The following is a 119674-nucleotide window of genomic DNA, read 5'->3' on the forward strand; positions in this document are numbered from 1 at the left end:
GGTCGGACGTTCGTTCATGTTCCCTTTATTCCTCTTACTAATTAGGGATACGCTCTTACGTTCCTTTGTAAAGGCAACAATTTACGGGTATTCTCTTTGTGCTTTGCACGTCGGTCGTCTTTCTTCGATTGATCAATTCGAAGTCGACTGACCCGCCCTCCTTTATGAGGAGGGAACTCATTATCCAGTGAATTGGTTATATTGTAAACAAAGGGTAGACATTTCAATTTTATAAAAAGGGGGTGTTCCTGGTGATCAAAAGGGGCGGATATATCACTTCCCATTATTTTTCAGTATAATGATATAATTTCTTTCATCAAGGTGTTCAGGTTTGTGATTTGAGAAGTAGTTTCCTTCGTAAATTTATGCAGTTGATGACATAAATTTAAAGATTTTTGGGGTTAAGATTATTATTCTCTACAATCTTTGAAATTAATCACTATAGGGAGGAGTATTTATCTTGGTTGAGAGAGAACCGAAATGATTATGGTGAGAGATAAGTATATCCATTTTTATGCATGTTCTCTTCAAAACATGTCGCATGGATAGCTATTTATGCATGCTATTTTGCTGTGGCTATATCCAATTTTATGCTCTACGTTTGATGACCATAGATTCATTTTCCCAATTAATGAGGATTTGTTTAGGTTGGATGCAAAGTTTTAGTTTTATTGTGAATCAAGGGTAGACATTTCAAATTCATAAAGTAGGAGCTGTCAGGTACAAAAAATTTGGTTTTAGGACAACTATACCCCCTTGCTTTTCCCACCCTTTTTAGAGGCTCTAATCCCTATGTTTCTCACCTACCCATTTCACCTTTTTGTTTTCTTCTTCCCTAAGCCTTCCACAAGCCTTCTAACGTGAAACTCCATTGGCAACGTTTCCAAGCTCCATTGCTATTGTAGTTCTGAAAAAAAAAAAAAAACTCCATTGCCAACATTTCCAAGCTCCATTGCCATTGTAGTGTTGAAAAAAAACTCCATTTGCAACGTGATAAAGCTCCATTGCCATTGTAGTTTTGAAAGAACATTCCATTGCCAGCGTGATAAAGCTCCATTTCTACTGGTTTCCGTCGGATTTTCAACGTTTGTTTCGGACTTCCGACTCGGAAGTCCGAACCAACCTTCGGATTTCCGATGGAAACCAGTAGATTTGCCATTTCTACTGGCTTCCATTTGGAAGTCCGACCATTGGTTCGGAAGTCCGACCCTGGCTTCCATTTAAGGCAGGGTTCCATAGTGGTTCCGGGGTATAAAATGTGGTTCCCTAGTGGTTTCAGGATATAAAATGTGGTTCCATAGTGGTTCCGGGGTATAAAATGTGGTTCCCTAGTGGTTCTGTGGTATAAGATGTGGTTCCCTAGTGGTTCCGGGGTAGAAAATGTGGTTCCCTAGTGGTTCCAGGGTAGAAAATGTGATTCCCTAGTGGTTCCGTGGTATAAGATGTGGTTCCCTAGTGGTTCTGTGGTATAAGATGTGGTTCCCTAGTGGTTCCGGGGTATAAAATGTGCTTCCCTAGTGGTTCTGGGGTATAAGATGTGATCTTTTGGAACAAACTTAGATTAACCACTTGTTTGATCAAGGGTCTAGGATAATCTAATCAAACTTGTGGATCCCATATTTTGTAGGTGGGAAATAGGTGGGGCCCAGCGAACATAAACCATTTATTTGTTTAGGCCCTGGTGTAGATAGATAGAAGTTGCTTCCAAATTTGTCTCCATAGGATGATCTGAACCATTAGGATTATAGAGGGTTAGAATGAATAGATCCCATAAAAACAGCCTTAACAAGTTATGATCATCCTGTAGATAAGGTTTTATGGCACTACATGAAAGGGCCCAGCAAGTAAATGGTTTAGATCACTGAAATAAGTAGGCCCCACTATATTTTTTTCTCTCAGATCTTCCACCGTCTGTCTAACTATAATATGGGATTTGGTAGGGACTTTCGCATGAAGGCATTTCGTGGGTGGAGTTGCATGAGAGCAGCTAGTATGGCAATGGAGTTTTTTCACTATGGCAATGGAGTTTTCACGTTTGAAGGAGGAAGGCTTAGGGAAGAAGAAAGAAAAAGGTCAAATGGGTAGGTGAATAACATAGGGATTAGAACCACAAAAAGTGGTGGGAAAAGGCAAGGGGTATATTTGTTCTAAAAGCCATATTCTCTCACTGACAGCCCATTTTTTATAAAATTGAAATGTCTACCCTTTGTTCACAATATAATCAAAACTTTGCATTTTTTTTAATAATTTTTCCTTTAAAAAATGAACTCAAAAAGATTTTGTCTCATTCATTTAATTAATTTGAGGTGGTTGTTCTCTCCTGCAAAAGTGAGCCGCAAAATGGCTTTCCTCAAAATTGCCAAGCAAATCCCATATAAAACAATCACTTTTTAGTACATTTTGTCTTATTTAATTCATCTGAAGTAGGGGTGCAACTTGGGCGGGCTCAACCCAAACCCGACGGGTTCAACCCGGAAAAAAGTCAGGTTGGGTTGAGTTCGGGTTGAGTTCGGGTCGGGTTCAGGTTGAGGGCTTGGACAACCCAACCCGAGTCAACCCGACATTTTTAATAATTTTTTTTATTTTTTAAGCTTAAAATCTCGGGTTCAGTTGGGTCAAGTTGGGCCGGGTCGGGTTGAACTCAGGTTGGGGTTGGCATAAAGGGTTCCTCGGGGTCGGGTCGGGTTGCACCTCGTCGGGTTGGAACTCAGGTCGGGTCGGGTCGGTTCGGGTTGAGCAAATGGTTGGTCTGGTCTGGTTCGGGTTGGCCTCAACCCAACCCAACCCAACCCGACCTGAGTTGCACCCCTATTCTGAACTAGAACCGAGAAATGTCTTTCGGTCAAAATTGCCTAGCAAATCCCACATAAAAGTGATTATTTGAGACGTTTTCAACATAATGATTTCCACTAAAATCATTTCTGCAACTTACTTGACTTATTATTCAAACTCATGGAAGGATAAGGTTTTGATTCATCCATTCCTTTTCCTTTTTTTCTTCTATTCTTTGGTGGGCCTTATAGGGTAAGGTTTTGTAGCATTGAGTGCCATTTACTTTTTCTTTTATCTTGGAATTGGATCGGAGAGAGTTTCATTCTCGTACTCTGTACTCAAGACACTTTAGATGTGGATATATCAAGGCTGAGCTATGGACTTAGTGATGTTTTAGGTGGGAAAGTTCTCCATCTTTTGCCACTGTAGGTGGCAGTTGAAATTATTTCAACCTGGAGAGAGAGAGTGGGTGAGCATTAATGGCATTAGGTACTGTTGAGGACCCTAGCTAGCAAATCCCCCATATAAATGGGGCATGCCATAATAGAAACAAAAGAGCTCTCTAGAAGTAACTTGATAGCCCTAGTTTCAGTAGGGACGATTTGATATTGGCACTCCAAACTTTACGACCCACTTTTCTGATTGGCTAATGAGATCATTTTAGGAATGTTAATGGACCCAGACAGTCCGATGGACCATCCAAATCCGAACCTAGAGGATAGACACGTTACAAAGATCCACTGATCCCTATCGTAGCATCCAAAACTATTTCGATCCTATCCGTACATCTAAAAAAAGCAAATAAGACAGTCCTAAATCTGATTTTATTATAACATTTTTTTAAAATACCCTCCATTTTTTTATAACGTTAAGCATTAATTCAAGGGAATTTTAGTAAAAATAAGTTACAGGGAAATGACCAAAAAAAGCTGTTTTTTTGGACTATTATTGAAAAAGCAGTGGGAAGTTGAAAACAACCAAAGAGAAGTGCTTTCACTGTTCACATTTTGTTAAGGACCGAATTACCCCTCCTACTCGTTCCCTCTTACACACATCTTTTCACCTATTAAAAAGCATTTTTTTAGGGAGAAAGTATACACGTTTCCCAACTTTTTACCTCTCTCTCTCTCTCTCCCAACAGTAACCTTTGATGTGCCCATCATTTGATCCCTACCCATACTTTTTACAATGAACGCAACACCATAGGATGATCCAAACCGTCCATTTGATGTGCCACAAAGTTTGCATCCCAAAGTATCATTTCCATAGGCTAATCCTAGCCCTTCAATCTAAATAAAAACTACATATTGTGCAACCTCTATAGAATTGAGGGTGCGGCGAGCTGCACCCCAAAATATCATTTCCACTGGTTGGGCCTACAATTGGGCCTTAATGTTAATGTACGAACCTCACCATAGGATGATCCAAACCATCCATTTGATGGGCCACAATGTAAATAGGTTGCGCCCTAAAATATCATTTCCATAGGATAATCGCAACCCTCCAATCTATAGAGGTTGGATCATCCTATGGTGTGGACCGTACACTTTATTTTGAAAAATATAGGTGGGGTCTACGATTGGGCCATAATGTTACTATATGACCAACTCCATAGGATGATCCAAACCATCCATTAGATGAGCCGCAATGTAAATAGGTTGTGCGCCAAAAATCATTTTTATAGGATGATCGCAACCCTCCAATCTATAGAGGTTGCATAATATGTAGTTTCTATTTAGATCGGAGAGCTAGGATCAACCTATGGAAATTATACCCCGTTCGACGGAGAAGAAAACCCCATTTCGCCACGCCGGTGAATCCCCTTCGACGGAGAAGAAAACCCCATTTATGGTTGAAAACTATTCTAGTGGTTGAAATGTGTTGAAATAGTGGTTGAAATCTGTTTTAGTGGTTAAAATTGGTTGAAATAGTGGTTTAAATCTATTTTAGTAGTTAAATTTGGTTGAAATAGTAGTTGAAATCTGTACTCTGTACTTATTGGTTGAAATGGGCTTGAAATTTTGGTTGAATTTTAGTTGAATTTTGTTGAAATCTGTTTTAGTTGTTGTTTGTGTCTTCTTTGTAGTGATCAATTAGTGTTTGAAATTTGTTGTAGCAGTCGAGATGTTTTGACATAGTGGTTGAATTCTGTTTTACTGGTTGAGATTGGTTGAAATACTGATTGAAATTTATTTTAGTGGTTGAAATAGTAGTTGAAAACTGTACTCTGTACTTATTATTGAAAATGGGCTTGAAATTTTGTAACTGATTGTAAACGACTTTGTAAACGAATCACTTTATATAATGTAATCCGGACACAATTTAAAGTGTAATTTATTTTTTTGAAACAGTAGAGTCAAAGTTGACTATGGAGTCGACTTTGATTTATTTTTTTGAAACAGTAGAGCCAAAGTCGACTCCGGAGTTGACTTTAATGTAAACAGTAGTGAGAGTCAACTCTAAGTTAAACAGTAGGTTTAAAGTCTACTTTAGCGATTTTAAAAAAAAAAAAAATTTGGAAACCGAAAGGTCGTATTGAATCTAATATGAATCTACAACATATCGACATTTTAAAGATACCGAAACCTTGGTTGCTTGAGTCCCAATTTTTTTGTATATTAGAGACTGAAATTCTAAGAAATTTATTTCGCGATTCATAATTAAACACATCTTCGTCCCCCCAACTTATTCGAATGACATAGCATCCTTCAAGTAGATAAAGGAAGCCTTTGCCCCTACCATTTGCACATTCCTTGCGGGATGAAAAGCCACTTTAAACCACCACTTTAGAACTACGAAACACTATGAACCACTATTAAGCCGATGAAATCCAATCCAATGAAGAATATTTGGACAACCTTGAACCAGTGTGGGAAGGGTTTGAATAACTCCTGACACACATTAACTACTAATCACAGTGTTGCAACCACTATTGATACCCTTTCAACCACTAATGACACAACTTTAACCACTATTCCAACAATCCTCAACCACTATTGACAGTGTTGCAACCACTATTGACAGTGTTGCAACCACTATTGATACTCTTTCAACCAATAATTACACAATTTGACCCATTATTCCAACAATCCTCAACCACTAGTAAAGTACATGAAATCCAATCCAATGACTCAATATGAACCAGATGGAATCCAATCCATTGAACAACATTTGGACAACTCTGGACCGGTGTGGGGAGAGTTTGAGCAACTCCGTATAAACACTAACCACTATTGATACCCTTTCAACCACTAATTACACTGTTTTAACCGTTATTCCAACAATCCTCAACCACTAGTAAAGTAAATGAAATCCAATCTAATAACTCAATATGAACTAGATGAATCCAATCTAATGAATAATATTTGGATAACTCCTTATACACGCTAACCACTATTCACAGTGTTACAACCACTATTGATACCCTTTCAACCACTAATTACACAGTTTTAACCGCTATTCCAATAATCCTCAACCACTAGTAAAGTAGATGAAATCCAATCTAATGACTCGATATGAACTAGATGGAATCCAATCCAATGAACAACATTTGGACAACCCTGAACCAATGTGAGAAGAGTTTGAACAACTCCTGACAAACATTAACCACTATTCACACTGTTACAACCCCTATTCATACTCTTTCAACCACTAATTACAGAGTTTTAACCACTATTCCAATAGTCCTCAACCACTCTTAAAGTAGCTGAAATCCTATCCAATGACACAATATGAACTAGATGGAATCTAGTCTAATGAATAACAATTGAACAACCCTTAACCAGTGTTACTCTAAGTTTGAACAACTACTTACACATATTAACGACTATTTACAGTGCTGCAACCACTATTCATACCATAAACACACAGTTTTAACCACTATTCCAGAAATCCTCAACCATTATTAAAGTAGCTGAAAACCTATCCAATGACACAATATGAACTAGATGGAATCTAGTCCAATGAATAACAATTGGACAACCATTAACCAGTGTTACTCTAAGTTTGAACAACTACTTACACATATTAACGACTATTGACAGTGTTGCAACCACTATTCATACCATAAACACACAGTTTTAACCACTATTCCAGCAATCATCAACCATTATTAAAGTAGCTGAAATCCAATCCAATGACACAATATGAACTAGATGAAATCCAATCTAATCAACAACATTCGAACAACCCCGAACCAGTGTAGGAAGAGTTTGAACAACTACTTACACACATTACCCACTATTGACAGTGTTGCAACCACTATTTATACCCAATCAACCACTAATTACACAATTTTTAACCATTATTCCAATAATCCTCAAACACTATTAAAATAGATGAAATCCAATCCAATGACACAATATCTACTAGATGGAATCCAATCCAATGAATAATATTTGAATAACTTTAATAGTGTTTGAGGATTGACTGTAACACACGTTTGATGATTGACTATAACACAAATCAATAGGTTTTCATAAAATACTCTACAAATCTACATACATTGTTTCACAACCACTGAATAAGGTTTACCTCAACCCAACGGATTTACCTCAACCACTACAAAGCATAAAATGAAAAATGGAGAAAGAAAGAGAGAGACTACCTACACAGCAATCTCAAAACGCCTCTAATGGGAGGAGGTAAAAGGCAAAAGAGTAGAGGTTGAAGAGGATAGCTTTTTGCTAGGTGAAAATGACGTGGGAAGAAGGCAAAGGGGATAAAAAAGAGCGCTGATATTTCCCCTCCCATCTTGGAGGCTACCCCCCCCCCCCTTGACGGTTAAACGTTAGACTTAACGTATATGGCGCATTTCCCAACCTTTTTACCTCTCTCTCTCCCCCCCCAATAGGAACAGTTGGTGGGCCCATTATTTGAATCCTACCCATACTTTTCAAAATGAACGCCACACCATAGGATGATCCAAACCATCCATTTGATGGGCTACATCATAAATAGGTTGCATCCCAAGATATAGTTTCCATAGGCTGATCATAGCCCTCCGATCTAAATAGAAACTACATATTATGCAACCTGTGGAAATGATTTTTGGCACACAACCTATTTACATTGCGGCCTATCAAATGGATGGTTTTGATCATCCTATGGAGTTGATCGTACAGTAACATTATGGCCCAATCGTAGGCCCCACCCATATTTTTCAAAATAAAGTGTACAGTCCACACCATAGGTTGATCCAACCTCTATAGATTGGAGGGTTGCGATCATCCTATGGAAATGATATTTTAGGGCGCAACCTATTTACATTGTGGCCCATCAAATGGATGGTTTGGATCATCCTATGGTGAGGGTCGTACATTAACATTAAGGCCCAATTGTAGGCCCCACCAGTGGAAATGATATTTTGGGTTGCAACCCGCTGCAACCCTCCATTCTATAGAGGTTGCATAATATGTAGTTTCTATTTAGATTGAAGGGCTAGGATCAACCTATGGAAATGATACTTTACGATGCAAACTTTGTGGCCCATCAAATGGACGGTTTGGATCATCTTATGGTAGGGTTCAAATAATGGGCCCACCAAAGGTTGCTGTTGAGAGAGAGAGGAAAAAAGTTGGGAAACGTGTATACTTTCACCCTAAAAAAATGCTTTTTAACAGGTGAAAAAGGTGAAAAGATGTGTGTAAGAGGTAATGGCCAAAGGGGTAATTCGGTCCTTAACAAAATGTAAACAGTGAAAGCACTTCTTTTTTGTCGTTTTCAACTTCCCACTGCTTTTTCAATAATAGTCCAAAAAACAGTTTTTTTTGTCATTTTCCCCAAGTTATTTGCATTTGTTCCGAACGATTCCTATCTTCATTTTGACCTTTAGTTCCTAACCCATTGCATAGCTGCCATTGCGGCTCACCCTCGCCCTCTTCCTCTTTTGAGAATTTTAACTGTGTACAATATAAGTAGGACCTACTAGAACACTATGACCTACTAGAACACTATGATGGATGGTCTGATTTGAAATAGATAGTGACCGAGGTATGGGAAGTGGATCCGAAGAACACACCAAATCCGAACTGACCGATAAATGATTTGAATTGTGACTTTGGTGATCCGATAGTCTGATTTGAAATAGATAGTGACCGAGATATGAGAAGTGGATATGAAGAACACACCAAATCCGAACTGACCGATAAATGATTTGAATTGTGACTTTGGTGGATCCGATCCGAGGTGCATCCCTTTACACCCCTTGGTAGATATGACGATAATAGGAAGATTTTTGTCGACAACCAGATAAAGCATATTTTAATCACTTCCAAAGTGTAAAGTATAGAGAAAGGCTATTATTGAAACAAAAGGAGTGAAGATATAAATGAAGAGTTGCTAAAAGGAAATTTACAAAAGTAAGAAGAATATATAAATGAAGATTTACTTAAAAGAAATTTACAAAACTAAGAAGAAAAAAAATAAAGGGCAGTGATAAAAGAAAAAAGAAAAATCTCTCTCTCTCTCTCTCTCTCTCTCTCTCGTGATAAAAGAAAAAAGAAAAATCTCTCTCTCTCTCTCTCTCTCTCTCTCTCTCTCTCTCTCTCTCTCTCTCTCTCTCTCTCTCTCTCTCTCTATGGGGGTCGATTTATCACTGCCCAAAATAAACTATTATTATTCATGTGACACACTAAAGTCCCTACAAAGTAGTTGACAACATAATATCAAACAAAGAGGTGAAAAAGACCACTTTCAAAGAAAAAAAAAAGAGAGAGGTGAAAAAGACCAATCTACCCACACATCTTAGATTCAAGGTTTTAAATTTAGATTTCAGAGGTCATTCGGGGGTAACCGAAACCGAAATTTTAGCCGAAATCCCAAAATTTCGGCCAAAATTCGGTAAAGAGGTTCGAAATGGTAAACGCGCTCGAAATGTCGTCTTTTTGCGCCAAAATTTCGGTAAGTTCGGCTGAAATTCTGTAAAGGAATAAAAAATTAATATTATTTGAAAATTTTCGACCGAAATTTCTGAAATTTTGGTTTCGGAACGTTTCAGTTTTGGTCCTCAGCAAAATCCGGCCAAAATTTAAAACCTTGCTTAGATTAGATAAACTCATTTTCATATAATAATGGAGATGAAGTTCAGGAACAGGATAATTGAACCCACTAACAAAAAAAAAATACTGAATCAGACTTATGAAATGAACATTTTAGACCAGAACTTCCTATCAAAGCACAACCATAATATTTTGAAAAAAACACAAGATAGAAAACCATGAACACCAGGTCAAATGTCAATTAAGTTATTACCTAAAACCAAAAGGAATCTACTTTACCAAAATTAAGATCAAATTAACTCATGCGGCGAAGTTCACCTCTCTCCGTCTAATTTTATTCATAGTCGCATACATAGATTTGGAGTAGTATACGATGAACGTAAAGACCGCTTTTCTTAATGGAGACCTAGAAAAAGTGTTTTTTTTTTTTTTTGAATGGCCAGAAGAAGTGATTTATATAAAGCAACCCGAGGGATATTAATTAAAAAGTGAAGAGAATAAGGTTCACATACATATAAATCTATGTACAGTACCGTGCAGTCATCAAGACAGTGGTACATGAAATTTCATTTCATGATGCATCCGATCACATCTTTTGTATTTAAAATGAGCGAAGATGGTCATATAGAGTTCATAGAGACGACCAAGGAGCAGCTTTCATTCAATTTTAAGGTAAAGGATATGGGTGAAGTGAGCTATATCTTCGGTGTTAAAATTGTCTGTAAGAAATTTTTTGGTTTGTCTCTAGAGACCTGCATTGATAAAATTTTAGACCATTTTAATATGTCTAATTGTAAATCCATAGATAACCCTGTGGTGAAATGACTTAAATTGAGTGTAGACAGTGTCCAAATTTTGGACAGGAAGAGGCTAAGATGAGCTAGGTTTCTTGTGCGCTTGCGGTTGGTAGTCTAATGTATGAATATTGTGCACTCGATCCGACATCTATGATATGGTAGTCTCATTATTCTTTATTAGAGTGGTATGCTCCACTGGCAAGTCGTCAAGAGGATCTTTTGCTACTTGAAAGGGACTAAAGGGGTACATGTTGTGCAATTAACGTTCCGACTTGAATGTACGGGATTTCACATATGCAAACTTTGGTGCTGACATAGACTGTATCAAGTCTACTTCATGATACATTTTTATGCTTAGAGGAAGTCATATTTCTTCGGCAAACAAGAAACCGGATTGCATTGCGATGTCCACCATAGAGGCAGAGTATGTTGCATGCTTCATAAGTTATTAGATAACTTGTAGATAATCCAATGCTAGAGATTCCATTTCATTGTCATGTGAACACTACTGTCATTGCTCGTAAAAAATCCCAAATTTCACAAGAAGTAAAAATATAACAGAGGAAGTGCCACTATGTTTGACCAGCTATAACTGACAAAAAGGCGGAAGTTGATTACATTACCACTAGAAACATTGAATCCTATGACTAAACCATTTGTTCAGGAGAGTTTCATGCATCATGCTAGAGGGAGAGCTATGGCCTTCAACTCACATAGCAAAGACCGACCATGGCATCAGTGTGTATTTAGGATGAGGCCAATCACAATAATATTATAGGCTGCACCCTTTCAACAAGCGATTAGAATGATTAATCTGTTAAGAGCCCCCAATAAGAAATCTGAGATAATCGGATAAACCTTGAAGTCGTTGAGGATTGATCCTACACGGTATAATCGATTGACGACAAATCTACTTCCTAATCGATATAAGCTTTCATAGGTAACCCTTTTGCCCTCTGCAATCCTTCACCATTTTAGGAAGCTGTCTGTTGATCGCTACTTTGGCATATTAACCTATAGTTGCAATAGATATGAGCTATTTGGGCATTAATAAGAAAGCAATTAGACTGAGACATAACTAGATATGAGCTTGGCCAATATCTAAGATTTTTGTATATCGTTTGTAAATTAAGTTATCGGATTGTAAACAGATTAGTCGTGGTGTGCATTTGATTTGCTTATCAGACAGCATTTTTATCAAGCCTTTTAGTAGTTGCTTTGAAGATGTTGTCCACACCACATGGGATTCCCACAAAGTGTGACGGCCCTTTGAGTGGTCAAGTAACCACTTATTTGCAGTTAGAAAACTAGAAAACGGCTTGAGAGAAACATAATAAAAAAATGAAGAATGAGAGAAGAACAGTGGTGTGTTTTTTAGGCTTTATTTTTAGGAATCAAAGCCTGCTTTAGAGCATTCTTCTTAGAAAATTTTCACCAGCATTTGAATCCTCTTGAAGCATGGAGATTTTATAAGGATTGGGTTTTCTCCAACTTGAAGATAGGAATGCATTTTTGGGTAAAAAATTAGTGTTGATGGTTCATAAGAAAGTAATGCGTGTATTTGTCAAATTAAGTATTTACTTAATTTTTCGGCAAAAGCTTGAAATATATATTATATTGCCCATTTTAATCAGTGGAGAGTAGACACCTTGTCGTTGGGCAGGGGGGCACTTCCGATTTCCAAAATTTCCTAGGTCTTCCTCCTCAGGGCTTTTTTATATAGGGTTGAGGACTCTTTGCCGAAGCTCGTACTTACCAAAAATAGTAAGTCTGTATTTTGTAATGGATGATGTGTGGGCGCTTAAGTGATGGTTGGCCTTGGGAAAAAGGTAGGGAATGTGAGCCACAAGGAAACGGATATGGTAGGCCATAGATGATATGGACATCCCCACATCTAAGGTTAAAATATAACTAGATAAAAGAAATAGAAATATATCCTAACTAACGAAGTCTCATAAAAAAGTGAACTGCGGCGATGGTCCAATGAGGTAACATCAGGAGAGAATTAGTGGAATTACTGGACAGTGGATGTGAGTACATAACAAGAAAGGAAAATTAATCACTATAGCCTTGCAAGAGGAGCTTGAGATATACTAAAAGAATGGGAGAAATCCTATGTGGACAGAGAGGGGAGTTTGTACTACATGAAAGAGATATGGTTCTTTGAGAATTACAATGTGAATTGCCATTACGGGAAGAGTTAGCTCTCTACCCAATTATGGCCAAGAGGCCAAAGGAACGAGTGTTCCAGTATGGGTCTCCCTTAAATAGTAAATAATATAGGGGTGTCCCTGATAGAGAAAAGGAAAGAGGCAATACGGGGGTGTCCCTGATAGAGAAAAGGAAAGAAGGATAGCAAGCCGAGATCTATTTTATCCTTTGATGGGCTTGCCATCCTCCATTCACATCGAGAACAGCCCCAATGGGTAGATACACTATCAAGCAGGGTAGCAAATCCCAAGTGTTGATTGAAGATAAAAACTATCCAGGCACAATCGCCAATACCAGGAACAGCTTGTCCAAGGATTTATATCCCCGTGATGAAAAACCCTATTGGAATGAAGAATTGAGCTAAAGATAGGTTTTGCACCAGTAGAGGAAAAGATTCATGGAATAAAAACTGCCCCGAAAATGATGCGGAGGAGAATCAACTTGCTGTAAATTGTTCAAGAATTTGGGTACAACTCCGTCTTTGCAATACAAATTTGAGAGAGCCCATGCATTTGAACTGATAACTCTAATCAATTTTATCGTCTTACATCCATGTCTACGTAAACGCCTTTGTACATGACAGCTTCAGATCAGACCCATCTGAGATCCAACGCTTTGTTGATCGAATTTTACAAGTAGTGGTACATGGCCAGAGAAATCAACCCTGGTTTGCATGTAATCAAATTATCAAACAGACGGCGCTAATTATTGGAATGGGGTTACAGATGAGTTTCTTGATATTCAATGAAGGATCTAGACAAGGTTTGTAGAATGCATGCCAACTGCTGTGTTGGTATCGAAAGAAAACTTCATGACCAGAGAGACTTGGTCTTGAAAATTGAAGTCATTTACAGCACTCGCAAGAGATTCGAGATTCTGAAAGATGATGATATGGCCGTATCACCGTCCAAGAGACCTCTAAATAAAAATTATAACAGAAATTAAGGGCACGGATTACTATTCATCTTATAAAGAAAGGGGACCCTCCGGTCCGGCATTGTCGGAGAACAGAATAACATGGGACCATTTGGATGTACGTAATATAGAAGTAGAAGTAAAGGAAAACAGTAAAACAGTGAAAAAATAGCTTGAAATTAACAGGAAGCAGCAAATCCTGTAATCTTGATCCTAAGAAAAGAAGCATTTAAAGGAGTGAATGAGGGCTAAATGCAATTAACAAAAAGGAAGATTCAGTCACATTTGGAGAGAAAATGCATACCCATTCCCTCCCTTCCAATGCAACTCTCTTTCTTCTTTCTTGTGATCAGCAATTGGAAAACACATTGGCAGGGAAATCAAGAATAGGTAAGAAAAGTCTCAACCTCGATACAACATGTGTGTGTGTGTGTGTGTGTGTGTGTGTGTGTGTGTGTGTGTGTGTGTGTGTTGTAAGCCCTTGCACTGCCATTTCCAAAACAGATTCAAGTAGTCTTATTTTCGGCAGTAACCCAATCTCCTCTGCCAAGAAGATTAACCTAATCTCCTCTGCCACAATCTTCATGGCTACACACAAACAAGTCGTGGTCACTAGCTACCATGCCTCAAGAAACAAGGATGTTGAGGGATGAGCTAGTCCTTGAAAATCAATGACTAGCAGTAAGCACAGTGGGCAGAGAAAGAAATGAAAGCAACTAGTTGTTTCTGACTGCAAAAAGCAGCGGTGCAAACAATGGATAAACCGATAGAACCAAGTGCTGGCTCATGCATGTCACTAGATTCAGTTGCACGGACCATTAAACTATGTCACATGTTCTCACAAGTTACAACCTATGTTATAAATATCATTCTCGGGAATTTCTCGGCAAGAGAAAAATCTCAGATTCTCGTGCGCGTGTAGGTGGGTTGGTATCAGGAAAATTTGTTAAAAAATTATTTTAAAATTATAAAATATTAAATAAATAAGTATATATCAACAAGGCAGAGCAAATCTTTTCATCTTTAGAAGATTTGCTGAAGTTCTCGGAAAGCTTGAGGATTTCTCGGAAGCTGGAGGTCGGCTCCTTCTCTAGGTCGACGGATTACAGAATACCTGGGGAGGGAGGTGGATCTCTCTCTCTCTCTCTCTCTCTCTCTCTGGTGGCGATGCCTTGGTAGAGGCTGATGGGGCCCTTGTGGAAAGGGCGGAACGGAGGGCTTGGTGGAGGCCTAGGGTGGGGGACGAATAGGAGCGGGCTTGCATTTGGGTTTTGAGGGTGTCAACGGGGAACATGACAGTGTGTTCTACGATTCTGGCGATGGAGCCAGCGAGCATGAATTACCAGAAGTGGAGCCCATCGTGGGGGATTTTGTTGGGGTCGGGAGGAGGACGGTATTCCGGGTGGAAATCAGGGTCCCTGACTTGGGGGAGGCGTTAGTAGCCATGTAGGGTCAGGGTTTGAAGGGGAAGGAGGATGGGGAGTATTATAGTTGTTAGGGTTAGGGTTTGAAGGGGGAAGGAGGAGGGGGAGTATTATGGTTGTTAGGTTTATGGTTCGAGTTTGGAGATCACTTTCGGATGGGTATTGAATGATTTGATTTAAGTGGGGAGGACATTTTGGGTGGTGAGAAGAGGGGCAGAGGGTCACGGATGGGAATTAGATGGTCTGATTCTGGTAGGGAGGAGGTTTTTTGGGTGTAAGAAGAGGGGCAGAGGGTCACGTCTGAAAAAAAGCTATGGAGATTGGAAGGCAATGTAGATTGGAAGGTAATAAGAAATAGCAATGGAGATTGGAAGGAGAAGATAGATAGGCAGAGTTGAAGTAGGAAATGGAGAGGATGGTGGAAGGAACAAAGATGTTTTTAATGGGGATCCACCGGAGTTTAGTGGTGGTGTGAGGTGGAGGCCGCCGGAGATCGGATAATGTTGATGGGTTGTTGGCTATCGTGCACAGTTAGGGGTGCACAATAGCTCTGGGTCTTTGAGCGGGATTTTTGAAAATCGAATTCTCCAGCTAGAATGTGGTGAAGTCTGCGACGTGGCAGGTCACATTCTTGACTTTGTGGGGACCACAAATATGGCAATTTTTGTTGGATTCGATTCAATTGAGGCTATTGGGTAATGCAAGGGGGAATGGGTTTTTCCTTTGGGCCAAGGAGAATGCTCCTGAGCAATTCATACTATGTAAATCTGGTCGGACTACTGGTCCCCATTGTAAATTTGCTGGTATGAATATATTTGTCAATTTTCAAAAAAAAAAAAAGTATGTATAAAACTTATGCAAATTAAAACAATAAATATGTGGAATGATAATAAAAGTGAAATGCGGCACAATATCGTTGGTAGTGGAATTAAATATAATCCTTCAAATAAATGGCACTATCATCAAATTAAATATCGTACTCCTTGGTTGTTAGTGTTTAAACTTTAAAATTTGTTAACTTAATTGAGCATGTGAGCTTGGTAGAATCTAGTTAAGTTTTCTAATTTTAGTTATCTATGCCTTGCATCTTATCTCACAGTGTGTTTAACAAGATATGTATTTGTGTTCTAGATCTATAGTCACATATCTGCTCCCATGTATGCATCGATGTCTGGGTATTGTAACTTCTAAACCTTCTAAACTTATTCCCCTGCCACGATTCAATTTTCTAACGGAAGAATGTCAAGAAATAAGACTCCAGACCACTAACTGCCACCAAATTTAAAACTGATCCATATAAACCCTAGAGAAGTCAGTGAAATTCTCAAAACCTTCTTTGATTGCTCTTACTTCTCTCTTTCTAGTCTTAGACCAAATCTTCCACAAGTCTTTTTGAAGTTGGGTTATATATCGAAGCTGGTCATATATTTTGGCTCCATGTTCTTCAACCACCAAACTTGAGAAAGTCCTCGAAGTTGAGTGTGATCCATCCATGGTTTTAAATTTCGGATTTCGGTGGGGACCGAAACCGGTATTTGGCGAAATTAAATATTTCGCCAGTTACCAAATTTCGGCCAAAATTTCGGAATTTCGGTAATTTCGGTCCGAAATTTCCAGAAAATGCAATTTTTTTTTTAAAAAAAAAAACATTACAAAATTTCGGAATTTCGAACGGGAGTACCAAATTTTGACCGAAATTTTAGTTTTCCGAATGTCTGAAACGGTTACCGAAACCGAAATTTTAAACCATGGATCCATCCCATGTGGGAGTGGAATGGGAACTAGACATAGGAGTGGAATTTTTTTCTTGGCTGCATCAGTAACAAAGTGGTTTGCTTCAAGGCTCCTATGCAGTTTTTTTTTTTTTTGAATAATAAAGGCTCCCATGCAGTTATACCAAGATTATCCTTCTTTTTTTTTGAGAACATATACCAATATTATCCTTATTTTGCAGATTTGTTACACATTACCGTTTTCTTTAATTTATTCAACATCATGCTTAGAGGACAGTTGTACATTCTAGATTATTATTTGTAGGAGGAGATCCATGGAGGGGGTCTTGGAGGCCACTTTGATCAGGACAAGACCATTGAGGTTGAAGACGAAAAATATTGGATACCAATAGCTAAAGCTGTGAGACATGACATCGAAAATATCATGAAGAGATAATCCGCATGTGATTAAGCAATGGATAGGACAGACACGCCTCTTCCAACTACTGTATTACCATGGCAGCAACTTGGCACAGATTTCATCTTGGGATTTCCATGTACAGAGTTGGGATACAATTTTTTGCTAGTGGTTGATAGACAAGATGATGCAATTCACATCCCACTGATCTGTATCTCAAAGCGGTTCATCAATTACTTGGATACTGACGACCCAGTATCTCATCATCATTTTCAATAAAGTCCATGTAAGAAACTAGGTACTACTTGGTTCATAGCGCCCCCAGACAGATAGGCAAATGAATTTTACTAATAGGAGTTTGGGATTTTCTAAGATATGCCATAGCTGGTCACATTTTTGCATGTAAGACTAGAAGCTGAGTTCACTTACAAGTGAGGGATCAATCATACTAAAGGAATATCTCCAATCGAGATTGATTATAGACATTTACCAAAATCAAGTCCTAGATTTGGTGACATAACCTACCAAAGCATCAACTGGTGAAGAGGCAGAGTTTTATGCTGATTATATGAAAACTTTGCATGAAGACATACCAAAAGCGACAAAAGAGAACACTACAAGATGCAAGCGGACGGATCAGAATTTTGTCAAAGATAATTTAGTCATCACATTCTAGCTCCTCGAGGAACTTAAAAAACAAAAAATAAAGTAAATGGGCCTTGCTGGATCGTTCAGGAAGGTTGGACAGAATGCACATTTTCTAGAGTTCCCAAAAGATGTGAAGAAGAATTCAATATTTAATGTGGTTGATTTTTTATAAATATGTGGAGCATGATGAGGTGGAGGCAACAAGAAGAATGAAGAAGAAGGGGTAAATCAACTTGTCATGATGTGGATCAAAGAGGTTGATAATATCCTTGGGTATTGAATTGTCCATGGATCGACTGGTTCGTAAGATGCACCCTTTAAGTTTGACTTTGAACACCACTTTCTGGTTGATTATATGGTCATCTACACCCTGTTTTGGGAAGTGGACTATTCCTGTTAGTTTCAGCGTCCATTGGAATTTTCTTATCTGTCATCATAACATGAGATGTACCTCTTGCATCACTCTATAAATTGCTTTCCAAATTTAGTAATGCTTCTGCAAATTGGTTTAAATTCATCCTTGTACCACCACCGCCATGTCGTCCTCTGCACGCAACCACAGAAATAAAATCAAGTTCTAGGTTCCAAACTTGCAAGGTTAGTATATGAGCTCCGGGACAAGATGTGAAACTTGAGTGAGCAAGGGTCTTTTGCCTAAATCTTCAGGCTGGATCATCTTTGTGAACACCAACTCAAGCGAAGCTTTCAACTTGTCACTCGAGTTTAGTTTCGGTCTTTCTCGAATAAATCTCTTCTGATCGTTCATTTAATGAAATGAAAGCTTCAAGATAAGAGCCCACCTTCCCCTCTTTGACCTCTATAGCTATAGCTCTTCAGGCTGGATCCTCTTTATGAACACCAACTCAAGCGAAGCTCAACTTGTCACTCGAGTTTAGTTCGGTCTTTCTCGAATAAATCTCCTTCTGATGGTTCATTTAATCCGATGAAAGCTTCAAGATAAGAGCCCACCTTCCCCTCTTTGACCTTTATAGCTATAGCTGGTGAGATGGGCTTGCATTGGAATTTGAAACACTACAACTGAACACATTTTGAACTACGATTCTATTCTATCAAATATATAGCAGCATCAAATTGTCATATGGGAAGGGGAAGATTTCTGCGAAAAGAATTACTTTTATCAGAATTATGCTAAAAGAATAGGCTCCTAGTGGATTGATTTTTCATATAAGAAATGCAAAGGGGAAGATTTCTAATAGCCTCTCTCTTCTTTGACCTAAACAAGTTCGTTATATAAGATAATCTCAACAAAAAAGAGGTGATAGTCTGATCTATCAATGGCCAATCAGGAATAAATATAGGTCCTCTAACGAATCCCCTAGAGAAGGATAGGGGAATACCTTCACTCTCTTCGAACCGAGGAAAAGAAAGGGAGGACAGGTTTGTTTGAGGACCCATTGGTCCAGATTCCGGGACGTACCCATATGACACGAGGGTGTCATGTACGGCTCCTTTGAGAAGGGTGTGATACCACCACCTATCAGGCCGACGAGGAGTCCACGGGGCTGCATCCCTACTCACCTGGTCCATGCACATCGCTCTCTCCAGGAGGTTGGCCACCTATCCTAGATCTTTCCATTTCCAAGAAGATCTCGGGCTCGATCCAGTTTAGTATCAAGGTGATTCTGTTTCCGTTCCTATATATCCAGTTTAGTATCAAGAAGATCCCGGCCTCAGTCGTTTCATACTCGAGTTGGTAAATGCGTTGAGCCAAGTCAAGGGAGCCATGCCGGACCGTATACGGAAAGGGTTGAAGAAGGACCCCTTGGCCCTCGGCCCCAGCCGCAACACAGGTCTGCCTTTGACATACTGCCTTAGGAGAGAAAGAAAAGCCTAACTTATTAGCCGGGAGACCGGTGTTAATTAGCGTGATCCCATTTTTGAAGAGTTTTGTTCATTATAGCGCAGTGAAAAAGAATCCCCAAGAGTACATTATCCGGTTGGGCTATGGGAATCAATGGCTACGTGCTATGGAAGCGGAGAGGAACTGATTGTGCAATAGTTGTTTAGTAGATTAGTAGTATAGATTAGATAGATTAGTTGGCGTGCTAAAGATACACCAAATCGAAAAACAGATGGTGTGATAGTTGCACACCCACTTAGTGACTGATCCAGTGCCGGGGAGGAGAACCCTATTTGATACTAAGGCTCAAGCACGAAAAAAGTGCACCCTTTTTAGCTATTCTTTTGTGACGTGATGATAGAGATCACACATAAGCGTAGGCAACGAAAGTACGAAACAAACAGGAGCATGAAACTCCACTACTAGAGATTGTTTCCTATAACCAACCTAATTCATGTAACCAAACCTACTACTTGTACTAGTACCATAACTAGTACCAGCACGGGGAGAACCTGTACTTCAAACTAGTTCCTATCACCGGCGTCTAACCTAATCTCCCGTTCCTGTACGGGAGCGGAAGCGAGAACCAGAACTCGAAACAGCCTACTAACGAGCTTGAGCTAGTTCCTACTCACAAGATCGACTCTCGAAATGGGTCTTCCTGAAAATTCCACTTGACTCAAGCTCGTTAGTAGGATTAATGGACCGCCTTTAAAGTAGAAGGGGAGCCTTCCTCTTTTGGATATGATATCAGCCTTGTTTCATTTCATAGGGGCCCTTTCCCTACTACTTTATATTCGGGGACGGATAGTCCTTGTAGACTAGAAAGAACCTTGCTCCACTATGGATTATAACTAACCTTATCCACTAACAGAAGGAACTATTCCTACTACTACTTGACTCGCTTTCGCCTACTAGAACTACTATAACGAGTACCTATAACTAGCACTAATAGAACTAGTACCGTAGCTAGAACTGGTACCTTTTTTGTACTATAGCTAGGACTAGCACTGAAACTAGCACCTAAAACTAGTACCAGAATTACTACTAGAACCTATACCTACTATTAGAACCACTCAAACACTATCCTGTTCCTGTACGGGAGCGGAAGCGAGAAAAGCAAGTTATAGATACTAGACTAAAGACTCGGGACAGCTTGATTATTATTGAATGAATGCCCTGGTAATTTCCTTCCTTCTCGAGATGTTTTAATAATGCTGTCGCTTACATAGGGGTGCAACTCGGGTCGGGTTCAACCCGGAAAAAAAAAAATTTTGGGTCGGGTTCGGGTTGAGTTTTGCCAACCCAGGTTGAATTCGAGTCGGGTCGGGTTGAGCCGTTGAGGGTTTGGGAAACCCGACCCGAGTGAAACCGACATTTTTTTTATGAAATTTGTCTTTTGTAAGCTTTAAAACTCGGGTTGGGTCGGTTTGAACTCAGGTCGGGTCTGGGCAGGTCGAACCTTGTCGGGTTGGAAAAAAGGGTTCCTCGAGTCGGGTCAGATCGGGTTGGAAAAAGGGGTTCCTCGGGTTGGGTTGGGTTGGCCTCAACCATAGTTTCAAATTTCGGTTTCGGAATGCTTTTCGGTCCTCACCGAAATTTCATCCGAACTTTCGGCCGAAATCTGCCGAAACAAATTTATGGTTATTTTTTCTCGTATAAAATTTCGACCGAAATTACCGAAATTACCGAAATTATAATTTCGGCTGAAATTTCAGGAAATCCCTTAAATTTAGGAAGGAATTTGGGATAAATGAAATTTCGGAAGGAATTTCGGGATAAATGAAATTTCGGAAGGAATTTCGGGATAAACGAAATTTCGACCGAAATTCCGAAATTTTGGCCGAAATAAATGACAGTTTCGGGTAGAAGCGATTTCAGTTTCGGTATCGACCGAAACCTGAAATTTCGGATTTCGGTCGAAATTTAAAACCATGGCTTCAACCCGAACCGAGTTGCACCCCTAGCCTACACCTTACATTAGGAACCGAAGATTTTATTTTAATAATGTTTTAATAATGAAGACCCATCCTTTAGCGCCTGGTGCAACAACAAGCACCGCTTGACTTGGGGAGTGGTGATTTAATAGCAATAGGAGGCAAAGTCGCCTTGTTACCTATTCCATTAGGATCCGAAGATTTTATTTTACAATACATTCATGCATTCATGCATCTACGATCCATGTGGTACAAAATATGGAGCAAATCAATCAAAATCGGCTCCACTTGCAATTCTCACGAGACAATAAATCAAGTAAGAATGGACATAACAATTTGATATAAGATATCATTTTCAAAGAGAACCACACCCAAAAAAAATAGAAGCCTAAAGGTGAAAAATCATTCATCAAAATCTGAAGTCATGCCTTCTACTCTTGACTTTGTATATTGTAATCACTCACATGGAGGGGCAAGAGCCGGGCACCGTCGCCCGACCGAGCAGAGAGCGACACCCCCTCTTCTTTTGGTGTGCCCCAAGACCCGAGCGACCCCCTACTAAAATGGGATTCTTAAAAAAAAAAAAAAAAATGAACCCTTTTTTACTTCAAAAGCACTTGCCTTCCTGTTGACAATCACCCTAGACTTTTCCTAAACACTTTACAACTTAGAAAAGTTATAAAACAGCCCTAAAACAAGATAGCCCTCCATGAACAAAATAGAAACTATCTAAAAAAGTATACATGAATCTCCACGGAAAGTAAACTTATATCATAAATTTGCTTATAACTATAAACCGGTTCCAATTCAAGCCTCCTTCATCTTAAGCCTCATCAATTCAAAATGTAAACTCTAGAAGCTTCAAGCAATCCCACATATTTCCAAAATAAGGACTGTCTAAACCTCCAACAAAAATATTTCAAAAACCTCAAAAGATGACTTGGGGGAGGCTTGGGTCCTTTTCAAATGGTGTGATTTGTTTGAAACTTTGAATTATGGAGACAGCATAAACTACCAACTTTGGTAGTCCAATATTTACAGAACTAAGCATCAACTTGAAATCATATATATGAGAATCAGGGGGAAATCATCATTAGAACTATCTTCAGGACATGATTTACAAGAAGTCATCGCGTGAGGCATTGTAATGGAAGTCATGGTGAGATCGATCTTTGGAAATCTCATGATTACTAAACTAGACACAAGTTAATAACAATATTTATCAGAAGCAGGAGCTACAAAAATTAAAGCTAAAAAGACTAATGAACATCCATTACAAAACAGTATAACAAACCAAGTAAAGATCGATCGTTTCAAACTAAAAATAAAAGATGAAACATAACAAAATGTCTGAAATTTGTTACTTTTGATGATGCTTGGAGGAGGACTTCTTCTTAGAGGTTGGGGGCAGAGGCTCGGGATGCTTTTCAGCTTCAATTGGGTCCAACCACTTCAGGGGGTGGCGATTGAAGAAGGACCAATTGGGAACTGTAACTAACGTCGTCAAAATGACACCGCCAGCATAAATCAGTAGCATTAACTGGAAGGAACCAGCCAAATAGCCAGTGGCAAATGACACTATGGCAAAGACAACAAGCATAATCTGCATCAAAAGCTCTGACAACTTTTGCCCTTGCCAATCCATCTACAAATGAAGAAAAACAAAGAATAATATATATATATATATATATATATATATATCAATCTCCTGAAACGTTAAAGACATCGATTTTATAATCCAGGATTGTAAAATCCAAACTAAAATCTGGATTTTATAAGGTAAAACATGGATTTCATAAGCTGCAACCTAGATTTTATAGTTCATGATTCTAAGATGGATTATAAAATCCAAACTAAAATCTGGATTTTATAAGGTAAAACCTGGATTTCATAAGCTGCAACCTAGATTTTATAGTTCATGATTCTAAGATGGATTATAAAATCCAAACTAAAATCTGGATTGTATAAGGTAAAACCTGGATTTCATAAGCTGCAACCTAGATTTTATAGTTCATGATTCTAAGATCCATAAAATCAAGGTTTTAGTATGTAAAATTCAGGATTTCCAAAACTGATCATTGGACTCACAAATAAACGTAAATTTGAGTCTAATAATCAGTTTTGAACTAACAATCTGTTCACAAAATCCAAAACAAAGGGACCCTAACTGTAACATGATTCTGGAAATAACAAAAAGGGAAAGTATCATACCATCAAGACAAAAAATAAGATAAAATTATACGACGAAACCCTAGAAATTCGTCTGAGTGATGCATGAGTGAAGGATCATACCATGAAAGAGAGATTGAACCCTAGTCCAACAATACCTGAAAGTGCAAACTGTGACCTAGATGGACAAGATAAATGGGTGTCCTAACGAATGAATAAATTGCTGATATTTGCACTACCGTGTTTTTATTATTGCACTAAATCACCTTTTCTTTTATTGTTTAACCAGCAGTCTAAGTATATTACAATTCTTTTCAATTGGCTTCTCACAGTCCTTTTTTTTTTTCCCTTTTTTTGAAGGGCGATGATATTGTCACCCCCCTAAATTACGCATTCGCTCCCCTTTTGGCTTGATTTGACGTCAAAAAGCATTAATAAGGGGGGCGAATGCGTACGCAGGGGGGGTGACAATATCATCGCCCATTGAAAAAGGAAAGATAAGGTGAGTTAATGAAAGGGATTTGCTAGGTCAGTCGCAAAATTCATTTCGCGGCTGATCTGTTGCATGTAAGACTAGCAATTTATCAAAAAAAATGGTAGTGCCGATATTAGTTCCCATAAAATGTGTAGGGATTTTGTAAAACAAGTCTTCTTCTTCACTTTATTTGTAAAGAGAGTCTCCTAGTTTGATAATTTGCAAAAAATGAGAAATTATTCGGTGCAGGAGCAAACATGCTCATGTAAGAGGCACCTAAGAGCATGGTTTGAGATTTCGGTTTCGGCATAAATTTCGAACCTAGCCGAACCGAAATTTCGGACGAAATTCGGTAAAGAGGGGAGAAATGTCGGTTTTCTGAGCTGAAATTTTGTAAAGGAATAAAAAATTAATGTTTTGTTTGAAATTTCTATTATATGTAGAAATGATATTCCCACACCCATGATTTAAAACTTGATCTTTTTGAGTAAAAAAAAAAATCTATCAAGGGTATTTTGGTCAGAAATCAATGGCATCAGCTGGTTTGCAAAATTCACTCAAACGTGATTACTTTATCCGCATAGAAATTATACGGTGCTTGAGTGGGCATGCTTGTGTAAGTGGTATGACAAATTTACCACCCTTGATACTTGATCCATTAGTAGCGCCTTAAAAACTGTGCTGCGGTTCGATCAAATATCGAGGGTGGTGCTCTTAGGCATGGTTTGAAATTTCGACCGACACTGAAATGACCGAAATCCGAAATTGCCGAAACGTACAAAAAAAATGGCCCGCCCCATCAAAGCACAAACACATGAGGGGTAAAATTATGTGCCCTACCCCTATACATGAACTCGGGTGGAGATCGTGGGACCTACTCCATCAAAAAATTAGTCAAGATGGTGGGCCCACCTTGTTACACATCATCGAGCATCACGGGTATTTTAGTCTTTTTGCAATGTACTTTACGTCTTTTCATATTTAAGGTCATTTTGGTCTTTTTATGAGTTAAAAAAAAAATCTATCGCGGGCATTTTGGTCACAAGTTGATGGCATAACCTAATTTGCAAAATTCACTTAAACATGATGGCTCTAATTACAAGCAATCAAACTGGAAGACTTTGTTTTTTTGCAAATAAATCAAAGTAAAGGACTTCTTTTGCAAAATGTACTTGAATATATGGAGCATTGTAAATATGGGAAGTGACATATTCGTGGGCAGTCCCTATAGTGTATTTATGACTACTCTTTTACACTAAAGGAGGCTGGCACAAGTAAGACAATGGGTGAATATATCATTTCCCTACAAACATGTGCAGAACTCATCTCCTATTTTTCAGCACTTTCCTATTTGGGAAAAAGACAAGCAAATTTTGAACAGTTGAAGAAAACACATGAAAATGACACTTGTTTACAAAACATGTCAAAATGTCGAAAAATTTGGCCATAAGAAAATGCTTGCATCTTCTTCTTTTGCAAATGGGTAAATATATTAATGAATGTGTGTGATGTGCTTATTTTATGGCACATGTTCGTCATTGGTAGCATAGTAGAAATGATATGCTCAAAGGATTCACAGATCCAAGGGAGCAAGGAGATATGACATCTCGGTTCTATGCAAGTCTTGATAGTTCATGGTTGGGAAAGAGACTAGACACCTCTTTTTGTATACAACCAACACCAGTCTTGCCTACATGCACGTGTCGTGGGGTGACTTATCTCAGTCATCTGGTAGTAGACCCTACGCAAGAAGAGTGGGTGCAACGATTGGATCGTGCAACTGAATCGAATCAAACAAAGAATAACTTGTGGACAAGAGAATGTAAAGTTGTTATTCCAGAGAGGACCCTTCACATGTCCTTAGACGTGAGGGATCTTCTTGGTCTGTCGGCCTGTTCTAGGGTCTTAGTCTATCTCATAGTGATTCTAGTTTATAGTCACATTCGGATAGAGCTATATCCTAGAGCAAAGCCTCGAGACCAATAATGATACTCAATATGGGATTCTTTACCCTAAAATTTAGGGATTTACATCTACAATTTTGTCAGAGCGGTAGGCCTACTAAATAGCCTGGCCAGGCGAACTTGATAAAAGGTTTATTAGAATGTTTTATGAAGCATTGAAATGTTTCTAAAGAATTTTACAAATGCATGTGGAGGCTGAACGCCACTTGACCAGAATGGTATACTAGAAGTGGGCCAACGAGGGTAAGAGTTGTCCACCCCCCGTAGGACTCAACTCGGTAGATATAGTAAAAAAGAAAGGACTTGAACATACAAGATGTGATTAGGGGTAAGATAATCTAACGGTCATCGTCAGGGTTACGTCTCGATGGAGGCCACTAACCTAATGCGAGTGCAGTTTAACTACATACCGAGATCGCAGTGGGGCTCACCATAGGGTTTTGCAGGATCGATCATCGGATCCCTGCGACGATCACACTCATAACTCGAATGACCCAGTAACATCCAAACGGATCAGGGTTCCGCATTTTATGCAATTGCACGGGCGGATACGATCCATTGGATTAATGTGGATATTAATTGTATATATATATATATATATATATATATATATACACACACATGTCTTTGTTAGGTAAGTAATAAGAGATTGTAAGAGAATTTTTCGAGAACGAAATTGGAGCTGTATAACTCCCATTGGATGCGGGTTATTAATTAATTAAGTGGATAATTAATTATATATTATTAATGTGATTAATAATAAGTATAATAATGTGAAATCCAAATGAGGATAGTTATTCCCAAACCGGTTTTGCAAGAGGAGCGAAATTAGAACGGAATATAGAATTGGAATAGTCATGCAATTTGGATAAGGTTGGTAGGGCCCACCACACGCCCAAAACAAATGGGAGAGCTGGGAAAACGTTTCCCAATTGCTCCAGGAGTTCGAGTTGCTCTAGAACTCGTCTTTGGATAGGAATTATTAAAATGAAACTTCTAGACGAGCAATTCGTTTCCAACTCGAGCACTTATTGGATAAGACCACAAAGGGCTGGACAATGATTCAAAATACACTTTCCCAATCAGTGAGGGGTGCCCCACTCAGCCTTGGAAGTTTGGGAAGATTCCCAATGCTTCAAGGAGTCTCAATGCAACTAGTCTTCTTATTGGATAGGAATTGGGAGAGAGAAACAAGGACAAATCAAATCCAAACTCTATGTTCTATAAAGTACAAAGGGCTGGGCGAATTCCAGAGATATTCATCTCCAAAATTCATCCCCATCTTCTCCCCCCCTTGGAAAACATTTTCCATTCTCACTCACTCACTCTCTCACTCTCTCTCTCTCTCTCTCTCTCTCTCTCTCTCTCTCTCTCTCTCTCTCTCTCTCTCCTCCAATTGTTCAAAGTAACTCCAAATTTAAAAAAGAAAGGCTTCCAATTTAATTCTCTGATCTCTACAACGAAGGTGCTGATTAGATCAGACCATGTTGAAGAATTAGACTTATTGACATCTACAATCAACGATGCAAAGAAAAGAATCCATATGTTCAATTTGCGGGTTTCGCGGCGTTTAGAACGATCGTAACCGTTCGAGGAATAAATCAAGCAACGTATTATCTTGATTTCTTCTTCAAAGTGGTATTTATTAATGTTAAATCAATCATAATAATTAATATAGACTCTAGGATCTTAGGCAAAAGCAAGATCGAAAAGAAAGTTTAAAGTTCGATGTGATTTTGGTTTTCGCTACGCATAGCGATCTTGCCGGAACGGGATAACCTTCCTTCACTTTCCTTTATTTTTTCCTTCTTCCTCCTTTTTCCGTCCTTTTTTCATTGTACAGGCACATATTCCGACATTTTGATGCATTTTGTAAGCAAGCGCTATTTTCATGTGATTTCTTTAACTTTTCAAAATTTGTTTGTCCTTTTCCCTTCCTATTTTAAATAACTTCATTTTTTATTTTTCTTTATAATGTTCTTTCTTCTTCATCTTTAAATTTTATAATTATTTAAATATTTCTATGAAAAAAATTCTACTAATATTGGCACTACCATGTTTTAATAATTGCACAAACTCAACTTGTCTTTTCTTTTTAATTGGTTTCTGGCAGCTTTTTGGAAACTCTAATAACTTTAATAGCTGTTTGATTAATAGAAGACAAGATGGGTTAGTGCAATTATCAAAACATGCAGTGCCAATTGGCCTTACAAAATAATGACAAAATTACTTTAATAATGTAAGGGAAATTATACCAGCATAACCGCATTTTAATAATTGCACAAACCTATCATGTCTCTTCTTTTTTAATTGGCTTGTTAAAGCTTTTTTGGGAACTGTAATAACCTCTGACAACTCTTCAAGTAATAATAGACAAGATGGGTTAGAGCAAATATCAAAACATTCTTAGTATAGTTACACAGCTGTTTTGCTGTTCTAGTAATTGACAAATCCTTACTATACTAAAAGGGTGAATCCCAATTTTTTCGGAACGCTCTTTTGATGATATTCTCGTCGTGTCCCCCCTGTTGATGGCTACTCTTTTGTAAATGTTCTCCGTTCCTATCTTTTTTTGGTCATTTCAACGCCCCTCTTGCCCCTACAAATACGACAAAAAAAAAAGAGCCAACTATCTCCTTTCCCTTACCGCCACTTGTGTTCAATAAGCGTACAAAAATCACCGATTTCTTTCCCAAAAAATACTACTGATGTCAGACAAGATTTTCCCTTCCCAAAAAATCTCTGCAAAGCTACTTATCTTTATAAAAAATATTAATATTAAGACTACAAGCTCCTTTGCTAGGCAATTTCGCAGAAAGCTGGGTTTTGCACGTGATACAGCAAGACAAGCAAATTTTTTTATAAAATTTGTCTTATTCATTTAATTCATCTGATATGGCTGTTCTCATTTGCAGAAGCAAGAAAATAGTGTGCGTCTTACGTTGTAGGAATGAATTATTTTTTTCTTTGAATTTTTCTGCAAAGCTACTCATGCCACTTAATCTTCCCTATTTGTTCGGACGGAGATAAAGTAACCATCCTCTTTTAACTCTATCAGAGATTTGGAAAAAAATTTAATTGGAACATATCAACGTTTGGGCTCATCATATGAACGGTTTGGATCATCCTATAGTGTGATCCGTGCGGAACTTTGGGTACCACCCCGGGTTCCGAGATAACTTCTGGGTTAAAAAAATAATTTAATTAATAATGAGAGCTAAGGAGTGTCATTAAAAAAATAATTTAATTAATAATGAGAGCTAAGGAGTGTCATTATCAAAATGTATGAATGCAACATATCATTTCCCCTCCATTAATCAGGAATTTCATGAATATTGGGATCTATGGTACCGATATATGGTAGAGAGCAATTCTTTTTTTTTTTGGCACAATAGTAGTGACTCCAAAAAATTATAGATAGCTTCTATTAAAATCACCTTATTGGATATTGGCACCCCTCTATCTCTATCACCTTATTTTAATTACTTGACAACTTATTTTAATTAAGTGAAAAATGGAAAATTTCTATAAAATTCGAAATAAGTTTACTATGCTTATACTAAATTTCATTACAAAATACCTTAGTTGCACGCACGTGCATTGTACGTGTATGCCATATTGACTGGACAAATTAAATAGAAGCAACTGGCAAATCCCAAAACGCAGCTCTATTTGTGATCAATACAACAGTTGAAATGAGATTGGATGCTTTAATTATCTGAAAGCTTTCTTACACACCAAACCATTCGAATAATGGAATTTCTTAAACCATGATGCAAATTTTATACTTATGTTAATCAATAAAATTTGAACTATTCATGGTTTTCTTCCAAACCTTGAATTGCCACTACAATTTATACCCTGTCACTAAAATCTCGAGAGCAAGACGGAACGTCATCTCGTCCTACACCTTTAAAACCTCAATCTATGTTGCTAATATAATTTTTAGAAACATCCAAAGAGGCTCTAAGTGTGATTATTTGCGACTAGATCATTCACTAATATGATCTCATCTTGATAAACAAAAATGAACCACCATGACATGTGAAAATTGTCTGCTTTAGCATCATTGCGGCTTTACTTTTGAAATGGTCCCTCTTTATATCAATAATTTTGTATCACTGCTTTAATTTTGATAGGCTGTCGACTTTTACATCAACGCATTGATTTTTCTACTAATCTTCACCTCGAAATTATCTCTCTTATTATATTTATGTATTTCGTTTACCTTTCTATTTCTGAGTTATCCACAACAGTCTTCTTCATATAAATGCTTTATAATGCATTTGTTCGCTGAAAATTTTCAGCAGGTTGGTTTTAAGCGTGATGTTTTGATATTAAACATATCAGTCTGATATAAATGCATAAACAAAAACGTGGGCATTTGAGGACCATTGCCCAATTCTATGAAAAACATCTTCATTTTCATATGATGTGTAACCAAGAAATCATAAATTAGATGGTTTACTTTATTCAATTTTCACAAATAACATATTTGGAAATGGAAGAAAATCAAGGGTTGAATTTTGCTTTGCAAATTTTTTCCTAAATGATTTGATCTTAATCTTGATTTTTGTTTGCTATATTTTTTTTTACTTGAAATTTGCGAGTTTGAATCATGTAAGTAGTAGGTTCTAAGGGCTTTCTCCTGATTGATGCATGTACCTCTTCCATATTCTTCTTCTTCTTCTTTTGTAACTTCGAATTTTATCATCCCCCCTTTTTGCTATTTTATCATAGAAAACACAACTTTATATTCTTCCAAAATTTTAGGCATAAATAGAGAATACGTCACATTTGGATGGACAAAAATTGTCACACAACAACGAACATTTTTTAAATTTCCTAACAAAGAGATGAAGCATCTTACATGTAAAAAAATATTCAGGCAACATACTGTCCTAATGCTGAAATAAGGAACCTGACTACCATCCAATCTATGTTTAATAATTTTATGTTTGTCCACTGGCCATCCAATCTCTATTTAATATTTTGATAATGAAGTTTTACTTCCTAAACTTTGTTGTTCTTCACAAGGTAATGCATTTTGCCTTAATTCAATACAATAACAATAGTAGGGGTCCATGCCAAACCCCAACTTACCAATTAAAAAAAGAGATATTGTAATTATGTGTTTGACCTTTTAGGTACCCTTAAATCCTATTGGAAAATCTTAGTTTTTACTTTTCCTATGTAAATATGCCGCACGTGCATTGCACCTGCATTTTTACTAGTATTCTAAAATAGTATATTCCATGGTATTAATTTTATTTTAAGAAATTAGAAATAACACTATGGATTTTCCAATTGATTGAGGGTAAGGAAAAGGTCGGAAAGGAAAGGGAAAGTACCTCTTCTTTACTAAAAGACAGATATTCGGGTATTTTGTTGAGCCACTTTAGTATAGTGAGAAAATGACGTGACAACAATATCTGTGCACATTGATTCTTAGTCGGGTGCATTTTCTCGCTTTCAAAATCTGACAGGAGAAAATGAACAACTTTATGGCTTGGATTCTTTTCTTTTCTTGACAATGAAATGATCATTTTTTTTTCATTTTTTCATTTTCAACAACTTTTGGACTTTGATTATTCTCTTTTTTTTAACAACAAAACGACCATTCATTTTCATTTTCCATTTTTATTTGAATTTAGAAATGGATGGTGGTAGTTTCAACCCTGTTGACATTGGAGGGGTGCTTTACGGTAAAAAGGACTAGTTTGTTGAAGATCATCACCAACTTCTCACTAAAGAAATAAGGAATGTTGACTGAGCCTTCAGATTCTGTTGCATGAGAAATCTTTTGCTATCTTTAGTCAGAATAAACGGAGGAAGACCAAGACTTTAGTGAAGTAGTATATGTTTGTTATGATTGTTAAAGTTGTTGCTATCATATGAAATCTTTTGCTATCTTCAATAAAAGGAGGAAGACCAAGACTTTAGTGAAGTAGTTTTAGATATTTTATATTTGTTAAAGTTGTTGCTAGTCTATTTATTTGTAATCCATTTCACTCGATTGATTAAGCAAGAAAAGCTAGTTTCAAGTCTCTGTTTTCTGCTCTGTTTTATTTACAATTGGTATCAGAGCTGAGGCAATTTTCTGGGAGAGTTGCTGAGGTTTTGGAGATTTAAAGACCTGCTGTTTGCTGCGATCGTATCTAGCTGTGATCGAAGACCTGCTGTTTGGCTGCAATCATGGATCTCACCAATTCAGTAGGTGGAATCGAGAAGCTAAATAACACGAATTATGACTACTGGAAGTCATGCCTGGAGTCGTATCTTCAGGGTCAAGATCTTTGGGAGGTTGTGAATGGAGCTGATGCCGTCCCTCCCAACTGCACACCCGATTCCCAGGATGCTTCACGTAAGTGGAAGATCAAAGCAGGGAAAGCTTTGTTTGTTCTGAAGGCCACCATTCAGAAGGATATGTTAGGCCATATTCGTGAAGTCAAGACGCCTAAGGAAGCCTGGGAGTCATTTGCTGTTTTGTTTTCTAAAACAAATGATGCAAGACTCCAGATGCTAGAGAATGAGATTGGATCAGTCTCTCAAGGGAACATGACAATATCCCAATACTTCATGAAAGTAAAAGGTATTTGTCATGATATCACCCAACTTGATGCAGAATCCAAAATCACCGATGCACGTACACGGAGGATAATTATTCGAGGTTTAAAATCCGAATACAATGGGTTCATTACAGCTATTCAAGGGTGGCCAGTTCAGCCATCTCTACTTGAATTGGAAAGTCTTCTAGCCAATCAAGAGAGTTTGGCAAAACAAATTGCAGGTATATCCTTGAAAGAAAATGAAGAGGTACTCTTCACAGGTCGGGGAAGCAAGCCCAAATCAAAATCAAAGCCTTGGCAAGGGAGCACTCAAGGAGGGGAAGCTTACAAAAATCGTGAATCAAGCTCAAGTTCAAAGAAAACATGGACATGCTACAACTGTGGCAAGCCTGGTCATTTTGCCAGGGATTGCTATGCACCAAAGAAGAAATCTGAAGAAGGAAATTCTGCTACATCGAATGATGTTCAACAGAATGATAATAGCGAGGACGAATGGAGCGCCTTTGTCTCCATTGTTGAAGACCAATCCTTGGTGGCTGAAAAGAAAAATTTTCAGGACAATGAAGAAGAATGGGCAGATTTTGTCTCCATTGTTGAAGACCAATCCTTGGTGGCTGAAAAGAAAAATTTTCAGGACAATGAAGAAGAATGGGCAGATTTTCTTGTCATTGATGAAGATCAGTTAGAAGGATGGGGAGATCTCCTTATCTCTGATGAAAAACCGTTAGAGTTAATTGAGATGGCTTTAACAGCCTCTAATCACGTGGTATCTACAAGCTCTATGGAGGAAAATGTCTCAGATCAACCAGACTATTCTAGAGACTGGATCATTGATTCAGGCTGTTCAAACCATATGACAGGAGATGGGCAAAAATTCCTCACAAAGACAGAGTACACTGGAAAGAAGATGGTAGTGACAGCAAATAATGCAAAATTGCCAATTGCTCATGTAGGAGATGCCGCTTGCATTCCAAGATCCAGCAATAAGCATATCCTGCTCAAAGATGTTTATCACGTTCCCAACATGAAGAAGAACCTGATGTCAGTATCTCAAATTACTAACTCAGGTAATTTTGTCATCTTTGGTCCAAATGATGTAAAAATCTACAAAGAATTGCAGATTTTTGGGACGCCTTGCATGGAAGGAAAGAGGGTAGAATCAATTTATGTTATGACAGCCCAAGATGCATATGTTGATAGAACTCGAAAAAATGAGACTGTTGATTTATGGCACTCTCGTCTTGCACACGTTGGATATATGAAGCTGAAAGTCATGATGAAAAAGCAATTGGTAAGAGGGCTTCCCGACCTTGAAGTTAGACCTGACATTGTCTGTTCTGGATGTCAATATGGGAAGGCACATCAGCTACCATACACCGAATCTGGGTTCCAAGCAAAACAGCCGCTTGAGCTAGTGCATTCTGACGTCCTCGGCAAAGTGAAAATTCCATCCATTGGAGGTAAAAGTTATCTATTAACATTTATAGATGATTTTTCAAGATATGTTTGGATATATTTTTTGAAAGAAAAACTTGAAGTATTCAAAATGTTTGTGGAGTTTCACAAACAAGTAGAAAATGATCTTGGCTATAAAATCAAATGTTTAAGATCTGATAATGGAGGTGAATTCTCATCAAATGAGTTTTCATCCTATCTGAAAGAGCATGGGATACGCAGACAACTTACTTGCCCCAATACACCCCAGCAAAATGGGGTAGCAGAAAGGAAAAACAGACATTTGGCTGAAGCATGTAGAAGCATGATGCATGCAAAAAATGTCCCAACCAGGTTTTGGGCTGAATGTATGAAGACCGCTGCATATGTTATTAATCGTCTTCCTCAACCAAAGCTCAATTTCATTTCACCTGTTGAAAAATTGTCTGGTGTTAAGCCCAATGTAAGTCATTTACGTGTTTTTGGTTCAGTTTGTTATGTATTTGTACCTGATCATTTACGCAGCAAATTTGAAAAGAAGGCTGTTAGATGCATTTTTACCGGTTACGATTCAGAAAGGAAAGGTTGGAGGTGTGTAGATCCATCCACTGGACGTGCTCATGTCTCGAGAAATGTTGTTTTTGATGAGGCATCTTCGTGGTGGTCACTAGAGCATGCAACCCTTCCAGACAGCAGAGAGTTCGAGGTAGAGCTACTTGAAAAGATGGGATCGGATGCTATGCTCGAACAAATAGACAAAGAACCAATTGAATCTTGTCAAAAGGAGATACACAATCGAGCAACCACATCATCTAGCCCATGGCAAACAGCTGTGCATCAAACCAGAACAGCAGAAGAGTTGAGACCATCTCAATGGAACGAACCAGAAATTGAAGAGGACAATACAGAACCTAGAAGATCATCTCGAACTCCAAAGCCGAATCCAAGGTATGCAAATTCAGCCTTAACTGCAGCATGGACAGTCACAATAGATGATGAAGTTCACATCAATGAACCAATTTCATTCGAAGAAGCTCAAGGAAAATTAGAATGGGAGAAAGCCATGGCTGAAGAAATCCAGGCTCTCAAAGAAAATGAAACCTGGGATCTTGTGCCTCGACCAACAGGAGCAACACCCATTTCATGCAAATGGGTATACAAAATCAAGACTAGAACAGATGGATCAATAGAAAGATTTAAAGCTCGGCTAGTGGCTCGAGGTTTCTCTCAACAGTTTGGTCATGACTATGATGAAACTTTCAGTCCTGTGGCAAAAATTACTACTGTTCGAGTCCTTATCGCTCTAGCTGCAAGTCAGTCATGGAAATTGTGGCAGTTGGATGTTAAGAACGCATTTTTACATGGCGAGTTGGATAGAGAAATTCTTATGGAACAGCCAAAGGGGTTTGAAGAAGACCCACGCTATGTCTGCAAACTCAGAAAAGCTTTATATGGCTTAAAACAGGCTCCACGAGCCTGGTATGGTAAGATTGCTGAATTTCTGCAAGCAAATGAGTATTCACTAGCCTCATCTGATTCTAGTTTATTTGTAAGAATCACTGATGGAAATACTTCAATCATTTCAGTTTATGTCGATGACTTGATAGTTACAGGGAATGATGTTGCAGAAATTACTAGAATCAGAAAAAATCTTGGAATTCGGTTTCAAATGAAAGAATTAGGAGAGCTCAAACACTTTCTAGGACTTGAAGTGGATCAGAGCAAGCATGGGATATTTCTCGGTCAGCAAAGTTATGCAAGAAGGTTACTTGATCGATTTGGAATGACAAGCTGCAACACCATTACAACCCCAGTTGAAATTAATGCAAAGCTTCAGGTAGATGATGGAGAGGAACTAGATGATCCAATCATGTACAGGCAACTAGTAGGGAGTTTAATCTATTTAACTCTAACTAGGCCTGACATAGCCCAAGGAGTTGGGGTTGTAAGTCGTTTCATGCAAAAACCAAGGAAGCCACATCTCGATGCAATTCGTAGAATTCTAAGGTATATTCAAGGAACATTGAATTTTGGTATACTTTATGAAGCAGGGAAGAAATGTGAAATTGTTGGGTTCTGCGATGCGGATTACGCTGGAGATCTTTCAACTCGAAGGTCTACAACAGGTTATATTTTCAGCCTAGGTTCCGGTGCTATTTCATGGTGCAGTAAGAGGCAGCCCACTGTATCGCTATCTACAACTGAAGCAGAATATCGAGCAGCAGCAATGGCAGCGCAGGAAAGCGTATGGCTAGTTCAATTGATGAAAGATTTGAATCAAATCACTTGTTGTGTGGTTAGTATTTATTGTGATAATGAAAGTGCAATTAAACTAGCTGAGAATCCCGTGTTTCATGCTAGAACAAAGCATGTAGAAATACATTATCACTTCATAAGAGAAAAGGTTCTTCGTGGAGAAATTTCCCTCATATCAGTTCATACAGATGAGCAAATAGCTGACATATTAACAAAAGGTTTGTGTTTGAAGAAATTTGTGAAATTCAGGAAGAAGTTTGGTGTCATAGAAAGAGAGTTGGTGCTGAGGGGAAGTGTTGAAGATCATCACCAACTTCTCACTAAAGAAATAAGGAATGTTGACTGAGCCTTCAGATTCTGTTGCATGAGAAATCTTTTGCTATCTTTAGTCAGAATAAACGGAGGAAGACCAAGACTTTAGTGAAGTAGTATATGTTTGTTATGATTGTTAAAGTTGTTGCTATCATATGAAATCTTTTGCTATCTTCAATAAAAGGAGGAAGACCAAGACTTTAGTGAAGTAGTTTTAGATATTTTATATTTGTTAAAGTTGTTGCTAGTCTATTTATTTGTAATCCATTTCACTCGATTGATTAAGCAAGAAAAGCTAGTTTCAAGTCTCTGTTTTCTGCTCTGTTTTATTTACATAGTTTTCGCTCTTCATCTTCTCTAATATTTCTTCTGCTTTTCATCTTTACCTTATTCATTGAACCAGTGACTACCGCTTCAACTTAGAATAATAAAAGGAAAAGAGTAATGCTAGGAAAACCGAGAGTACCACCGAAAAGGGGACCCAACAAATGGGTTCTCGCCACAATATCACAAGTGACGTGTGCCGGCCCTTAAATTTAGGAAAATAACAAAAGCAAACTTTTTGTGTACACATTTCACATTCTCATTGCAGGTCCCTTGATCAGTGGTACTGTCGGTCTCCATATCATTTTCCAAAGGAAAAAGGCTGTTGTCTTCATTCATGAGGTGGTTGGTCTGACGTGCGACAGACCAGCCGCGAAGTGCCTTCTGCGATGAATGCTAGTAATTCCCTTATAAATTTGGTACTTCAATTTACAAGGGCCACCATGTAAAATCCCAAGTCCTATCTCTTCCTTGTATGGCTGTTGACTGTCCACATCATATACGTGGACGCCCCCATCTGAAGCTTCTCATCCCCTCTTTATATGGTGTGCCTGCGAAATAGATTGTATTTTCCAAAATGTACAGTGGGGCCCTCTCCATAGGATGATCCAAACCATTCATTTGTTGGGCCACAACGTAAATAAGCTGTAATCATCTCCATAGGATGATCCTAACACTCCAATCTATAGGAGTCTGAACATTACATAAATCATCATGATCTACAGGATAGGCCCAAAATGTGAACGGTTTGGATCATCCTATGAAGTGGGCCCTACTGTACTGTTTTAAAAATACGGGACTTCACGCTCACGTAACTTCTAGAAACTCATTTTGACGCGGAAACGATATATTCATTCTCATATTTGCTTGGGACAGCTCCCTATAGTGTAAAAAAAGCTGCCATAAATACACTAGAGGGGGCTGTCCTAAGTAGAAAAAGGGCGCATATATCTCTCTCCCCTTTAAGGCTTTAACCCCACGTAATAAACGTGTTTTTTTTACTACGTTAGAGTTTAAACTTTCGCGTGCCCATCGGATAACCGTAGAATATTCGCGCGGTCGACAACGCATAATAAAATAAAGACAACGATGTTTTCGCCCCCCCTGTAGGATTATGCGCCCTACTGTTAACGTGATTTGACGAGTCTGCCCCAATTCACGTCAAACGAGGGGCGCATAATCTTACAAAGGGGGTGGGGGCGAAAAATTATCTCCAATAAAATATTGCTTCTTATATTCTAGGGCTTGGTATTCTCTTACTTTCCAAAACCTAAGAACCCTAATCGGTTTGAGCCTCTCTCGAATTCTCTCTCTCTCTCTCTCAATCTCGATATATTTTTCTAATTCATATGGCTTTCAATTCCTCTGATCAATATACCCTCGATTCGAATCTCAGCTCAAACCTAGCGAACCTCTCTTCAAAAATCTCTGTTTTTTCTCTCTGCAACTTTGAATTCCTTGTCTTTTTTCAGATTCATCGTGCTTGGCGTAAGTAACGGATCGTAGATCGCCATGGGAAAGCGTAAGAAAACCCTTTTCTTCTTAAATTTATCTTCGAATTCTGTTAAAAAATGATGTTGCAGCTCTTTTTGGTTTATTAATATGTGAATTTTCTTATATCTTGTGAGTTTTTTTTTTTTATGATGTTGTTTTGGAAGCTTTATTTGTTAAAATTTAGGTTATTTTCTGATTTTTTAAATTTTTTTGAAAGAAATTATTTTTTGATTTTTAAGCAAATTATTTGGAGAAATATTGAAATTGAATACCATGCTGTAGTTTTGATGAATAGTTTTTATTTCAAATTAGCTCAGTGGTAATGGGGTTTTAGATTTTATTTTATCTTTAGTTTGTAGAATTGTTGTCTTTTGAGTTTTTTATGTTGTTGTTTTGAGAGCTCGATTTGTTAAATTTAGATTATTTTCTGATTTTTAAGCAAATCATTTGGAGAAAGATTGAAGTTGAGTACTATACTGTAGCTTTGATGAATAATTTTTCTTTCAAATTAGGTCATGGTAATTGGGTTTTAGTCGAAAATTGTGATAGGTAATTTGACATACTTGTGCGCGGAACATACTGCTATTGGGTATCCGGGTTTCTCTGGAGTGATTCAATGTGCTTTTTTTTCCCTCTCTGTCTCTCTCTTTCTCTCTATCCATGAGTTTGAAACACCCACAAGAGCTACATCTGGTTTAGCTATTTGGATGGATTGTTATTTTGTTAGTTCTGTCTTTATAAGGCTGAGGCAGTGGTTTCTGCCTTAGTAGTTGTGTGGTATTTCGATATTTTATCTGTATTATTGTGGTCATGTTATTATTCAATTTAGATTGTTTAGCTTATGGGAGTGAAATTGAGGGTATTTGCTTTTGTTTTATGTAGGTAATAGTCAACGTAAAAATGCAGCTACGTTTGACAGCGACGATGATACACTGAGTTCTTGCTCGACGTCCATGTCAGATGTGACACAGGTTCAGGAGACTGAAGAAGTGAATGATGAAGGGTCTTCATTGGATAAATATCTGGATGCATTATATGAAAAGAGGTGTGACTATGCTTCATTTATTTTGTCATATATTTATCTAAACCGACATGCTATAGCTGTTCTTTTGATATTTTTTTAGCTAAGAGATCATGTAGATTCATCATATTATTTATGCTCATGTGTTCTGAATAAAAATGGATGAACACTGAGCCATGCAAATTTATAAAGGGCGGCCCAGTGCACGAGGCTCCCGCCATTGCGGAGTCTGGGGAGGGCTAGATGTACGCAGCCTTACCCCTGCTTTGCAAAGAGGCTGTTTCCGTGACTCGAACCTGTGGTCACAATGTAGCAACCGTACCGTTGCTCCAAGGCTCGCCCTCTAGCCATGCAAATTTATGCGGACAATATTTAAACTGGACACAGATGCACAAAACTTCTACTACTGTTGCTTGTAAAAAAGGATAATTTAAGAGATACAATGACAGATGAAACTTTTGCATATTGGAAGCAGTTTTTTGTTGTATATTTAGTAGGCTCTAGGTACCTTGTTGGTGGTGTCAAAATTTGGTAAATGTCGTGTCTAGGATGTACTTCTATCTTTTTCACATGGGTCGAGATTAGTGCTTTTTCCCTTTAAAACTCAAGTGTGGCAACTTAATGCAACTTGTAACTTTCTTCCTCTATGAACTAAGTGCAATAGCTATATGGTTAATTTAAAATGATAAACGTCACAGTTTCTTTGTTATATGAATGCAAGTTCTTCCCAACATTACCCATGACATCTCTAAATTGTTGATATCAACCATAATTTTTGAAACCATTCCCAAAAAAAAAAAAAAAAACAAAAAAAACCATAATTTTGAAACATTGTTTATCAAATTGTGAATAAGATAACAATGAAGGCTGATGAGATGATGATGTAGAACGGATACCAAGGGATCACTAAGTAGCAACTCTGATACCAATTGACATAGAACATCCACTGAGAAAGTGAGAAGGGTTCTTCGGAGGTTTAAAGTTAATTTCAGATGGTAGTAGATTATGGAAGGGATTGATTAAAGTCTTTACATAAGATTTAGGAGCTGGTATTGGTTCAAAAAAATTATAAAAGTCCGTAAATTTTCTGCAGTAAGATATTCAAGGGCTGGAGATGTCTTACGGCCAACAGTAACTGGCTGTAGGGTATTGGGTGTTAGAAAATTTATAGTGCATCGTAAGGGAACAGGGCTGGAGATGTGTTACAGTCAGCAGTAACTGGCTGTAGTTTATTAGACAATTCATAGGGAGTGTTCTAAGAAGTTTAGAGGCTGTAGGATGATTGATAGTAGATCTAAGTGCAGGTTCAGTTCATGTAAAAGGACTGCAGGGGTTGGTTTTGTTAGCCAGGCTAGTAAGCAGGTTGGTCTAGTTATCAGAGTTGTTTTGCTATAGAATAACTCTGGCCAGAAATCACTAAAATTATAACAGAAGTAATATTCTGTTTGGTATAAAATAAGGGAGGACTGTTGAGTTTTAGATTAGAGGGGGTTGGTTGGTTGGAGGGGGTAAATAGCAGTGGCTGTGATATAGGGTATAATGGCACCACATCCTTGAACCAACCAAATAAAAAAAGAACAAAAAAAGAGAGAAATTGTTTAATGATAAGATTTAAACATCAAATTTTCTTTGATAGTAGCCAGGCTATTAAGTGGCTTGGTTGAGTCTTTTCTTATGCCATAATACGAATCGTTGCTATGTCCAGTATATGAGTTTCGGCTATTGCCCTTGAAAATCCACCAAGATTCCCATGCTTTATTCAATTATGGGCACGAACATGGATTTGACAGTAAGCTTACATTCCTACATAATATAACTTATCCAAAAACGGAACTGAGGTCCAATTTTTATCCCATTTATTATAATCGTTAAGTGTTTCTTCAATGTCCCATAGTTAGATCTTATTTCAAAGTAACGGTAGATACCTTTCAGAAAGAAAAAAAATGGTAGATGAAAAGGGCAAAGCTAACCTTAATCAAACTGCATGGCAGACTGATACTTGCAACAATTGCTTATCTAAGATTTTTTAGAAACTCGAGGGCCAACCATTATCAGGTTCTCGTATAACTTGAGACCTGCAGAACCTAAAAAAGCGCATTTTGTTTGGGTTAACTATATCTTAATGGTTGGGGTATTTGGCTATTATGTGTTCTTTACAACCTAATGAGTTCTGCACACTCAACATATTGTTGCTCAAGTGAGCTCCACTTGGTGATCATCAAGTGTCACTTTTTGGTACATGATTGCCACATCTGAAACTGTATCCTTCATTTTTTTTATTTCTCATACAGTTAATGAATTATGAACCATGTGAATATTTAAAGCATTATTTAATACTTAACCACACTGATTTCTTTGTGCTACCACAAAAATGCAACTTGTTTGGCATGCCTATCAAGTAGATCTGTTCAATTTCTGGTAAAATTTTAGTATTCAATGCACAAATTTATGTGTATAAACCAAACTTTAAATTGATAATGGCTGTCTTCTAATTTGTTTTTGCTTTAACTGAAGTTGAGTACTCTTGTTTTGTTTCTTGTTTTTCTGATAAAGGGGATCAACACGAGAGAATGCTTTGTCCGGACTTGTTGATGCTTTCTTAGACCACTTGCAGATTCAATTCGCCGAGAATAAGTGAGTACTCGTTATTCACATCTATTATTTATAGTTTTATGAGAGTAATTGTTGTTGATTTTAGCTCTTTAAGAACTATCTATTTTACCATTCTTCTCCTTCTCAAGAAACAACGATGATAGACATGGTTTGGGTGGCGAGAGGTGTGTCATAACATGGAGATACAATTAAAGGTGGTATAGGTGTGGGATCCTCCGGATCCAGGATTTTTTAAATTGAATTTTGATGGATCTAGTTTGGGGAATCCTGGTCCTGCAGTAGGGGGGGGGGGGTTGCTAAGAGATGATAGGGGGAGGTGATTTGGGCTTTCGTGGGTCCAATTGGCGTAGCGGATGCCGGTGAAGCGGAGGTAAGGGCACTGCATCAAGCTTTAAAGTTTCTTGGTAAAAGTGACCTAGATAATGTGGTGGTAGAAGGAGATTCCTTGAATGTGATTTGATGGCTCAAAGGCCTTCATCCTTATCCTTGGAGATTTGCTAGATTCTTTGATGAAATTCAAGATTGGGTGGGATCATCATCTATTATCTTCAAGCATGTGCGTCGATCTGCTAATGAGGTGGCAGATGGGCTTACTAGACAAGGGGTGAAGTAGGAGGATTTAGAGATTTTTTATCATTCAAAGAAAAAGGATTTGGAGCTTTTTGAATTTATGCCACCTTGATTTACTCGGTTTGGTTATTATTGCTGTTGTTTCTGTATCTTCTTTTCTGTATTTGACCATCTCGCTCCTTTTTCTGAATATAGCTGCCAGTCCAAAAAAAAAAAACGATGATAGACATGGTGTAGGATATAAGGATGTTGAGTTTGTCAAAAGAGGATCAGGTGAAGACCCAAGGATGCCTCTTCCAGTCTGTTTTAACTTTTAACATTCCTGTACTCATAAGAGGCATGTGCAACACATGCTTGAGAGATGGGGTGATTCTAGCAAAGTTCATTAACAACTCCGTAATTCAACGGAGATAATTCAGGAGAAGAAGATATTGCTTGAGATTCAAAAGTAGGGATTGCTTTTTTTTTTTTGAATGGTAAGGCCGGAGGGGAATGTAAACATCATGCTAGCATCACTAGTGGGCCCTATAGAGCTCCATTCATTACTAGAAGTCTGAAATAGGCAAGATGGATCATTCTGGTATAGGGCGATTTATTTAACTGTTGTGTAAAGTTTTAGTAGATCTTGGTGGTCCTTATGTAAAAAGATTGTGAATAGTTTTTTTATCCATTAGAGAGTAATTTTAGGCATTCTATTGTTTTAGAAGTTGATCTTTTTGGTTTTCTTAGATTTCTGGGAGTCAATATATGGCCTTTCTTGGGAATCAAAATTTCTCCCCTTTGTTTCTTCTTTTTAACCTTGGTGCAAATAATCTGCATAGAATTGAGGTTCTGCGTGTTGACATTATTTTATCAATTGAAAGTATGTCAGGATACAGTGGTTTGGGACCTGGCTTTATCAGAGGGTGTACTCTTTATTTTATAGTACATATATGAGATGTAAATTCACTTATAATTTTTTATATTCAGATATTATGATTTAAAAATAAATAAATCTGCATATGCAGGTATTTATACATTTTTGTTACTTGAATGTTTTTATAGACCTGTAATCAAGTCTATTAAATTTTAATATTATATTTTGGGATGGACATGCGCCTTATTGGCCATGTCATCTCCGTGGCCATGTTACATAGCTTCTTATAGTTTTGTTCTTCTCTAATGGTTTTCTGCAGTTGTATTACATTACAACATCAGCTAATCAACTCGGTCAAACGGGGATCTATCGTGGAGGCTTCTCTTGCTTCTCATGCCCTTGGTAACTAACTCTTTAGCCCTTCTGCTTAGTACTGATATTTCCCTCTCATGGCCAGATTGAAAGCATTAATGTTTGTCGTATTTCTAATTGTAGGATTGGTGGCTATTACTATTGGTTGTGGAGATAATGCACATGAAATAGTGGAGGAGTCAACTCCACACCTAGCTCTTGCCCTTAAATCTGGGTCTGAACCACGGAAGAGATCATCTGTATGTTTGATATTGCCAATTTAGAAATTTCACAACTGTCTAATTTCTATGAAATCATCTTTATGTGCAATCTTTATTGGCTGCAATCTTTTGAAAAATATGTTACAATGTAGGTGCTCGATTGTTTAGCTATCATCACGTTTGTTGGTGGAAATGATTGCGAGGAGACACAGAAAGTGATGCAGATTATGTGGCAACTGATTCATCCAAAATCAGGTTCTAATGTATGTAAGCCTATATACTGTAGTTTCCTTTTTGGCTCCTCAAGAGACTTATTTTGTTGGATACAACACCTTTTCGCTACTATTTAGGACACTTATTCTATTGGATTCATTTTTCAGGTTGCGGTTGCAAGTAAACCTACATCTGCTGTGTTAGCAGTGGCGGTATCTGCCTGGTCATTTCTTCTGACAACAATTGATGGATCGAAAATTAATTCGAATAATTGGCAGGAGTGAGTGGAGTTTCTGTTCACTCTCAAAATTCCACGTCTTGTATTTAGCATTTCATAGAAAAATGTTATATGTCTTTGCAAATGGATGTAGGTACATTTCTTACCTTTCGATTCTATTGGACAAGGAAGATCGTTCTATTCGTATTGCAGCTGGTGAAGCAATAGCTCTTATTTTTGAGATTGGAAGTCTAGAGAAATTCGATGGAGAGGTCAAGAACTGTATTGATGGCTCAACAACCGAGGGGAATAATTCCCGGGGTGGATTTGCACATGTGGAAGCACTGAAGGGGAAAATCCTAAGTCAAGTGAGGAACCTATGCTCGGAGGCAGGGGGCAAGGGTTTAGCCAAGAAAGATCTTAACACCCAGCGGAATTTGTTTCGGGAAGTTTTGACATTTATTGAGGTATTTCTTTATTCTGTAAAATACGTGGTTCCTTCAAAAAAATAGATGGTATGTGGTTATACACCTGGGTTGGTATAATGATGTTATGCTGTTGTGAATATCCAGACTGGTTACTTTCCTGAAACATCAATTAAAATACAAAATGTCGGCGAATTGAAAATATCAACGTGGACTCAATCTATACAGGTATTACCTTGCTTTGGAGAGCTGTAACTATATACATGTATTTCTTTTAATTAACTATTTTTTTCCAATGTTGTGGTTTTTTCTATCATTTGCTAACTTCTGCTTTAAACAGTTAAACTTTCTGAAGCGTGTTCTAGGACGTGGTTTTCAAAAGCACATGCAGGTGATATTTCTGGCCTATCATTTGATCTCATCATTTCTTCATGATAAGCTGATAGAACCTATCCTTTTTTTTTTGAACGTTATGGACACATTATTTGTTTGTTGTTTAAACAGGAAAATGAATTGCTTCATGATGTTTTTGGATTCACACCAAAGAAAAAAAATCCATTTGGGACTGAAGTGCGCTTAAACAGCAATGAAAAGGTAGGTTTCTGGTGAAACTGTAGTTTTATTTCTTTTAGCATCAATATTTGTTTAGGTGCAATTAGTTTTTCCTGGTTTGGTAGTCCCTAGGCATGATGGCTTTGTTCTTCCTCATTGCTGTGAACTGTGCTACATTCTCCTGTTTCTTTTTCTTTTGTCAGACTCAAAACTTCAAAACCTATACTTTCCCGCAATATGATTTTTTTTTTTTTTTTTGGATTATTCATGTTTTGATGTGCAGTTACTATCTTTTGGATTTTGGAACTTGGGTTACTTTTGCTTACAATACCAATTTTGTATTAGTTTTTTTTTCTCACTTCCCTTATGTATTTTTTTTGCTGTTTGCTACTTTGCTCTCTTAGCTTCTATTGTCTCTATTTGTTTTGCTTCTTAAGTATCTGTTTTGCTGTTTTAGGATCACCTTGCACCCCCTTTTTTGTATTTTGAGTTGTTTTAATAAAGTCTGTTAATTCTCATACAAATAAAAATTATATAATGCATAGTCCGTGGCACTTCATATCATATGCGTGGGATAAGGAAAAGATGTTTACGTGCAAAACTTGTTCCTTTTTTAGGGCTTTGAGGTCTGCATATTTATGTTGTGCTTCCTTGCACTTGGCATGCCTTCTCTATATCTTAATCAAAGAGAAAGCATGTTTACTTTTTAAGGACAGGACTAGAACAAGAAAATGCGTCGATTCGTTTCGTGTTGCAAAGCTTTTTTCTGGATGAACTACGGTTGTCTCTCTTGCAGCAGCCAGCAGTCTGTGTAGTTGGTTGTCCCAACCTTCTCAAGCCTGAAATTATTTTATGAGTCGGGATCCGGGAGTCCATTTTTAGCGGGTTGCCAAGTGAGTGTCTAGGTGATGTGTTATTGCAGTATCACTGTCGAAGATTGACCTGTCTTTCATTAGCTTTATTATCTTAATGGGTACCTATAAAAAGCCATGAGGAGGAGAATAAACTATCTACCTTGCAATGAGATTTAGTTTTCCTCTGGATAATCAGATTCAGTTATGTATTCAACATATTTAAAACTCAGCTACAACTTTTTTGATGAATATCAACTATGGTTGTGCTAGGTCATTGCTCTTTGTTCTAATGTACATAATAAGAGCTTTGTATGAACTCACTGGCAGAAGACAAATTTTGATATCATGGTGTATGGGCTGTATTCTCTTATGAATCTTTAGAGGGTTTGAAGTTGTAGTATCTCTTTATACTTTTAATGTCGCATACTGATATTTATTCTTTTTCTATTGTAGAGGATATTTAGGTCACCCAACTCTGCTGTCAGCAAGGCGAGGACTCAGTCACTGAACAAGCAGCGTATGCTGGCACAGGTTCTTTCGATCAAACCATTAGTTACAAGTCTCATGATTTACTGATTATTTTCATTCCCATTAATTGCATAGTACTAATTAATATGCCAGGAGTTTCACAGCTTTTTTCATTAATCTCATTTCTTCATTTTACCCCACTTCTCTCAGTTGTCATTTAGCTGAAGATCCATTTCTCCCCGCCTCCACCATACATGTCTTGCACTGTGATTCTTTATGAACACTTGTTTTTGCTACAATCCAGTGGTTCCCTTAAACAGGCCACTGACTATGAGTTTCCTGCTCATTCTTCAACTGGCGCAGAGTCAGAGTTCAAATTCTCTGAAGTGTCTATCTGGCAGGGTTGATTTGGAACCCACATTTCAAAATGGGACCAATAAAACGGTCTTAACTGTCTGATTAATAGATTACCTGTTGAATGTGGACCATTGTTCATTTTTATTTTAATAGTCATCCACTTTTACTGCCTGTTCGTTTGAGATTGTGACAACCGATTGTGAGCCCAGAACCTATTATTGGAGTCAAAATTACAGTTAAATTTGAGTCCAATAATAGGTTTGGGGCTCACAATCGGTTGTCACAATCTCAAACGAACAGGGCCTAGGGTTTTTAAGCCATGGACCGTTCATGGTGGGCTTCAATCAGTCTGGAAATGGTGAAGAGTGAATTCTGTTTCCCACTGGATAGAAAATGATCAACGGCCAGCAAATGGTGGTTGGCAAAAGAATATAAGTAAAAGCTACAGTCCAAATCTGATACAATTTGATCAAAGGGTTGGATCATCCAATATTTATGATTTTGGCTATGGCTAATCCTATTGTACAAGAGACTTATTTCCCAATCAATAATAGTTTCCCATTTTTTTAAACTTTCCTGCAAATGATTTGCAAATCCCGGATGATATGCTTCCTTAATCTTGTTAATCATCTATTTTACAGGGTAGGAACAATGGGCACTATGCTTCTGTTGTCACAAATGAGGAGGATTAAAAGAATCCTTTCTTGCATGAAGTTGGTCTCATCCCAAATTTTTCGGCCATAATCATCAGCGAAGAGCTATTACTATTAAGATCTTTCCTTTGTTTCTCTTTATTTTATTGGTCTAAAATGATCTCGCGCATTATTTTCATCCATTGGATTATGCTGTTGTACACTTTAAGCTATTTGATGTCATGTTAAACTTAAATTATTATCATCATCATTGAAAATTTTTAGAGCCAGATTGGGCATGTAACCTCACTCCATTTTGGGTTCAATTTGTTTGCCAGCTTCAAGGTGAGATTTAGCTTCTCAAGTGGTGAGAAGATGAGAAAAGGGGAGAGAGGGCACGAAGGAGGAGGAGGGAGTAGAAAGGTGAGAAGTGGCTAAAAAACAAGGAAAACAGAAATCAAATTTTTGGTGGGGTTTTCTTGTTTCCTTGTTTTTCAGGCTAATCTTAAAGTTCCCATTTTCTCCTCCACAATGCTACTAAATAGGTTTCATCAGCACACTTCCTGTATAATCAAAACACTAGACTATTTATGTTCATTATGGCAATTCTAAGCATATTGAGATTGAATACCACTTCATAATAGAGCATCACAATAGTCCTTTTAGCTTTCATCTTTACCTTTGATCTCAATAGGAGTGGAGATTATCAATGTTTCATCATATCAAAGGAGAAACAAAACATATTAGGAGCAAAGATTTTTTAAGACAAACCCACAGCAATAGATACACTTACGGAGAGAAGAGCCTATCTTGGCAGATGCATCTCCAAACTTGAGGATAGTACTCATTCTCTGTGGGTTGAACCCACACTTCAACTGGCATGCAAGGCCTACATAGCTCACACTTGGAATGACATTTCACCATCGACGACCCGCTCACCGCCTTTTCTTTGTTTCTCCTCTCGGAAGGGGTCAGAAACACTTCATCAATCGATTCCTGATGAAAAACAATGACAAAAGTCCCAAGAAATACATATTAATATCATGATTTAAAGGTTTATTATTCACATTTTTGGTACATTAAAAGAAAAGATTTCGGTCACCTGATGGGGTGTTGGGCTGCTTGGCAATTTGCGTGCATGAATGTAAGAAGGAAGAAAGAGGATGATGGCAACGAATGTGGTGGCTTTCACCTTCATTTTGACAAGATAATGTGAGTTGATGTATAGATAATAAGGGAATGTGTTTGAAATGGTCTCTTATAAAAAGAAGTGGTACATGTGTAGGAGAGTTAGGTAGGTGGTTGAAATCTTATGATCATGGTGTCTGATATTAGAATCTTGATGGAAACGGTCAATATGCACGTACCAGGGTGCAACTTGGGCTGGACTAAACCCGAACCCCATGGGTTCAACCCAATTTTGGCTCAGGTTGGGTTGGCCTTTCTTCGGGTTGGGTTGGATTAAGGTTTGGAAAAAGCCAACTAGAATTTAATTTCGGGTTGGATTAGGGTTGAGGCCTAGGGCAATCCGACCCGACTTTAATGTTTTGATTTTATTGCAACCGAATCCTGATCCTGACTTGCCCCTTAACCCAATATCCATTTTTCACATGTTTTTTCTATTTTTGCCTCGAGCCGACCCGAACCCAACCCGAAAATCGGGTTAGAAGGTGGGTTGGGTTGGGATCTGGTCGGTTTATGTGCGCCAAGAAAATTATCTCCATGATATGATCCTAACCTTCCGATCAGTAGATGGGCTTCACATTATAGAAACATCCACCGTTCATAGGGTTAGTATTATCTTATGTAGATGATTTTTGGGGCACAACCTATTTTCGTTGGGCCCAACAAATGAATCGCTTGGATCATCAAATGGAGTGAGCTCCATTCTTTTTTTTTCTTTTTTTTCTTTTTAACTTGGGACAATCGCTCTATTGTATTTATGACTATTCTCTTACACTGAGATTTTATATGGTGCAAGTGCTTACAACAATATGGTAGGGGTACCCCCCTTGATATTTGATCCAACAGCAGCTCACTCTTTGAGGAGCTGCTGTTGGATCAGATATCAAAGATAAAAAGTGAGCTGCTGTTGGATCAGATATCAAGGATGATACTTCCACCGTACAAAGGCCTTATTGTTGTAAGCGCTTACACCATAGAATTTCTCACACTGACACGCTATAGTGGGTATGTCATTAAACAAAAAAGAAAAAAAAAACCTTTGTCAAAATGCCTTTTCTTAGATTAAGTAACCTCTAGCATGTTTATTATCAATAGAAGCTACTTAGCCATGCTTGATTTTGAAAAAAAAATTGATGAACGCAATCTAGATTCAAACCATAAAATTTTATGAGCTTTTTCTCAAGTAATTACATTAAACATATTAAATGAGTTCAGACAGGCAATTTCAAAAATAATAACTGATTGAGGGTGTTGTACAATCCCAAAGACAAAAATATCCTTGTTGCCATCAACAGTAGTGCACTCTCCCACTCTAGGAAGAACATGGAAGAAGAAGAAAAAGAAGATGAAAGCCCAAGAAAATGATGAAGAATCGACAATAAAATTGGTAAAAAAATGGGCAAACAATTTGCTTAAAATCGAAAAAATTGATAAAAATCGGGTTGAATCAGCAAAAAAAAATAAAATAGTTGACTTGGCTTAAATTGAAATGTCAGGAATCAGTAAAAAACCAGGTTAAATCGGTCAAAACCGGTTTTTCACTGATTCAACCTGATTTTTTTTTCCAATCAAAGCCCCTTTTTGGAGACTCAACCCAATTTTTTGTCTATTTAACCTAATTTTTTTTTCCGATTTTCTGATTTTAAGCTATTTATATAATGCACTTGTAGGGGTCAGCTTACCCAAAAAAAATAGAAAAAGAAGACAAAATTATCTTTTGGATTTTTTTTTGGATTGGTCATGCTTGAGTGAATATTTTTAAAACTATCTTTCCGCAGTAATTTCAGCTACTTATTGTAAGGGGCTGTTTGGATACAAGGAATTTTAAATCCTGGATTTTCCTCAAAATCCTGGATAGGAGACGAGAGAAGGAGACCGTCCATCATTTTCTGATTTCTCACCCTTCTTTTTTGTCAAGCAAGAGATTGTACTGTGTTTCAGGTTTTAGAAATCTCACGATAGGGCGGGGGAGATTTCTAAAACCTGGATTTCTTACTTAAAATCCAAGAAAACAATTGATATCCAAGATTTTAAACGAGACCGTCTATCGGTTTATCTTTTACACTGCTTTCAAACTAAAACCTGGATTCTAAAATCCACGTATCTAAATCTTTTCTTTTGAGTGTGATTAGAAAGGTCATAACAAATATGGTTAGAATATGACTACTGTTATCCTCCAACCGAGCTAAAATACATCATAATAGAAGTATGCATTGAATCACTTCATCATAATAGAAAAGTATCCTTTGAAAAATTATAGAAAAAGTCCTTTGTTGGAAAGTGTATGGACTGTTTTATTATGCCTCTACAATGCTGTTGTAAATATACTCCTTTGGTTTCTTCCTTCTCCTTGGAATGAGAGCATAGTAACCCAGAAAATATACCCATGGTTCAATCCAAACCAAAAGTGGAAACCATTATGGGTATTTCAAGAAGAAATTAAGGTGTGTTTTCTTCATGTAAATTTCTATGTAGATGATGAACTATCCTCATCTGAACTCTCATCTTTTCTCCTATTGAATCTATGTAAAACTGGCAATGAAGCAGTTGAAGATATCCTAAAGGATCTAGCAGACCCCACCATAATTCCATCTTGCATTTTACCCACTTCCTTGCATACTTGATCCAACACTGAAAGAAAGTCCCTCACAACCATGAATATTCTAAAAGGATGAGCTTCTTCCTTGGCAGTGTCCCCATGAAAATACTCTGTAATTTCTTTTACATGGGACAAAGCTTTCTCCTCCTCAACCTTCACTTGAATGATCTCCACTTGGGCTTTGTGAAGAAACACCTTCATTGCCTCAAAGAACTTCCCTTGAGTGTTGGATTTCTCATAGTGCAAAACTAGATTGATTTTCTCAAGACCCATTTCGAGTTTCGAAACGTAGCTGTGCAAGACATCTGAGTCCATCCCAGCTGATTTCTTAACATTGCTGAGTTCTCTACTCAGTCCAGACACAAGTTGTAAGCCTTGCCTTTTGAATTCTTCCTCAACTTTCCCTTTGTTTTTAAGATCTTCAATGGGTTTATTGTCTGAACTTGAACCTTGTGATCTGATAATTTCTTGGACTACAAAGTGGAGTAGTGTTGTCTTCCCATCTGTTCCTTTTACATCTGCCAGCTTTAGCAGTGTATCGAGCTTGAAAGCTTTGGCTTCTCCCCTGTTAGTGCCCACGTTCATTCGGTTCCCTGTTCTTAGAACAGCTTCTAAGAGCTTAAGGAATAGTCGACTATTTCTCAACTCTTCACATGCCACCTGCAAAATCCCACAATCATAATAAGCTTTTTGCTACTTTGGAATTTTGATCTTCAGAGTTTATATAGTTTAGGGAGATCATTCACTTCTCCTTATTTGGATATTGGAACTCCCATCTGTATTCTCATTGGCTGTTACAATTTCAAGAACACTATCAGCAGCCAATCATGGGAAGTTTAAAATATCAAAACAAGTGAGTCTATTCAAGGGTCCAATGATTTCAGACTGGTTATGGTATACTAAGCTATTGCCTGCATATTTCCTACATATGGAATATGTGTAATTACTGTAGAAATTGATTTTTTTTGTAAGAGATGACCAGGGTTTAGGCCCACAGTCCAGGTATCCATAAGAGCTTAGACAAACATAGTTGTGTGAAATCCTGAACAAGAGTTGGTTTTTTTTTATAGGTAAGTTGGGATTGAACCTCCGACCTCCTGGAGGAAGAACAAAGCCTTGACCATTGAGCTAGAGGCTCAATCCCAAACAAGAGTTCGGCGAAAAATTGAAGCAAAGAGAAAGGAATTATAGTAATCAGAGGGTTTGCCAATTCTACCTCTAGCGTTTCAAAAGACTTCCTGAGATATTTTACTTCTGCATCAAAATTGGCTCTGTATAGCATTGCGTCGACTCTTTTAAAAGCAAATGGTATGTCCAGCACTGCCTTGAGAAAGCGCTCCGCAGAACCCAGTTTTGATATGTCACCATTATAGTCTCTTAGTTTGAATTCCTCCTCTTTGGTCGGGGCCATCTTTATCAAGGTTTCCAAAAGCTCAGCACCCAAACCTTCAGGATTACCTGTTGAAATGGAGAAATTTTACATGACATTGAGAAGAAAATTTTGTAGGAAACTGATTAATGGTAATTGCAGAACTGAGAACTGCAGCAGGCATGACATCGAGTTATTTTTTTTTATATATTTTTTTGTAACTTTCTGATACTCGTTTGTATTGCCTTTTGAAATTTTAATATTTTACCATTTTTTTCACATCATGATAAAAAAACTTAATATGTTAAAGTTTGAAATCCATGCAATTCAATGTTCTTTATCATACAGTGGTAAATAACATCTAACAGTCATAATATTTACTTTGGCGATCTTTTCTCCCCATATTCAGCCACAAAAGATCTATTGAGATAGGAAACAATCACTAATATTATGTGAGGTTCTACACAAAATTTGTGGTTGTAATTTGCAGATGGTTAATTCAAAAACCGTACAGCTGACATTAGTTGTATCTTAAATCTTGTAAATTCTGTTCTGAAATGGAGTGAGTTATAATACAGCAGCATAGAACAGATAGCCATGAACGACTAAGACAATATTTAATAAGACAGATTTTATTTACGATCTGGTGTCCGTAAACTCTTGAAATGTATGGTAATGAAAATGAAACATGGAAATGATACAACTAAGACCTAATAAATGATAAATTGCATCTATGCTACTAGTCACTGAATGCAGGCCATGAGTGAAAGATGTAAGAGTAGCAAAACTAATATGGAGACACATGTAATCATGCACCAAAGTTGGTCATTTCTGGTTTTTCTGGATCAATTGAATTCCATTGCAGTCACATCATATGGCCATTTGGGACTTTTCCCGACATCTTTCCTTAAATTCATTATCTACCATATATCTCTTAAGGAAAAGAAAGAGAACTAATCTGTTGAGGAACCAAACTCAAAACATTTTACAAGTCCTTATGGTTCTCTTTAGTTTCATTTTGTTTACTATTATTATGTTGCAAGTGGAATATGTTTAGTCCGGATCAGTTAGTGATGAAAATGTAACCCATACTTCTCCCATATAGAGGAGGTTTGGGATTCTTAACATTCTTAGTTTCCATCAAGATGTACTATCCAGTGGCCTTGGGAGTTATAACATAGTTGAGTACCCTGGTTTTTGAATAAAAGATATTTGTGTCGATGGTTTACACTTTTTCTTGTTCTGGACGAGTTTTCCTCATAAGTGATTTTTTCCGTCTCGTAATAATTGTAACTAGATAAGTGCTTGAGATAAAGAAATTCTATAGGAACTTAACATGAGTCCATAAAAATACTACAATTTTCAAATCACTTCCTTGGTTCTATCTGGCATTCCTCTTATCATTTGGTCATTTCTCATTTCTCATTTTCTTCCTTTGAAAGATGACATGGGTTCTATCTATGTCCTTTCCTTACTTGATGTTTATGCATATGATTGTGTGCATCATACTTTCCTTATCATAATCTTTTCATTCTTGTGGGAGCCTCGTGCACTGGGCCGCTTGCCCTTTTTATTGTTGAGCTTCTTCATAGTGGAACTATAAAAACTATAAAATCTCACAAGTACTTGTAGCAAAGAACTAAAGTACAAGAAGAGTTTCACTCTGAAGAACATGAAGAAGAATACAGATCAAATACCAATGATGGAGACGCGACAACAATAAATACTTGACCAGAAAACCCATTGACGACATGTGACAACCTTACCTCTTCTTCAAAGTAGGATATCCATTATCTTAACCAAAATAGATGCACTCTTCTCGATATCTTACATTCTATCGATGTTCAACATATTCAAATTCAAACTCACTAACTCCAACCTGCGAAGACTACTTGGCATTGAGACTCAACTCCATCATCATTGCTATTCATAATCGATACAGCATTTTATCTTTTTCTTTTCTTTTCTTTTTTTAAAATTGACGATTTTATTGATACTATGAAAATTACACCGGGGACCAGGGATCCCTACCTGCATTACATAGAATCAATTAAGGGTGGCCAGGAACATACTCCTAGGCCAGCTAACACCAAAAGAAATGATCTTTTGGGTCATCCGCTACAGTGAGGTCCACACTTCCATGCGCTGCCATCATGCTAAGTAACTATTTCACTTCCCTGCCACAGCTGAGAGTGCCTTCACCACTCCCCCTTCATTTCCTTTACACTGCCCCATGGTCTCAATTGAATCGAATCCAACAAAAAGAGCCATATTTGGGGGCCCCATCAGACAAGGCTTTCATCAAAACAGACTTGTCATCACCATTTAGATAGTCATTTAGTTTGAGCTTCTAGGCAAGTCATCAAAATTGAAAGACACTCTTCCATGCTATACTGGATCTGGTAGGCCTGTAAATGGACATTCGAAAATCCGATTACCGTCCGCAACCGAATCCGTTTAAAGCGAATATTATCCGAATCCATTTGAAGCGGATATTATCCGAATCCGTTTATGAGATATCCGGCTCTTAGCGGATACGAATCTGGTAAATGGTACATCCGATCCGTTTAACATCCGAATCCGAGAAGTACATCCGTGTATCCCGAATATCCGGATCCGGATCCGTGTATCCGAATATCCGAATCCGAATCCGAATATCCGGATCCGGATCCGTATCCGAATATCCAAATCCATATCCGAATATCCTGAATATCCGTATCCGTGTATCCGAATCCGTATCCGTGTATCCGAATCCGTATCCGAATCCGTGAAAATAATTTTCTTAGAAATAAATCCAAAATAACTACAATAGAAATAATTTTCATGAAAATTATTTTCTCTTCACATTCTAGAGGGAAATTAAATGAATATGGTTACTTGCTTGGAGCCTTGGAGGGCTAATTATTTAATTAATTTCTATCTAAAGTTAACTAGCTTGGGGTTTGGATTGTTGACTTGTTGTAGACTTGTAACTTTGTGGAAAAGTGTATAAAGAAAATATAAAATGAGATTTTATATGGTGTAAGCCACTAAGCCCATATTTTTCAAAAAGTATTGTACTGACATCATAGGATGATCCAAACCTTACGTTACATGTGATGGAACACAACATAAATAGGTTGTTCCCCCAAAACTTCTTCCATAGGATGATGCTAGCCCTTCGATCTATGGAGGTTTCCATAATAGAGTGAGCCATTATAGTCCCATAAAATAGTGGAAGATCGTGTTTCTCCGGCTAGTGTTATATGGTGTAAGCCTTTATAGTCCCATATTTTTCTATAAGTATTGTACGGACCACAACATAGGATGATCCAAACCGTCCGTGTGATGGGACACAACGTAAATAGGTTGTTCCCCAAAAATCATTTCCATAGGATGATCTCATGATCCTATAGATCAGAGTGCTAGGATCATCCAATGGAAATATTTTTGTATACATAATACATTAATACATGTAACAGTAACAGTGTAACACAATGTAGACTATGTAGTTATGTTTACATCCTCAGCTCCTCCCCTGGGGACTGGGGTTGACCATCCTTAGCCCGAGGCTCGAGTTGGGTTGGGTTGGGTTAGGGTTGAGAGAATGCAATCTCGGGTTGGGTTAGGGTTGGACCCAGCCTGACCCGAGTTGCACCCCTACATATCATACGGTTAAGATCATCTTATGGAAATGATTTTCGAGGTATGGTCTTTTTCACCTACCATTAGTGGGCCCATCATTATACAACAAATGTTTTAATAAGGTGAGGCCCATCATTTTTCACCTAGCATTCATTGGTGGGACCCACCAAGTGAGAGATCTGTTTGTACGAGTGGTGTGTCTATTGTGGCTTCACAACCCGTAGGGACTAGGGGATATCACTCCCCTAGTCCCCTAAATAAATCTTGGAAAAGTAATATATTAGTCCAATAGTCCCTTTGTCTTCCCTGGCCCAGCCTCCTCTGCTAGCCGGTTTTCTTTATGGCCCATCACATGGACGGTTTGGATCATCTTATAGTGTGTCCATACAATACTTTTTAATAGAGGGAGGCTGCCTGGGGAAGAAAAGGGGTGTGCATTATTCAGGTAAAAGTGTAAAACCGAATAACCGAACTGACCGAACCGAAATTGTTTTTTTCGGTTCGGTTTTTTTAATATTTGGTTCGATTTCAGTTATTGGTCCAAAGAAATTTCGGTTTTCGGATACGGTTTCGGTTAGTTCCAACAAAAATTTTGGTTAACCCGAAAACCGAATTATGTGTTCGTTTATCACCATGTTTTTCATTTTACCTCTTTTTTTTAATTGAGAGTTGGGACAACTGACAAGTGGACAACCCACAGCCATATTTACATCTTTTTTTTTTTTTACTTGGGACAACCCACAACACAATCGATCAAATAGTCGTGACAAACTAGTGTAGTGTGGTCGGAGTAAAAGAAGGGGGTGAATAAAGAAAATTGTTGGGCCTTTCCCAATACAAGTAATGGGAAAAGACCTGACTTGATAGTTGATATAAAGGAAGGATATTTTAGCTTTTGCTATTTTCAAGAAGGAAAAAAAATTGCTAGACTAGGTAAGTAGGTATGGGACGTATGGCACAACCGCACAAAGAGTCAAAGAAAGCCATTTAAATATTAAGGGGGGTGAATTGAATAGACAAACGGGGGGTGAATTGAATAGACAAACTAAAGGTAAGTAGGTAGAAAAAGTTAGGGTTTTTTCATTTTAGCCAAAAAGAGAAAAAGAGAGAGAGGCGAGAGCTCACAGAGTCACAGCTAGGGTTTTTTAACTTCTTCTCTCATTTTCTGCCGTCTCTCACTCTTTCTCTCTCCGCGGCTCCGCCTCCTGCCACCTCTCCACTCCGGCCAGTCGGCCACCTCTCCAGCGATCAGGTACTCTCTCTCTCTCTCTCTCTCTCTCTCTTTGAATCTCTTATTCTCTGATCCTCTCCCTTCTTTTCTTCTTTTTTTTTTCTTTCTTTCTATTTTTCATTTGAGATTTTGAGGGTTTTGATTTCTCTTCCCTCTTTCAGCAGATCCACACAAAGCTTCTGATTTCTCTCCTCTGTTTCAGAAGATCCCCATCTTCAACTCCCTTCTAAAGCAAACAGAAGAGGAATTTGGGTTTTTCAAAGGTCTTTTGAAGATTCTCAAAAGAGGTGAGCATAGATTTTGTAGGTTGGAGTTGGATGAGATTTTGAAGGTTTTTATCGAAATGGGTTTGAGTTCTTGTAAGGAGGATTCGAGCCCTTGCCATGGATTCTCGCCCCTCTTGAAGAAAGCTGGGTTTGAGGGATTAGGGTTTGTTGTATTTTTGCCATTTCAAAAAAAAAAAAGAGTTTGTTGTATTTTTTTGGGGTTTCATTTGAGCATGATCTTTAGAAGTCTTTTTCTCTTTAACTTTTTTAATCGGTGATTTTTTTCCTCAGGGTTGATGGGAATGGACATTTCTTTTGGATGTAACCCCCCCACTCTGAGGCTCTGAGCCTCTGATGGATATTTTCCCCTCTTTAACAGATATCGTTAGGATATACAGGAGGTGGAGGAGCCACCGTTAATCCAAAAGGCTTAAAAGTTAATGATTTCTGTTAGGGAGGGGATATCCATTATATTAGAGATTTAGAGGGGGGAATATCACTGCCCTTTGTGTTTTGTAATGATTTTTTGGTTCTAATTTTTTCCTTTTTCTTACACATCTCATCTGATGTGCTAATTCATGGCATATTAGGGTTCCTATACTCCTTTTATATAATTGTTCGATGGTGATTTCAATTAGGGTTCCTATATTTTGCAGTTAAAGTAGATTTTTTTCTTATTTCTTTTGCAGGTTCTGTTGTTATGATTCTTGTAATTGGTTGATTGTTTATTCCTCTCAACTCTCAAGCTTTGAAAGAGGACGAAGGAGGTTCTGTTCATTCTCCACAGCCACCTCTCCACACCTCTCCACAGTCACACCCAAGGTTCTAATTCCTATAGTTGGTTCTTCCTTCTAGGTTTAATTTAAATGATATGTTTCTTTAGATTAAATATTATAGAATGATAATTACTACTTACATGGATTGAATGGTTTGGACTTTGGAGTACTTGTTTGTATTGAGATATGAGGGGTTTGATGGAATGATTGTATTGAGATTTAGATGGTTTGTATTGAGATTTTAGGGGTCTGATGGTTTGGACTTTGGACTTTGGAGTAGTTTGAGGGGTCTGATGGTTTGTACTTTGGAGTAGTTTGAGGGGTCTGATGGTTTGGACTTTGGACTTTATGTAAATATCTTGTGCTGCAGTCTTTGATCTTTGATCTTCTCTTATTTAGGCTACTACTTTATTTAGGCTACTACTTTATGTTAATATCCAACATCAGCTCCAACAGCAGCTCCTTAATAAGTTGTTGGTTCTTAATTTGATCCAACATCAGCTCCTTAATAAGTTGGTTCTTAATTTGATCCAACATCAGCTCCAACAGCAGCTCCTTAATAAGTTGTTGGTTCTTAATTTGATCCAACATCAGCTTCTTGTATGTGCAGGTACACGATGCTACTTATCATTTTGTGAAGCTTAAAATTTTGCAATTAGATGCTAATGATAAAATATGTGAAATGATATCTAATGGATGGTGTTTTAATGTGTATATGTTACTTGTTTAGATACCTTCATTGAGGTATAGAAGTGCAGATATCAATCATTTGTCTTTTATAATTCATGGTCACAAGCTTCTTTGCTCTTGTTTTTACATTCATATGATTCATTGTTGTTTTCTTTTCTAAAATTTCATAAATTTCAATAACTTTAGTTTTGATTCTTTATTTGGACTTGATGTGTTAGGTTGCAAGTTACAACAATGTCTGATCTTCAGAATTTAGCTAATCCCACGTCTAGTAGTGTTGATGCTACGACACCTAGTTCAATAGGCACCAATACCATACCTTCTCATTGTGGTACAGCTACTGATGCCCCTAGTGGGAGTGTTCCTCCACCTTCCACTGATGATTCCAATCCCATTCCTGAAAATGAACCAAAGCGTCGAAAGACTACATCAGCTGTATGGAATGAATATATTAGGGATGTAAAGGGTGGCGGTGCTGTTGTTGCCACTTGCAAATATTGCAAGAAAAAATTTGATGGGTCAAGTTCAAAAGGAACAACTCATTTGAAGAATCATCTCAATACGTGTCCTAGGAAGCCAACGAAAGATCTTACGCAGTATTATCTTGGAAAGACTAGCAATATTGAGGACCCATCTCCCAAGTTAGCAATACATAAATTTGACCCAGAAGTTGAGAGGGCCTTGTATGCTAAGATGGTTGCAAAACATGACTTTCCTTTTGTTATGGCGGAGTACGAGTATTTTCGGCGTTGGATTTCATATTGCATGCCTACTTATAAATTCCGGTCAAGAAACACTGTTAAAGCTGATTTAGTAGGTGTTTATAATAATGAGAAGGCAAGGATTTACAAAGAAATTGAAAACATATCTTCCAAAGTTAGTCTCACTACTGATGGGTGGACACCTGAACATCAGAATCGAGGGTATTTCTGTGTTACTTGTCATTATATTGATGAAGAATGGAAGTTGCACCAAAAATTGATTTCTTTTCATGTTGTTGAATATCCACATCGTGGTGAGCGATTGTGTGAGTGGTTGAAGAATCGAATTTTAGAATGGAACATAGATAAGAAATTATTTAGTGTTGTAGTGGATAATGCTAGCTCGAATGGAGGGATGTTGGATGGTATTAGATCATGGTTGCTTGGTAAGGGGTTACTTGTCCACAATGGCGACATGTTCCATATTCGGTGTTCGGCACATATCGTTAATTTAATTGTGAAGAATGGGATGGAGGTCATTCAAGGGTTAATTGAGGGAATTCGAAAAAGTGTGAAGTATATAAATCACTCTCCATACAGAGATGAAAATTTTTCCCTTGCATTGAGTCAAACTCGGTTAAGTACAAAAAAACGGGTGGGTTTGGATGTTGACACAAGATGGAACTCTACATATGAGATGCTACGAGATGCTTTGGAGCTGAAAGAAGCATTTGAGCGTCTAGGTGAATTAGATCATGAGTATAAGTTCCTACCTACCTGCGATGAATGGGAAAAGGGAAAGAAAATATGTGAATGTTTAAAACTCTTTTATGAAGTGACCAAAAGACTTTCTGGCACCAAGTATCCAACCGCTAACTTTTACTTCATCGAAGTGTGCAAAATTCGTTTGTCATTGAAGGAGTGGCAATCGAGTGGTGTTGACTACATTCACTCCATGGCATTTTTGATGCAGGATAAATTTGATAAATATTGGGATGAATGTAGTTTGGTGTTAACAATTGCAATCATTCTTGATCCTCGTTATAAGATGCATATTGTTGAGTATTTCTATGAGAAAATTTATGGCGGTTGTTTTGAAATCTACACAAATAGAGTCCGTAATGTCCTATTAGAACTTTATTCAGAATATACGGACTCTTCACTTGAGGATTCTTTTGGTTGTGGGGTTGGGGATCAAGCTGAATGTTCATCTGGATTAGGTTCTTCAGTTGAAGCTTCTACTCATTCAAGCTTGGATTTGGGAGATTTCAATAGGTTTGTTAGAGAGCGTTCTGCTTTATCATCATTTGCTAAAAAGACAGAGTTAGAGCAATACCTAGAAGAGTCTTTGTTCCCATTCAATAAGGACGAAGCTCTTTCATTTGATATATTGCAGTGGTGGAGGCACTATGGAAAAAAATTCCCAACACTTTCAAACTTGGCTCGAGATATTTTGGCAATCCCAACTTCCACAGTTGCGTCGGAGTCAACTTTCAGTAAAGCACGTAGAGTTATTGAGGATACACGTGCCTCATTAAATTCTGAAACGGTGGAATGCTTACTTTGTACGAAAGATTGGTTGCCACCACTAGACGAGCAAGTAAGTGAAGTGCTAATTTAATTTTTTGTTCTTATTTTATAAGATAATTTTAACAATGACTGATTTTTTTCTATTTTATAATCCGGTTTCAGGCTTTCAATCTTGATTGATGTTTTGGTCCATGCTTTTGCAAGTGGAATTTGGACAGGTATATTCTACCTTTAATTGTGTGTGTGTGTGTGATTGTGGATATTTTTGGGGTTCTCCTAGAAAAGGTATTGTGTCAAAGGGCCTTATTATGAATGCGTATTCTTTAGGAAAAGTCTGTAAACATCATAATCCTTTGTCTTACGATATGATAATTTGATTCATGATATTGGTCAGACCATGTGCAGGATGAAAGGTTGGGTAAAATTATGTTTCCAATTTATACTATTGCTTATGTATTTCAGAAAGTTCAATGTTTGTTGGAAGATGTGTTTTTTATTACTAATTGGATTTGTTAAGGACCTCATATTGTGCATACTTTTGATTGCTTAGCCGATCAACAATTGTAAACTTTTACTATTGATTGGTCGAAACTTAAAATGAATATATCAATGATTTCACATGTTAAGAGAAAAATTAAGGAAAAGGGGAATTGGTACTGATTATATGATTGATTGAAAAATATGTTCTTTTGATGCTTAATTCTTAATACATATGCAGAGTTTTATAGGCCATGGGAATTCAACTCAAGCTTTGACCCTGATTTCTTATCCATATTTTGAACACCCTCATGTATGATTATTGTCTACATTAAGTATTGTTTTCAGTGATTTTGGAATTTCTTTCTTCATTATAGAATTGCTGACTCTTCTTGATGCATTAGATATTGATCATCTCCATATTATTCTTATGCAAATCCTTTTGAGAGATTGTCATGCTCTACCAAGACTACCATGATATCACTTCAACTAGCTAACGAAGTGAAATTCTTGACTGCATCAATTTCTTTAAAGTTTTTTCGGGAAGCTGGTTTTCAAACTCTCTGAATCTGGTCAAATAAGATAGCTTTCATTTCATGCGGGACTTCTCAATTTTCTTTCTCCTTCGATCATCATTACTACCACCATCATGTTTTCTTTCCACATAAGCAAGTTTCATTATGAAATATCATGTCTTAGGTACCAAAAGATTATTCAAGGGGTTTGAAATGAAAAAAGGTTGATGAGGGTTGAGGGAACCTATGTTTCTTATTTCCTGATTGGAAAATTTACATTTCCTTAAGGTGGGTGCATGCCAGACCGTGAAGTAGCGTCAAGCTGGTACTTCAAAAGTACTATGCTTGATATTTGATTCAATAGCAGTCTCTCAAAAAGTGGGCTGCTGTTGGATCAAATATCAAGGGCGGTACCCTTTTTACGCTACTTGACGGTCGGGCATCATATAAAAACACTCTGAAATTTGAATGTATTTGTGTGGTTGATCTGGGATGGTCATTTCATTATTCACAGGTTGAAGTTGGGCCAGCAGCTTTTCACAGCAACCTTGATCTCATTCATCTGTGAGGTGGTTCGGAGGAATTAAAAGGCTCTTGCTAGTCGATTTTGAGAAGGAATTCGAGCACCAGAATTCCAAGTAGTTTGTCACTTGTCAGGAACATGTTCTGCAACTTTATGTTTTAGAACTACTAGTTGTGCAATCGTTTGTAAGTGTTTTGAGAGTGAACTTTTTGACGTAAACTAGTTTTGATTATATTGGTGGTTGAAATGCTCAGGTTTAGAGGTAAACCTCAAAAAGTCCTTTAAACTAGTTTACAGGTTGCAATCGTTTGTAACTACTAGTTATTATATTGATTTCCATAGAATGCAAGACATATTCTATTTGTAGTAAAGAAAGTGATTGCCTGATGGGTATTTGGTCTTTGTAATTGCAGTTAGAACAGAAACAGAAACATTTCTTTTATTAAGAGTGGTCTATTTGTAGTAAAGAAAGTGATGGCCTGATGATCTCTTCTTTGTAATTGACAGTTAGAATAGAAACAAAAAAAATTTCTTCCATTAACAGTGGTTGAATTGGATATGATAATATGAATTGTGTAATATAAATTCTGTTACCGAATTCGAATTCGGATATGAATTATTCGGATTCGGATATGAAATTTTCGAATTCGGATTCGGATACGAATTTTTCGAATTCGGACGAATTTTTCGAATTCGGATACGAATTTTTCGAATTCGAATATGAATTCGGTTACTAAATTCGGATTCGGATTTGAATTCGGACATTCGGTTATGAATTCGAATGTTCGACTTTATTGGATAAACGGATACGGATAATATTCGAATTCGAATAATATCCGCCGGATTCGAATTCGGTAGAAGAAATTAAGTATCCGCCGAATTCGAATCCGAATTCGGATAGTACAAATTCTAATCGAATTCGAATTCGGATATGGCTATATCCGGTCCGAATTCGATCCGTTTACACCCCTAGGATCTGGGATTCTAACAAATAGAAGACCCCCGGAATCAGGTTCAGGACTCCCAGAGAGTCGCTGGTCGCAAGCCATTCTTCCACCAAACAGCTACCCACCGCCTTAATCACGATCCATTTTTGCCTCCATCCAACTCTTAATCCAAACCAAGGTTACCTGGAACGCGGTTCGTTCCGGTACACGGTACGGGTACGGGGTACGATGGTAGTCCGGTACGCGGTACGATGAGGGTATATATATATATATAATTTCATATATTTTTACAAGAATGTCATTCCATAGTACACACTACACACATTTAATACAAAAAATATAAAAACCTCGTGTATGTCATACATATTTTTTCAAAAAGAAAGTTCTTGTTGGAATATATGAATATCCTTCCATAGTCCATACTACATCCATTTAATAAAAAAATAAAAAAACCTCATGTATGCCCTACATTTTTTTTTCAAAATAAAGCTCTAGTTCCAATTCAACCCAAAATATATAAAATTTGTAGCTCTCTCCATCTCTCTTCTAGTCTGTATGCATCTCTCTCTTTCTCTCCCGCGGGTCGCTGCGGTTTGTCATTTTTGGCGATCCGGGTCGTTAGTGAACAATGTTTCGGATCGTGCAACCCCGGATCACAGATCAGAGGCCGAATGGTGAATCCGGTAACTATGATCCGAACCCCAAAGTCCTGGAATCTTCCAGAACACAAGAATTAGGTGAGATGGTTCTCCTGGATCATCAGGGGAAACCATTCCTCCTATGACATGGAAGCTATCTTCAAAAGATGAGGGTGGGGGACCTTTTAATAACAAACCCAAGAGCTTTATAGCCTTGGAGCCTCCGCTCCTAGAGAAGAGCGCTAGGAACCTGACAAGACAACTCCCCAACTACCGACAAAAGTACGTTAATCAATACATCACTTTAGTCGCTATAGTCTTTTTCAACCCCAGGATCCCCAGCTAATAGATTTAGCTATAGGTAGGGCCAATCCTAGCAGACTTGGAATAAAACTTTAGGAACTTCAACACTCTGCTAATCTTCTTCCTTGATCCTGGTTTGAAGCCTATATTCACCAATTTATTCATAAGTAAATATTATTGAGATCTTGACCCCCTGACTGGGAAAGTTAAACCATTGTAAGAACCACCAGGGGCACGATTTTCGAAACTCTTCCTGGCACTAGGGTTGGTATTAGAAAAAAGGTGCAGCCAGCGAAGCAGGTTTCCGACAAACTAAAGTGATATGAATTCCTCTCTTCAGGTCCCAACACACCTTTTTTGAGACCGACTAACGGCACACTCTTAGGCACCCCAACAAGAAGATTTGAACTTGAATTCCCAACGGCTCATCAGGCAAAGGTCTTAAACTTGCCGGAAGTTGATCCGCCGGCGAAGAAGGACCCGAACCCGGGGCAGCGGAATCAGAGTTTCCTTCGAGAGCTCAACCCCAATGGTATAGGATTGGTCAAAATTTTTGAGCTTAACACAAGAATTAGGGAAGAGCCAGCAGGGGGCTAGAATCTTAGCCGAAACGTAACTCATACAATTCTGGTGGTTGCCCTCCATCTTGGTTTCTACAACCTTACCAAAAATGCTTCCTAACGCCTCCACCGTTAAAACAACCCAGGCATGTAGAGGAATGCCATAAAAGCGGACCCAAAGAGACTCCTCTCCTTGAATAAATTCCTTTTTTCCATGGTGAGAGGGAAAGCAAATGGCTATCCAAGGCCGCAGGTCCCTTAGCAAGGATCTGTGATACTTGTGATTCTGTTACAAACATAAACAGAACTTCATTATGTGCCAACAAAGAAGGACAATGTAACGATGGAATTTCCCAGGACACTTGTGCCCATTTCCAAAGCTCCTGTAGAGTCTCATTATGATTTTTCTTTTTCCCAATCAAGCAGGCTCTTAGGGAACCTATTTGCACATCTACTTCCTTGCCCGAGATTGATAAAAGTGGAACCTCTCAATTTTTGTGGCGATAAATTTTACCAGAGTCAGGCCAAAGATCATCCTCACCACCCTTGGATTCTAGTCTAGATGAACTAGCACAGGGAACCCATTTTAAGGGTGATCTGGTCCTATGACACCAGCGACAATCGTCCCGCCATCTTTAGTTAAGATATTGACAAGGGAAGCAAAACCATGCTCCTAGTCTTTTGTCTCGGGCATGCTTAGGTCTCCCTATGGATTTCCTTTCTCCCCCCCCCCCCCCCACCACCACAAGAAGTGCAGGGGGGGGGATTCGATCTAGCTTGCGGACACCTTCTGCATCTAATCCGCCATCCAAAGTTATGATAGCGACAAACAAGGCACTGCCAATCCTCCTTCCCTCCCGCATCCTTTCCTTGTGCTCTATAACTACTTGATGCTTCTACATTTTATCTATTTATAATTTTAACCCCAACTCTAACGAAGTTCTTCAACATGGAAAAAACTTATTTCATAACTAATATAGCTTTTTATCTATGTATAATTTTAACCTTAAGGGCACGTTTGGCTGCCATAATTTTTTTCATGATAAACTAGTGTCCCCAAGTGGTGAGAGAGGGGGAGGCCGGGTGAAGTGGCTAAAAGTCAGGAAACTAGTGTCTGTGAGTGGTGAGAAGTGGCTAAAAATTTAGGAAATTTTTAGCCACTTCTCACCCTCATCACAATTGTGCCCTCTCAAATCTCTCTCCTTCTCCCACCTGCCTTACCCCTCTCTCACCACTTGGAGGTACTAGTTTATCATGAAAAAAAAATTCCTGGATGCCAGACATGGTCTAAGTCTAGCCAGGTTGTAAAACATGTAAAATATTTGCCATCCTCATTACTACTTTAGACAAAAATATGTCAAGAATTGACAATGATCCACAACACTACCTATGATCTTGCGCTTCCTTAAAAAACTCTTCCCTTGAGTCGAAAGGTGGTGGAGCCAACAAAACTTTCGAATGTTCTACAGAAGTAACAGAAGTTCCAGTGACATTATCAGATTCAAATTTCTCTTTCCATTGCTGCTTCATTTTATCATGAGTTGGTCCATTGGAGCTACCAAATGGCAAACAAGTGTTACATCCTTGAGCTGGAGAGGGAGGATTTGGACTCTTGACCATTGAAAATTTGGTAGGGAAATTTGGACGAGACAGGGTACTAGATAGGGGAATTCAGGTTCTCCATATCATCTCTAGGCAAGGAAGATAGAAAGGACAAAAGTCCTACCATCGTATCATGATGTACAATTGCACAGTCCGGTATGCACAAGGGAGTTGGGGGACAGTCAAAACAGCAATAGCAAGTAATTCATTTCTTTGATCCTACGCAAAGGCAACCCGAGAACAACCATTCATAAAAATATTAAAGCAGTGAGTGCCCTTGATGCAAAGGTCAAATATTAACATGCGTCTCTAGGCGCATACTTGCATAACCAGTAGATATTGGGATAGAGGTGGGGTTCCTTTGGCCGATCTTATTCCTATATACCTCTCCAGCGGCTCTTTTTCAAAGGAGTAATATTGCTTTATACAAACGGTATCAAAATATAGACCATTTGACATACAGTGTGGAGTACCAGGCCAAAGGTTGGTAGTTTCCCCTGTGTAGTAAACAATGTCCGGACTGGGCCACGAGGTACCCTTAGCAGGTTAAGTTGGGATTGCTTCTATGCAATTCGAAGATGGAAAGATGATAATGGTTTGTGCATTTTAAATAAGTGGGCCTGGGGCATTTTCTTTTGCAGTTAAATTAAATCAAGCAATCACAAAAGAAGCAAAAATCAAGCAACGGAATAAAAGCTACAACAAGAGATGCTTAAATCTCTTTCTAGTATTATCAATTTGATTTCCTTAGTAGATTGGCGCCCGTGCTGGAGCTCCCCCTAATCTACAGAGAGAAAGCAGGCTTCAATACTGTCGGAGAAGAATAGACATCAAATCTATAAGAATTTGACATAGTGGCCACCTAGGTTAAGGCCTAGGACTCGAAATTTAACTCTGTAGTAGGTTGATCTGTGCCTCCAAATGGGCTAGCGATCAGGTTATGGGAGTCGAAGGTATTGGGCACCAATCCCACCCGGTAGACACCAGTCTCAACTAAAGATTTAAGCATTTATTGTTATAATTTTTACTTTATCAAATGTTCTCATTGCTACATGGAAACCGAAAAGAATCTCAACTCAACTCAACTCAACTCAACAAAGCCTTTGTCCCAAACTAGTTGGGGTCGGCTAAATGAATCCTTTAGAAAAAATCATGAAGAAGGTAAAAGGAATCTACTCGGCTCTAATCCTGGTTCTAGTTGGGTTCTTCTACATGGATCATTTTCTTCCATTCTATCCTATACAAGGTCAAGTTCTCTGTTATGTTCCTAGCTATCAAGTCTTTCCTCAATGTTTCTACCCAAGTTGTTTTCAGTTTGCCCCTACCTCCTTTTACTCCATCAATTTGGCACGAGTCGCCTCTTCTCACCGGAGCATCCAAAGGCCTACGTTGGATATGTCCAAACCATCTTAAGCGGTGCTCTCTCATCTCCTCCTCAATTGGAGCCACCCCCAACTTTTTACGAATGTCTTCAGTTTTAATTCTATCTAGCCTTGTGTGGCCACACATCCATCTAAGCATTCGCATTTCCGCTACACTCATCTTATGCACATGCTGCTTCTTGGTGGCCCAACATTCTGAGCCGTACAGCATGGCTGGCCTCACAGCTGTCTTATAAAACTTTCCCTTCAACCTGGTAGGGAATTTACGTTCGCATAGAACTCCCGAGCCAAGCTTCCACTTCAACCAACCTGCTCTTATTCTATGGTTAACATCCTCTTCAATCTCTCCTTCCTTATGTAGAATTGAACCAAGATAGCAAAAGATATCCCTTTTAGGTACCTCTGTCCAATCATATTTACTACATCCTCGTCCCGCCTCCTTAATTACTAAAGTTGCATTCCATATATTCTGCCTTAGTCCTACTCACTCTAAAACCTTTAGATTCCAAAGTCGTTCACCATAACTCTAATTTAGCATTTAGTCCTGCTTTGGTTTCGTCGATTAATACTATGTCATTTGCAAATAACATACACCACGGCACCTCATCCTGGATACCCTCCGTAAGCTCATCCATAACAAGAGTAAAAAGATAAGGCTTAGAGCTGATCCATGGTGCAGTCCTATTGTATTTGGAAACTCACTAGAAGTGCCATCCGTGGTTCAAACACTAGTTATTGCTCCATCGTATATAACCTTAATCACATCAACATATTTAGTAGGCACTTTTTTCCTTTCAAGGACCCACCACATAACACTCTTGGGAACCCTATCATACGCTTTCTCCAAATCAATGAAAACCATATGAAGGTCCTTTTTATTTTCTCTAAATCTCTCAATTAACCGCCTAATCAAGAAGATAGCTTCCATAGTCGATCGTCCGGGCATGAAGCCAAACTGATTCTCTGACACCTTAGTCTATGCTCAATTACCCTCTCCCAAAGCTTCATGGTGTGACTCATTAGCTTAATTCCCCGGTAATTGGTGCAACTCTGAATATCCCCTATATTCTTATAAATAGGTACTAATGTACTCTTCCTCCACTCATCAGGCATCTTCTTAGTCTTCAAAACATTGTTAATAATCTAGTTAACCAAACCAAACCCACATCACCCAAGCATCTCCAAGTCTCAATAGGAATATCGTCGGGCCCCCTAGCCTTACCTAATAGGAAACCGAAAAGAATATGATAAAAAAATAAGAAAAAATCACGAATGAAGCAAAAGAGGAAAACATGGCTATCAATGACAAGAAATTGTACTGAAAATAATATTCAAGTTAATATGATCGTAGATCCCAGAAAGATGTGATTGTAACTGTGACTTTGAATCGAAATCCGTTACTCCCTTCTTTTGGTTACAGATGCAATGACTTTGGCATAAGAAAGAACATGTGCACAAAACAAAAGGGGCCCACAAATACAATCGTAGGAGAGGGATGTGCTCATATCTATAGGATATGATGCATCAGGCCTATCAATTGTGCCCAAAATCAGGTCAATGGCATAAAATGTAGGTGCATGATCAGACTAACTTCTCCTTAGGATCAGACACTTGGGGAATTCTCTGGTTGTCTAACTCAGCAATACTGCCCTAGAATTTCGTGTGCAAATCTGGGCTTAATATTGTTACCATTCTTGAACTGCAGCATTTTACACCCGCCACTTCATATGCAATCCTAAGTCGACGGAGTATAAGATCTTATAGATATTAAATATGCTATCACACTTTCCTAAGCCACATCATTTCTTGCTTCAAGGAGCAAAAGCCTTGGGCTTTTGACCTTCATCCTTCAGAAAATGACAGGAAGAAGGTCTCGTCTGGGCTTAGAGAGGTTGCATGACCTAGAAGAAGCTAACCAAGAAATGAAATTGGAAAAGCAAAAGATATAGCGAGAATGAAAACTCCTATTTTTCTTGCACTTATCTTTCTAGCCTCTTAAATATCTTTTATGGGACTTTAAACCAGAAATAAAGGCATACCCAAGATTGGAAATAACTCTAAAAAGTAACCTATGAACTAGCTATCCGTTAAAATGAATATGACAAGAGAATGAAAAGGAAAGGTAGGAAATATAACCATGCACGGCAGGTGGAAGTGGACATTGTGTTGATGCTCTTAAGTTCCTTCTGCAAGCTACTTGTTTTTGTGAAATGGTTCCTTCTTCAAGCTGCTCCAATAGAGTTTTTCAAGTTTTCAAATATGGAGATGGAGATCTCTAATACTCTTCTTCTTCAATGGAAAGAACAAAGGGTTTTTCTTGTTGCATCTTGATACTAAGAAGCAAAGCCAATTTCCCTTGTGTGAAACCACCATCCCAAGAAGGCTCCAACCATCAAGGTAAACTAGATAATCACCTTCAAAGCTATATAGCTAGAGCAAGGGAAAAAAATCATATATGGTTTGGAAAAAAAAACTAATGAGAAGAAAGAATTATGCAGGAAGGGGGTCTTGTGGGGGATCAAAAAGCATCTGGGAAAATCTTAGTTAAAAAAGAAAAACTCAATAAGATGTCAATTGGCACACAAATTAGATGGCATTGTGCTCAACCGACTTTCTTGGTAAAGATGAAATGGCTAGAATAGTTACGGCAACCTTTTACTTGAGTAGGAGTAAAGCCCCAGACTTTTATTTGGTATTCCATTTTGATAATTGGGAGTTGCTGAAATAGGAAACTATCAAGATGTTTAACAAATTGAATGAAATGCTTACCTCAATAAGGGTGTCGATGCTACTTTTATCTTCAAAGGAGGTGTTAAAGGTAGATAACTTTAAACTGATAAGCCTTGTTAGTAGACACTTCAAGATAATCACTAAGGTGCAATCAATGAGGTTGAAGAAAGCATCAGATTCTAGTATTTCCTCCTATCAAGGTGTCTTTACAGTTTCGCTTGCTAATGAATGCTTAGTTGAGTATGAAGAAAGCCCAAGGTGTTGTATATATATATATATATATATATCTGAGCTATAGCTCAGCCTGAGCTAGCCACTATAAATACTCCATCTCCATGTTGTTTGACTCATCCAACCCATTCATTCTATAGGACCTCACATAGATAGGGTGTTCCTAACAAACCATCTCCATACCATAATCCTAACCATTCGATCTATAGAAGCCCATTTTCTAGCCATCCATTTTAAACCTCCACAAATCATAACCCTAACCCTAACCTATAATCCTAACCATAACCAGAAATCATAATCCTAATCATAACCTATAGAATGAATGGGTTGGATGAGTCAGACAACATGGAGATGGTGTATTTATAGTGGCTAGCTCAGGCTGAGCTCGAGCTCAGAAACCATTTCCTAATATATATATATATATATATATATATATATATATATATATATATATATATATATATATATATATATAGAGAGAGAGAGAGAGAGAGAGAGAGAGAGGAAAAGGATTGTACGCTCGAGTGTACCAAGCTTATGGTACGCTCGAGTGCCCAATCACATGTGGGCCCACTTTGTTAGGATGATCCAAAGCATTCATTTGAAAGGCCCTTACATAGATGGGGTGTGTACCAAAAATCAGCTCCATAGGATCATCCTAACCCATCCATTTGTGGAGGACAAAATGGACAGACACTGTTTGTCCACAAATCTGCCCATTTTTGCCCTCCACTTTTGGAGGGGTTAGGATGATTCAATGGATCTGATTTTTGGTACACACCCTATTTATGATAGGGCCTTGCAAATGAATGCTTTGGATCACCACAAAAATGTGGGACCCATGTGATTGGGCACTCGAGCGTACCATAAGCTTGGTACGCTCGAGCGTACAATCCTTTTCCTCATATATATATATATATATATATATATATATATATATATATATATATATATATATATATATATAGAGAGAGAGAGAGAGAGAGAGAGAGAGAACATAAGTTACCTACACACTACCTTAAAATACAGTGGGGGCCCACATTGTTTGGGTGATCCAAACAATTCATTTGAATGGTCCTCACATAGATAGGGTGTCCACAAAAAATCAGATCCATAGGATCATCCTAACCATTCAAACTATGGAGGCAAAAAATGGACTAATTTGTGAAGGTTTATACACGTCCATTTTACCTCCACAAATCGTAGGGTTGGGATGATCCTATGGATCTGATTTTTTGTGGACACCCTATCTATGTGAGGACCATTCAAATGAATTGTTTGGATCACCCAAACAATGTGGGCCCCCACTGTATTTTAAGGTAGTGTGTAGGTAACTTACCTACACAAGTATGTAGGAAATGTTCTCTCTCATATATATATATATATATATATATATATATATATATATATATATATATATATATAGAGGAAATGGTTTGTGTGCAGCTGCACATATAAGCTATATGTGCATGGCTGCACAAACCATAGTGGGGGCCACATTTTTTGGGGGATCCAAAGCATTCATTTGGAGGCCCTTCCATGGATAGGGTGTATACCAAAAAACAGCCCTATAGGATCATCCTAACCCAATCAGAGTTGGAGGGGAAAATGGACAAACACTGTTTTTGCCCATTGTTTCCCTCCACAAATGCCAGGGTTAGGATGATCCTAAAGGGCTGATTTTTGGTACACACCCTATCCATGGAAGGGCCTTCCAAATGAATGCTTTGGATCCCCCAAAAATGTGGCCCCCCATGGTTTGTGCAGCCATGCACAGATAGCTTATCTGTGATGCTGCACACAAACCATTTCCTCCATATATATATATATATATATATATATATATATATATATATATATATATATATAGAGAGAGAGAGAGAGAGAGAGAGGAAAATGATTGTGAGCTTGAAGCTCATATAGCTTATATGAGCTTGAGGGCCCAAACACATGTGGGCCCACATTGTTAGGATGATCCAAAGCATTCATTTGAAAGGCCCTTACATAGATAGGGTGTGTACAAAAAATCGGCTCCATAGGATCATCCTAACCCATCCAAAAGTGGAGGGCAAAATGGACAGACACCGTTTGCCCATTTAAAGATAGAGAGAGAGAGAGAGAGAGAAAGAGAGAGAGAGAGAGAGAGAGAGAGAGAGAGAGAGAGAGAGAGAGAGAATGAATAAGGTCATATCGATTGGGACTTTTGGGAGCTTGTTTTTAAGATGGGTTTCAAGAAAATTTAAAGATAGTGAAATAATTCAATCCCCGGGGCTAACATCTCCAATTTGGGGAAGACCTATCAAGAAGAAAGAAACAAAATAAGTGTTTTGGGATGTTGTTTAAGAGATGTTGGTTGAAACGTTTAGTCCTTGGAGTTGGAATGTAAGAGAGTAGATTGAAGGGCTTTGCTGTGGAGTTTAAAAAGATTCACTCCAATGTCATATCTTGCTCCAAATTGCGGTTGAGTTCTCACCTAGATCCTTTTGCTTCTAGGTATCAAGTCCGTTGAAAGAAGTTGGTTTTGTGGACACAACAAAATCTTTCAATCGTTGGCTGAATAAGACTAGTCAAGCTTTATCCTCTGGCTTTTCAAGGTATGAGGGTGGTGATTCATAGAAGTTACAAATATATAGAGGGATTCATAAGGAATGGGAAGGGCTTGGATAAATATACAAACTCATAAAGATTCACCCTGTTTATTTAGGAATTTACAATGTCAAACATCAAGTTCTTTAGATAATATTGTGATGATTTTCCTTATGGTCGGAGGAAGAAGTGCGTTGTCTTACTTCTGAGATAGGTGATGCGAATGCAATGGGTCCTTTATATTACTATTTTTTGGTGTGCCCCTTTTCATTACTTGGGACACCCAGGTGTACTTTATATATGACTGCAAAGAGGAAGCTGTACATCACATGGGAAGGATTGAAGGGACATGATTACCATCGTACACTGCCCCTGGGTGTCCCAAATAATGAAAATGAGCACATTTATCATTTCCCTATTTTTTTTGTCATTGATGATTGTTCAAGCTGCATTTTATGTTAGCTACAATCAAAAGATGAAGTTGTCCGTAAGTTATGTTTCATGCCATGGTCACACCTCAGTTTGATTTCTTTGTCAGAACTCTAATGTATGAAAACAAGCGAAAATCTCTAATTACCTACATTTTTACTCGCAGGAAAATCTGATTGTCCCATGTCTCTGCACTCAACAAAATGGAGTAGCATAATAAAAGAATATGCACTTGGGTAGTTAAGTATACACTTAATGAAACACAAGCACCTGACCAATTTTGTTGAAGTATTTTAATTGCCTGTTATCGTATTGATCCTATGCCTACCATTTGACCAACCTTTACATTTCTTGAATCATGATTCTTTCCTCTTTTCTCCCATTTACATTCCTGAATTATTTTAATTTCTTGAACATGAAAGATTTCACATAAAATTCATTTAAATATTTATAGATAAGGCATACATCATATTTCACATGTAATTCATATAAATATAATTATGTAACACATACTGGTATAGAATATCATTAATACATTTATGGTTATGGTTTCAGTATGAGTTTTGGTTTTGGTATGTGTTTTGATGTGGATGAAAACAGAAACACTTCAATCGTTTCTGTTAAAGTATATTAGGTTAAATAACGCCATCTCCAACAGCTTAAGCTTTTGGAGTAAACTGGCAGTTTCGCAGTTTTGAATTGGTTTCAGTGGAGATTTAAAACCATTGATCTATAAATCTTCCAGGCAAATATTATTAATCAAGGTACTGCCCCCGAGATGGATAAGATCCTCTCCAAGCTTCTACAATTAGCCCTTCATACTCAAGCTATACTACATCTTACATCATCATCTCAAGAGGCTGTCTTTCTTGCTAATAGAGAAAATGGAAAGCCTAAGTAGGAAAAAATAGGCAAAGTTCAATGTTTTGAGTGTAAAGGCTTCTATAACTATTGTGCAATTTTTTTTTTTGAAGAAGGTAACACAAAAACTTTTATTAACAGCAATAACTATTACAAGGCTGTGGACAAGGAGCCCTCCACTATGTAAAAACCGTTCCAAACCATGTGTAAAAAAATGCCCCAGATTAAGGGAGGTCATTTGGGCCTTCGCGGGGCCGATCGGTGTGGCCGATGCTCGAGAGGTCAAGGTGAGAGCTATTTACCAAGGCTTAAAGTTGATGGACAGAGGCGAAATGGACAAAGTGATAATTTAAAATGACTCCCTTAATGTTATCCGGTGGCTCAAAGGCTCTCACCCCCATCCTTGGAGATTTGATCGATTCTTTGACGAGATGCAATATAGGATGGGAGCTTCCTCTATTGTTTATCAACACATTCGTCGATCCGCTAATGGGATTGCCGATGGCCTTGCTAGAGATGGTGTATCAAGAGAAGAATTGGCTCTTTTTTATTCTCGACCTCCTTGATCTTGGCTTTGTATTTTCTTCTCTTTTCTTGTTGTTCGTGTTGCTCTCTGTAATGACCATCTTGGTCCTCTTTTTCTGGAATAATATTGGCTACCATTCAAAAGAAGAAAAAAACTCCCCAGATTAGCCAACTAGAGACAGAGAACCACAAATCTGCCCTTTCTAACCCTTCATTCGCCAATCTATCTGTCATAGAATTTGCTGCCCGCTTCATATGATTGAACTTAGGCTGCACTATCTAACAAATGCACTTATCTCCGTGATTGTGATGGCCAAATTCCATGGTCCAGGAGCCTTACAAGCTGCTAAAGCAAGGGCATTTAAAGAGTCGCCAATCATCTTGTGCCGTAATGCTTCCTTCTCCTCCCCAAATGTCCAAAGTTATTTCCCATGAGAGCTATGTTCCTTAATTTTATTTTTCCAAGTCCAACCCCACCATATCTCTTAGATCTGCACACTTTACGCCAGCACAGTAGATTTTTCACCTTATTTGATTTTCTCCTTTCCTTCCCACAAGAAATCCCTTTGTAACTTTTCAATTCGTTTTTCCACTTTTACTGGGATTTTGTAGAGGGACGTATAGTAGACTCTTTAATGAGAACTACTCTACTCCTAAAGGATAGATAGTTCTTCTTCCAGTAGCCAATTTTCTTTCAATCCTATCCCAACGGAAGACCGAGATAGGTAATAAGTAACTCCTCTTTCCTGCATCCAAGATGTATAGCATGTGGGGCGACCTCTTCCTCCAGCATATTGATCCCTGAAAGGAGGCTTTTGGCCAAATTAATCTTCAGGCCTGAGACTAGTTCAAACCATTTGAATATTCTCTTCAAATTTCTAGTGTTGAGCATGTTTTCCTTCAAAAAAAAAAAAAAAAATATATATATATATATATATATATATATATAGTGTATCATCCGTGAACTGCAGGTGAGATATCGATTGGGTGTTTACGCTAGGCTCCAAACCTCTAATAATGCCCTTCTCTTCTGCCTTGAAGATGAGTAGACTAAGAGCTTCAACTACCATAATAAACAAATAGGGGGAGATTGGGTCACCCTGCCTGATTCCCTTGGAGCTACTAAAGAAGCCAACAGGAAACCCGTTGACCAAGATAGAAATGGAGTCCGAGGATAAGCATATTGATATCCATGATCTCCATTTCACACCAAAACCCATCCTTTCTTGGATCAAGTCCAAGAAGTCCCAATCAACATGATCATATACCTTTTCCATCTTTATTTTATACAAAACCCCCTTCCCTCCTCTTTTGCAATTGTCTATCACTTCGTTCATGATGAGGAGACCCCACTATGGTCCTTTTATGTTTACTAGACATTATTTCCTATCTTACCCTCTTAACAGCATACTTGAAATTGCTAAACATTAGCCATAAACTGAAAGAAGAAATATCACTTAGGGATGATTAGCAAAAACTAGTCACCTTTTCCCCAACGTCTCGTGTTCTTTAGAAATCAAAATGGTAATATGGGTTAGGGTCAAGTTCTGGGAGGATCACTGATGGGGAAGGAAGCCTTTTGTCTTGCCTATCCAAGCCTGGATAGCTCAGCTAATAGGAGAGTATAAAGAGTTTGACTCTGGGTATTTCTGTGACATAGCTGGAAACAAGACAGTTTTGAATCGTGTTTAGGACAAATATGAAGGTTGCAAAATGGATTAATGTCTAGCAGATTCACTGGAAAGTATGAATGAGGTTTATATCTCTGGGTATGGTGTAGAGAGAAGAGTTTGGTTGTGGGATCTGAAGGTTTATTCTTGTTTATTCCATGCTTTTTCTTTGAGTGGAGGTCACGAATCTCCTCATGCGATGGTGTGGGCCGATTTGATCTCATATAGAGTGAACTCTTTCGTCGGATGGCATTGGTGGACAGTATGATTACTTATGAACGCTTTCAATGTTGGAAAAAGTAGTTATGATCCCAACCAAGTGACATAATTTATAGACTTGAAACTATTTATAAAAAACATATAACACTTGGTCCTCTTACAACATTCAATAATAGAACATAACATGAAACTATTTAAGGACTTGGAGAATGTTGACTTTGCTTTCTCAACTACCAATCCTCTCAAGATCTTCCATCTCCCAAACGAAGCCTTGGACTTTGATACTTAGATACTTCAAAAATGGGTGTTGTATCCATGCTCAACGCTTTCGGTATTATTTGGAAATGTTGTCTGTATTATGATCATGCCCAATCTTGCAGACATTGGTATAGGATGATGTATAACTGCATAATCATGTTAAGCAAAACCACAATGGATTTTTTTTTTGAATGGTGGCGGAACCACAATGGTGTTTGGGCAGTATGGTACTATCCTCATGTAAGTTCCATGGCTTCAGTATATTGATGAGTTTTATTCCCAATCTTAGACAAAACACATTGAAACAAAAAAAATTCCCTTTTCCGTGGCTTAGGGAAATTATGCTCAGGATGTTTCATTTATTTATATTCTAAAAAGTGGCAAGCGGTATTATGACACTAGTTTACACTCAAGAGAACTATGTAAGAATGATTCAACGATGAAAAAACTTAATTAGAAAATGCTGGGTATTTTATTTTATTTTTTTGAATGGCAGAAAATGGTGGGTGGTTGATGAAATCTTTTACAAGGATATTTAAACTCAAAAAATATGAATGTAAGAGCATAATGTGTCGGTGTAAAAGAGGAGATGTTACTAGTTTAATGGAAACATGACATGACCAGCATTTCGCTCCTCCCTGCAACCACGAAAAATTTCTACCAATGCCTGAAGTCCAAGAGTGCCAGACCATGCAGCATCCAGTTCTTAAACATTATTCTTATGATTGAGCTTACTAAACTTTCTGAAACAGTAAGTGTGAATTTTTTTTGATTTACTTCATAGACTGAAAACAAAAATGAGAGAATCCTCACTGGAGGAGGCTACGGTGTGAGACAGTTTCCACATTTGATATAACATTGTTCCGTAAATAAATAGCCGATCATTCAGAAAAGAAAACAGGAAGAAAAAGGAGTTATTAATCTAAAACTAGCATTAATATATATATATATATATATATATATATATATATATATATATATATATAGAGAGAGAGAGAGAGAGAGAGAGAGAGATTGTGGCTCAATCTGCAGATTAGATAGGTGAGAATCAAAGTACTAACCATCTAGAAGTGCTTCAGTCACCTCGTCTCGTGTTACATTCAATGCCCTCAAAAGTATAGCTATGTTCTGTGACTTTTTGGGGTCCAAGACCCTGTTCTCATGTTCAACACTAGGGTGAACTGGTATTCTAGTTGCTTCTTTCTGAACAGGGTTTGTGGAATTGCAGAATAGAGTCTCAATCATGTCCTCATTCAATCTGCAACAAAACCAAAATTTCAGGCTAAGGAATTTGGTATTGTGCTTAAGTTATAAACACAAAAGCAGAAGCAAATTTGACATGATTTAGGCATTTTCATAAATGCTCTTATATGAGTATGCCTGTTACGTGCCTAATTGGCCGTAACGCAAATAAGCAAAAACAAAATAGAAAAGAGGGGGAGAGAGGTTGATTCAAGGCAACCGGACCTCCTAATGGCTCTATTCGAGAGGAACCATGACTCTCCTAGAACAAATTCTCCTTTTTGCTGTAAAATTCTTCTCTTTTATTTTCATTAAAATAAACTTCTTAAATACAAGAATGAAGGTAGTGCCACATAACTACCCCATTAACACACTTACATAACACATAACAAGTAACCAACACCCACTAACAAGACACATCTTCAACAACTAACTCCCACTACCCTAAACCCATACACCATAGCTAACACTCATAACTCTAAAACACATCCCCACAACTAGACAATAATTAGATTATAACTACCCATATGCACCATAGTTATATGCACATAACAATGCCTGTTATAAATACAAAGGCAGAAGCAAATATGACATGATTTGGGCATTTTCATACGCGATTCATGGTTTCTACATATTGGAAGGGAATAGAATGCAGAAGAAAAGTATTGAAATGTTTCCACAGACCATAAAAAATGCTTATATTAGACCTTATGTTTTCCAGGAACATCGAATTGAGTATGCACTTGATAGTAAGTGGGGCCAAAGCTAAAAAAACTGAAATATATGAGAAATTGAAAGGTGAAAATTATTTGCTTACTGAAAAGAGCTAGACTTCAATTGGTCCCATACAGTCGCTCGATCTGAACTCGCTCGAACTTTGTCCCAATGCAAAGGTTTCAACCTGGGCTTTTCATCATCCATGTTGTCTACCACATTGAGTGGCTCCAAAGAACTACTACCACTACTAACTTCGACAATATTTTCCGGTAATTTGTCCTGTCTAACTTCCATGAGAGAAGGAATCAAGGACTGAGGCTTAGGCAGTGACCGAAATGGCGTGGGTGACACATGTGTTTTGAAAGGTCTAATACTCCCCCCCATTGTTGGGGGAGGTGGGGGTGGGGGTGGTGGACCTGACCCTTTTCCTAAATGAGGTGGCGGTGGTGGGCCTGAACTTTTTCCTGCCTTTGGGTATGGAATGCTTATAGAAGGGGAGAGTAATAAGTTTGTTGGTGGAGAAGGTGGTGATGGCAATTTTGCTTTCCTTTTTGGAGGAGAAGGTGTTTTAGGCTGTGTGTATTGTGGCATTGGTGATTCTTCTATATGTTGTGATGGCAGCGGAGGGGGTGAGGTTGTACTAGCTTGTTTCTCAACAGGAGAATTCGAAAGGCGAGATTTAGGAGAAGTTCTACGCGAACATGGAGTAGAATTAGAACTATGAACTATACTTTTAATAACAGTAGGAGTAGTAGCAGCCACAGAATTTCTAGAACTCTCACTAGTCCCCGCAATTGAACCTTGCGGGGAGTAGTAAGGCGTGTCGCCAGAGGAAGACTCTGATGACACGACAGGAGGGGAACTCCGGCGAGGCACTGGCCTCGCTGGAGCCCCATTCAGAGGGGGCAAAGGCTGAAGCTCTGGGCTCGGCCGATGAAGGTCGGCCCCACGAACTGAGCTTAGCCTATGATAAGGAGATGAAATTGGAATTGAATCTCCCCCTCTCCGGTGAGGATTCGAAGGCTCCGGGTCCATCGTTCCGAGATAGAGCAAGTCATTCGCCGGAGCAGAGTTGGATTCAAACTGTTGTGAATTGTTGTTGTTGGGGTTAACAAGTTTTTGGGATTCGGCCGGTGAATTTTTCCGGCGAAGGCGACATAAGAAGAATGCCAATGCTGAGAGGAGGACCAGGGTTGCAATGGTGACAGTGATGGTAATTGTGAGCTTTTTGGTGGGTGAATTGGTTTGAGACCCAGGTGGGTTGATGGATGAAGAGGAGGTGACATTAGAAGTAGGTGGGCTAGTTTGTGATTGTGTTTGTTGATCTGGGTTTGAATTAGGGGGTGCCTGGGGGAAAAAAGGCCAATCTGAAATTGGGTTTTGTGGGGGTGGTGGAGGGAATGTTGGTGGGGGGTTTGAACTGATCGGAAATAATGGTTGGTGTAGGATTCTCCGGTTACCTCCGGTGGAATTTGATTTTGAGTGTTTAATGATGAAATGGAAGGATAATAGGACAGAGATAAGAACAATGAATGGAAAAAAATGGGTTTTCAATTTCAAATTCATGGCTTTTTTGGTCTGATCATTTTCTTTAACATGATCATGAATTTTTATCAATTTTCTTCCTCCATTGGAACTAAGTTTTGTCACTGGTTAGAAGAAGCTTCTCTTTGGCCGCAAGATCTGGATGCCTTGATGACGGCAGCAGGGGAGGGTCCTCTATGGTATAGGGAGTCTAATATTGGAATTTTGGGGAGGGGGGGGAGAGGGGTGCTTTTTAGAATGATGGGTGACAGTAAAGAATCTACTTTTCTATTTTTGGTTTTTTTCTTCTATATTTCCTTCTCTTCTTTTCTTATGTTTGGACAGATTTCTATTTGGGACTGACCGACATAGAAGATATAAATGGCTACTATATTCTATATAGTATGTGTACTTTATTTTTTTATAATTGCAGTAACTCAGCTTGTCTTTTACTGTGTGAACAACTGTCAGTTCTTTTATTACTGTCCCCAACTTGCTTACCAAAAAGAAAAAAAAAGTTATTTTACAGTTCCCAAAAAGATCTGAGAAGCCAATTAAATAGGGAAAGACAAAGTTGGGTTTGTGCAATTATTAAAACATGATGGGGCCAATATCAGTACCCAAAAAATTTTGATTAGTTTTTAGGCATTTCTTTGTTTTTTATTCAACAAAAATGTGTGGGTGCATCTACCCTCTTAAAAATGAATTTTTAGGGTATGGTTGTATTGTTCATATAAATGTTTTTAGGTGGATGGCTGCTTTTACTGGACTACTATAATCACTTGTTATGAACTGTTCGTTTAAGATTATGACAACCGATTGTAAGTTCCAAACCTATCATTGGACTCAAAATTATGTTTAAATTTGACTCGAATAATCGGTTTAGCACCCACAATCGGTTGTCATAATCGTAGACGAACGGGGCCGAAGTTTTGGTAACTGTAAATGTAATAGCCTTTGACAGCTGGTTAAATAACAAAAAACCAGATCAGTTAGTGCAATTATCAAAACATGGTACCGCCAAGTACCCTACATACACATTATATTACTTATAAATGGAGGTCATTCTTAAATTTTTAGGGTGCATATTAACTTAGACTTCATATGACTCATTTAGTCTCAAAACGTTTTCTCTGTCCCCCTGTCTCTATGACTCATGGTCCCCTTGGGGCCAATTTTAGTCGCATCCAAGGAGGCCAGGTAATTTTATTTTCTGATATGACTAAATGTCTTTCGGCGATAATTCCTACCAAATTCCCTATAATATTTAGCAAATGTGTTTCTTTCCTTCATCATCCGTTTTCTTTCTGTGGAAAATTTTTATTGGAAGATCTTTCTATTGGAAATTTTTTTGAATTAAACCAAATATTTCTGAATTTCACATGAATTTGACGAATAATTCATATATTATTGGTTACTCTACAAAAAATATTCAAAACTAAAGCTGAGAGCACATCCTAATGTAGTGAACACATCACATGCACTCGACACTCCTTCCATGTTTTTTGTTCTGATTGATTTAGAAAAAAATAGGAGCTGCAACATTGCTTCAGCGTAAATCTCTAGACAACCAAGTAGAAACGCTAACGAGTGAAAGAGAGATTTTAGGATTATGAGAAACGTTCGGACGTTTGGGACTTTTTAAAATTGGTAGAAACGTTGGATAATGAAGAGTCACAACGTCCGGGGGTTTTGGACATTTCGACATTTAGGGCTTTTTAAAATTGCCTGATGAAGGAGGGGCTGATACGTGGCACCACCACGGCTTAGAGGATTCCGCTTTACTTATATTTATAGATGAGTAAATATTCTATGTTGTATCTACCATGGGCAAAACCATGAAGATTCGCATGGTTGGTAGTGACCACGTAAGACCCACATGACATTCTTTGTGTGTGTTAATTAAAAAAAGGGGGTGCCAATGTCATTTTTCCTTCTCTTTTTGGGTGGGAAGGGGAGTTTGGCAGATTTTTGCTGGGTTTTATAATGGAAAAGCAATCTTTTTTTATTCTTTAATGTCATATTTTATTGCAAAAGTGGTGGGGAAAAAAAAAAGAAAAAGAACAAAAGTGAATCCAAGGTTGCTTGGTGGTTCGGTCTTTCTTATACCATTCACTCTAGAATGTGTGCATGGGCCTCGATTGTCTAAATAATGTATCTTTTCTCATTGAATGTGCATGGACCATGAGCGTAGAAGGATACTAATCAAGTGGTTAGGCTACTAATCAAGGCTACTAATCATGTCCCAACACATTATGGTGTTAGGATTTGGCAATCTAAATTCTTCCAACATGGCGGCATTTCCACACCAATTAAAAAGGAAAAGACTCTTTGTATTTTCCTCGGCTTCGACTCTTTTAACAAATCTTCATCAGTTCAAAAAAAAAAAAAAATGAAAAGACAAGTGGCATTTGTGCAATTATTATAGAATGGTTGTGCTGATATCATTTCCCTAGCACTAAATATAATTTTGTGTATGAGTATCTTATGAGCTACAAGTTTATTGCAATTAATATTAAAGAAACTTGGGTAGGTAGTTGACAGCAACCCCATTATTCATTTTTCAGGTTACATATAGTATAGATTAGTTATAAACTTATAATAGTCTTAGGAATAGTATAATTAATGCTTCCAAAAAGACCTTAGTGTCCCATCTGAAAATAACATCAACTTATAATAATCTTATTTGCAAACACAAACTAATATCTTATAATTAAACAATAACTTAAAAGTTAAAACGGTTTAGCTTGACAAAGAGTGGATGAATCTATCATTTCCCATTTAACAAAAGGGAAATGATATCTCTAGTAGAATATTTTGACAATGGCAATCGTAACTTATTGAAAATTTCAAGTAGGTTTTATAATTGCAATAGCCTTCTTACAACTTATTAGATAGAAAGGCAGGTAAAATAGTAGGGTTGTCAGCGGATCCACCTATGTCACTGTCACGATCCATTCAAATTCCTTATCGGTCGAGTCAGAGTCGGATCGTACTTTCCACGTCATGATCATGATCCATTTTAATTCGGACCGTCCATCGGAGTGTCCTATTATGTCCCACTAAGCTAAGTAAACAATTAATTTTTAAAAAAGAGATAGAATGGTAGTCCATTATTAGTGTGTCTCCATGCATTTTCATCAACTAAATTAAAAATTTATCTATGTTTAATCTATGTGTATGATAATGCTTGTAAACAATAAAACTAATCAAAATTACATACACAAATATAATGTATAACTATTATCAAATAATATGATGCATAAAGAACTAAACCCCTCTCTTTTCCTTCATGAAAGTATGAAATGAAACGACTGAAATGAGTGAAATCGCATTCCCATCCGATTCATTAAGTGATAAGTGAGGTTTTGACCAAAATACCCTTCATAGAACGGTTAGCATTAACAAAATTTGGAGGGTATTTTTGTAAACCATTTCGGATCGTGACTATCCAATGGGCATATGTCGCGTGCCCATACACAATCCAAAATTTTTTGGATCCCCGATTTGATAATCCGAAATATGCCCATGGATCCTATTCATGTGTTTAGAACCCGTTCATTAACGTTCGGATTCGGACGATCCATCGGACCGTCTGGATCCATTGACACCCCTATAAAATAGTGAGAGAAGCTCCATTATTAAACCATGGAAATGCCGATGTCATTTCTCCATTTCTTTCTTTGAAAAATGGACGTAAAATAAATCTTACACTCATTTTTCCACTTAAAAATGAGTGTAAACCTTGTTTTACTTTTATTTTACATCTAGACTCCGTTTCTTTTGACGTAAAATAAATGGGCCCAAAACAAATTTTAAACCCACCAAGAAGTATGTGATATCTTCCCCACTGAGAAGGGTGCTCCTATCAATTCAGCCATTTCAGGTTTACCCTTTTTAAGTCTTACTTTTATAGAGAAAAGGAGAAGCAACAGACCAAAATAAGAGGCTAAAATTGTAATTTCGAATTGTAAACGGCATTGTTCTTTCGTTGTTTTTTCTTTCCTTTCGGCATATGATGATGGTGATTACACGTTGGAGGAGCATTTCCCTTTTTCTTTCTTTATTACTGTTCTTCTTCTTCTTTTTCTTCTATTGATATTGGCACTAACATGTTTTGATAAATGGACTAAAGCATCTTGTATTTTATTACTTAAACATCTTTCAAAGGTTATTACAGTTCCCAAAAAGCTCTCATAACTCAATTGAAAAGAAAAGACAACATAATTTAGTGCAATTATCAAAACATGTACTTGTGCAGGTGAAGCATCATTCTTTGCAATTTCTACACTCTAGGTCCCTCTCTATCAGATCAACGGTCAAGATCGCTAAATATGTGTGCATCAGATCAACAGACAAATGAGACATCTACAGCCAAGGCATGTTTGGGATGTCTAAATATTTCCTTTGAGAAAAGAATTTCCCATATTCAATAACATATTTTCCAAGTAAAATATTTTCATAAAAAAGCTCAAAAATGCCCATGCTCATAGTTATTTTTGTCTTATTTATTTTTCCTTGGAAAGATTCTTGGCTTATTCATGATGTTATGAGTTTGGCCCAATTGGACCCAACTACAATCATAAGTGGTTTAAGGGCCTACCCTAACATGTTCCATTAATCCTTTGGCTTTTGGTCTATTCAAAGGGAAGACCTCTATGAAAGGGCTATTTGAGTGGGGACCCGTGGATGTTGACTGCGGAGTGTGGTGGAATGTTATGATCCTAAGTATTTAATGGCCCCAGCCTAACGTTTTCCATTACTCGTACTGCTTTTGGCGTATTGGTCGGTATCTAACATTTGATATTAGAAGAGATTATATGGGGCATGCCCCTGAGCCCCGTGTCGGTTGTAAGACAAAAGTACCACCCTTGATGTTTGATCTAACAACTTTCTCTTAGCAAGTGGGCTGCTGTTGGATCAAATATCAAGGCGGTACCACCCGCACAGGACTCCCTACTCGGGCACCATATTACAACTCTGATATTAGAGCCAACAACATATCTTGTGTCCGAGTCACGGAAGGGGCGACCTATGAAAAGGGCTATCTAAAATAATCAGAGCCTTGCGGCCTGTTTGGTTGCCAAGAAAACCTTCCTTGCAGAAAAGGCCTTCCATGGACATGGGACATGTGTAATCCAGACCGCTGATCGTATAGACCATCATCTGATGGTCACGTGGTTTTGGTTTCATGCTGAATGGACATTCCATCTGTAAGATAAATGACTGCAAAAATCAACAATTTAGCTTTATCAGAACCCTTAAAACAAAGATTATAATCAAGGGACTAGGATCATCCGATCAAGGTCAGATTATAGTCAATCAGATCGATGGTTCAGATCACACCCACATGGTGGATATGGGGCCCAAACAGTGGTTGTTAGCAAAGAGGCTAACAGCTATCAGTCTTTTTATCAACTTTTTGTCCCCACTATCTTAACAAAATTACAGTTCACTCAAGTATTTTTATCCAAGGCATAGAAATTTGGGATATGCTAAAAGTTTCTATAGAGTGTTGTTTCTGCTTTCTAATAAATCCAAGAAACCAAGCAAACACAAACAAAAACATTGAAACAATAACCAATCTGAAACAAAAATGGAGGTCTAAAGCCATTAGATGAGAAGAATGCAATATGTAATCAAGGATCTTTCATACATTGAGAGATAGCACTTATCTTTAAAGCAGTCTTAACAATAAGGAGGTTTTGAACAAACATTGTTGGTGTTGAAAACACATCCTCTATTGTTTACAAGATATATCTAATTAACCCATCACAAAAAAAAAGATACATCTAATTCCACTGGTATTCATATGACCTAACCAAATTCTATACAATTCCCTTCACAAATGAACATTTTGAAACTCAAAAGAAATAACCCAACAAAATTCATCATTTTGACACTCAAAAGAAATAACCCAACAAAATTTCTTATCACTAAAACCCACTCAATCCAGTAAAATGCTTCCTCATCGCTCGATCCTTCCTGTAATGATTGCCAGCCCCTCTTCCACGGCCCCTGCCCCTCGAGTTTGAATTTCCTCTCCCTCCTGTTTCTGGTACGTGGGATGCCTGATTATCCTGCTCAATAGATGAATTTCCTATCCCTCTTATTTCTGGAACATCAGATGTCTGATTATCTTGTTCGTGAAAATCCACTGGCATTTGACGAGACCCATGAGGTATGTTACCGCCACGGCCCAAACCGTGGATAAGGCCCTTCTGTGTCTGATTGATCACCGCTGCTTCTCGAGCATTGGATGCAGCGATGGAACCTGAAACTTTGTAACTGTAATTCTTCCCATCCTTGACATAGAACTGAGGATTCTGCGAGTTCCATCTCGAACTAGAATTTTTAGCAGAGCTCTCCATCTCCCTTCGTGAAGATTTATCCGGTAATGAGCCGAAGTTCTCCGCTTCCTCAAATCCTGATTCCTCAACACTCAGACCCAGATCATCAAATGAGTCATCATATTCATCTTCATAATCGTATTGTGATGCAAGAAAAACAGTTCTCAACGAATCCTTAACATCTCTAGTGTCTAGAATTTCTGGCTCGGGCAAATTGCCTTTGGACTTCCTTACGTACCGCCCATATGTAGACGAGGATGATGCTGAAGGGCCATTCCCATCCCTATCTCCCACTACAGGGCCCACATTCAAGGACGGTGTTGTCAATGGCTCCACTAATTGTCCTTTCCCTTTATCATTCCCGCTCGGATATGCTGGCTCGATTAATGTTCCTTTCCCTTTATCATTCCTGCTCAAAGATGCCGACTTGAGCTGTGAAACTGGAGCCTTCTCTAGAGAGGTGTCAAGAGATAATAAATCTTTATGGAGTGTTCCTTCTAGAATCCTCTGAATTACCTCCTCTGGGTTCTGGTTATAGACTTCAAGACAAGCAGAGAGAAACCCTTTCCCATAGTCAGGGAAAAGGTCCTTTATTTGGCTGATCTTGGACTCAGAAATTGCGGTATCTTCATCCATCTGCACCCTATCGCTCCGTGATGAAATTGGGACATTGGGCTCTTTCTCCCTGTCCATCGAAGAAATTGGGGTAGTAATAAGAGCTAAGTACTGAAACTGTTCGTCATCCATGAAAATCCATCCTGTACATAAATTTGATTTTTCAGATAAGTTGCTTCGATCTAATATTTACATTTGAATATAGTGTCAGAATATATGAATGGGAATACGGTGAGAAAAAATCACAACTTCACAATACATTGCATGTACGTGGGAAGAGTGTGAAATACATTAAATATAGAAAGGCATGCAGGATATATGGCGTATGAAAATTCACATGTATCTTGGCAACTGTAGTAGTTTATTCCCAGCCCCAGAAAATTAATAGGAACTTTCCAGAAAAACACCACTAAAGATGTATCCCGCAATGCTACTGCAGGAACAAATCAAAGATCTTCCATAATAGCAAAAAAAGAAAGACAGAAAGAAAAGAATCTCAGTAGGCTTCAAGATTTATGTATTCCTAAAGCTCCTTTCAATGACAAATGATGCACAGAAGACAAGATAGGTTAGATAACCCTAGTCTGTAAGGTCAACTGAGGATTCCTAGCCAAAAATGTCTTGTCCTTGTGAAAGGAAAAACAAAATAAAAATATTGTAAGCTATCTAACTTGCGACAGATACACAAATATTGGTATCAGTACCATTCAGACATGTGTGTGTGATATCACACACGCACGCACATATTGGATATATCCAATGTACATAACTTTAACATACACATAGTACCATAAAACAAGAAAAATAAATAAAAGATTAAGCTCTTCTAAGTCCATTTCAGCATGCGTGTCTGAACAGCAATTTTTAAGTGAAAAGTCGCAGTTTTAAAAAGAAAGTGAATGATGTCATTCTTAGGCAGCACCTACTTCTGTAAGGACAACCAGCTTTTCTAGTACATTGGGCTTACACAAGTTCAAGAACAAATCAGAACTTTCTCAAAAGAAAAATAAAAATTTTCATTATAAACTGCCACCCAATCAACATGATCCAAGTTGCTGACCAACCAAGCCAGCCTCCGCAACCCCTCCTTCTATGAGTGTCTATGAGCGAAAGAAATAATAAAACCAGTTCCGGAGAATGAATAGGTACATTACCAAAGTACGAGTCACACAAATTGATTTAAATTTGCAGGTGGAAGAATACTAGTGGGTAGCAAGAATCGGGCCCTATGAACTCAATCTTCTGGAGGTGCCTGTCAAATAACTAAACCTCTGCAAGTCTGGATGAGAATAAAATGTCATAATTGTGGTTATGGCAATCCTAAAGTGCAACAAGAATATGATACTAAGAATGTAGATAAGCCAATTCCCTCCTCATACAGGCCTTTAGTCGTGTGTCAAAGGTATAAATTCATATTCAGTTCATCATTGTCAAATTACAAGCGGGAATCAATTCCTCCTGCAGGGCTTTCCCATCATGTTATTTCTTGGACTGATGCAAATACTCTCATATTTTAATATTTACACTGAGCGAGACTCTATCCAGGACATTTCAGCTATCTTGTACTTTGTAATCTTCACCTAAAAGCCAAAGTATAAACTACATTCACAACCCTTATACCATGTGAGCAAATTGTTAGACACTATCCAGTTAGAAGTTTCAGTTAATATGTATGTTTTAATCTTCACCTACAGTGGAAGCTATTGAATCACATTCGTAAATTGATGTAGTCACAGAACGCGACAAACCATGTAAATCTTGTGTGTTTTGGTTTAATTCTCTGTTTGTTCATGTTTCCATCGAATCCTAGATTGACCATTTTCACACAAGATCCCAAAAGAAGTGTAAATAAAAATATCATAGTTTCAAACATGACTGCCAAAATGACCACACAAAATCATCATGATTCATAGCAGTAAGCTTCTGTGTAAGAAATTTAAGAACTGTAAACTGCCCAAAGTAAATTCTAAATAGTTACCATTTGTCCGGAGATTGTCAAGTCTGCTCAGCATCTTGTAATTCTTTTCAATATTCTGAAGAAATGTTCCACTGCTTTGGTTCTTCAGAGGATGAGATGAAACTCCTCCATTAATTTCCCTAAAAGTCTGAACCAAAATATCTCCCCTTATTACTGGATCCTCAACTTTGGACGGAAGCATCTTCGTAGCAGTTAGAAGGGGGTTGATACCTTCAGACAAATCATCACTTAAATAGCACAAGTCCAACAATTTCCAACCAAACTTAACTATCCTCAGTGATAACATCTTCAAACTGAGAGCAACATTTGAAAGTGTGCCACCAAATGGGTTTTGTGTCCCATCTACTCTAGGAGCACAAATGAGTGCAAACCCTCGCTGTAAAGATGGTAGCAAGGAATCATGCAATCTTGCCAGCGTATTAAGTAGATCCTCACTCCCAGATCTGTGCACCAAACAGATTCAAGAATATAGTATAGGATAGAAAAAATGAAACTAAACAAAGTTGAGTTGTGGAAAGATAAATTAGGTCAATTCTGATACACCACTACAAACAACCTACCTCATTTCAACAGGGGACGTGAAGTAGATAGCTGCCAGTTTATATGCATCAACAAAGGCATCCAGTGATGCAATTGCATCATTTATGAAGTCCATTACCTGATTGGAAAGCAAAAAAAAAATACCTAATTTAAAAAACACGCATATGCAGCTATGTCACAAATAGCGTTCTCGGGAATTTCTCGGCAAGGTAAAATCACGGGATTTTTTTTTTTGGGGGTGCTTATATCAGGAAAAAAATGATAAAAATAAAATTATTTAAATATATATATATATATATATATATATATATATAATTTAAGAAAAAAATATAAAATAAAAAGGGCGATGAAAAATTCACATCCCCTGTAGGATAATTCGCACCCGTTTAAAGGAGGGTATGCGCCAGACTTTAACACTCTTTAACGTTAATTCACGTTAAAGGGTTGCAAATTATCCTACAGGGTGCGAATTTATCATTGCCCAATAAAAAAATGGGGATAATATCGTGATATTATAACGATATTTTCTGATAAAAATGAAAATATTGCTATATTTTTAAAATCTCAGGATTATGTCGGGATTTTGTCGCTTTATCAAAATGTCGCAATAAAAACGCGATACTTTGAAAATATCGGAGATATTTGTGACAAAGAAATGCAGAAGCCTAAATTCCTTGTAAATTGAGTACGACTTGCCTCTAGGAAATCTGCAAGAAGTCGACCGTGTCCGTGATCTTCATGACCTCCAGAGGAAATTAGAACCTGTATATTGTAGGCAATAGAATGAATGAAATTCCTGTTGATTGAAACAAATACTGAGGGTAAATCATGACTACAAGTTTTTTTTGGACACTAGCTCAGCAGTAATTTTTTACATCTGAAAAAGAAGCATATGAAACTGGAACGAGAAAATTGCGATCAATTAGGCCCAGTTTGGATTTCAGGAATTTTCTAGAAAAGTTAGGAAAGGAAAAACAATTCTAAAACCTTCTACATTTTTTACACATTGAAAAGAAAACTCTGAACCAACTCTATTCAATCTTTACTCAGAGGAAGCATCAGTTTATGATAATATCCATCTAAATTAACCATAATCGTATCATTTCCCTCTAAATCTCAAAAAGAAAAATTTTTCCTATGAAAAATATTTCCATCAGAAATGTTTTTCTTGCAATCCAAACAGGGCCTTAGAAAATTTCAGGATAGCTTCAGTTTGACATGTTGTTCCATGCTTCCAGAAATAACGAATAAGTATATGCCAAGAGAATAAGGATTGCATTTCAAAACAGTTAAAAGGATGAAAAAATGCTGAATTAATAAGAACAAAAGAATCCTAAGACATTCGGTGAAGAAAACATGGTGACCTAATATGAATGATTCTGATATCAAGAATTGTGGCCTCTGCTTGAGGAATTTAAACCTGAAATCCCAAAATTCAGAAAATGTAGAGGGCAAAGGATTTAGCTCAGTAATACCTGAGAAGCTCTAATAACTGATCAATGGTATCTGCCACTCATATAACTTTACTAAAAGAATAGAAATTCGTAAAACCCAACCTTGGTCTATTTGGTAGAAATGTTATTGTTTAACCAAATGGTTTAAGGATCAAACCTTGGGTGATGCACACAAGATCAAAGAAAGAATAATAATTCGTCCATGAACATTGCTACTACCGCAACTGTCAGTCATCTATTGTTTTTCCAATAAGTTCTAAAACCATAGAGAAACCAATTCAGTAATTGCCCACCTGCATAAGTTTTTTAATATCATTCAACCCTAAAAAATCAAAACCACCACAAAATTAACTGTCTGTTAAACAGGTGAGTTCTTGTTTACAACTACCTGAAAACTCGAAGTCCTTTGAAAATAGCTATTGATATTTTTTTTCTTTTCTGGAAACTAGAAGGAAATTCAGTGGAACGTAAAAGGAGCACTTAGGACAAACTGCTGAACTGTAAAACCTTGAAAACCTCTAGAAGAGCTTTTTATATATTTATGATTCTCAGAGAATGTATTTGTCATGTTACTGGTAAATTAAACATGTAGAAACTTTGAAGGAACAACCAACCAAAAAAACTTGGAAGGAACTTCAGAGGACAAGGATCACTCTAAAGACTATTGTACAATAGCTATGCTAGAAATTTGAAAATCTAAAGAAACTATCTTTTATATAAACCTTATTGAGTGAATGAGTTCATCAGATTACTATCCTACGAACAGCATGGATAAACAATTCAAAAAATAAAAAAGAAGGATTTGTTAGAGTTAATGTAAACAGGTGTTGCTCTGACGCCACAATACATTACCAATTATACGGTTCTTGAATAAATTCAGAAAAGATAATTCAATGTTCAGGGAAGAAGCCAGCTAGTTTTCTGTACATATAAAGAGGTCCAAGTAATGGAATTATGCATGCCAGTGGCAGATGTGTACTTAAGTGCTCCAATGTGACAGCGTCAGTTCCAGCTCCAGCCCATAATGGTGAGTAGCCCGTAATCACTTACAGCATCCAAATGTACAATACTCCCAAACAACTTGGACTCTAGTGCTTTGAATTATCGCAGTCAAGGAACTTCTTCCACTCTCCTTTCTTATTCACTCTTGTATCCCATCCTTTGTCTCCAGACTAGGTGATAAGAATCAACAGACGCTAAAAACTTACAAGAGGAGGTCCAAGGACGCTAGAAGATCGAGTTCCAAGAATGTCATACTCGTTTTATTGAGAAGGGGGTGCCAATACCAAATTGAGCATTAAAGTTATCTATGGTGCCATATCAAAACTTCAAAAGTTACTCATGTGTTTTTGACACTTGAGCCACTTAAGTGCACATGGGCCCACCTATTTATTTTAGTTCGAAATTTAGGGAGGAGTCCAATTCTCATGAGAAGTCCCAGTAGTCATTGCTATTTGCGTTTTAGTAAGTTGTTAAGTCCAGTTAAGACTTCATATTAGCTTCTACTTTATATTTTTTGTTTAAATAACTAGATAAGGACTTAATTGTCTTTCAGGATTAGATTTCCTTTTCCTACCCGGAGAGGGTTTCATGGGACTTGATGTGATCTTTAAAGAAGCCTTTGGCCCTCGTTTTTTTTATACATACTTGAATGGCATAACGATGTAGCTTCTCAAGAGTGTGATGCCTCTTTTCCCTCCTCCAACCCATCGACCACCATAACCACCCCTCGCCCCGGCAAACCTTCAACCATCCTCGAGCCCCCATTTACCTACCGAGAAATCCCATAATCTTCACCCCTACGACTGCCAAGAAGCTTCCAACCTGCAGTCTTTGCAAAACCTGAAGCAAAACCCTTCCTTTCCTTAAACCCCACGACTATAATCATGCTCTGAAGCCTTTCCCTTTACATTTCCCTCAACCTATAAACCTTTTTCTCCATATCTTAACCCTTGCGGTAACCTTAAAGCCCTGAAATCCCACCATTTAACCTTTTGACCCCTATCCTACCAAAATCTGGATTGCAATCACGAAGATCCATTCCAGACCCCTACCTAGTCTCTTTTAGATTCCAACCTATCCTAATTCACCCTAAACCTGATTAAAACCTACTATACAAGAACTATATTATATATGTAACAGGATTTCTATTGCAGATTTAAATCCCAGTTCTGTTCAATGTTTTCACAGACCTTATGCAGATTTTTTTTTTTTAAATTTCTGTTCAGCATCAACTGTCAAGATTTCACTTCATCGCTTGATAAGAGTTCAATCACAAGTTTTTACACCCATCTGTCATAGTTCTTTACAGATTTGTTTAGAGATCACTGTAAGAATCTGTTACAGATCTTTCACCCTCCACCTATAAATTCACAACTGATTTGTTTCAGACCTAAACTTGATTCTGAAAATCTTGTGTGAAAACATACCTGTCAGCTGTCTCTTGACAACTGTCACAGGCTGTGTTGCATGGATTCTTTGCCCCCTATGCCGAATCTGTGTCGGCACGTCTCCACACGTGAATCGGACATGGATTCACGTGGGACACACCCGGGTTCTTGTCATAGTCGTGTCCCGCACGAAGTCTGTTTTTTCAGGTGAATCCGACTCAGCATTGTCTCTTTTAAAATGTGATTCCTGTATATTCTCCCTTTAAACATGTTTCCTTAACTTTTTTTATACGAAAGCACAACCCGTACTCTTTCAATTAAAACCCTAGCGCCTCGACCCTAGAACGTCGACACCGTTCCTTCTTCTTTGACTCTCCTAATAAAAACTCAAAGTCCTCAACACTTCATCCTCAAATTTTTCTCACTCACACTCGGATGCGTGCACACATATTGTTGCTGAAATTATATATGTTTAAAATTTTAATTTTTAACTTTTAAAAATTTATTTTATTTAAAATTACTGAATCCACAAATCCTACTTTATGGGGTTTGCAGAATCCAACACCTCGAATCCGTGTCGGATCCCGACACGCGAATCTGAATCCATGCAACACAGGTCACATGCCTTGACACCTGTCATCAGGCCTTGACAACTGCCACCATACAGTTGGCTGTGAAAAAGCAGTCCTCACAGCCGCTAAATTCCCATACCACAGTTTACTCAAACCTGTTTCCTTTATCCCTGCCTATTCTACTAACTTACTCGGCCATATCTGAGCTTAAACCTAGAGACAAATTGTAAGCAGTTGGCTGTCCTACACCAGTAGGAATTCTCCAGAACAATAATCAGATAATATGATGGCACAGCCTACCAAAGTACAAAACTTGCACCATAACCATCTCTTTTATAGTGTAAGGATATTTTGGCACCAGTTTCAATCTAGGATGCTAAGCCCGTTTTAGACACCGCAACTCCGTATGAAATTGGTACCAAAAATCAAGAGAAAACTTTTTTGGAAGAAAGGCAATCAGAAAATTCGGATGCCAATGATAGAAACATAATTTACACATTGAATAAAAGAAAGGAAATCAAACGATAACATTAAATGACGTAACATGATTTCTAGCTATCTATGAATAATAGTAGATATCAACAAAGATATGATAGTGAAAAAAATGGCAAGTGAAGACTTCAAATAAAACACTGAATTCTAGTAGTGCTAGATAATTAGGTGTTCTAATAATGCATTTGTGAACCTACTAAAGAAGACCATATGCTGTCTACTAAATCATTTTTAAGTCTAGTTCCATTAAGATCTGGCACCTCTAATGATGAATTGCAACGTTGATACATTGTGTGGACGATGATTAGAAAATGAGACACCACCGCGGTCAAATTCTCAAGGAGCATTGGCTGGGCTGTCATCACATTAGTAACCTGAAAAACAAGAAGAATTAAGAAGATACCAAGTGTAACAGGGCATTTAAGCTGAATGCACAAGAATTCTCAAGTTGCTGATAATAGTCACATAGTTGCATCAATAATAATTCTCAAGTTGCTAATAATAGTCACATAGTGCAAAATGCACAAGAATAATGAGTGTTAATACCAATCAGATAGATAACAACAATATAAGTGGGCATTACATCAAGACGGGAAATACCACGAAAGTACAGAGGTAACAGACGGTACAACAAATAAAACAGGTGCCACTATCAGTATGCCAAAGGAAACTCACCGACTTGGAATATCACTTTAATAGGTATAGGTTCTATGGCAAATGGAATGTGCAGGAAATGTGCATTGGTGATAGAAGTTCGTTAAACACAAAAAAATATGCAATGTACAAAAATTCACCTCCATTTGTTGTTTGTTGAGGTTATAGAAAAAAGCACATCAGAAAAGCCTACCAGGCCTGCTTACAAACATCTTTGGCGTGATTTTACAGAGTAAGACACGGCAAAAATGTTGACATATGGAAGCAGTTTCTCTTTTTCAATCTCCCCCAGAAAATTCATATACCTTGAACAATATATGAATATTATTGTGAGCAGTATCATGAACAGTACTGTAAACAGTATACAAGCAGGGCATTTTGGATCACCTTGAAAGTCTAAATACCCCTCCAAATGAATATTTCAGGAAAGGAGGAAGTGATAGCATTGTTACGGAAGTCAACACTCCCCACTATGAGAAGAATCCATACCAAGGATTCAAATATTGAGTTCGATCTGGACTTTGATCCCCCACGGAAGTGAAAGTATTTCATGGAAGTCCATGGAAATCTTGTAAAAATCATGGAAGTTCATGGAAGTCCATGGTAACGATGAAAATTTGAGATTGAACTTAGGGAAATGCTATAATAAGCATAAAACATTTAGAAACTATCATATAAGCAGGACAATCATCCATAATGGTATAACAAGATCAAACACTTAGTGACATGAATTGCAGTGCATATCTGAAACAGTAAGGTGCATTCTAAACTACGATATTCAATGTTTTAAAAGATGAAGATAATATCATTTCTTTTACCTTTCAACTCACTCATCTTATTGAAATAGTAAGGTTCATTCTAAACTTTGATATTTCAATGTTTTAAAAGATGAAGATAATATCATTTCTTTTACCTTTCAACTCACTCATCTTATTAATGGAATGTGCATTAATGTTGCTTGTATATATGGGGTTTTTTGTTATGTAGATGCATGCAAGGAATCAAACTTCAAACTTCGGTTCCCGTGGAAGTCGATACATATCAGTCAAAAATCGACACATGTCAGAGGAAGTATAAAACCATAACCGAAACTACGAAACATGGCATACTAAGGACCAGCTTATCATCACTCAGATAAATTTTATGCCCTCTCCAGAAGTCCTTACAAAAGTCTTGGACATAACTTCTGCTCAAGATCTATGGAAAACTCTTGAAGACTCCTTCTATCAATGGAGTGAGTCTCAAGCTCGTATAATAACCACATCAAGTGAAAATCAAGAATAGTAATATTGGTTCTCTCTTTACTCAGAATAACTATTAAAGATGAAGAATATTTCTGACCAGGACATTTCCATCAAGCAGCACTACAGCAGCCAAAATCAAGAATAATAAGAATGAAGCTCTCTTTACTCGTGAAAACTTATTAAATATAAAAAAATTCTAACCAGTTCATTTCCATCGAACAACTTTTAGATAATTGTGACAAAGTTAGTTACACTCTCAATGGTCTAGGCATAGTTACCGAAAACGCCTTGGGTGGGTGAGAAATGTGTTTCCCCATAAACGCGTTTCAGAAAATTTTCCAAAACTAGAAGAAAAAATTGGGGAAACGTTTCTGAAACTCATGGGAAACATGTGGGAAATGCTTGGGAAACATATAAGAAACTTGTGTGAAACAAATGAAAAGTATGGGAAATGCATGGAGAAGTATGCAAAATAACCCATCAAAAAAATGTGTGCAAAATACACATGAAACGTGTGTGAAATGTATGGGAAGTGTTATGCAAAAATCACACCAAAAAAATTGTAGAATACAAATTAAAAAGGAAAACACTAGCATATACATTAATAAAAAATAGAAATACACAAAAAATTCTACTAAAAATAAAATTACTAAAGAATATACATAAATCATCTATGTATACCTCTAATTTAAATAAAATTATGAAAAAATTATAAATGCATGTATTTATGCGTAAATAAAATATTAGGCTGATATACAAAAGCTTATGAAAATACAAATTTAAAAAAAAATGTTGGGGTGATGAGATAAAAATAATTGGAATCAAAATATATATTAGGTTCATTTGTCTCACCGTTTTTTATTTGAAATGATAATTTTTCTCACATATTTCTCATGTTTTCCTTGTATTTCATATGTCTTTCCCTCGATGTATCTCCATGGTTTCTAGAACGTTTCTAACATCTTTCCTAAGAGGCTTCTCAATGCGTTTTTCATACGATTTTCTATCACTTCCCTGCTTCATGTTTCCTCTCAATTTATTTTCTGCATTTCCGATTTCCATTTCACATTTCACATCCTAAATTCATTTCAAAACCTAGTAACTATGGGTCTGGGTGATATTTTCAAATCTCCACTGCCTCTCTAATGATATGCTAAAAGTTCCTTTACTGAATTGAGAGTTCTACTGCAATATGATGAGCTTCAAGCCTCAACTAACCCTTCTGCTCCACAGACATTTGTACACAACAACTTTGAGGTATTATATACTGCTAGCCCTTCTATTCGTGGATGTGGATGAAACCAAGCACGCGGTCTACGCTCTCACAATCATCTCTGTGCTCATTATAATGAGAGCGAGTCATTTTCATTTACGACTATGACAGTTTAAAATATTTGGATTTATCCTGAACACCTCCCATTATGCTCTAACTAAGTTCACATTGACACAACTCTACAGCTTTTTCTAGATTCCAAAGCTTCAAGCTTCTTTACCTATTAGGCTTCGTATGTTTACTTAACTCCAAAAGGTCTTCTCCTCACCGTAAAGAACATCCAGGGACACTTGTAGAAACAATGGTCACACGAAATTGGATCTAGGCATCAGAATGATAACTTCAAAGAGATAATTCTACAAGTGGTGTATTTGTATTTGGATTTGAGTTTTGGATACAAAATACATCAAACATCCTCATGCTCATGTTGTACGAGAGAAGAAGGCGGGGGGGGGGGGGGGAGGGAGGGACGTCTAGCTGCTGCTGCTGCAAGGTCGAGGAGCAGCGAGGGTGAAGGTAATTGCCACAAATATTGATTTCCAAATAATGTCTTGCAGAACAGATTTGAAAATCCGATTTTTTTTCATTGTTGTAGCTGATTTAGAAATCTAAGGGTCTGATACAGTTCCAAATCTAACCTGCAATGTGAGAAATCCAAATCTAAATCTTGTGGGTATCCAAACGTGGCCTAAAGGTTTTTCTAGATTCCAAAAGCTTCAAGCTGACTTCGTCTACTCGGCTTGGTATGTTTAGTTAACTCCAAAAGGTCTTCTCCTCACTGTAAAGGACAACCAGGGACGCTTGTAGAAACAATGGTCACAAGAAATTGGAGCTAGGCATCAGCATGATAGCTTCAATGATATAATTCTGCAAGTGGCATCTATTAAAAAAAAGATGTTGCAACTTCCTGAACAAGCGTAATCTGCTTGCTACCAATAAAACATAAATTTAGTCTTCGTAAGTTGACCATTTGAGCCTTTTCCTGAATACTGTTATGAATACATGAATTAAAAAAAACATATCAAAGCCAGCAAATAAATAAGTTATTAATATTATATTCGGGAAAAAACAAGGTTCCAAGAAAAGTTTTTTTTTTTTTGTTGGAATGGTAAGCTTCCGTGAAAAGTTAAACTATTAGTTGGTATGAATACATGAATTAAAAAAATACGCAGCTCAAAGCCAGCAAATAAAGAAGTTAATAATATCATAGTCAGGGAAAAACAAGCTTCAGTGAAAAGTTAAACCATTAGTTGTCAAAAAGTGGCATATCATAAGTTATACCTCGATGGAACTTTTTTTAAATTTTTGAATAGCTATACCTCAATGGAACTAAGAATTGTTTACATAGCTATATGGGAAGAACCATTCAAAAAAAAAAACTATAGGGGAAGAATTAGAGCCCAAACATTTTCACTAAGAATGCTTCTCACTGATTTAACAACACTTTGCGCAATACAAAAACATCCTTAGAAAATATTAATAATAATAAACTGAAGAGTTCACTATAAAACAAGTCCAGCTACAAGTATAAGGATGCAGAACTCAAAAGCCAGCAACAAGTACAGTGATACAAAAATAAAGAGCTGGACGTAAACAACTCCATCACTGAAGCTTGTATTAAATTTATAGCGAAAATCAGTGCATGGAAAGGAATGAAGCAATAAATAATTATATTAAAATGGCTTACCAGTAATCTGGTTAGCTCTTCATTGTCACGGCCATAGATAGCACATATATCCAACAATTTTGGTAAGTCAAGCAACTTTGTTTCCTGCAAGAAGGCTATATGTGGAATAAATGAATAAGGTTGTATCTATAAGTTATGACATCATAAATGCTACCTTCAAATACCCATATCCAATAAAAGGTCCTATAAAGTTATTCAGTAAAGAAATAAAGACACCTTCATGATCTTTTGCAGTGAGACTATCAGAAGAACGGGCACCGGGATCTTTGTTGGAAGATCTGCACGTTAAAGCAATTACCCATGAGTCATGGATTAAAACAATAAGCACCTTCAAAGAAAATATAAAAGAATCATGGAACAACAACAAAAACTTACATGCGATATAAGATCATGAAGACCCGGCGGCTTAGCTCAAACTCTTCAACAATAACCCCCGCAACTATTCCTTTTACTCCATGATGAGGGAAGTCATACCATCTACTTCGAAACTGTAGGTAGCTATCCAAAAATTCATGCAAAGTACCATCACCGGCCACTGAAAATAAAAACAATGGCAATGGTTAGAATCACCATTACGTCTAAATTTTTTCAAGATATGAAACTTTTATAATGATTAAACAAAAGAAATAATACTGACTATTGTAGGTCATTCCATAAAAATAAGCAGGACTTCACGTGTAAATGGAATGAAATCCTAGTCAGTCACATTCTTAGAAAAAGAGTTGTTTCCCTCAGAGAAGTCTGATGGAAAAAATGTTATAATTGAATTTTGATGGATGCTCCATGGGCAATCCGGGCCTGGCAGGGATCGAAGGGGTCGTTAGAGATGAAAACATGAACGTTGTTCGCTCTTTCTCCAGTATGACGGTAGAACATACTACAACGAAGTGGAGATACGGGCATCACTTGCTGGTATGAAGACCTTCAAGAGGGAGCTCAAAGGGAGCCACATTATATTAGGGGATTTTTCTGAGGGTGGAAGCATAGGACCGTGGAGAATAGCTCTTCATTGATGAAATTGTTGAACCTTGTAGAGGTGCACCTTATTCTTTATCATGTCCCTAGAAGAGCTAACGATTTAGCAGATAATAGGCAAGCACAGGGAGATCCTTTATGGAGTGAGACCTCTGCCCCTAATGTAGCTTTTTTTCCTTTCGTAAACCATTTAAAACAAAGGAAATAGGTCGCATGTCACATGCAATTACTTTCATAGAGTTGTTCACGGGGTCTTAGTCGATTGAAACACACTGGCACATAAAACGAGTTCAAATTGCAAAATGCAAGGATATCCGTCACGAAGCAAATGAGTTGATGAGAACGGGGAAGTAAAGGGGGCAAAAGTGGAAAATGAAAGGAATTGAGAAGAACTTGCAAAAACCTTGATACATAAGGGCACGGGTGAACATGACTCTAAAATCGAGTCAGATGAGGCTCAATTAGTTGTAAATTCAGTTTCGGTCGCCATTTCGTTTTGGCCACCGAAACGAAATTTCGGTGGGATTTCGGTCATTTCGGTCGAAACTTTTCGTTCACACAAAAAATATATTAAAAAATATGAGAAAAATCCAAAAAAATAAAAAATCAATAGAAAAAGATGAAAAACTAATAAATAGTCCAAAATATGTGTCAGGGTGCGGGTACGACACGACACGGGTACGTGGGTACGTGATTAAGTTCCATATTTCATAACATGAGGTATCAATACATCATTCATTAGAAAAAAAAGTCTGTCACCAATGTGTTGACCAGTGCCTGACAAGATGAATAATTTTTAGAGACTAAATTATGAGATTTTTTTTACCGGACTTTTGGGATTTAATAATGTTTGGACAAAATAGATTTTATGAATTTTTAAAATTTGAAAAATACCCCACCGTTTGGAAGTTAAGTTAAAATTTTGACCCGACCATTTTTCTTTGAATTTTGTACTAGAACTGGAGAGTTGACTTTTTTTCCTTTTAGATTTGGGTGTTGAAACTATTTTTAATAAATCCAAAAGGGGGGTATTCCGTTATTTACATGTAAATCTTAAGTAAATGTACAACATTTACTTAAATTGTTTACATGTAAATACCGAGTACAGGAAAGTAGAAAAGTACAGGAGAGGAAAGAGAAGCAGCAGGAATCCAGTCAAACTAGCCGTTATGCACGATTCCGGCCGGAATGGAGAATTTCGTCCATTCCGGATTTCGGAAAATTTCGTCCGGAATGGAACGAAATTTCCACCGGAACGAAATTTTTGGAATTTCGTTCCGGAATTGTAACGAAACCGGTTCGTTTCGTCCATTCCGGACGAAACGAAACGGAATTTACAACTATGTCAAATCATAAGATAGCATCTGCCAGATGAGACAGCAAGACCGTTACATGAAGATGAAAAAAAAAATACAGGTTTCTATGTCTAGAGCTAGGCCTTCACGTAGAAACTCAGAGGTCGATGGTTCATTCAGACCTCGGGGGAGTTGACACCTGTATGTCATCCCGGCAATGTTCAAGAGTCAGGGGAGCAGAATTATTGAGAGAGAGAGAGAGAGAGAGAGAGAGAGAGAGAGAGAGAGAGAACTAATGGGTAATTATGGAAGACACCATACTAAACAATCATCCATGCATCAGATATCACACCAACTACTTTTTTCGAATGGGGAGTAATATTATTAATGATAAAGAAGGAGAAAGGCCCCCGCGACCGAGATGGTCTATACAAAAAGTAAGAGACGGTCAATAAAAGAAGAAAACATAGAGAATGAATACATAAGATCATGAGATCTCGATGGGGAGGAATTCAAACATCTATAACCCCTCCCTATCAACATTGGCCTTGGCAAACCTACCTGCATCGCCATTTGCCAATCTTTTTACATGCATTTACCAGAAGCAAAAAGAGGAATTTGTAGTGGGTTATCATACCAAATAGTCAGCTGGTTCAGTGTGTGTTGCTTCATACCTAAATCTACTAGTTTCTTCATTATTTGTAACCGCTCTTTACTTGAGCGGATGACAATCCCCACTACGTAATAGTGCCTATACGTCCTCATCGACGTTATTTTTCAATCGGAAGATCCAGAGGTAACTATCGAGACTTTTACGTGCCTGTAAGCGATAATCAAACCTACTACTAGAAACAGCAAAAATGCATGTCAAAATTTAACTTGTTTATAATGAGGGTGTTGCATGCCTAATTGGCCGTAACACAAATCAACAAAGAAAAGTTTAGAAGAATAGGGGAGAGAGGTTGATTCGAGGTTCGAGAGGAACCATAACTCTCCTGAAATATAAATTTATGTTTTGGTTGCAGATTCTCTACACTTTCATTAAGATACAACTCCTTATATACAGAGTTACAGACACAAAGGTGTGCCACATCACCAACCCATTTACCCACTTACACGACACATAATAGGTTGACTAACACCCATAAATCTAAAAATGCATAATCCTACTATAACTACTTGAGGAATGCTAAACTCAGGATCGCCCTCGCAAAAATTGGGTGAAAGGGCGCCCCCATTCGCCAAACTTCACCATCATGCATTTAGTACTCTCTGACTTGAAGCCGTTATAAATGCACAATGATGAAGTTTGACCAATGGGGGCACCCTTTCACCCCATCTTTCCATGATCACCCTTGAGTCTAGCATACCTCTAACTACTTTGTAACTACATCATATACATTATAACTTGTAATTATCAGAAGGAACCACCAAAATTACTTCCTAAAGTCAATTCACTACTATATTCAATAACTCTAAAACATGAAAATTCATCAAAATTGCATTAAATAATTGGAAAATAAAATAAAATAAAAACCACCCAGTATTAAGAAAATAAGAAAACTGGAACCACCAAAATTACTTCCTAAAGTCAATTCACCACTATATTCAATAACTCTAAAACATGAAAATTCATCAAAATCGCGTTAAATAATTGAAAAATAAAATAAAATAAAAACCACCCAGTATTAAGAACATAAGAGAATTGTAACCTTCTTTCCAAAAATCTCTAGGTCCCATCTTTAGCAACCTAGACAACTCCCTATTGAGAAGATCCACCACTCTCTGTGACTCAACAGCATCCAACCCACCATCTTCAACCCCCAAACCGACCGCCACCGCCTCGTCTTGCGGCAAGTAATTTACGAAATTGCCCCCCTGTTTCCTAGATGCCCAATTCGAATTATCTCCCAATCGAACCCTAGCCGAATCAGAACTCGAAGAAGAAGAAGCACTTAACCCATCGATCTTTGAAGAGGATTCTCTTAAAGAACGAGTAAATGAGTGATTGGAGAGGGTTTCATTAGATGAATTTTCGGTTTTGGGGACGAATTTTTTCTGGGTTTTGGAAAAACCCTTGTTTCCATCTCGTCTGTTAGAAGACCGAGAGGACATTGTTTCTCTGTAATTGAACTATGGGGAGGAGAGAAAGTCTATTAGAGAAAATTGGGATTAGGGTTTCTTATGATTCTCTCTGTTCTGGGCGTTGGAATTCGAACAAGCTTGGGAAAGCCCGATTTGTGCGTTCAAACCATTTTATACCACCTTGCTTCGTAAGAACTTGAGGAGGCAGTAAATGGTAGGATTGCAAGTTGGGCCGGGTTGGGTCCGGTTCAAGGACTGGGCTGGGTCGGGTTTGAGTTTGATAAACCTGGTTAATAGTCGGGTCAATTCGGGCTTGAAGAGAAAAAATTCGACATATTTTTTTGGTTTTCCTCGTATCTTAATTTTTATAACAGGTGTTTCGGGTGCTAGATTACTGGCACGTTGCTGCCCAAGAGTACGTCCGGTCCCCATCACCTGCCAATCCACTAACGTACGATCCCCCTTTGCGTTGTATGGAGCCTCTCGTTGGCCGCTAACTCATTGGCGTAAACCGCTTCCTAGGGAACATGTCACATCACCCACCTATCTGACAGTCGTACCACGCTCCAAAAGCCTTCAATCACCTTCAACCCATAACAATCTTACAATACCAGGTGTCGGCACCTCCCCACTAACGATTGATACGGCACCACTTCTCTGTCACATCGCATCCTAGAATACTACCTATTAAAGGAACCCCTACACTCCAAACAAAGGGTAACGCACGAACTCGTGCTGAGATCTCATTCTGTTTGCCTCATATCTAACGTGAGTGTCGAATGGTTCCCCTGGGTTCCAAACTCTGGGTGTACCTAACCGTTTGTCTGTGAGCGCAGGCTACAAGTCAAGGTCAGTTCCTCACTGTCAAAACCAGATAGAAGGAGGGACCGATCATTTCTAAATCATTCATACACTCGGTCGAATTTGACCAGCAACAATAGAGATTTGCTAGGGACCATCACAGAAGGCAATTCACGGGTGGGTTGTTTCATGTGAGAGCTGACAAAATTTGAACCAGTGCGGCTGCTCTGACATGCAACAACCTGTAGACACCCCATTTTGTCAAGGTCACGCTAATGATAGGTTGTCGCGAGGACGTTTCCTACGATGAGTCCCGAAGCTTCTATGGTCTTTCTCTCGATCTCTCTCTAGTTTTCAAAGTGAAAATATTTCATTAAAACGAATTTGTTTCAAACCGAAGCCCATCTTCACACCGCACCCGCCTTTACGACACCACTAAAAAGCCTGTTTTCACATGGGACTGAACCAAAAACCAACTCTTTAGAATAAAAAACAGCTTCTTAGGAACCGAGAATCACTCTCGGGAACCAAGAACTGATTCTAAGAACCAATATACCACTCTTTTGAGTAAAAATACCCCCTTCTATTTCCTGAAATCTCAGCCTGCAATTTGAAATCGCAAGCTATGATTTGGGCCGCCGGACTTGACATTTGTGTCAGAGGAAATCGCAGGCTGTGATTTCCATAAACTTTTCTATGTATAGGTGCTTTTGAAAATTTAAAAACAGATTAGAATTAGTTAGGGGTGCAACTCGGGTTGGGTTGGGTCGGGTTGAGGCTAACTCGACCCAACCCGAGGAAGCCATTTTCCAACCCAACCAGACCTAACCCGATTTGCAATTTCCTCAACCTGACCCAACCTGATTTCATAGGGGAGAAGAAACTCACCTTCTCCTTTTGGGTGGAAAACTGCCGCCGGTTGCACACCGGGTTCCAATTTCATCATATTTTAAGCAATAAAACTCAAAGAAAAAACCTCATCCTCTGCACACAAGGAGAGAGAAGCATGAATGGAAAACACAAGAGGGGGAAAGAAATAACTTCATACAAAGGTTTATTTCTGATTTATTCTTATTTGTTCTTCTTTTTCTTCATCTTCCTCTTCATTTGATCGTCGGTCGAAAGAATCCGCAGAAGGCTTGCGGTGGGATCTTGCCGTGTTCTAGACAGAGGAGGCATTCACGCTACTGAAATGAGAGAGCTCTTAGGGTTGCTTACGAAAGAAGAGACAATAGTAAAGAGGATATAAATGAGGAGTAAATGTCTTTTTCGAAAAGAGGTTATAAATATAAAAGTCATTAAAAAAAAGTAACTTTCTTACATTGTTTTGCACGTGTAGCAAGAGAAGAAAAGCTACTTTATTTTTTGGCATTGGGAGAAGTTAAAAATGGGAAGAGAAGTAATGGCTGTCAGAAAAGCGCCATCAGTGATAACAATTGTCTACTTTTGGGGAGAAGAGATTGCTCCATTATTTTCAATGCATATTCAAAATATTTGGGTATTCAACAAAGACAATTCGGGTTTCGGGTTGAGTCGGGTTGTCCGAGAACCCAACCCGACCCAACCCGAATTCCAGTCGGGTTACACATTCCCAACCCGCAACCCGACCCAACCCAAATTCAGGTTGAACCCGACCTGAGTTGCACCCCTAGAATCAATTGGATTTTAGTTTTCAGATCAGAAACAGATCAAGATCATCTAAATTTTGATTTCCTTCCTTTATTCTTCCCATAAATTAGTTTCTTTACCAAACTTCTAGTTTCCCTTCAAAAAGAGAGAAATACTAGAGAAACTTCCTGAATTTCCCCAGAATTGGTACATTACCCAATTTCTCCCGAAATTCCTTATAAACCCTGAGTGTCGGCACTCCTCCGAAATTCTGAGGATTCAGAGCGACACCACTCTACTACGTGCTCTAGGACGCCGACACTTTTCCGAAATTCCAAAGGTGACATTACTTCCTTGTTAGGTATATTTAACAGCTTTTTGTATTTCATTTACGAAACTCGGAAGAAGGTGGCTATATGTTTGGGGGATCCTCTCGCCCCATACCCTTGGCATAAATCCCATCCTTCTCCCTCTTTCTAAATGGATGCTACGTTCTTAAGTCCGGTTATTTGTACTCAACAAACGATATGATTAACGATGGACCGTTCTCTCTGGCATTCATAAGCGATAAAGGGGAAATGTGGGCCTCAATCCCCCCGATATCCGGAATCCGATACAACGTCTATCCTAATCATTTAGCATTGTAAAGATTGTTCTTTAATTCTCACTCATCGTCAACGATAATCGACTTCTACGTGCTCGTTTGACTTGTTCAAGAGAGCTTATGCCTGAGAAGCAGATTTAGGGATAATCTCAATCCTTTGAGCATTACTGTTTATCAGAGATTGAACTAAAGAAAATCCTTTACTTTTTCTATATTAAAAAATAAACAAAATATCAACTTTCCTTACTATTTTCACCCTCTCTTCCGTTTGAAACCAAACCGTAGAATAACCTTAACAGTAAAAAAAAAAAAAAAAAACTAATTTTACTAAGTTTTCTCAAAACTGGCAAGTCAAGTCAAGAGACAGGGCTTCACCTAGGCATGAGGGATGCCTAATACCTTTCCCGAATGTAACCATATCCCTTACCCAGATTTCTGTCGAGACCATGCCTAAAATAAAGTTAATCAGGGATTCTAAGCCTTAACTAGACGGAAACGTCAGACCTTGCCTTCTCGTAAAATTCAAAATCATATCCCAAATTCACTAGAAAGGCAGATCACGGGTCCTAGGCCCTAACCTAGGTGGTGGCTCTGAAAATCTCTCTTTTCCAGTGAAATTCGGATTCTCATCCTAAATTCACAGGAATCGCAGACACGAACACACCCCTAACCAAAAAGGGGACGAGAGAACAATAAACAAAACAAAGCACCACCTGAGCTTGGGGAGATATGGAGAGACGAGGCAAGTCTCCAAACGGGACGACGCGCTCCCTCCGCTATCCGGGATCCACAAAACCCAACTGTAAAAGGTCTTCCACGATGATCCCTAGCAAATCCCTTTATAATATAATGGGTTTTGCTAACGAGTGCCCTAAGGGCACTCCTTACGCATCATTTAATTGCTCTTGGGAACATGAATTTGCATGTATTTGGACGAAAAAAACATGTGTAAATTCAGGTTCCCAAGAGCAATTCAATAGCAAAACCATAATATAATTAGGAAAACACTTTCAAACGGTGTTTGGAAAATAAAGACGAAAGTAGAAATCCTCGACAGTTTGGCCATTTCTAATATTTTTGCATTTCGTGGGGATTCGAGCTCCCTTTCTTGTCTTCTTGCACATGTGTCATACGTAGGATTTCGTCTTTATTTTCCAAATGAAATCCCATTTTGCTTTATTATTCCTTGCCGTGTGGATGTGGTGTGGCGGCACGAGATCCATAACTACACACAAAAACTAAAACTCTCTCTCACACTCTCTGGAATGCCTTCGCCAGCATGATTCGATGCCCAAGCAGCTGGAGCAAATGCTCGTGAAGAGAACTAAGGCCTTTTTTTGGTTTGCAGATGGGAGGTAGGTTGTTTTCATTAGTTTTTATTCTTATATATTTCACTCTTCCCTTCGCCCCTCTTATACGCTCGAAGGACGGCCCTCTTCTATCATCCTAGCTATAGTAACGACAATCTAAAAACTATAAACATTGATTATATAATATACGATTGTAATATTCTGGATTTTACAAGCTAAAACTTGCATTTTATAGGCTAGAGTTAGATTTTATAAGCTAAAACTTGGATTTTACAATTTTGAAAATGTACAATCCATGTGTTAAGCATATAAAATGCAGGCTTTAGCATGTAAAATCCATGATTTTACAATCCTGGATTATATATCCTTGTATCCAAACAGTAGGTGTTCTGCTTCAGTTCCAGTTTCAACTAAACCTAACATGGTTTTGACTCTGTAGGGTGGTGGAATGAATTAGGAGGACAACTTTTTGTTGACCACCACTCATCTTGGTTTGACAGTGAATAGAAACTCTTTATACATATTGTCACGCCCCGGACCGGGGTCCCTACGACAGTGTCGTACACCCATGGCCATCTAAATTGTGCCATACTCACCCTAAATTCCCGCCTTACACACCACGCCTATTCCTCATGATATGAAAAACATAAAATATATTGAATTGAGCGAATGCCCAACAAGTAACCAAATCACTATAAAAGAGGATTAAAAGCATGCAAGTAAAACATTGTCATAAACATGATATAAAACAGGTTGTTTTCAGCATAAACATATCCCAAAATATTTATCATGGAAAGATAAACAGAACAACTTTTCCAAACAGCAAGTTAACCACTATCAACATGCACCAAATCATATGTCAACCAATTATATAGCTTAGGCTTCACTACTATCGGTACCACAATACCATTATCAGATGGTTGATCGGTCTAACGTGGTCACTGCCAGTGCCACAGCCCCAACTGACAGGTAATGATGCTCAAGGCATCACGAGAATTATCCCAACATTGCGCAGTTCGACCGATTCTACATGACCACGTACCGATGTCCAGCCCCACTAGCAGAAAATTGAGTTAATCTTCCCTACAAATGCGTGATCCGCAAAACTGTGTCGATTCGATACCTATCAATGTTATTGATATTAGTTCATTATTTAATACACTTAAGAGGGTCCCCGGAATCAACCCGGAGAACCGGATTCCTGAAAACAACCAAAAGCTCTCACGGTCGACCGTCGTCGACCCCCACTGTCGGCCGTGAGCGCGATCTAGAAATTTTCCAAATTTGCGAGTCCTTTGAGTTTTAGTGGTTTTTCGTCCCAAAGCCTTAATTTTCTTCCATGATAAATCATCTTATAACCCCTTTATATAATACTAATCATATTATTTAATTGAGGTGACTCTTAGACGGTTGTTCTTGGAAATCTTTGTGATCAAGAACCCCACGAATCAAGAAAATTGCCGGAAATCCATTCGAATCGAATCCGGCGGTGAAAGAAGGGTCGCACATCAAAGATTTCATCTTTAAGTTGCTGATCTTTACAGATCTCTAATAAACTCACCATTAAACACCATTATTAGTGATCAAACGTAAGTATCTTACCTTAAATTTGAACCTTCTTCGCTAAAAATTCCCTTCCGCAGCCTTCTTTCCTCCCTCTAGGGTTTCTTCTTCAAATCTCTCTCTCTCTCTCTAGGATTTTCTCTGGAGAAAAAGTGATAATTTAGGAAACCTATAGTGTATTTATACCTAAAAATATAGGTTTTTAGTGTTTTTACTAACCTACCCCTAAAATATAATAATTTTCCAATTTTGCCCAATTAGGGCTAGTGGACGAAAAGCACCACTAAGGTTGGGCGTTTCGATATCAATCTTTATTTTTTGAAAAGTCCCTTGAAATTTGTGTTATCTTGGATAAATGACTTTGTAATGGCACCATTTTGACATTTTTCACCAAAATGGAATCGTAAAATAAAAAGACCAAAATGCCCTCTACAGCTTCTTCTATAATTTTTCTATTTTGCATCTACTCCATTGACGATCAACATCGCTACAACTGGAAAGAGGAGAAATAGGAGGAAGAAGAAGGAAAAAAAAATCAATGAAAAAAAAAATGGAAGACGCTTAAAAAAAAAGGAAAAGAAGAGGAAGAAGGAAAAAAGAAGAATCGACACCGGAGGAAAAGTTGGGTTCGACTCTGTGAGATTTGGGTTCGTCACCACATCTCATCGAGTCGAACCCAAATCTCTTAGACGGTTGTTCTTGGAACCCAAATTTGCGTCCCAAAGCCTATTGGGTTCGTCACCACATCTCATCGAGTCGAACCCAAATTTGCGAGTCCTTTGAGTTTTAGTGGTTTTTCGTCCCAAAGCCTTAATTTTCTTCCATGATAAATCATCTTATAACCCCTTTAAATAAAACTAATCATATTATTTAATTGAGGTGACTCTTAGACGGTTGTTCTTGGAAATCTTTGTGATCAAGAACCCCACGAATCAAGAAAATTGCCGGAAATCCATTCGAATCGAATCCGGCGGTGAAAGAAGGGTCGCACATCAAAGATTTCATCTTTAAGTTGCTGATCTTTACAGATCTCTAATAAACTCACCATTAGACACCATTATTAGTGATCAAACGTAAGTATCTTACCTTAAATTTGAACCTTCTTCGTGAAAAATTCCCTTCCGCGGCCTTCTTTCCTCCCTCTAGGGTTTCTTCTTCAAATCTCTCTCTCTCTCCAGGATTTTCTCTGGAGAAAAAGTGATAATTTAGGAAACCTATTGTGTATTTATACCTAAAAATATAGGTTTTTAGTGTTTTTACTAACCTACCCCTAAAATATAACAATTTTCCAATTTTGCCCAATTAGGGCTAGTGGACGAAAAGCACCACTAAGGTTGGGCGTTTCGATATCAATCTTTATTTTTTGAAAAGTCCCTTGAAATTTGTGTTATCTTGGATAAATGACTTTGTAATGGCACCATTTTGACATTTTTCACCAAAATGGAATCGTAAAATAAAAAGACCACAATGCCCTCTACAGCTTCTTCTATAATTTTTCTATTTTGCATCTCCTCCATTGACGATCAACATCGCTACAACTGGAAAGAGGAGAAATAGGAGGAAGAAAAAGGAAAAAAAAAATCAATGCAAAAAAAAAATGGAAGACGCTTAAAAATAGGAAAAGAAGAGGAAGAAGGAAAAAAGAAGAATCGACACCGGAGGAAAAGTTGGGTTCGACTCTGTGAGATTTGGGTTCGTCACCACATCTCATCGAGTCGAACCCAAATCTCTTAGACGGTTGTTCTTGGAACCCAAATTTGTGTCCCAAAGCCTATTGGGTTCGTCACCACATCTCATCGAGTCGAACCCAAATTTGCGAGTCCTTTGAGTTTTAGTGGTTTTTCGTCCCAAAGCCTTAATTTTCTTCCATGATAAATCATCTTATAACCCCTTTATATAATACTAATCATATTATTTAATTGAGGTGACTCTTAGACGGTTGTTCTTGGAAATCTTTTAGATCAAGAACCCCACGAATCAAGAAAATTGCCGGAAATCCATTCGAATCGAATCCGGCGGTGAAAGAAGGGTCGCACATCAAAGATTTCATCTTTAAGTTGCTGATCTTTACAGATCTCTAATAAACTCACCATTAGACACCATTATTAGTGATCAAACGTAAGTATCTTACCTTAAATTTGAACCTTCTTCGTTAAAAATTCCCTTCCGCGGCCTTCTTTCCTCCCTCTAGGGTTTCTTCTTCAAATCTCTCTCTCTCTCTCTCTAGGATTTTCTCTGGAGAAAAAGTGATAATTTAGGAAACCTATTGTGTATTTATACCTAAAAATATAGGTTTTTAGTGTTTTTACTAACCTACCCCTAAAATATAACAATTTTCCAATTTTGCCCAATTAGGGCTAGTGGACGAAAAGCACCACTAAGGTTGGGCGTTTCGATATCAATCTTTATTTTTTGAAAAGTCCCTTGAAATTTGTGTTATCTTGGATAAATGACTTTGTAATGGCACCATTTTGACATTTTTCACCAAAATGGAATCGTAAAATAAAAAGACCACAATGCCCTCTACAGCTTCTTCTATAATTTTTCTATTTTGCATCTCCTCCATTGACGATCAACATCGCTACAACTGGAAAGAGGAGAAATAGGAGGAAGAAAAAGGAAAAAAAAAATCAATGCAAAAAAAAAATGGAAGACGCTTAAAAATAGGAAAAGAAGAGGAAGAAGGAAAAAAGAAGAATCGACACCGGAGGAAAAGTTGGGTTCGACTCTGTGAGATTTGGGTTCGTCACCACATCTCATCGAGTCGAACCCAAATCTCTTAGACGGTTGTTCTTGGAACCCAAATTTGCGTCCCAAAGCCTATTGGGTTCGTCACCACATCTCATCGAGTCGAACCCAAATTTGCGAGTCCTTTGAGTTTTAGTGGTTTTTCGTCCCAAAGCCTTAATTTTCTTCCATGATAAATCATCTTATAACCCCTTTATATAATACTAATCATATTATTTAATTGAGGTGACTCTTAGACGGTTGTTCTTGGAAATCTTTTAGATCAAGAACCCCACGAATCAAGAAAATTGCCGGAAATCCATTCGAATCGAATCCGGCGGTGAAAGAAGGGTCGCACATCAAAGATTTCATCTTTAAGTTGCTGATCTTTACAGATCTCTAATAAACTCACCATTAGACACCATTATTAGTGATCAAACGTAAGTATCTTACCTTAAATTTGAACCTTCTTCGTTAAAAATTCCCTTCCGCGGCCTTCTTTCCTCCCTCTAGGGTTTCTTCTTCAAATCTCTCTCTCTCTCTCTCTAGGATTTTCTCTGGAGAAAAAGTGATAATTTAGGAAACCTATTGTGTATTTATACCTAAAAATATAGGTTTTTAGTGTTTTTACTAACCTACCCCTAAAATATAACAATTTTCCAATTTTGCCCAATTAGGGCTAGTGGACGAAAAGCACCACTAAGGTTGGGCGTTTCGATATCAATCTTTATTTTTTGAAAAGTCCCTTGAAATTTGTGTTATCTTGGATAAATGACTTTGTAATGGCACCATTTTGATATTTTTCACCAAAATGGAATCGCAAAATAAAAAGACCACAATGCCCTCTACAGCTTCTTCTATAATTTTTCTATTTTGCATCTCCTCCATTGACGATCAACATCGCTACAACTGGAAAGAGGAGAAATAGGAGGAAGAAAAAGGAAAAAAAAAATCAATGCAAAAAAAAAATGGAAGACGCTTAAAAAAAAGGAAAAGAAGAGGAAGAAGGAAAAAAGAAGAATCGACACCGGAGGAAAAGTTGGGTTCGACTCTGTGAGATTTGGGTTCGTCACCACATCTCATCGAGTCGAACCCAAATCTCTTAGACGGTTGTTCTTGGAACCCAAATTTGCGTCCCAAAGCCTATTGGGTTCGTCACCACATCTCATCGAGTCGAACCCAAATTTGCGAGTCCTTTGAGTTTAAGTGGTTTTTCATCCCAAAGCCTTAATTTTCTTCCATGATAAATCATCTTATAACCCCTTTATATAATACTAATCATATTATTTAATTGAGGTGACTCTTAGACGGTTGTTCTTGGAAATCTTTGTGATCAAGAACCCCACGAATCAAGAAAATTGCCGGAAATCCATTCGAATCGAATCCGGCGGTGAAAGAAGGGTCGCACATCAAAGATTTCATCTTTAAGTTGCTGATCTTTACAGATCTCTAATAAACTCACCATTAGACACCATTATTAGTGATCAAACGTAAGTATCTTACCTTAAATTTGAACCTTCTTCGCTAAAAATTCCCTTCCGCGGCCTTCTTTCCTCCCTCTAGGGTTTCTTCTTCAAATCTCTCTCTCTCTCTCTCTAGGATTTTCTCTGGAGAAAAAGTGATAATTTAGGAAACCTATTGTGTATTTATACCTAAAAATATAGGTTTTTAGTGTTTTTACTAACCTACCCCTAAAATATAACAATTTTCCAATTTTGCCCAATTAGGGCTAGTGGACGAAAAGCACCACTAAGGTTGGGCGTTTCGATATCAATCTTTATTTTTTGAAAAGTCCCTTGAAATTTGTGTTATCTTGGATAAATGACTTTGTAATGGCACCATTTTGACATTTTTCACCAAAATGGAATCGTAAAATAAAAAGACCAAAATGCCCTCTACAGCTTCTTCTATAATTTTTCTATTTTGCATCTCCTCCATTGACGATCAACATCGCTACAACTGGAAAGAGGAGAAATAGGAGGAAGAAAAAGGAAAAAAAAATCAATGCAAAAAAAAAATGGAAGACGCTTAAAAAAAAGGAAAAGAAGAGGAAGAAGGAAAAAAGAAGAATCGACACCGGAGGAAAAGTTGGGTTCGACTCTGTGAGATTTGGGTTCGTCACCACATCTCATCGAGTCGAACCCAAATCTCTTAGACGGTTGTTCTTGGAACCCAAATTTGCGTCCCAAAGCCTATTGGGTTCGTCACCACATCTCATCGAGTCGAACCCAAATTTGCGAGTCGTTTGAGTTTTAGTGGTTTTTCGTCCCAAAGCCTTAATTTTCTTCCATGATAAATCATCTTATAACCCCTTTATATAATACTAATCATATTATTTAATTGAGGTGACTCTTAGACGGTTGTTCTTGGAAATCTTTGTGATCAAGAACCCCACGAATCAAGAAAATTGCCGGAAATCCATTCGAATCGAATCCGACGGTGAAAGAAGGGTCGCACATCAAAGATTTCATCTTTAAGTTGCTGATCTTTACAGATCTCTAATAAACTCACCATTAGACACTATTATTAGTGATCAAACGTAAGTATCTTACCTTAAATTTGAACCTTCTTCGCTAAAAATTCCCTTCCGCAGCATTCTTTCCTCCCTCTAGGGTTTCTTCTTCAAATCTCTCTCTCTCTCTCTAGGATTTTCTCTGGAGAAAAAGTGATAATTTAGGAAACCTATTGTGTATTTATACCTAAAAATATAGGTTTTTAGTGTTTTTACTAACCTACCCCTAAAATATAACAATTTTCCAATTTTGCCCAATTAGGGTTAGTGGACGAAAAGCACCACTAAGGTTGGGCATTTCGATATCAATCTTTATTTTTTGAAAAGTCTCTTGAAATTTGTGTTATCTTGGATAAATGACTTTGTAATGGCACCATTTTGACATTTTTCACCAAAATGGAATCGTAAAATAAAAAGACCAAAATGCCCTCTACAGCTTCTTATATAATTTTTCTATTTTGCATCTCCTTCATTGACGATCAAACATCGCTACAACTGGAAAGAGGAGAAATAGGAGGAAGAAGAAGGAAAAAAAAGAATCAATGCAAAAAAAAATAAAAAAAATGGAAGACGCCAAAAAAAAAGGAAAAGAAGAGAAAGAAGGAAAAAAGAAGAATCGACACCGGAGGAAAAGTTGGGTTCGACTTTGTGAGATTTGGGTTCGTCACCACATCTCATCGAGTCGAACCCAAATCTCACTAAGTCGAACCCAAATTAACCTAGTCGAACCCAAATTCACCGAGTTGAACCCAAATCTCACCATCAAACTCAAATTAACGTAGTCGAACCCAAATTCACCGAGTCGAATCCAAATCTCATCGAGTCGCACTCAAATCTCTTTTCTTCTCCTTGTTTTATTTTTATTTTTTGTGGAGACTTCCATTCTTTCAAGTATTCTTTGTTACTTCTTCTTCTTCCTTTTCTTTTCAATTTTTTCAGCATCTTCCATTTTTTCCCACGTGGATTCTTTTTTGCCCCTCCTTCCTCATCTTTTCCGCTTCTTCCTCTTTCTTCCTCCTCTTTCCAGGTGTAGCGATAGTTGTGGGCAGTGGTGGAGATGCAAAAACAGAAAAAAAAAAATTAAGAAGGTGAAGAGGGCATTTTAGTCCTTTTCATAGTACAACACCATTTTGGCGATAAATGTTAAAATGGTGCCTTCCCAAAGTCATTTCTTCAACATAACAAAATTTTTGAGGAACTTTCCAATTTTATTTTTTTTTATTGTTGGGGTTCTCTCTAAGGGTGTCTGTCTTGACTAATGAAGATGTTAATATTAGTATCAATAATATTGGTGCTTTAATCGATTTTTGGTAGTGGGCCCGCTGTACTTTTGGAAAAATACTGGACTGCACGTGCGCACACGATATAAAATCTCCTCCTAATTGATCAAGCCCCAATTAATGATACTTTGTCCCTCTTGGTCTAATATTGCCAGCTCCACTCTTGGAAGGTATAACAAAAGGATGTAGAAGATAATAAATTTCCCAATCCAACTCATTTTAGAGACTAATTCTAGAAGAAAATAAAAATTTCCCAATCCAACTATTCAAGATCTCCATAGATTTACCCACAAAATAAAAAATTAAAAAAATTCACACATTCTAAAGCCATTGTATGCACAAAGCCCTCAGTGTAAATGGATATTCGAAAATTCGATTGCCGTCTGCATCCGAATCCGTTTAAAGCGAATATTATCCGGATTCGTTTCAAGCGGATATTATCCGAATCCGTTTATGAGATATCCGGCTCTTAGCGGATGCGAATCTGGTAAATGGTATATCCGATCCGTTTAACATCCGAATCCGAGAAGTAAATCCCTTTTATTTATTATTAATAATATCATTAATATTTATTTTTAGTAATGACACACTATCTTTTGTTTCTAAAAGAAAAGTGAATTTTCTTTTTAGAAAAAAACAAAAACAAAAATTGTATTGGGCAGGAAATGAAGTAATCTCTCATTTTAAGGGCATTCTTGAAGTTTGACATGGCTTCTTTATGAAGCAACAAATGTGGGTTGTAGGATGAAAGAGACAAATGGATGATGATGATTGAATGAAGATGTCATAGTTTCTAGAGAATTCTATAGCAAAAAAGCCGTAGTCATTGATGGTAAATGGACGACCATAGAAAGATAAAGTGCTGCAATACAATGGTCGAATTTACCGGATAAACGGATACGGATAATATCCGAATTCGAACAATATCCGACGGATACGAATTCGGTAATAGATATTAAATATCCGTCAAATTCGAATCCGAATCCGAATTCGGATTGTGTATACTGTAATCGAATTCGGATATAGCCATATCCTATTCGAATTTCGATCCGTTTACACTCCTAGCCCTCAGTATAAGATTATTTCAATCCGAGTACAGTATTGAAGGAAGTTTTCTATTTGAGTATTTTGGCTGGCTTCTGGCAACGTAGCCCAAAAACCAACACCAATAGATAAGATAAAGGGGCACTTAAGGCATGTTTGCCAACCATGAAATTTTTTTCCATGGAATGTTCATAGGCCCAATTGTGAAAGTTGAGGAGAGAGGGGGAGAGACTTGAGAGGGCATAAGCCAAGACAGCATGGACAAACCATGAGTAATCCTTAAGAACCAGTGAAAAAAAAATCATTAATTCAAATTTGAGCCTTTTCTTTTGTATTTTAGGGGGCTTTTCATGACCTTTCACTCCCATCCTTTGAATTCTGTGGAATATTTTTTCATGGATACCAAACATGCCCTGAGTAGGGTGCATATGATGTTGATGATGTTAAGAGGGTAAGACGGCATCCAACCCTGTTTTTAAAAAGCACAACCATGCAATCTAATTTCCCGTTACTATAACAAGGGATTTGCTAGGCAATTTCTCCGAAAGTAGTTTTGCAGCTTACTTTTGCATGAGAACAGGCTCACTTTCTAGCAGATTCTGTCTTTTCTAATTCAAATGGTATGTTTGATAATGGCTGGTCGGTGCATGCATAAACTGGAAAATGAAATT

At 37.8% G+C, this 119674-nt stretch overlaps 4 protein-coding genes across 7 annotated transcripts; 1 reads left to right on the forward strand and 3 right to left on the reverse strand.

Moving 5' to 3' along the window:
• Window positions 1-11526: 11526 nt before the first annotated feature.
• LOC143850899 (signal peptidase complex subunit 1-like) lies at window positions 11527-24144 on the reverse strand. Of its 4 annotated transcripts, none has more exons than XM_077360186.1 (3): window positions 23986-24144; window positions 23058-23338; window positions 11527-11581 (listed from the first exon to the last, which is right to left on the reverse strand). In XM_077360186.1, exons 1-3 carry the CDS (start codon window positions 23986-23988, stop codon window positions 11542-11544), a joined length of 324 nt encoding a protein of 107 aa, XP_077216301.1. In that variant the 5' UTR covers window positions 23989-24144; the 3' UTR covers window positions 11527-11541. The 4 variants fall into 4 exon arrangements, with proteins under 4 accessions (XP_077216301.1, XP_077216298.1, XP_077216299.1 ...); XM_077360183.1 differs by lacking the exon at window positions 11527-11581 and adding an exon at window positions 13179-13442; XM_077360184.1 differs by lacking the exon at window positions 11527-11581 and adding an exon at window positions 13179-13442 and having other exon boundaries at window positions 23905-24059.
• Window positions 24145-38447: 14303 nt separating this feature from the next.
• Window positions 38448-48326, forward strand: SAT32 (interferon-related developmental regulator family protein / IFRD protein family). The gene is made up of 13 exons (XM_077358613.1): window positions 38448-38718; window positions 39573-39735; window positions 42265-42345; window positions 44070-44152; window positions 44246-44361; window positions 44475-44585; window positions 44703-44815; window positions 44907-45219; window positions 45325-45405; window positions 45518-45568; window positions 45682-45771; window positions 47037-47114; window positions 48050-48326. The coding sequence occupies exons 1-13, from the start codon at window positions 38709-38711 to the stop codon at window positions 48098-48100; spliced, it is 1341 nt and encodes a 446-aa protein (XP_077214728.1). The 5' UTR covers window positions 38448-38708; the 3' UTR covers window positions 48101-48326.
• Window positions 48327-51365: 3039 nt separating this feature from the next.
• On the reverse strand, window positions 51366-82175 carry FH6 (formin homolog 6). Its single transcript, XM_077360591.1, has 4 exons — window positions 80527-82175; window positions 79529-79725; window positions 53041-53282; window positions 51366-52484 (listed from the first exon to the last, which is right to left on the reverse strand). Exons 1-4 carry the CDS (start codon window positions 81990-81992, stop codon window positions 51693-51695), a joined length of 2697 nt encoding a protein of 898 aa, XP_077216706.1. The 5' UTR covers window positions 81993-82175; the 3' UTR covers window positions 51366-51692.
• Window positions 82176-87584: 5409 nt separating this feature from the next.
• Window positions 87585-105711, reverse strand: LOC143849913 (Ubiquitin system component Cue protein). Its single transcript, XM_077359211.1, has 9 exons — window positions 105182-105711; window positions 101575-101734; window positions 101416-101477; window positions 101200-101294; window positions 96602-96715; window positions 92130-92195; window positions 91454-91551; window positions 90894-91336; window positions 87585-89058 (listed from the first exon to the last, which is right to left on the reverse strand). Exons 1-9 carry the CDS (start codon window positions 105582-105584, stop codon window positions 87887-87889), a joined length of 2613 nt encoding a protein of 870 aa, XP_077215326.1. The 5' UTR covers window positions 105585-105711; the 3' UTR covers window positions 87585-87886.
• Window positions 105712-119674: the final 13963 nt, after the last annotated feature.

This window comes from Tasmannia lanceolata, unplaced genomic scaffold (genome assembly GCF_043159265.1).
Source record: "Tasmannia lanceolata isolate RefF3 unplaced genomic scaffold, GAP_Taslan_0.1 ptg000018l, whole genome shotgun sequence".
NCBI lineage: Eukaryota > Viridiplantae > Streptophyta > Magnoliopsida > Canellales > Winteraceae > Tasmannia > Tasmannia lanceolata.

What these genes read in the sequence shown, in the direction of transcription:
- LOC143850899 (XM_077360183.1), bottom strand. An exon ending in TCCTCCAAGCATCATCAAAA is followed by an intron (nt 13,443 to 23,057) that starts GTAACAAATTTC and finishes CATGCAAACCAG; the next exon opens with GGTTGATTTCTCTGGCCATG.
- FH6 (XM_077360591.1), bottom strand. Translation starts at nt 81,992, where the DNA reads ATGAATTTGAAATTGAAAACCCATTTTTTTCCATTCATTGTTCTTATC. An exon ending in TTGAAGTCTAGCTCTTTTCA is followed by an intron (nt 79,726 to 80,526) that starts GTAAGCAAATAA and finishes GTTTTGTTGCAG; the next exon opens with ATTGAATGAGGACATGATTG. An exon ending in GACTGAAGCACTTCTAGATG is followed by an intron (nt 53,283 to 79,528) that starts GTTAGTACTTTG and finishes CCATTTCAACAG; the next exon opens with GTAATCCTGAAGGTTTGGGT.
- LOC143849913 (XM_077359211.1), bottom strand. Translation starts at nt 105,584, where the DNA reads ATGTCCTCTCGGTCTTCTAACAGACGAGATGGAAACAAGGGTTTTTCC. An exon ending in TAGAGATTTTTGGAAAGAAG is followed by an intron (nt 101,735 to 105,181) that starts GTTACAATTCTC and finishes TTTTATTTTCAG; the next exon opens with TGGCCGGTGATGGTACTTTG. An exon ending in TTCTTGCAGATTTCCTAGAG is followed by an intron (nt 91,552 to 92,129) that starts GCAAGTCGTACT and finishes CTTTCCAATCAG; the next exon opens with GTAATGGACTTCATAAATGA.
- SAT32 (XM_077358613.1), top strand. An exon ending in TCTTGCTTCTCATGCCCTTG is followed by an intron (nt 44,153 to 44,245) that starts GTAACTAACTCT and finishes TTCTAATTGTAG; the next exon opens with GATTGGTGGCTATTACTATT. An exon ending in GTTTTCAAAAGCACATGCAG is followed by an intron (nt 45,569 to 45,681) that starts GTGATATTTCTG and finishes TTGTTTAAACAG; the next exon opens with GAAAATGAATTGCTTCATGA.